The following is a 144,179-nucleotide window of genomic DNA, read 5'->3' as shown; positions in this document are numbered from 1 at the left end:
ACTTACACTTCTCAAACTCCTTTGTAATTTCATTTTCTACCTTCCCTTTCCTGTTTTTGGGATTACCTCAGCGAAGAGGTTTCTGGATCTCTTCTCTTCTCTCTTTATAATATGTTTCTTTGTGATCTTACCTCTCGAACTCTAATCAATCAGTTCATCTCTACTTACCTGATAGACATCTCCATTTCAGTGGCCTATAGCAATATTAAAACATTAATACATCTAAAACCAGAATTCGTTATACCAGTTATCCCAAGTCTTAGTACAGTTTTAAGTTCTGATAGCTTCTCACCACTGCCCTTGATATTACCTAGGAGTACACTCTCATGCTTATTGTTGCCTCTCTATTACCCTCTTCTTCAGAATGAATCAGTTGTCAAGTCTTATTGATTCTAACTGTACATCTGTTGCTTCTTTCCCTTTCTCTGCTTTTAACAGCCAACCCTCTTTTTCACATCATCCTCTCCTGTCCCTGAACCATAGCAATATCCTTCTCATTGGCCTTCCTGATCTAGAGTCAGGAAGACTTTAGTTCAAATACGTACTTCCTACTTAGGTGACACAAGGCAAGTTATTTCACCTCTGTTTGCCTCAGTTTCTTCATCTGTAAAATAGAGATAATAATAGCACTTACTTCCCAGGGTTGTTGTAAGGATCAAATGAGATAATTTGTTTAAGCACTTAGTCCAGTGCCTGATACATAATAAATGTTATATGAATATTAGCTATTAATGATTATGTCACTCTTCTGCTCAAAAATCTTGCCTCTAGATTAAAACATAAGGCACCTCATCCCTAGAGTATCTTCCGGGGAATCAATTCTTGTGGAGAAGCACCATGATAATTACTTCTACAAGTCTTAAGGCTCTTGCTTTCTAAGCAGCCCCAGCCATTGAAAACCCAAAAAAACCATTCTCACTATCTTAGTCCTTGGTGTATGTCAAATGGTTCAACATCAGAAATGGGCACTATTTCTCAGTGGGAATAACATTAGAAAAATACAGTTCCACAGGCTTTTCTGCACTCTCAGTACCATAGGGCTTTTCCATCTTATTTGTAGCTGAAACCTATGTGTATTTTCTTCCCCACTCATTAAAATGTGAGTTCCTGCAGAGCAAAGCTGTCTTACTTTTTATTTTGCATATAGAAAGCATCTAATAAGTGATTTTTAAAAAATTATTCACTCCATTTGTTCAAATTCCCACCCTGGCATTTTAAAGACCTTCATAATCTATTTCTAGACTACCTTTCTAAAATTATATATATATTTTTAACTCATTGTGTATTCCAGTAAAACTGACCTTCTTGTGCCCTGAGTTGTCATTTCCTCTCCCATCTCCAAGCCTTAGTATAATCACTCTTGGTTTGCTGCTTCTTCCTAAACTTCCATTTCTTAGGAACACTTAGCTTCCTTCAAGATTCACTTCAGATACTACTATCACGAGAAGTTTGTTCTTACCCTCAGCCCACCCTCCCTCCTGCTCTAAATAGGTAGAAAGCTACCTCCTCACATTATCTTGTATTCAGGTATATATTTACATACTTGTTTTCTTAATATGATGTAATCTCCTTGAAGTGAGGGACTATTTTTTTGATTCTATATTTGTAATTTGTACTTTTATTTGTAATTTTTATATTTGTAATTCTAGTACTTCACAGGGTCTTGCATAGGGTAGGTGCTTGACAAATTTTGAATTTATTTAATTGAATCATAATGGTGTTAGATCATTTCACTTGCTATAAAAAGGCTGACTTACCCAACCATCAAATCGAGGGTTTCTTTCGCATCATTAGAGAATTCTTTGAGCATATTTCCTTTCCAGAATTCATTCCATTTGGATTTTGAGAGCAAGTTATTCAAGGAGATACTCAGTCTTGCACCATTCAAGGAAATCTGCAGCCAGAACATTTGAATCAAATCCTGCTGAATATTCAATTATCCTTAAGGTCTGAGTCAAAGTTTCAGTGGATTCAACATGCTATCTTTTCAGTGAATTCTATTAATGCCACTAGTAATGATGCCAAAGGATTTGCTGCACAAATATTGATGATGCTTAAGTGATTCGTATCGATATGGAGTCTCTGAGGAGGAGGAAGATCAAGAAACTAATAGCTAATAGCATATCACTTCATTAAGAAACCAGATGACAGAAGCCTAACTGTGGTCTTGGCTCAGAAAATCATTGAATGAAATGAATAATAGTTTAATACTTGAGTTCAATGTCAGTAATTTAAGCTAGCTGTTTTTTGAAATCTTAGAATTCTGGGGAAGCTAAATAGAGAGACAAGTAGAGAGCTGCCAACTGCTAGTTTACCAGTCTAAGAAATGGCTACAAAGAATGTCTAGGTACTTATAAAGACAATATATCACAATAATCTGGTATATAGGAAGACAAGAGCACAAGAATTGAGTAATTGGACTCTATAAAAGTCTCACTTCTTTTTTTTTTTCTTGCTGAGACAATTGGGGTTAAGTGACTTGCCCAGGGTCACACAGCTAGGAAGTGTTAAGTGTCTGAGGCCATATTTGAACTCGTGTCCTCCTGAATTCAGGGCTGGTGCTCTATCCACTGCATCACCTAGCTGCTCCTAAATGAAATAATTTCTAGAGAGCACTTTGCTAACTTTAAAGTAAAATGTAATGTAAGTTATTAATCTGTTAATGAAATATTGAGCCAGTTTAAAAATAGAAGTCACCTAACAGAGTACATATAGTGCATATTAATGTAGTACCTTATGTGACCCATTGATGTTTTATAATATTCAGGTAGTATCTATGCATCCAATATAATTTTTGAGGGTGGCAAATTTTAATGGGGGGGGAAAGAGGAGAGAATGTATCCTTCATATATCATACAAATCCCTCATCCCTCATACATAGGGAAAATCCTAGTTATGAAACAAAATTCAGATATTTAGTGATCTGAAAAAAGAACCCAATGCCTGTGACAGTTCCCTTATAAAGCAGGCAGAACTGATCTGCTCACCCAGGAAGCTGTGTCAAGGGTCAGGAAGGCTCTAGGTCTATGTTTCCGATTCCATCACCCTAGCTCCCACCAGCAGCAACATTATCTGTAAGCAACAGTAGCTTCTGCTGAATCTGGACACTTAGAATTATCATAGACACCATGGTGAATGGCATAGTATCAACTTAGCTAAAAGCATCTGAGATATCTTAAGGGGGCACACACAAAAATTATTACTCTGTTCTTACTTATCTTCCCTCAAAGGTGAATTGATCAGTAGAGCACACAAGTACACATATACATGTTAAAACCAGAGTCTAACCTCATTGTTTCTCTCTTCTTTTACTCTATACTTTTGCATGTACAGGATTGCAATGGGCAAATTTCATATACACATCTATAATTGCATTGTCTCTCCTGTTTAAATATCCTGGCTGCAATATAGTGATTCAAGACAATTCTAATAGGCTTGGGATAGAAAATGCCATCCACATCCAGAGAGAGATCTATGGAGACTGAATGCAGATTGAAGAATACTATTTTTAACCTTTTTTTTTTGTTTGCTTTTGTTCAAATTTTTCTTTCACAACATGACTAAATGTTTTAAATATGTTTTAAACGACAGTACATGTACAACCTATATCATATTGCTTGCTGTCATGAAGGGAAAGGAGATGAGGGAGGGAGAAAAAAAAATTGGAACGCAAAATCTTACTAGAATGAATGTGGAAAACGATTTTTACATGTAATTGAAAAAATAAAATACTATTAAAATTTAAAAATAACAAGAAGTCATTATCTTTAACTAGTCAAATAAATAAATAAGTATCCTTACTGCACATAATTTTGTCAAGGGAAGAAATGCTAAGTATAACATGATGATCATTAATTTCCTATGTAGTATTAATATTTACAGAGTTCGATTGCCTTGCATCACCCTAAACCCAAGTAAAATAAATTTGCTTGTGTCCATGAAATGATAGATATAACTATTAAGAATATGTTAGAATATGTTTTATACTTTAAGAAAACCCAATGTTTAAAATGATTCCCAAAAAGAATTTATCTAAGCTTTATTCCCAACTTATAAAGTTTTTCCATAGAATGATTCACTCCTTAAGAAAATCTAGAAATTTAAAGCTGAAGTATTTGGGGTCCTGCCTCTATAGATCTTTCAGAAGCAAAAATAAAACGTCATTGGAGAATAGTAATGCAGAGCACAGGGAAAATGGGATTCGGTTTAAAAATGTATTATGTCAAAATTACTTTTCAGGAACACACATTCATGAAACAAGGTCTGCCTGCCCTGGTTAGCATTACATAGAAAGTGAATTGGAGAGCAATGCTTTCTTTCCCATGTCTGTTTTTTCCCCCTCTCATTAAGGACTGTTTTCCTTCTGGGAATGAGCAAGACAAGCTTGGCCTGTGGGTCAGGTAATACATATTGTAGGGTCCAATTCTAAGAATCAGTCTGTTTGTTGGCCAGAGATAATTTTTTTCTAATACTTCCTGAAAACAGAAAGTCAAGCGAGTCCTACAATATAAGGCACTGTCTTCTTTTGATGTTTAAATTGCCAGAGCCTCTCTTTCTTTTTCAATCATAAAAAGAGCTTTGCCATCCTAAACCCAAACCAGCCAAGCCATCTGTGAGGAGGGAGACGAATCCAGGAAATGTTATTTGTGTATCAACACAGCTGAACCTGTTTACAAAGCTGCTGTCAGGACTAACTCCCCCTATCTTATTATAATCTAACAATGAAAGATGATTCTGGAGCATTTTGTTTCAAGGGATGTGATTTGATCCATGTACTTTCTGAACCTGTATTATAGCGTAATTGTACTATACAAATGCTATATAGTATGGACTTAATGTAATTATATTAATGTTTCTGATAAATTTACTTTGAAAGCCATTCCTAAAATTAGGATGCCTACAGGAATAAACATGCAAATAATTAAATATTCCAAAGGGATACATTTCATTTGATTTTTGGTACTTTTTGGTACTCCATCCCACTTTACCTCAGGAAAGACCAATGGGGTGTAACCAAGAATTCTCCTCAATAGCATTAGTTGATGTCTCATGGAGGCAAGTTGTTCAAAGTGAGAGTATTCGCAAATAAAGTTTCATTTCACAATAGTCCAGAAGCAAAAGACAAATTGTAAGGGTAGGAGGGGTAACAGCAGAAGAGAGAGCACAAAGTATTGGTCACAGAGGCCTAGGACATGTCCAGAAAGGGAAAAATATTAGAGCACTGAGGTATCAATGAACAACCCATAAATCATAGGATCACAGGAAAATTTTGAGTTGGCAGGAATTTTAAAGATCATTTGGTTCATCCTTCTTATCTTATAGGTGACAGTAATCTAGGCTCTTATTATTACCAAAAAAAAGAAAACTGAAAATGTACAGAACTTCAGACCATTACATCTAATTTCTTCTCTCTACAAAATCTTCATGAAAATAATCTACTCACGTATTGAGGGCATCCTTAATGAAGGGATAAGGAAGGAGTAGGCAGACTTTGACAAATGATAATTCTACAGTAGACTGTACCTTTGCAGTCATACAATTGACTAAAAGGAGCAGAGAATACAAGATCCCACTTTGCTTATTGTTTGTTGACTACAAAAAAGCATTTTATTTGGTAGAGCAAAATGCTGTTTTAAAGTCTCTTCTTCAACAAGGTGTCTCCCATACAAATGTCAAAATCATACAAGATTCCTTGAAAGATATAACAATAGAGAACTTTGAAAGAGGACCTGAGGCATAAAAACACAGAGCTATATTATTTCCAAAGTATTTGCCTCAGTAATGGAAGTTGACTAAATAGAAGGGGATTTATTTTCAAGTGTTTTTAACCTGAGGTCTATAACCTTCAAGGGGCCACAGGAAGACACTTTCCTCAAATGAGAGGATTGAATTGAACAATCTTTTAGATTCTTGGAAGAGAGAGAAGGAGCTCTAAATCCTATGAGCCTAAGAAAAGAGAGTTCACAAATTTGAATGGGGGGAAAATCACATTAAAATTTTTTTATTAAAGCTTTTTAATTTTCAAAAGATATACATGGATAAATTTTCTTTTCTTTTTTTATTATAGCTCTCTCTCTTTTTTTTAAACAAGATATATGCATGGGTAATTTTTTAACATTGACAACTGCAAAACCTTTTGTCCCGATTTTTCCCCTCCTTCCCTTTACCCCTTCCCCCAGATGGCAGATAGACCAATACATATTAAATATGTTAAAATATATGTTAAATACAATACATGTATACATAACATGGATAAATTTTCAACACTAACTCTTGCAAAACCTTGTTTTCCAATCTTCCCTCTCTTTCCCCCACCTCCTTTCCTAGATAGCAAGTGATCCAATATATGTTAAATATGGTAAAAATATATGTTAAATCTAACTTATGCATACATAATTATACAATTATCTTGCAGCACAAGAAAAATCAAATCAAAAGGAAAAAATGAGAAAGGAAATAAAACACAAACAACAATACAAAGATTGTGAAAATGCTATGTTATAATCCACATTCAGTTCCCACAGTCCTCTCTCTGGGTGTAGATGGCTCTCTTCATCACTGCACAAGTGGAACTGGTTTGAATCATCTCATTGTTGAAGAGGGCCACATCCATCAGAATTGATCATCATATAATATTGTTATTGAAGTGTATAATGATCTCCTGGTTCTGCTCATTTTACTTAGCATCAGTTCATCTAAGTCTCTCCAGACCTCTATAAAATCATCCTGCTGATCATTTCTTACAGAACAATAATATTCTATAACATTCATATATCACAGTTTACTCAGCTATTCCCCAACTGAGGGGCATCCACTCAGTTTCCACTTGCCACTACAAAAAGGGTTGCCTTCTTTAATATCTCTTTGAGACATAATTCCAGTAGTAACACTGCTGGATCAAAGGGTATGCACAGTTGGATAATTTTTTGAGCATAGTTCCAAAATGCTCTCCAGAATGGTTGGGTCCTTTCACAGTTCCACCAACAATGTATCAGTGTCCCAGTTTTCCCACATCCCCTCCAACATTCATCATTATCTTTTCCTGTCATCTAGGCAATCTGAGAGGTGTGTAGTGGTACCTCAGAGTTATCTTAATTTGCATTTCTCTGATCAATAGAATCACATTTATTTTTAAAAATACATCTTATTTATTTGGTTAAACAAATACATGTAAAAATACATTTTTAAAAATGTTGAGTTCTTAGAAATTTAGTGAATGCCCATCAATTGGGGAATAGCTAAATAAGTTATGGTATATACGTGTAATGGAATATAATTGTTCTATAAGAAATGATAAGGAGGCTGATTTCAGAAAAGCCTGGAAAGATTTACATGAACTGATGATACATGAGACTGGAGTATCTGTGAGTAGAATGAAGAGTAGAGTATCAAGTGAGTAGAATCAAGAGAACATTTTACACAGTAAGAGCAAAATTATATGATGCTCAAATGTGATAGACTTAGCTCTTCTTGGCAATACAGCGATTGAAGACAATTGCAATAGACTTGGGATGGAAAATGCTATCCATCTCCAGAGAACTATGGAAACCGAATATGTATCAAAGCATAGTATTTTCACCATTTTTGTTTGTTTTTTTCTTTCCCATGTTTTTTCCCTTGTGGTCTTATTTTTCTAGTACAATATGACAAATATGGAAATATGTTTAAAATAATTTCATATATTTAACCTATATCATATGCTTACTATTTTGGGGAGAGGAAAGATAAGGGAAAAGGAAGAAAAATTTGGAATACTTCCCCTTCATTTTTTTTTCTTTCTTGTGGTTTTCCCCTTTTGTTCTGATTTTTTTCTCTTCCAACATGATTCATATGGAAATATGTAAAAAATGAATGTATATGTATAACCTAAAAATTAAAATTAAAATAGAACAAAAACAATGAATGTTAAAAATGATTTTTACATGTATTTGGGGAAAATACTATTGAACATTTAAAAAAATAAAAATGATAACATATACTTTAGCATATTTAACATGTATTGGTCTACCTGCCACCTAGGGGAGGGGGTGGGGGGAAGTAGAGGAAAAATTGGAACAAAAGGTTTTGCAATTGTTAATGCTGGGAAATTACCCATGCATATATCTCATAAATAAAAAGCTATAAAAAAGAAAATAAATGAACAACATAAAATAAAAAAAAATAAAAAAGTCATTGTTTTCAAGAATGTTGTATCAAACAAAATAAACATAGTTAACATTAAAAAAATAAAAATGAAAATATTGAGTTCTAAATTTTTTCTTCCCTCCCACTCCTTCCATACACCTTGAAAAAGTACACAATATGATTTCTATTATATATGTAAAGTCATACAAAACATTTCCACATTAGCCATTTTACAAAACAAAAAAAAATACACAGAAAATTAAAGAAAGCCTTTTTAAAAGTTTGCTTCAATGAGTATTGAATTCATCAGTTCTCGCTCTGAGAGTGGATAGCATTTTTCATGAGGCATATTCTCCTTGTCTTCATTAGAGTCTTTCACAATTTATAATTTTTATAATATTGTTGTTAATTGTGTATAATCTCTTGGTTCTGCTCACTTCATTTTGCATCAGTTCACATAAATCTTTCCAAGTTTTTCTGGAAGCATCTTGCTTGTCATTTCCTGTGGCATAATTGCCATCACAATCATATATCACAACTTGTTTAGCCATTTTCCAATTAATGGGCATTTCCTCAGTTTCTAATTCTTTGCCCCCACAAAAAGAATTGTTAGAAATATTTTTGAACAGATAAATCCTTTCCTTTCCTTTTTTTTTTTTTTTTTTTTTAAATCTCTTTGGGATATAGTCTTGGTAGTATTATTGCTGGGTCAAAGAGTGTACAGTTTTATACCCCATTGGCCATGGGGTGTAATGGCCATGGTTCCAAATTGTTCTCCAGAATCGTTGACTCAATTCACAACTTCATTCATGGTGTACTAGTATCCCAATTTTTCTACATCTTTGTCAGTATTTGTCATTTTCCTTTCTGTAATGCTAGCCAATATGATAAGTGTGAGATGCTATTTCAGAGTTGATTTAGTTTGCATTTGTTTAATCAATAGTGATTTAGAGCATTTTTATGTGACTATTGATAATTTTAATTTCTTCTAAAACTGTTTATTCATATCCTTTGACCATTTATCAATTGGGGAAGGGCTCATATTTGTACAAATTTGGCTCAGTTCCCTATATATTTAAGAGAAACTTGAAGTTAAATTCCCCCCTGGTTTCTTTCTTCTATTTTGTTTTAAATGTTGTTTGTGCAAACCCTTTTAAATTTCATTTAATCAGAATTATCCATTTTACTTCCCACAATTCTCTCTATCTCTTATTTGGTCATAAAATTTCCCCTTCCCCACAGATATTAAGGTATCTTTTCCTATGCTCCTCTAATTTGCTTATAATATCATCCTTTATGTCTACATCATTTATCCATTCAACCTTACCTTGGCATATAGTGCTAATTCCTTCCAGACTTTTTACAATTTTCCCAACAAGTTTTATCCACATTCCTTTTTAATAAAGTTTCCTTTACAACCCTATGTGCTTTATCTTAAGCATTAAAAAATTATTCTTAGAAGGCATCCATAGATCCTAATTAAATTTCTAAAAGGAAACATAAAGAATCATTAAACACCCTTGCTAACAGTAAGAAGAGTCCTCCAGATATTTCCATTTGTTGATTACATTGTGCTAATTGCACCAAATTCCAATGCATTTCAGATTCTCCTAAATTACATTTATTATTACTAAAAATATGTGGACTAATAATCTACATAGGAAAAAACAAGTGAATGAAAAATGTTTATTGTCCAGATTATAATTTTCAATTAAATAGACCCAGTCCTTCAGTTCATTATTCTGAAGAGATACTTCAGATGGAAAATGAACTGAACCAAGAATTAAATAAGAAGATTAGAATGATTTCGATTGAGAGATTGCGTGGTGCTTCTAATGACTTTAAATCCTGAAACAAAAGACCCCATTTTTAATATTAATAGTTACCTAATAATATTATATGCCTATGAGTCATGTAACAACAGTCTTTGAAGAATTAAAGGTGAAACTTACCCAAAAGATAATAGAAAGCTTTGTGATGGGTGCTACTTGCCTCCATCATATTGCTAATGAAGACTTATACTTAAGTATAGAAAGAACATTTGATTTCAAGTTAGAGGACCCAGGTTTCATTTTTGGCTTCACTTATTCCTACCTGTATGACAATAAGGAAGTTGTTTTTTTTTCTGAAGTAGCATGAGGGATATCATCAGAGAAATGTATGAATGAAAAAAGACTGAAAACTAGGAATAACTGATAGATAGTCCTTATATTCCATGGGAAAATGAGATCCAGAGAAGTTTCCTATACTTCGGGCTGACTCCTGTGGAGAATTGATAAGAGGAAATAGGTAAGAATCATACCAGATAAAAAGATATGTACTGTTGAAAAGAGTATCCAAATCCAAAATGGTATTACATATCATCAAAGTATCAGCATGTGCTCTTTATATTACATTAAGAGAATATAGCCCAAGGTTTAATTTTATTTCAAAGAAACTAAAAATCCAACAAGTTCTGAAAGGTAATGGGTATAGTAGAATCAGCACAAGATAAAGATAGAGTTAGTATGTGTGTGTATATATGTTTGTAAGTATGTGTATATATCTATATAGTTGAAAAAACTGGGTTTCAATCTTAGCTCTGTTATTATTTGTATGCCTTTTGTCACTTGTCACTTAGCTTTTTTGTGCCTCAGTTTCCTCAAAGGATAGGATTGAACTGATGCGTCTTTAAAGTCCCTTCCTGCTCTAAATCTTATGAATGGTATTATGAAGTTCTGAGCTTGAGCAAAGAAAGTTGATGCACAATTTTTCATGTTGTTGGGATGGTATGCCTTCATTCTTTTAAAGATTGCATTTTCCCCATCTCCCCCAACTCTGAATGAGCTTCAGATGCAGTTAATGCTACTCCCCAATAGGAAACAACTGTGTCCAGGCACAGCCAATTAGGGATAGTCCTACTTCAACATTGGCTTTCTCTAATGGTTGTGGAACAGGCAGTTACATTATCCTATAAGCACAACTCACATGTTAGAAGTCCCCTCATTGTATTTCATTCCATCAAATCCATTGTCCTGAACAACTGTCCACATCAAGGATGGAGTTACAATGCCTTGGTTTTCATTCTAAGACAGGAGAGGCATCTGAAGTTATTCTGATCACATACACCACCCTATTTCTCATTAGTATGCATCTAGGAGCTGACTTAGATTGTCAGGGGAAAAAGGAAAGGGGAAAAAAAAGAAATCTGCATTCCTGTATCTGTATGAGCTCATACAAAAATGGAAGACAAAACATCTTCTCTAGAAGACACAATAGGGTAGGATTCATAATCTTGAAAAGTCCTTCAGAAAGCATTACTCTGATTCCAGGTCACAGTTTGGAGTGATGAGTACAATGATATTGCATCTGGTCCTTCAACTTTGCCTGTCCCCATACCCTTACTTGTCATGGCTAGAGTTTTGTTTTGGCCCTAGTAGAAGATAGAAAGGCAGCAGGAAGCGCTTCAACAGTGAAATTAATTAGCTCATTTCCTTGAGAACACAGACATATGTCCTTTGAAGTGCCACCAGCACTTTTTTTTAATCCTGTAAAAGAAAAATTTGGCAATTTCCTGGTTAATTGGGAGAAATACCTGACTAAGATGAGTTATTCCAAAGTTGTGGTATTTAGTGGTTTGAATGATCTGATCTTTCTATACCGAACTCATTATTTGGACCAATGTCTGCTGGGTATTGTAGACATTGCTATTTATTGCCTTTGAAATTCAGTATTAAATCATTAAATAAAGCTCAAGACATTGGGTTGGCTCTCTTCTCTCTAAAGGATTAGGTGTATAAAGATCTTAAAATAATCAACTTTAAAGTATCAACCTTAATTTTTAAGACCCAAGCCAGCATCTAGTTCCTTCTACCTTCTAGGCTCCAGGATGTTCAGTGCAATGAAAAAAGTTATGGGTTTTGAGTCAGAAAACCTAGATTTCAACTGAACTAAAAATCAGCATTTTTTGCCTCTGGTGCAAACACCACAAAATACACTTTCAAATTAACTTTTAAGACAAGTTCATTTGAGGTAAAGAGGAGACAGAGGCCCTAGGGACTCAGCAACTTTGCTGGGGTGTATTAAGTTCATTCGTTTGTAGTTGTGGAGAGGAAGAAGTAGGCCATCTGGTAGCTTTCTATTTAAATTAATAATTCTTGTTAACAAAGCACTAAGATCAGCTGTTTCTGTGCTCATGGAGTACAAATTTTTTCAATCCCCTCCCCCTCAAAAAAAAACCAGACCCCTGGAACAAAGCTCTGGTTACTCTTCCTTAGTTACAATTCTGGGTTTAAATACTTTCTCTGCTATTTACAATCTGGGTAACCACCCTTGGCAATTCATTTAATCTTTTTGGGCTTTAGGTTTCTCATCTATGAAATGATGAGCTTATATGTAGGCTTGTAAATCAGTAGGGCAGTAGGTTAATACTAGCAGTATTATTTCATCTTTCTCTTGAAAATGTTGTTATTAAATTAACACTATATATGTCTACATCCTAACATATTTATCATTGAAACCATTATTTTTACATCCATAAAATAGTGTTAGAATATTCTTCTACATAGTAGATGAAATTACCTTGCTTAGAATTCCTGCAAATCTTCCAGTCAGTTGTTTTGTTTTTTTAAAATGCTCTTTCTTGGAAGAATAATAAAAGTTCTACCACCACAATCAGCTCCAATCATTAAACTAAATGATCATCTAAAGAAGCTTCTGACAGAAATATCTCATTATTTAAAGTGAGATTATTAGAACCTAGACATATGTAGATCAAAATTAGTCACTAGTAAAGCATTTTTATTATTTACAATCATGGTCACCAATCAGCTTAACTAGTCAAGAATACAGTAGAAAAGTCTCTTTCTTCCCTCTAGAAGAGTAGATTAGATGGTCTTTGAGGTCTCTCCCACCTCTTAGTTTACACATTTTTTGACTATGTGGTCCCTTCACTTTCTTCTGCCTTTTGCCAGAAGGCAGACATATTTGCAAATGAATTTGTCAAAACTTAATGGGGGATGAGATGATTGAGGAATTAATATTGTGGAAAAAAATTGTGAATATGAGGGGCAAAGATAAAAGACAGACTTTGCTGATCTGGATTATTGGCACATAAAATCAAACATTGCCTCTCATCTCTTCTATGGCCATTAACTTTTTGTCTGCTTTTTTCAACTAGACAAAAAACAACGAGTTTTCTTTACTGAGTCATCCTTATCCAGCTGTTGTCCATTTGATGTGAAGAGTCAAAGTGACACAAAGAAAGGTCAAAATCTCCCTCTGACTATAATCCATTGCCAATTCTGTTGTCTACTCATGAAAGGAGGATAAGTGGTGGTAATGGCCACAACTTTAGAGATTGAATGTTTCCTCCTCCTTATCAGTTTCCCTTCAACTTAAAATGATGAGATCATGAAGACCACAGCTCCCTGGGATCAAAAATCAAGCAAAACATCTGTCTTTCCTTTGCTGGATTTTTTTTTCTTCTTTTTCACTTCATCAAAAGTGGATGCCTTGAGATCCTAGAACATTATCCTAATTTCCTACTTGTTTAATTTCCTGATTGACGAGGAAAGGAATGAGTCCAATTAGTGATCAAACCAAAGTTGGATAACTTGCCAGGAAAATGTGGGGGGCATTTATGCTCAGACATAGGTTGACTTAGATACTGTTTGGGATTCCTTCAAATTCTTATCTTGCAATTTTGAGCAAAAGATTGCTCAATAGCAGGCTCTAGCCTTGCTATTTACTATTTTTATGGCATGAGACAAGTCATTTAAACTTTTAGTTCTTTAATTTCCTTATCTGTAAAATGAGTGAGTTAGACAACATAAGAAAGATAAATTTCTGTTCCTAGAAAGATCTTAGCCTGCTGACTGGGGAGTCCTTCCATAAGGTTATGCATTTACAAATATGATCCTGATTACAACTGTAAAACTTGTAGAATTATAGAATTTCCCACTTTTAAAAGAGGCTCTCAAAATCCATTTAACCCAACCTCCTCTCTTGTGCAGAAATCCTGTTTGCATCAACTTTTGCAGTAACAAGGAGATTAGAACCTTTTTTAAATAATACACTCCAATCCTAGAGTGTTTAAATTGCTTGTAATATATTCTTTCTTATACTTTCTTATACTGAGCTGAAATCTTCCACCCTGCTTTTTGGTACCAAACAAAACAAAACAAATCTAGACTCTTCCAATTATGTCTCTCCTATGATTCCATTTTACAGGCTAAACAATCTGTTTTGTTAACTTATCCATATGACAGGGATTTTAGTCCTCTCATCATCATCCTTGTAATCCCCCTTTTGATTTGCTCCTTGTTTCCAACTCCCTCCTGAAATGTGGCACATGATAAGTTGGTGAAATTTTTCTTTGACTCTTGTAGGTAGTTTCCTCATGCTAGGAGAGAAAAACACCAGATAAATGTGTATTTACCGAGGCATTGATGATTTAAAATAAGATATTTACCAGGGGAATTTGTTATTTCAAGAAGACCCCAGATAGATCCCCTCTTTGCATTGCCACATTTTAGAAAAGATTTTGATAACTTAGCTAGCTTTCAGACAAAAAGCAAACAAGATTGTAAAGAACTTTTAATCATTCCTATCTTGGAACTTGGAAGAAGGTGCATGTAATTGGTGGCACCTGAACTGGACCCTTGAAAGAAGAAAAAGGGATTTCAATAGGAAGGCATAGAGAAAGAAAGGGAGTCCATTACAGCCTTGTGAAAAAGCTTGAGTTTAGAACTGAATGGGAAGGCAGTATGGGAAAGCTGAAATGGGGGAAGACACTTGAATAGTTAGTTTTAAAAAAGATTAAGCAAAGGAATAATGTGAAATAAGATTGCAAACTACCCCCTTTAAGTATTTCCCCCCATATATATACATGTAGTGTAGCAGTGCATAGCCCTATTTCCAGGTTTTATGGAGGATAGAAGATACAATTCTTGTCCACAAGGGGTTTACAACCTAATTAGTAAACAACGGTGTCATAGCATTGGATTTGAAATCAGAGGACCTAGGTTCAAATTCTCTAGCCCTGCTATTTACTACTTTGATGACATGAGAGAAGTCCTTTAAACTTTTCGTTCTTCAATTTCCTTATCTGTAAAATGAGTGGGTTAGACGACATGAATATCTAAGGTCCTTTTAGTATGGCCAACTGGAAAAAGTTTTGGATTAGGAAACAGAGGATAAGTGTTCATATCCTGTCTCTGCCACTTACTATTTTTTGATGTAATTTTGTGTGAAAATTTCTTGTTTTCTGGTAAGAATGAAAAATTAACACCATCTCCCCCATGATCCAGGGGATCCAGATGTGAGAATTAAGTGCTGACTACCAACACCAGAGAGAGAAGGTAGAAATAAAGAATAGAGGGGTCCAGAGCTCAGATCTGAAATCCCCCTTCCTAAAAGAATAAGGGGATAATCTACTAGAATGGCAAACCAAATATCTAGATGCTGTGCTTACCGAGGCCCCACAGAAGAGTACAGGCTTCAGAAAAGGGAGAGAGTCAAAAGCTCAGAAAATCTTTCCCAACTCAAAAATACCAAAATAATTATCTCAGAGGCCCAAAGAAATTCTGATTTTTAAAGTAGTCTGTGAGAGCCTTTAGGAAGCTCAGGAATTGTTCACTCCTCCAGCTTCCCCTGCCTGTTGCCCTTGTTCCTAGGCTTGCCTCCCAATGTTCCTCTAGTTCATCCTTCACTTAGTCCTTCATTCTACTTCCTAGCCCTTAATCCTCATCACAAATACTTTCAGTAGTTTTTCAAAGTCATACCTTCAATACAGTATGGTCACAGAAAGAATCTGATTGTGCAAGGGACAGGTGGAGGGAGAAAGAGGGGAGGAAGGGAAGAGAAGGAACCCGGAGAAGTGAGGAAAGAAGAAAAAGTAAAAGCTATATTCCTCCCTACTTCCCTTTACAAACACAGATTAAATATGTTTGGGGGTAGGGTGGGAGGCCAGATACTAAGTATGTCTGTACTTATTTATCTTTCTAGATATCTATCTGCTTACCTATCTGTTGTATGTGCATTGGGTCTGTCTTCATGTATTTCTGCTTTTAAGTGTGCACGTTTGTCTCTGTGTGTCTTTGGTTCCTATATGTATTCAGAGTGCTTTCTCTCTCCCAGTCCCCTCCCTCTCTCTCTTTCTCCTTTCCTCCTCCTCCCCTCTCTTCCTTCTCACGAGCTTCCTCACATTTTCTCCTCCCTCCATATTTATTCTGGGTCTGGGTGTGTTTCCTCATGTCTGCACAGAAGGGCTGGCTCCCTATCGCTGTAGTTAATCCCGCAGCTGGGGTTGACTAGCTCATAGTGACCTCACCTGTCCGTACTCGGCAATGTTCTCCCGTTTTTCCCTATGCAGTTGCCTATCCTGAAGCAAGCCTCCGGGTGTGAGGAGCAGGCTAGAGGAATCAGGGAAGGAAGAGGGCCTGGCCCCTATTCGGTGTAAGGGCAAGCAGCCAGAGATCTGGGTCGCTATTGGAGCAGTTTAGTTCGGCCCGGAGCTGTATAGGAGGATGTGAGGATGGGAAGGGATTCAAGGTGTCTCCTTTCTCATAAGTCATATAGTCAAGATCAGCAATTACTTCCTCCTATCCCAATTAGGTTTTCATTTCTGATGGCGAGAGCTGGAAGGAAGCAATGATCCAGAGAATGATAGAATTGTAAAAAGCTTGGAAGAGATCATCTTTCCAATCACCCAGTCTTATACACTAGTAAACTGAGGCCCAAGAGAGAAAGTTACTTTTCCGCCCCCAGGTAGGATAACAAAGCTGGGGCAGAGAGAACAAGTTCTCTTCATCCCCGGGGTCTCTATGGGAGACTGGGGAGGCTTTCCTATAAGAGTTGGGGGTGAGAAAAGGGCAGGTGGGGAAGTGTAGACTTTGTGGAGTTGGAAGGCCCGGGACCCTTGGAGAAGGAAACACTGGGCACTAGGCGCAGAGGATGCGCTGTCCTGAGTCTGCTGAGAAGAATGGGAGCTGGCTGAGAAGAGTCTACCCAGCAGCCGGGCCTTCGATCCCAAGGCAGGGATTATCTCACATTGTTTCACTGATGGTAATGAATCTCCCTTCAAAAATGAAACACTGAAATTAAAAAAAGAAAAAGAAAAAGAAAACCCGGGGAGAGCGTAGACTAATTTTTCCTATTCAGGTCTCCTTTATTCGTTTACCACCTTCTACTCTGCCCGGCAGCAACTAGTGACTCCCTGATACCCTAAATAAATAAACTATAACCCACCAAAAATACAAGCAAGAAAGGAAAATGCGCCTTCTGTTCACCTTCCCAACTTGAGATGCAGCTGTTGGAGTCACAGCTGGGTCCCATCTGCTGAGTGTGCGTTAGTGCAATAGAAGACCCAGGAGAGGACAGAGGAGAAGTTGGACTCGCGGACCTCCTGCAGAGGCTGGCTGGAGATGCGTTTGTGGAGGGAGAGGGAAGTTAGAGGGGGAGATGGAAGCAGACAATGATGGACCCCCTCCCCCACACACAGTCGGGAGGGTGGGAGTGAGAGAAGGGCTGAGGCAGGAACACTTTCTGGCGCGGAGCCTCTGGTACTCTCGTGTCGCGGGGAGGAGGATGTACTCGTAGTCACCTCGGACCCCTGGGGCAAGGCCTAGGGCTTCTGTCTGGGCACTCAGACTGAGGGAGAACTTGAGGAGGGGGATCTCCCATCACGCTCCCACAGGCATTCTCCCACAAAGTGCTACTCGGGAATCCGTGCAGACAGAGCCCGCCTGAGTCTTCCTGGGGTCCCGAGTGAGGAAGGCGGCTGCTGCGCTAAGGCCAGCTAGAAGTGTGGGGAGCTGTCCAGGGTTCCCGTCTGTCTCTCTCCGTTCCTTCCTATTCTCTCTGGCTGGCTCTGCTTATTGGGTGGGGCGAGGAGAGAGAGCCAGGCGGGCGGCGTGCCTGAGCAGCGCGCCGCAGCCAATAGAAGAGGCTGCTGGGACGAGTTGGGGTGGGGGCTGGGGTGAGCTTGCGGGCTCGGAGCAGGTTGAGAGCGCACTCTTGCTCCGCGCTCCGCCCGAGCGCACTGGCTGTGGACGAGGGGAGCGCTCAGCCCGGTTCCCGGGCAGGTAGTGAGGGGCGCGCAGCCTGGCGCGGACATAGCAAGTAAGGAGGGTGTTCCGCCGGCGCACCAGCAGACAGGGAGCGCAGCTCAGGTTGGTGCCTCTGAACATTGTAAGGGGAGCTCCGAGCCGTGCACCTGCAGGCAGGGACGGGGAACCGCGCGATGCACCGGCGGGCAGGGAGAGGGGCGCTCAGCTCGGTGCACGGGCGGTAACGAGGACCCTCGGCCCCGTGCACCGCAGACGGTGAGGAGAGTGCTGAGCCTCGTGCAGCGGCAGACTGTAAGGGGCGGGGAAGCTCAGCTTTATACACTCGCAGACAATGAGGGGGGGCCCTCGGCACCGTGCACACGCAGACGGTAAGGAGAGTGCTCCTCTCGGTGCACATGCAGACGGTCCAGGGGGCCCTCAGCCTAGTGTAAGGACGCAGTGCGAAGGTGCTCAGCCTGGCACACAGCGGGCTGTGAAGGGTCCTTTCCCCAGTTGCACAGCCAAACCGTGAGGGGGGAGGGGCGGTTTTCCGGGCTTAGGGACCAGCAGTTAGTGGGGGAGGGGAAGAAGCATGCAGCTCCTGGTGTACCATCACTCTCGCCAGCCCTGCTCGGGCCACTTCGAGTGCCCGTCACTCTGAGGTACCCCTCCCCCCCTCCTATCTCGCCCTAGATTGCTGAGCCTTCCTGACCCTCTTTGGCCCACCTCTGCCAGAGGCTGCGGAGCCAGACGAGGCGGGGCTGCGGACACCAAGTGGCGGGAGGCGGAGCTGGAGTCTCAGCCCGAGGCAGCCGGAGAGGGTACAGCATCACAGACACCGCGCTCCGGAGACACCTGTTGCCACCACCCTCCACCCCATTTGGCCCGCGTGCTGCGGACGCGCTCGAGCCCTAGAGGTGTGTAGATCCTGCTCTTTCGAGGCCGGGCCCCCCCTCGACCCGGTGGTTCTGGGGGTGCATGAGGCGGCGCTCTTCCAGCCTGTCATGGAACGTGCCCTGCCTGACGGGGCCCTCAATGTGTCTTGGGGGCCGAGCACCGGAGAGGCGACAGCCCCCGGCTTCTCCGCCGCCTGGACCGTGGTCCTGGCTGTGCTGATGGCGCTGCTGATCGTGGCCACCGTGGTGGGCAACGCGCTGGTCATGCTGGCCTTCGTGGTGGACTCCAGCCTTCGCACACAGAACAACTTCTTCCTGCTCAATTTGGCCATCTCCGATTTCCTAGTAGGTAAAGTACAGCCACCCTGGGGGAGGGAGAGGGGCGAGTGACCCAGGGCTGGCGACCTCCCGGAGGGAAGGGGTCTTCAAGTTGAGGCTGCTGTAGGAAGGATGGGAGACGCCGGCGCGGTGGTTTGGACCCCGGTGCAAGAAGTTTGGGAGCGCATTGAAATGGGTGCCTCCCGGGAGAGATGCCAGCTGTAGGACCCTTGGGAGCCAGGGACAGAGGGCAACAGGGAAAGGGGCACAGCAGTAGTTAGAGTCTAAGGCAAGAGTCATCCTGGAGTCCCCTGCGCTGTCTTCTGCACCGCCTGGGCGAAATTCTCCAGCAAAAGGAGCAGCCCGGGGGGCTCTGGGAATCTGGGGCAGAAAGGCCTGCATGGAAGATATTGGCGGGGAATCTCCGTGCTGGTCCCACTTCTTTCCTGGTGGAAGAAAAGGCAAGAAAACTTAGAGAAATCTAGGAACCAGAAACGATATCCTTATGGGAGGGGGGCAACTTGGTGCCCCTCGGCTCTGGCAAGGAGAGGAACTGGAACAGTGCCATTGTGCTTCATCCCCTGCACATGGGTCCAACTCCCCAGGATCTCTTCCATTTCTTGGGATATAGAATATGTGAGTGTGCTTGTCCCTGGGAAAAACATCACCAGCCTTTGCTTCCGAATGGGGGTGGGGAAACGGGGAAGAGAAAACAGATAGATGCTTCTCTTCTTATCCTTCCGCTTCTCTGAGGCAACCAGGCATTTGGGGTGGGGGTGTCTAGGTGCCACACAAACATCCCTCTGCTCCTACAGATCGGGGAGGGGAGGCTTTCAGCAAGGAAGGGGTTGGGAGGGGATGCAAAGTTGTATAATGTTTGACATTTATATAGGCTTAGAAAGGGAATCATCATTTGATCCTCACAATTCTGGGAGCAGGTAGCACACATTTTTATCTTCATATTATCTGAAAATGGTAAAGATGAAGTGACTTGTCCAAAGTCACTCAGCTGGCAAGTGAATGAGCAGCAATTATAACTTAGGTCTCTGGACTCCAAATACAGTGGCGTCTCCACAGCCATTAGCCAAAGCTTTTATGTCTCTATCCCAGACAAGGAACCTAGTTTAAAAAAAAAATTATCCACCTATTCTAGAATAACAGAAGGAGGACACTATTCTTGCTGGTTGGTCTGATTGGGTAAGAAGGGGAAGTAGGGGTAGAGGCAAGTCTCAGAAGAGAAGAGGAAACTTTCCAAAGTAATGTAAGTGGAGAGGGGGAATGCTCTAGGAAGCATAGAGAAGGAGGTGGGGGTGGGGAGGAAGGCATGGAGGTGCCTCTCCTCGGAATGGTGAGAAAGAAATGTTGGTGACTGGCTGACAGAGAGACGGATCTCCTCCCCCTGCTGTTCATGGAGACAATGGGTTTGGGGAGAAACTCCAGCTGGTGTGGGAGTCTGAGAAGACTGAGTTTGTTGCTCCTACTGGCTGGAAGGGAGGAGTTTACATGGATGAATGACAGGTGGGAGGGACAGAGCTTTTCTGATGAGAACCCCCCCTTGCAGGAGAGGACCAGAAGCATCAAACCGGCCAACACCTGGTGTGGTCTCTAGGATGCCACAGCCATAAGTATCACCTATTGCCATGGGACAAAAGCTACAGGAAAGGGGCCAGGCTAAATGCCATCCGTGAGGGAGGGGCTTATAGATTCTCAGGATTCACCTAGAATGGAGAATTTTTCCTATGGATACAGCAAGAGGTGATCAATTTGTCCTCTAAGGCAGAAACTACTTCAGCTCTTCAAGGTCTGAAGCCTCAGCCCCTCCCCCAGCAGAGCGCAACAGCCATTTATCAGACAATCTGGGCCCCTAGTTTGTTCTATGATTTGGAATTTCCTTTCTGACTTGTTTAGTGATAAATGCCTGACTCAAGCTTTGTTCTCCTGAACATTCTGCGGTTAAGTCCTGAATTCAGAAGCCTTTCCAGAGACCTTAGTGAAAAAATGAAAAGGAGAATATTAGTTACCAAGCGGAAGAAATCCTGGAAACTTTGTGACTGCCTGACCCTCCAGAGTAGCATGGTTAAAATTCACATTTTTAGAGCATTTTAAGATTTGCAAAGCATTTCCTCCTGCAACTCGGTGAAATATGGAATAATTCCTCACTTTACAGCAGAAAACTCTAGTTAAGAAAGGTTAAATCACTGGCCCATGGTTCTATAAGCTATGTATTGTATCTAAGTTTCAAAACTAAGCATTCTGACTCCAGTGTTCATAGCTCTTTTGAGAAGAACACCTTCATGTCTTTGCAATCGCCTCTTGTCTGCTGTCTTCCTTTCCCCTCAATCCTCTCTGATCCTTAGACCTTTTTCAAACTTCTATATTGTTTCCTTCCAGGAGCCTTTTGCATCCCCTTGTATGTACCCTATGTGCTGACTGGAAAGTGGACTTTTGGGAGGAGCTTCTGCAAGTTGTGGCTGGTGGTTGACTATCTGCTCTGCACTTCTTCGGTCTTCAACATTGTATTAATCAGTTATGATCGGTTTCTCTCTGTTACCAGGGCGGTGAGTTTCTAGGCTCAAACTTTCATAAGGGAGAAGTGGGAAGCTGCCTTATCATACCACTTCTAAGATAGTGCTAAGAGAAAACTTAGGCAAACATCTGCCTTATCATGACCCAAGCAACCCCTATAGTTCAAGAGCCTACGGAAAGAATCTGTGCTAAAAAACAGAAAGAACATGGATTCTGGAGTGATTACCTATGCTAAAATCCCATCTTTGATGACCTTACTTGTATGACCTTAGTCATGTCATCTTCTTGGGGTAGAGCCTCTATTTCTTCATCTGTAAAGTGAGGGACTAAATAGCTAATTTCTGGTAGCCCTCACAATCCTAAACCCATGTTCCTATAATGCTTTGCAATTAGAGGAGAACCACGTTTTTTTGAACTTTGAACTTTGGGATGAGGGGGACAAATATTGATGCCCCTGAAGTTTAGGATCCAATTCAATTCAACATTTATTTATTGTTTTATTGTTTAATCACATTGTGACTGGTACTCCTCTCCTATCCAATTTCAAATATCACCTTCTCTGTGACCTTTCATATTTCACATAGCACTTTGCTTGTGTCTCTTTTGGTCTTTTTTGTATTGTGGTTCCCTGTGTTTAATGTGCTACTTTCTTCACTAGACTTAAAGTTCTGTGAAGGGAAGAACCTCATTTCCTAAACTTTGTATTTTCCCCAGAGCTGTGATCATAGCTTATTGAACTAAGTAGACGAAGCCTCTAGTTTCCTCTCCCCTAGGCTGGGACTGGATGATTTCAAAGTAAATTTGGTAAAGTGGTGGTATAAAAAAGACAGGAAAATATGAGTCAAAAGAACTAATTCTAGTCCAGACTCTGTCACTGTATGACCTTATGAAATCCTCTTCCTCTTTTGATCTCAGCTGCCCCAATTATTGAATGAGTTTTGACTAAAGTCCCTTTTAGTTCTGATATCCTATGGTTTTCATTCTTTTAAAACAAACAAACAAAAAAGGAACCAGCCTAGTTTTTTGTTTGTTTGTTTTTTGTTTTGTTTTTTTTTTGTTTTGTTTTTTTTTTGTTTTGTTTTGTTTTGTTTTGTTTTGAGGCTGGGGTTAAGTGACTTGCCCAGGGTCACACAGCTAGGAAGTGTTAAGTGTCTGAGACCAGATTTGAACTCGGGTCCTCCTGAATTCAGGGCTGATGCTCTATCCACTGCGCCACCTAGCTGCCCCTAGCCTTGTTTTTAAGTGATAATCCAGGGGGCAGCTAGGTGGCTCAGTGGATAGAGCACCAGCCCTAAAGTCAGGAGGACCTAAGTGCAAATCTAGCCTCAGACACTTAATTCTTCTTAGCTGTGTGACCTTGGGCAAGTCACTTAATCCCAATTGCCTCAGGAAAAAAATAAAACAAAAAAAAAACAAAAAAGTAAATGTAAGAGTGATAACCCAGGAGAGATGGATTTTTTTCTCCTCAGGTTGCTTATCGTGCTCAGCAAGGCAACACCAGGCGGGCAGTGCAGAAGATGGTGTTGGTGTGGGTACTGGCCTTCCTTCTCTATGGACCTGCCATCTTGAGCTGGGAGTATCTCTCTGGTGGAAGCATCATCCCAGAGGGTGAATGTTATGCTGAGTTTTTCTACAACTGGTACTTCCTCATCACAGCCTCCACACTGGAGTTCTTCACACCCTTCCTCAGCGTGACCTTCTTCAACTTGAGCATCTATTTGAACATCCAGAAACGAACCCGGGATCGGCTAGATGTGGGCCGGGAGGAGCCTGGGAGGCTCTTCAATCATGAGTCAGAGACAAATCCCAAGTTCTCCCTGAAGTGCTGGGAGTGGGAGCAGAAGATGCCCCGGGAGACCTTGAACCTTCACAAGTATGAGGCACACCCTTCAGACAAGCCAGATGGTGCCCGGGACTCACCCACATCCAGTTCCAACAGTTCCACCCATGCTTCTGAAAAGCCAAGGTCTTTGAAAAGGAGCTATAAGCCCTCGGCATCCACCTCATCCCTGGAGAAAAGGATGAAGATGATGTCCCAGAGCATCACCCAACGCTTTCGGCTCTCCAGGGACAAGAAAGTGGCCAAGTCTTTGGCAGTGATTGTGAGCATCTTTGGTTTATGCTGGGCCCCCTACACCCTCCTAATGATCATTCGGGCTGCCTGCCATGGCCGCTGCATTCCTGATTACTGGTATGAGACATCCTTCTGGCTGCTCTGGGTCAACTCTGCAGTAAACCCCATCCTTTATCCCCTGTGCCATTACAGTTTCCGCAGAGCCTTCATGAAACTTCTCTGCCCCAAGAAATTAAAAATCCAGCCCCATAATTCCCTGGAGCATGGCTGGAAGTGATTCCAAGCTGGGGGAAAGGTGGGGGAAAAATAGGGAGTGGTAATGCTGCCAGCACTGAAGTAATGGGTCCCTAATTGAGGGACCTATTTGTAGCTGGTTAGCCCTTGCAGAGGTCGGGAGAGATGAACTACTTTCTTATGGAGAATGGGCAGCCTGCCTTTATGGTTCCTTCAGCAGCTCTTCAGTGCTGCATCCCTCAAGTCTCTGTGGGATGGCGTGGCTTTTTTTTTGCATGCCCCATTTTGGTCCATCAAAGGTTGCCCTTTGAGTCTGGTGCCAGCCATAAAGGCTTCACACTGTCAGGAGCTGGCCCGTGGGTTCTTATAGTCTGAGCTTAAAACAGCTGCTCCCAGGAGCACAAATAAGAGATGGAGATGGCTGGGGTTATTCTAGTGCAGAAACTCTGGATCTCGTTGGTGTTATTAAGCTGTCTCTCTCTTTTTAAGGTTTATCAGGTTGGGTTTTTTTTAAGTACTGTGTGTGTGTGTGTGTGTATATATGTGTGTGTGTGTGTGTGTGTGTTTTTGTGATCAAACGTTCTGCCTTCCCTTAGACTTCTCTGACTTTTTTCCCTTCAGCCAGTCAGCCCCTGCTGAGCTGGTCTTACTCTTTCTATATGCTGCCACCATAGGCACTAGCTTTAGCCCAGCTTCATAAACCTCCTCCCTCTTGCTCTCTCCACTGGGAAATTCTTAAGAAAGCAGGTCATGACAAGTGACCTAAAAGAAACCTCAGTCTATTGCTTCTGCTGTATTTTTCATTCTGGATATTTTAGGAAAAAGAAAAAAAAAATATATGTGAAATTCAACCTTCTTTCACTAATGAAGGATAACAAAAAAAAAAAAAAAATCAAAGGAACTCAGTGCTCATGAAGCCTGCTGGATTGGCAGCCATGGACTCCCACGTCCTCTTTTCTCTGTGCTGTTGACATTGTCTGAGCTGTGGCAGCTTTGAGCTACTTCTATCCCGTTCCACCAATGAACCGCAGACCTATTCTAGAGAAAGTAGACACTCTAAGAGCAATAAGACATTCTAGAGGACTAGAGAGTCTCAGAGATGGACTGATTTGAGGAATGTTCTGTCTCCATAGGCTGCTCAACTATTGGTTCTTACTCTACAGCCCAATGGAAGCAATGGTGCTGTATTTATTGTGTTCTGGGCACTAGGGCTGATAGAAGTAATGGAACTAGTGACATCAGTCCATCTCACTGAGGCCACTGGATGGCCCTGACTTCTTTTCACAATTCAATCCATGTTAAGATGGGAGATAGGAGTGAATTTGAAATGTGGGTATTTATGATGATTTAACTATACTGGGCTTCAGTGAGACTGAGCACCATTCAATCCATCAACAAATGCTGACAATGGAGGAGGTGAAGATGTGTAGACAGCATCCCTGCGCTCAAAGAATTGCAGTCCGGAAAAACTTGCAGTCTAGGGAGAAAAGGCATGAAATATCAACACATCCTCTAGAGATAATGAAGGGCACAGGAGAAAATTGCCGTGATTTCTTGAAAATGAAACAAAAAAGTTCTAGGTGAGCATGATTAATTTAGCTTCTCCTATATGGAAGGACTTCCAGACTTTAAGCATGTAATAACTTGACAAGAGTTTACCAAGCCAGCTCTGAGTTCTTTAGTGTGAAGGATCTGACACAGCAGGAGTAAGAGATCACCTTCCTCAGTGGGAGCTTTGTGATTTAATTTGGGAGATAAGAATGTTAGAGAACCAAAGGATGTTTAGAGAACAAAACAGCAAAAAATGGTTAAACTTAAGTGACAAGCAATGGGATTTTTGTAGGAAGCAGGACACACCATCTAAAAAAAAAAAAGTAGCATGCCCTTTGAGTCACCCTCATATGTGCCTGAAACCAGCTGTTTTGCATGTTCTGCTTCTGGCAATGCTTCTGCTGCTGCTACTACTGCCAAACTGTGAAATGACAATAAAGTGTATTTTTTTTTCCATTCACTCAAGTTTTTCTTGATACTCAGTGGGAGGCAATGATCACTGGATCTCTGTACCTGGTATAAGGAGCCTTACCTTAGAGTTTAGTGGCCATCCCATGGTGGTAATGGATAGGATTTGGATTTGAAACCTGGATTTCCTTCTAATATGTTATATGGCTCTAGATAACTGATCATCTCTCTGGGAAACAGAGAATATGTTGAACCATAATCAAAAATAAAAGATTGAGCATTTTATGACTGTTCCCCCAGCTTTGGCTATTGTTGCAAAAATAGATCTAGGACACACATTTCTTTAGGTTGCTGTATTATATTCCAGTGAAAAAAGAGCCCAGCTACTTCTGAGTTAGGAAGACCTGATTTCAGGTCCTGCTTCTGACAAATACCGAACATGTGATGCTGGGCAAGTCATGTAATGTCTTAATGCCCCTCAGTAACTCCATAAGACCCCAAGTTACAGATCAATTGCTGACTTGCATTGGGAGTGGAGTCCTCACTGGACATTCCAAATACCAATGAAATCACGAGTGTGATTTTTAAAAATCTATGTCGTGCATTGTTATATGATGTATTGGCTTCTATGAGATCAAGATTAGACCCTGAGGAAGAGATCTATTAAGATATTTAACCCAACACTGAAGCTTAACACCTAGGGTTATCAACCTACACATGTTATCACCAACCTTCTTAACCTTGATATCCCCAACAAGGGGAATAATATTCATTCATATGGTTCAGTATTTACTTATACCAGGGATGTGCAAAGCATTGTGCTACATGCTAGAGTAGGGAATAGGAAAAGAAAATGGGTTTTCTTCACTCAAGGGAGCCAATATTTTTTGAAGTCTTTAACACATGAAATGTTAAAAACCAAAATAAATGAAAAATAGTGTTACATATTATCTTGGGGAGTATTTGTTTCTATTATATATTTCTATTACAGCATGCAGAACAAGAGAAGCAGTAGTCCTGCTAGGAATCCCACAATGAATCATTCTGTTCAATGCTGACCATTGCATTTTATAAAAGAAAGACAAGCTGGAATGCACTCAGAAGAGGATAATCAGCATGGTGAGGTGGTTGGGAAGTATGTCATATGAAGACTAACCGAAGGAACTAAAAATGTTTTTCTGGGAGGGGAGAAGACTTAGTCAGGGAGATGATAACTATCTGAAGGTCAGAAGAAAGATTGTGGAAAAAAGATTTGGTCTCTGAAAAGGCAGATTTTAGATCATCGGTGGTAGCTGCGAAGAGGCACATTTCATAACAATGTAAAGAAAAACTTACTCATGATTAAATATATCCCAAAGTAGAGTGAACTGCCTTGGTAGATAATGGGTTACCATCACTGGAGATCTACAAACAGAGGCTAGATCATCGTCACTTGTTAGGAACATTGTAGAGGGGCTTTTTACTCAAATACAAGTTAGGTAAGATGACTTCTGAGATCCTTCCAACTCCAAGGGTCTGTAATTCTAATCTGTGATTACTAAAGTAATTAAATACACAGTAAATATCATAGGAGATTAGAAAGAAGAAAGATCAAATGTGGGATAGACTTGCCAGGGCAGGCTATGAATGGGGAAGTAGGTGAACGTATTAGTAGGTACTGGAAATTAGGACTTAAATAGGTGTAACGAATATAAATTCCTGGTAGTCTGTATTCCAGTTTCCATTTAGAGAGGCTGCCCACATCAAAGCCCCTAAAGAGAGTACAGGGTACACCTGAGGTTTGTCTTTCTTAATAATTTTGGCTCAAATCATCATTCCTGTAGGTTCTCTTCAATATCAATCTATCTTCAGTTACAATCAGTATAGGCCATGTATCATTAGTTGAATTAGTGATCAGCATTCCAGTATTAATTTAATCATTTAATATTAATGGGCTTTTGAAAAAAATTAATTAGAAATAGCAAGAAAAGATATTTCTCCAAACTGGGAAAAGACAAAGCATTTCTCCAAATTGGGAGCATAATATTTTATATATTACCTCAGTCTCTAGGGAAAGTCTCTGGGGATGAATAGTTAAATCATTTGCTACAAAGCATTCTCTCTACCAAATTCACTTCTGAATGTGATAACTGATGATTACTGATGATACTGATGAATTGCTGATACATGAATACCAGGTATATGCTGGTAAAATTTTAACTGGATCTCCAGTGTACTATACTTTTACATTTGATTTGCATTATTAATATTTTCCCATCATTTTCTCATGTCTAGGCAATCAACAAAACAATGAATCAAACCCTAACTTGTAGTATTCTTTCAAGAGTATACGTTAAACATTTAATAATTACCTCTAACTGGCTCCAGCACACCTGAGAAACTGCTGTAAGACACTCTTCACTAGGCTTGGCTGCCAGCAAACTGATAAAGTGTCCAGTTGCTGGGCCTCTGGTAACATGCATTTTAGACTTTTCAAAGCTTACAAAGTCCTAGCTCATTCTATCTTTATTATTTCCTTGCCTAAAAGCAGGAGAGTAGAGATTCAAAGAGGCATCATATTCATGGCTATGTGTCTTCTCTGAGGTAGACATTTGCAGCAGGTGGCCACTGCAACTATTTTTCTCCCCACCTTGAGGCTTAATGCAATTACTACTTCAATCACTACTAGGAAATAGAGCCATTAAGTTGAGTTTCTAGTTCAGCAGCCAATCAAAAAATCCTTTTTCTTTACCTTGAGGTAGGTGGAAAAGAATCAATTATAGAATACTTGTACATGCTCCAAAGTCCCTGTGAAGCAATACTCCCCAGCCAGAGTACACTTCACATGCTCATAAAGACAGAGTTTTCATTTGACCATTTCCTTTTACATAGACACAAGAGTAAATGGGAATAGAAAGATGGCAATGCAGACAGAGAGAAGATAAAAGTTTGGAGAGGGAAATGAACCTAAAGAGAGAGAGAGAGAGGACATACTGACTAGATTAAAGCATTGACAAATCAATTATTTTGCATCATTTCTCAGTCTTTACTCTGCTGTGCCCTTGTATATTGCATCTTGGGCTGGTAGACAAAGATGTATTTTCAAAGCTTACATATGCTCTCTCACAGTGAACAATATTTTTCATCACAGAGAACAAGAAATCATTTGCTTGGTCCCAAAGTGGGGATAACTCAGAATAATTAGTGAAAATCATTGAGGCAGATTTTAACTTAATATAATGAAACATTTTTTCCTTCCTTTTAAAAATTAATTTAATAATTATAACTTTTTTTTGACAGTACATATGCATGAGTAATTTTTTACATTATCCCTTGCACTCACTTCTGTTCCGAATTTTCCCTTCCTTCCCTCCACCCCTTCCCCTAGATGGCAGGCAGTCCCATACATGTTAGATATGTTATAGAATATTCTAAATACAATATATGTGTGCAAAACTGCATTTCTTATTGCACAGGAAGAATTGGATTCAGAAGGTAAAAATAACCTGGGAAGAAAAACAAAAATGCAAACAATTTATATTCATTTCCCAGTGTTCCTTCTCTGAGTGTAGCTGCTTCTCTCCATTATTGATCAGTTGGAACTGAATTAGATCTTCTCTTTGTTGAAGATATCCACTTCCATCAGAATACATCCTCATACAGTATCGTTATTGAAGTGTATAATGATCTCCTGGTTCTGCTCATTTCACTCAGCAACAGTTGATTTAAGTCTCTCCAAGCTTCTCTGTATTCCTCCTGCTGATGATTTCTTACAGAATAATAATATTTCATAACATTCATATACACAATTTACCCAACCATTCTCCAATTGATGGACATCCATTTGTTTTCCAGTTTCTGGCCACTACAAAGAGGGCTGCCACAAACATTTTGGCACATACAGGTCCCTTTCCCTTCTTTGAGATTTCTTTGGGATATAAGCCCAGTAGTAACACTGCTGGATCAAAGGGTATGCACAGTTTGATAACTTTTTGTATATAATAAGGAAACATTTCTTAATACATTAAACTGTCAAAAATGGAATGGTTGGACTCAGGTTGTAGTAGGTTCCCCTTCAATGGAAGCCTTCAAGATGCCCCTGGAAAACCATTTTTGAGGGAAATTGCAAAAAGTTTTCTTGTTTAGATTGGGTCACATTGATCCATATATACTAGGTTTACTCTTGAGATACTTTAAGCAAAGTCCACAAACTCTCACCCTCTATTTGTTTGAATTAATCAGGGGACAAGAAAAGAGAGAGTGAGAGTTTGTACAAAGAAAGAAAGCAAGGATGAAAAAGAAAGAAGAGAATTAGTTATGAAGAGATGATTTTAGGCAGTCTTCAGGGATTATATATAGGCAAAATAATCCTAGTTAATAGGCATATATATGTATGTATACATGTATGTGTGTCTACATATCCACATATATAAACACATATTCATAAGCCTATTCTCTTGAACTATAGGGCAATCAAATAGACCTCTAAATTTTCTAATTATTTTTTGTTGATCCATACTCATTTCATCCTAACTTCAAGATATAGCAAAAACCAAAGTAACAATTTCTCTTAAATGGTAGTATACTTCCCATTCAACTTCTCTAATTTGGTACTAAGTCTGACTTCAAAGTTGAGGAAATGTTAGAATTAGGGTTAAGTTTAAGTTGAGACCTTTTTTTACAGAAAGTTTTCTCCTAGAGGAAATTTGGGGGGAGGAGTGGGGAGGGATCCTTTGGAAGCTCTTGGATTGGTCAGGTTTGTTTCCTCTTGGTTTATCCTAAAGTCTTGATCCTCATAGTCCTCAGGCTGTCAGCTTGTTTGATGAAGGGAGGGAAGTAGGAGAATATGCTTCTTCTAAAAATCCTTAATCAATCTTAAGTCTCCACTCCTTCCAATAGACCACCAAATATGTGTAAATTCAAGGATAATAGTGAACACTTTAAAGCAATTTAGCTTTCAACTTGAAAACTACTGTTCTCAGTTCCTAAGTGGAAGAAGGAGGAGAGAGAAATTTTAAAAAAATCTTTAGATTCTCTAGCAAATACTGCAGAGGGACCACTTTCTTGCTTTCCCCTAGAGAGAGAAACACTCACTTCTAGCTAATGCTTCTGTAGGAAAGCAGACAAAAGAAAATGTTTCTGGAAAAGTCTGGAATCAGGGGCTTAGAGTGTGGAGGCAGTCTTTTGTTTGGAGGAGACCCAGGGCCTGGTCATCATACAGTTATGCATCATTTTCCCAACCCCAGGTTCACAACAACATTACACTTGTTTAAAAACAAACAGCATGTGGGAGCCTGATTTCCTTGATCCATTTCCTTTCAAAGAATCAGAGAAAAAGTCCATAAGGACTGATGGGGTTTGGTACCAACTGTACACAGGACTTCTATATAGTAGGACAATAAGGAATGTTTATTAGATTGACTAGTCTAAGAAAGATAATTCCAAAGGGAATAGGTACCTTACATAAAGATGATGCTACTAACCTAGCATCAGCAGAACGTGGGCTCTTAACTATGTTTCTAGAAATGGAATTGGACCATATGAATCCACACTCACTCACTGAGTCTTTTATTCAATTTTAATTAAAATTTTTTTTCATATAGTAAATTTATTTATTTTTAATACGCATTACTTTATGAATTATGTTGGGAGAGAAAAATCAGAGCAAAAGGGAAAAACCATTGGAGAGAAAAAAAAATCAGAAAAAAGAAATGAACATAGTATGTGTTGATTTACATTCAGTCTTCTTATTTCTTTTTCTGGATGAAGATGGCATTTTCTGTCTGAAATCTATTGGGATTGATTTGGATCACTGAACCACACTGAGAAGAACCATCTTTCATAGTTGATCACACATTCTTACTGTTATTTTGTACAATGTATTCCTGGTTTTTGTTTGCTTCACTCAGCATCAATTCATGTATATCTTTCCAGGTCTTTCTAAAATCATCTTGTTCATCATTTTTTATAAAACAATAATATTCCATTATCTTCATATACCACTTGTTCAGCCATTCCCCAATTGATGGGCATCTACTCATTTTTCAATTCTTTGCCACCACAAAAAGAACTGCTACAAAAATGTTTGCACATGTGGGTCCTTTTCCCTCCTTTAAGATTTCCTTGGTATACAAACCCAGTAATGGCTCTGCTAGGTCAAAGGATATACAGTTTTATAGCCCTTTGGACATAGTTCAAATTGCTCTTCAGAAGAGTTGGATCATTTTACAATTCCACCAAAATAATGCATTAGTGTCCCAGTTTTCCCACATCCCTTCCAACATTTATCATTATCTTTTCCCATCATCTTAGTCAATCTAAGAGGTATGAAGTGGTACCTCAGAATTGTTTTAATTTGTATTTCTCTAATTAATTCACTCACTGAGTCTCACTATCATCAACAATCTGCATTTGTGAGATTATTACAGTTTGAGATCAGGGTGTGCTAGAGCTAGGGTCAGTCTGTGGCCAGGGTGATAGGCTAAGTCTGTGGTCGGGTGTATAGACAGAGTATTTATTATAGGGACAGAAAATGGGCTTGTAATTGTGTTGATATAGAGAATTCTCAGATGAGAAACTCCCTCCAATACAGGTCAGAGCATTCTCTATAATTTATATATTCTTAGAGAGTTATCTTGAGCAGGTTAAGAGACTTTGGGAGGTTAACAGGATTGCCTAGGGTCATGAAACCAGAATATATCAGAGGTAGTTTTTTTTGTTTTTTTTTTTTTGGTCCTAGTCTGGCTTCCTAATTACCACACTGTACTGCTTCTCCAAATGCATTATACATATGCATGACATGATATTTGCATATGTTTTTCATATGTAGAATTTGTCATATTTCTGTATGTGTTAAATTGCGTGACTTGGACTATAAGAATATAAAAACTGGAAAAAACATTAACAAATGAAAACCTGGCATAGTCAGGGAAAGATTTTTGGTGGGTCTGGGTCTTAAACTGGGAACTTTAAGATGTGACTGACTGAAAGAAATAGTATTCCAGATGAAGAATGCAGTACAAGTAGAACCTACGTGTACAGATATTAAGGAGATGGTCCTAATAAGTTCTATATATTCAAAACTATAACCCTAGACTTTCTCCAACCTAGGTGTTTGTCTGTTAGGGCCTAGGGTCTATTAGTACAAAAGCCTGCTAAGTTTCCCTAACATCATCTCATTTTATAGTGCCATGCCCCAAACATCCTAGTTTCCTATTCTTATTTTTTAAATTAATTTATTTTTAATACACAATACATGTTGGAAGCGAAAAATCAGAACAAAAGGGAAAAACCATGGGAGAGATAAAAAAAAAAAAAAAAACTCCAAAAAGCAAAAAAGAAGTGAACTAGCATGTGTTGATTTACATTCAATCTCCATACCTCTTTTTTTCTGGATGCAGATGGCATTTTCCACTGAACCACTGAGAAGAATCAATTCTTTCATAGTTGATCACAGTATATTCTTGTTATTATTGTATACAATGTATTCCCGGTTTGTTTCACTCAGCATCAGTTCATGGCTTTCTATTCTTATTAATGACCTATTTAGTACCACCCATCTTCATATGAACCCGAAGCCTGTTTGCATTTTCAGATGTGAGTTTTCTGTACTAGCTGGAATCCCAGAGCTTCATCATGGCACGTTTGGAAAGAACCATGAGAGAGAGCAGGATATCTGCCATGGCATGTCATTAAAAGTCAAAACTCAGGAGCTGTGGCTCTTTATATAGCTCTTTAAGGTTTAAGGGAGGTGCTATCATTACCTTTGCTTTACAGATGAGAAAACTGAGGGTAAGAGAGATGAGAAACTTGCCCAAATTCCCACAGATAATAAATGTCTGAGTTAGGATTTGAACTCAGTTCTTTTTGACTAGGAGAGGTACTCTATCCACTGTGCTACTTAAATGCCCCCACAGATGTTTTGTACCCCAGTCTCTACTTAGTCTTGGTACTTAAGTCTGAATTTCTCTCCTGCCTCAGTGCTGTCCTCCCTACCCCATGGGATTTTCTTTTGTTCAAAGCAGATTGTTGAATCCATGGAGGTTAATTACAATCATTTTTCTTGGGAGCATCCCAAACTCCAAGGGAACAGACCCTGAGGGATTTTGAGAATGAGGTCTTGTCCCTGGTTCTGTCTCTGTTCCAGAGGATGAATTTCTCCTTGAAGCAATGGAGAGATGCTGTAGTTCCCTTCTTCCATGGGGGAGGGGGAGAGGTGGGGACATCAAGGGGACAGTTCTGGAACACTGCCTTCCTAATTGCTGGCAATCAGAGCTCTCGTTTAGAAGGGAGTTTGCTCCTCTTCAGATTCCTTTTTCTATAGTCTTGGTGCTGTATCTGTTTGGGCATCATCTGCTATTACCTAAATTGGCCCATTGTTCCCAGGGAATCATGTAGAATGGAGAAGAAGGGGCAGGGGCAGGGGAGCTGAGCCAGAGAGGAGAGAAAGCTTTTGTTCAATTCCACCTGCTCTCCTTCTGGAGGCTCTGAGTTTTCTCACCCAAGCACCACTGAAATCTCAAACTTATCATTAGATTGATCAGTTGAAGAGCCCCAATCTTGACTCATTTCCTTCCAGGGAAAGTGTCTCTTAAAACGTAAACCAAGGAATGTCAGTGGTGCCTCAATGGGCAGCTTATAGTCAGAGTTTCTTCCAGAACTGGGAGTAGGGATGGAAGGCACAAGGAGAGACAGAGGGGGTATCATTGAGCGCCTGGATGGTCAGCCAGGTGGGAGTACTGTCTTGGATGCTTACTGTCTCTGTGATTCTTGGCAAGTCTATTAACTTCTCCTATACTCTTCTATACTAATAGAAAATGTTAAAAGTGTAACACACGTTGCTGTACACTTCAAATGAGATTATATATATATATAAAATCCCTTGTAAATCTTACTATATAAATTGTAGTTTTTGATATTCCTTTTGTTCTTTGTTATTATTCAGTCATTTCAGTCATGGCTGACTCTTTGTGACTTGATTGGGTTTTCTTGTCAAAGATACTGTGGGATGATTTGCCATTTCCTTCTCCAGCTCATTTTACAGATGAGGAAACTGAGGCAAACAGGGCTAAGTGACTTGCCCAGTGTCACACAGCTAGTAAGTGTCTGAAGCCAGATTTGAGTTCAGGAAGATGAAACCCAGCACTCTATCCACTGCACCACGTAGTTGCTTTATTAATATTCCTGTAGCCTTCAAAGCATTTAGGAATTGTTTTAATTTTTCCCTTTTTACTTGCCTCCTTTTCCAATGAAAAAATTGGAGGAGGAAGGGTAGGGAGAAGTGGAGGTGACATTCAAATACATGATTTCATCAGTATAGAGAATCCCCAATGTGGAAACTCTCCATGGATGCAAATCAATAATGTTTTTACAACTATAATCTGAGAAAACTAAGGAGTTAAATGACTACATTTAATGTGTCAAAGGCAAGACCAAATTCAACTTCTATGCTTGAGATAATGGAGATAAAATATTTTATGCAGATCAGTTATAACACTAACATTAGTACTCTTGCCTTTTCCATCAGTGTATGTGATAGGGGATAAGAATGAGGGTGTGGTTGCAAAAGGTGATTCTGAGACAGTTATTTCCCAAGTGATCAGGGTTCCTTTGTTCCGAGTATCAGTTCAAGAGGATCTTATTATTAGGATCCAGAAGTTATTTGTCAGAAGTTATTATTTGTTAGACATTATTATTGTTGACCCAGAAGTTGTTTGTTTATTCTAGGGCAGAAGAAGGTCAGAGTATGGTTTTGTATATGAGAGCCTTCACTGGCAACTCCAGACTCCTGGCTCCTCAGGGATCTGAGATCATGTAAGACAGGATCCCCTGCAGGGATATCAGAGATTTTTGAAATAAAAGACTTGAATAACATCTAGTCCAACTTCCTTATTTTTCATAAAGAGCAAATTAAGATTGAAGATGAGGAAGTGACATGTCAACCAGGCAGTAAATAGCAGAGTGAAGATTTAAACCCAGATCCTTAAAATCCATGTCCAGTGTTCTCTTCACTGCACCAAGTTGCCTGTCATAGTGATTGGGACTCATTCTTTCTGTGTGAAACTGCTATGGAAATGCAGCTTGTTCTCAGTGGAGGCAAACTGTCTTGGCAGAAAAGAATGGTTATTAAGTGTTTGTTGAATTTAATGAATATAAAGACATCTCAACATGAGCCTTTTAGCCCTGGTTCCATATCCAAAACATTGTATTTACTAAAAATATTTTCCATTCCAAATTATTTTCCCAAATCCCAGGTCAGGAAACTTTTCCATCTTTATGTGACATTTCAGAGATGTGGGAGAATGTGATACAGGAATTTTTTTGAAACTTAAAGAAAACAGAGATAGATAGACAGGCAGATAGTCAGGTAGATAAATAGGTAGAAAGATAAGCAGGTAGGCAGGTAGATAGGTAGATGGATAGATGTAGAGATAAATGATAGATTTTTAGGTGAGATAATAGAGATGAAAAAAAAAAGGAAAAGGAGGAAGGGAGAGAGAGAGGAAGAGAAAGTTACTTGTAAATTCAAGAAAGTTAGTTTTAAATTTATGTTGGAGGGCAGAGAACATACCCTGAATTATGCTGGTTTTTTTTTTTCTTAAAAATGCATTTATTTGAGCCCAACAGCTCTTTAATTTCAAAATTGCAATATGACAAACTTGACAGTATTGTATAATCCCTTCTGGGGCTTGAAAAAACCCGTCAAATCCTGATCTGAAGTTGAGGTTTAAAAATAAATGACTGTTAACAGGACTGTCTGGGTTTTTTTTTTCTCCTGGATTTTGACATTCCTGTTCAAGGTCTGATTTTCCCTGGGGCCCTAGATGTTCCTTGGCATCTGCAGTGGCCACTGTGGAGCAGGAAACACCTTCCAGTTTCCAGGATTCTTGAAACCTAAAGGAACTGAGGGGTATGGCTTATGGAATACTAAATAAACTGAGTCCAACGCAGGAAGAGGTTGGGTTCCTAATGCACTGTTTTTATATATTCCTCCTCCCTTTGTACTTTGTGTTCTCGCTATAGGAGTCCCTTTCAAGTTCTTGAGGAAAGAATTCAGAAGAAAAGAGCCAGGTTTGCAGACAGGAGATCTGGATTCAAAACCTCTGCTTTGCTGCTAACTTGTATAACTTTAGCCAATTCAATTATATAATGAAAATAATAATACAAGTGCTCCCTACCTCTCAGAATTAGTGTAAGGAAAGTCTTATATAAGTTGTTATAATTAATAATAATTATAATCTGTATCCCTCACAGTCATAAATACAATTCCCAACACATAAATGGTGCTCAAGAGAATGTTTATTGAAGGTATAAGTGAATAAAAGACTTTTATTCTTTCTCAGCACTTGGCTCAGTGTTCTTCATATGGCAAGAGGTTCATAAATATCAAAGGAAGGAAGAAAGGAAGGAGATAAAGAAGGAAGGAAGGAAGGAAGAGAGGGATGGAGGGAGGTTTGTTGAATAGTGGGAGTAAAAGAATAATGAGGGAGGGAGGGAAGAAATACAGAAATAAAAGGGAGAACTATCCCCAGAAGCTCACAGTCTGGTAGGGAAGACAAACTTGTATATACCCCCAAAAGACAGCTAACACTATCAGACAGCCTATGATATTATTGAATAAGTTCTGAAAAGAAAACCATCATTATGCCTGGGAAGGGCTTCTTGGAAGAAGTTGGCTTAGATGAATACTTCCGAATGTGATTTTTACTCCTCTTTCCTTTTTTTTTCCCTCAATTTTTATTTTAAATAGAATTCAGTCTTCTTGGATCTGTGCCAAGAAAAATAGAATGAATATTAAACTCTCAGTGCCTACTGTGCTCTCACCTGTGTAGGCATGTACCCAGTGGCAAATAACCTACATGAATGCGAATTGAAGGATCCAATCCATGGACCATCCATCCCCATTGCACAGGGTCCTTAGGCTGCTGGGTAGATAACTGGCCAGTGAGAAACCAAAAATGCAAGAGCTAACAGCCATAGCCTTGACAGCACAATCTGGGCTCTCCCTCCCTTGGAATCCTTCTGCAGATGATACATTAACTTTCTAAACCCTAAGTTCCCTGGCTGCTCTGTGCACAGGTATGGTGTTTGAGCGTTGATTCCATCAGTCATCCCTATACAGAAGAAATAGGTAGATGTAGTGACCTAAAGGGTATTAAAGTGCCCTCCACTGGCCAAACTGATACTTGCAATTCCACCAGTACTGTTCCTTTGGAGGTAAATCATTATGTCTCCCTAAGAACCCAGTGAACTTATACATATGTTGCTTGAGAGGGTGACACAGTAAGTCATTACCTTTTGTGTGAATAGTTTAGTGGAAATATTCTGCTCTCCACATTTAAAGAACAAGAATTTGGAGAGTGGCAGAAGGGGTGATGGTGATTAAGTGATGGGGAAGCTGCTCCCTGGGGGAGGTTGGGCTGGGGGGAGCTTGGCAGAATCCCCGCGATAGTGATGGATGACCCTGAAAAGGGCACTGGGTGGAGGCTCAGGGTAGAGGGTGGGAAGATAAGGATCTTATCCCATGGAATCCAGAAGGATCGTCCCTATTTTCACTTTTCCAAAGAGGACAGGGAATAAGAAAACAGGATCTTCACTCCTTCAGGGTACAATATCAATCAGTCTTAATACTTGATTTACTTTCATAGCTAGGAACCACATGGGAGAACACCTTTCTTTCCTTCCTTTATCTCCTTCAGCATGAATATGACATTGCATTTTCCAAAACAGTTCTTTTTCTCCAAGCAACTTCACCCCTTCACCCCCCTTAGAGAAAGGTCCAGAAGGCTGCAAAGGCCTTTGAGGGAAGGTGATTAGATGAGCTAAATCAGCCTTGCCTCCTTCCAGATTGGCAAGAGCCTATAATGAATGCCCTTGGTCCCTCTACTAAGAGTGTTAATGACCATGAATGGGGGCCATCAGGGATGGGCTCTCTCCCTAGACTCCTCTAACAGTACCTGGCCCCGTGTGAAGGCACCCAGGGAAATGAGTTTGCTATTAGGCACAATCATATGTCACAGCCTAGCTTTCTAAACATGATGAAGAGCTGCCTTTCCTGGACAAGGCCGACCAGCCAGCCAGATGTGTTTTCTGATTGATAATCCGGGGGAAACAGCAGGAAATAGTCAGTGGCATAACAGTGTGATTTTCATGAATAAGATAATCAAAACAAGAGTATTTCAGCAGTAATATCCCAGATGTCTCCCTGACAAGTAATGCTTCAGCAATTACATTACCTCATGCAAATAGGGTTTGCTGCTCACCGGCATTTTCCATGCTGGGTCGTAAGCTGGGTTTTTATCTAGACTCAGGCCAATAAATCGGTCCACTCTTATTAGCCACTGATCTGATGCATCTGGGAACGCCAGACGCAAATCTTTCTTATCTACACAGTGATATCTGGATCTTCATTTTCCCTACCCCACCTGGGGAAGAAGAGTGGGGAAAGCAATGAGAAGCACTCCAGAATTAGTTATGGGGTGCTACTCCTAACTCAGCCATCAGAACTTATTAGGGCTTTGGGCAAGTTCTTTGTCCCAGCTTAAAAAGTGAAGGAGGTAGAGAAGACAATCTCAAAGTTTTTAGATTTTTTTTTTCTTGTTCTGAATCTTTGATCCTTTGAAGGTGAAATAGAAGGGTGGGGTCAAATTGTGGAAGGCTAGAATGCTGGGCAAGGAGTCTGCTCTTTATTCTATAGGTCCTGGGAAAATCATAGCAAGTTCTGAACAGGAGATTTATAGGAAGAAATCATTCCAAAACTTCTTTCCAGAATGATTGGGCCAATTCACAGCTCCACCAACAGCATATTAGTGGACCTGTCTTTCCATAATCGCCTTGGAATGAAATATTCTCTATCTTTTGTTGTTTGCCAATTTGCTATAGCATTCCTCCTTTTATAGAAAAGGAAGGGTTTTGGTTGTATCATTGCCAGCCAAGCTTAGAAAAATAACAGAATAATGTTTTAAAGGTTGTCCTCAGAGGCCTCCACTATGGTTTTCCAAGGAATCACCAGGGGGTGAAATGGTCCTAAAAGCCAGAGCTAGATGTGGATTGTTGGAGCCTAATTGCACACCTTCAGCCTGAGGCTGGCTGTGCTCAGGAGTCTGAATCTGGTACCCAGGCACTTAGCAGCAGGAGCTCTATGGCAGTGTATCATTATAGCAACGATCAGAGACTTGCCTTGGAATTGCAAGGAATACAAACTCTGGAGAACTACCAGGTAGATCAAACATCATGCCTCATGCAAACATTCTTCCAAGCTCCTTCTAAAAATTGGCTGTCACTTGCCTCGTGATTCAGAGGAGACTTTATATGATTGTGAGCTTCCAAGCAATTCCTATTCTGGGTTTTTTGGTTTGCTCTCATCATCAGCTCTACTCTGCCCTGAGCTTCCCCTCTAGCCAGATAAACCTTGTGCCCTTGTATCCATCTCTGAGTCCTCACATGGCCCCACTCCACATGCTCAAGAACTCATCCTCATGCCAGTCATGCAGCTTTGCTAAAGCACAGTTCTTCTCTCCAAAATAAACCTAAACAAAACTAAACAACAACAACAAAAAACCTACCTTATGGCCCAAATCTGACCAATTAATTCTTAAGAGATACAATTTCAAAGTGAAAAAAAATTTCTCTTGAAAATATTGAAATGTCTCAAAGATGAAAGGGACTTTAGTAATCATCTAGCTTTATCCCTACCTTAAATTTTTTAATTGTTATCTTAATATAACCAATGATAATCTTAATTTTCTAATATATTCCTTCCTTTCCTATCTAGAAAGCCAATCCCTAGAACACAGAATCAAAAAAAAAAAAAAAAAAAAAAAGAGGAAAGGAAGCAATTCTGCAAAAGCTAACAAAAAACAATGATCAAATCTTATAGTGTTTCACATTCTTGACCTCCCCCCCCATCTCTATAAAGAAGGGAGAGAGGGGCATTTTCTTATCTCTTCCCTGTAGCTAGATTTGGTCATTACAATTATACAGTATTCATGGTTTTCTTTGTTCTTTCCATTTACATTGTTGAAATCATTATGAATACTTTTCTTGGTTCTGCTTCATTTTGCTTTAATTAATACCTTCTTATGCTTCTCTGAATTCTTCATAATCATCTATAGCACAACAATATTCTGTTATATTTAGGAATCACAATCTAGCTATTTCCAATTGATAGGCATCTGTCTTGTTTCCAGTTCTTTGCTATTACAAAAAGTCCTAATAGGGGATGAAGGAGTCCTACCAAACTCCTTTTATGACACAGACATGGTACTGATACCTAAACCAGGTAGATCGAAAACTGAGAAAGAAAATTATAGACCAATCTCCTTAATGAATAGTGATGCTAAAATCTTAAATAAGATATTAGCAAAAAGACTTCAGAAAATCATCTCCAGGATAATACACTATGATCAAGTAGGATTTATTCCAGGAATGCAGGGCTGGTTTAATATTAGGAAAACTATTAATATAATTGACCATATTAATAATCAAATTAATAAGAACCATATGATCATCTCAATAGATGCAGAAAAAGCATTTGACAAAATCCAACATCCATTCCTACTAAAAACTCTTGAGAGTATAGGAATAAATGGACTATTCCTTAGAATAATCAGGAGCATATATTTAAGACCGTCAGTAAGCATAATATGCAATAGAAATAAACTACAACCTTTCCCAGTAAGATCAGGAGTGAAACAAGGTTGCCCACTATCACCATTACTATTCAATATAGTACTAGAAACGCTAGCCTCGGCAATAAGAGCCGAGAAAGAGATTCAAGGAATTAGAGTAGGAAATGAGGAAATCAAACTATCACTCTTTGCAGATGACATGATGGTATACTTAGAGAATCCCAAAGACTCTGCTAAAAAGCTATTAGAAATAATTCAAAATTTCAGCAAAGTGGCAGGATACAAAATAAATCCACATAAATCCTCAGCATTCTTATATATCACTAACAAAATGCAACAGCAAGAGATACAAAGAGAAATTCCATTCCAAACAAATGTTGAGAGTATAAAGTATTTGGGAATCCATCTACCAAAGAAAAGTCAGGAATTATATGAGAAAAATTACAAAACACTTGCCACAAAAATAAAGTCAGATTTAAATAATTGGAAAGACATTCAGTGCTCTTGGATAGGCCGAGCAAATATAATAAAGATGACAATACTCCCCAAACTAATCTATTTATTTAGTGCTATACCAATCAGACTTCCAAGAAACTATTTTAATGACCTAGAAAAAATAACAACAAAATTCATATGGAAGAATAAAAGGTCGAGAATTGCAAGGGAACTAATGAAAAAAAACTCAGAGGAAGGTGGTCTAAGTGTACCTGATCTAAAGCTATGTTATATAGCAGCAGTCACCAAAACCATTTGGTATTGGCTAAGAAATAGACTGGTAGATCAGTGGAACAGATTAGATACAAAGGACAAAAAAGGGTACATCTATAGCAATCTAATCTTTGACAAACCCAAAGATACCAACATTGGGGATAAAAATTCATTATTTGGAAAAAACTGTTGGGAAAACTGGAAATTAATATGGCAGAAATTAGATATGGATCCACACTTAACACCATATACCAAGGTAAGATCAAAATGGGTCCATGATTTAGGCATAAAGAGGGAGATAATAAATAGATTAGAGGAACAGAGATAGTTTACCTCTCAGTCCTGTGGAGGAGGAAGGAATTTATGACCAGAGGAGAACTAGAGATCATTATTGATCACAAAATAGAAGATTTTGATTACATCAAACTAAAAAGTTTCTGTACAAACAATACTAATGCAAACAAGATTAGAAGGGAAGTAACAAATTGGGAAAATATTTTTAAAGTTAAAGGTTCTGACAAAGGTCTCATTTCCAAAATATATAGAGAACTGACCCTAATTTATAAGAAACCGAACCATTCTCCAATGGATAAATGGTCAAGGGATATGAACAGACAATTCTCAGATGAAGAAATTGAAACTATATCCACTCATATGAAAGAGTGTTCCAAATCACTACTGATCAGAGAAATGCAAATTAAGACAACTCTGAGATATCACTACACACCTGTCAGATTGGCTAAGATGACAGGAACAAATAATGATGAATGTTGGAGGGGATGTGGGGAAACTGGGACACTGATACATTGCTGGTGGAGTTGTGAAAGAATCCAGCCATTCTGGAGAGCAATCTGGAATTATGCCCAAAAAGCTATCAAACTGTGCATAACCTTTGACCCAGCAGTGCTACTACTGGGCTTATATCCCAAAGAAATACTAAAGAGCGGAAAGGGACATATATGTGCCAAAATGTTTGTGGCAGCTCTTTTTATAGTAGCTAGAAACTGGAAGATGAATGGATGTCCATCAGTTGGAGAATGGTTGGGTAAATTATGGTATATGAAGGTTATGGAATATTATTGCTCTGTAAGAAATGACCAGCAGGAGGAATACAGAGAGGCTTGGAGAGACTTACATCAACTGATGCTGAGTGAAATGAGCAGAACCAGAAGATCACTGTACACTTCAACAACAATGCTGTATGAGGATGTATTCTGATGGAAGTGGAAATCTTCAACATAAAGAAGATCCAACTCACTTCCAGTTGATCAATGATGGACAGAGGTAACTACACCCAGAGAAGAAACACTGGGAAGTGAATGTAAATTGTTAGCACTAATATCTGTCTGCCCAGGTTACATGTACCTTCGGAATCTAATGTTTATTGTGCAACAAGAAAATGGTATTCACACACATGTATTGTATCTAGACTATATTGTAACACATGTAAAATGTATGGGATTGCCTGTCATCGGGGCGAGGGAATAGAGGGAGGGGGGGATAATTTGGAAAAATGAATACAAGGGATAATATTATTAAAAAAATATATATATATAATAAAAATTATTAATAAAAAAGTCCTAATATTAATCTTTTGGTGTATATGAAAATATTCTTCTTGTCTTTGACTTTCTTGCAGTCTATGCATATCAATGGAATCCCTGGATTAGAGGGTAAGGGCATTTTAGTCATTGATATATTTAGTCATATATCAAATTATTGATATAACTCTAAAATTCCTTTCCAGAATGATTGGATCAATTCACAGTTCCACTAAGTATTAATGGTCCTCTCTTTCCATAGCCACCCCAAAATGAACTATTTCCTATCTTTTGTCATGTTTGCTAATTTGCTACAGCACCTCTCCTTTTTGTAGATAAGGAAACAAGATCAGAGCCGATCACATAGGCAGTAAGCGAGGTCTTCTGGCTTCAGATCCTATGGTATAATGAAAAGAGCACTAATTTAAGAGTCAGAAATCCTAGGTTCTAGTCTTGGCTATGGCACTAACTAGTTTTGTGACTTGAACAAGTTTTAAACAATCTGAGTTATAGTTTGTAAGTAGTTTTCATCTTTTCCTGCTCTTGCTCCAAGAATGCAGAATAATTTGGATACTCTTAAACATTTGACTTATTTTTATTTGTCACTGTTCAGTTACAGAGTGAACAGTTCAAATCCATCTTGGTTTTATTAATGCTTGCAGGAATCTATGTTACATTCACTATTACTTGTGGATATACAAAGAGCCCCCTCATCCTTCATCACAGTTAGCACTTCCCTTAGTTAGGTTTAGGTTTATTTCTATCAGCCTCAAGTCCCATTCCCAGAGGCTTCCCTAGAGTGCTCCCAGTTCAATGATTCAATTCATTTGACAAATACTTAATAACAACATTGGCTGGGCACTGGAGACACAAAGATGGAAGACTGAGATAGTTCCTGCTCCCCAAGAGAACATTGTACACAACAACAAAAAGATTGTATGATAAGCAACTGTGTTGGACTTGGCTCTTTTCAACAATGTGGTGATTCAAGACAATTCCTCTATATTTGTAATGGAAAGTGCCATCAGCATCTAGAGAGAACACTATGGAGACTGAATATGGATTGAATTGTAGTATTTTCACCTTTTTGTTGTTGTTTGTTTGTTTTTTCTTTCTTGTGGGTTTTTCCCTCTTGACCTGATTTTTCTTGCACAACATACCACATATGGAAATATGTTTAAAAGAATTGTAAATATTTGACCTATTTCAGATTACTTGCTGTTTTGGGGAGGAGAGGAAGGAAGAAAAATTCAGAATATGGTTTTACAAAAATGAATGTTGAAAATAATCTTTATGTGTATTTGGAAAAATAAAATACTATTTTTAAAAAGAGATAATTACTGCTCTATATGAATTGACACACTACTAAAGGGATACCAGAATGCAAACAAGTAAATATAAAGTGTGTAATGCAAAATAATTGTTAAAAAGAAAAGAAATCTCATGGTTGGATCAGGAAAGCCTTTGTGGTGAAAGTGTCATCTGAACTGTGCCTTTAAGGAAGCTAAGGATTCTTCATGGAGGAAGTAGTACATTCCAGAAATGAGACAGAATCCATGCAAAAGACATAGAAGCTAGAGATGGAAAACTCTATGCAGGAAGAGGTTGCTCTCAGACTCCTGGCATTCAATGATGAGGATCATCTTTCTCAACCTGAAACTTACATGCTCTCAGTTCCACTGAATGTTTCTAATCACAGCAAAATAAAATATACCATCATATTAAGGCAAATAAATTTTACTAAATGCAATGAAAGATAAATAACAAGCAATTAAATCAAACAGCAAATACTTCACTTCTAGTCAATCAATGCATTCTACTTAGTCCTTGGGTGACCTTGAAACCACACTCTCATTCTCTCTCTTTTTCTTTCTCTCTCTCTCTGTCTCTGTCTCTCTCTGTCTCTCTCTGTCTCTGTCTCTCTCTCTGTCTCTCTGTCTCTCTCTGTCTCTCTCTCTGTGTCTCTCTCTCTCTCTGTCTCTCTCTCTCTCTCTGTCTCTCTCTCTCTTTCTCTCTGTCTCTCTCTCTGTGTGTCTCTTTCTCTCTCTCTGTCTCTCTCTGTGTGTCTCTCTCTTTCTCTCTCTCTCTCTCTCTGTCTCTGTCTCTCTCTCTCTGTCTCTCTCTCTCTGTGTCTCTCTCTCTCTGTCTCTCTCTCTCTGTCTCTCTCTCTCTGTCTCTCTCTCTCTGTGTCTCTCTCTCTCTGTGTCTCTCTCTCTGTCTCTGTCTCTCTCTCTGTCTCTCTCTGTCTCTGTCTCTCTCTCTGTCTCTCTGTCTCTCTCTGTCTCTCTCTCTGTGTCTCTCTCTTTCTCTCTCTCTCTCTGTCTCTCTCTCTCTCTGTCTCTCTCTCTCTTTCTCTCTGTCTCTCTCTCTGTGTGTCTCTTTCTCTCTCTCTGTCTCTCTCTGTGTGTCTCTCTCTTTCTCTCTCTCTCTGTCTCTCTCTCTCTGTCTCTCTCTCTCTGTGTCTCTCTCTCTCTGTCTCTCTCTCTCTGTCTCTCTCTCTCTGTCTCTCTCTCTCTCTGTCTCTCTCTCTCTTTCTCTGTCTCTCTCTCTCTGTCTCTCTCTCTCTCTGTCTCTCTCTCTGTCTCTCTCTCTCTCTGTCTCTCTCTCTCTCTCTCTCTCTCTCTCTCTCTCTCTCTCTCTCTCTCTCTCTCACACACACACACACACACACACACACACACACACACACACACACACACCTTCAATTATTTCTCCCTATCTTTTTTTTGCTATCTACACAGTCTCCTCATTTAAAAAAAACCCCTACTAGATTCCACCATCCATATTAGTTATCCTATATCTCTCCTTCCTTCAGCCACACTAAAAAAACTTGAAAAAATTGTTTACTCTGAGTATCTCCACTTGTTCTCCCAAATCTCTTCTAAATCCTTTGCAATCTAAATAATGATCTCATCACTCAACTGAAACTCTTCTGTTCAAAGTTACTAATGATCTCATAATTGCCAGTTCTAATGGCGTCTTCTCAATTCTCATCCCCTTTATCCCCTTTACCTCTGTGCAAGATTCAATAATTTTGTCTGCCTTCTTCTCTTGGGGATACACATTCTTTAGGTTGTTGGGCTTCATTTTTTTTTAACACTGCTTTCTCCTGATTTTCCTCCTGACTATTCCTTCTAGGTCTCCTTTGCTGATTCTTCATCTATATCATGCCCATTAACTGTAAGTATATCCCTAAAACTCCATTCTATTCCTTCTTCTCATTTTCCCCCCCACACGTTCACTTGGTTATCTCAACAGTAATCTTGAGTTTATTTACCATGTCTATGACAAATTACCTCTATCTTCAACATGACAAACATTTCAAACTGAAGATTCTATAGCATCTGAAATTCAACATATATGAAACAGAACTTCTTCCCTGCCAAAAAAACAAAAACAAAACAAAACAAACAAAAAAAAAAACCTTCCCTTTTTTAAAGCTCACCTATTATTGTCAAGGCTACCAATTTCCAAGACATCTAGATTCACAACTCTGCTGTCATTCTCAGCTCCTCATTTTAACTTAGCCAAATATTCAATAAATTGACAGATCATTATTTTGTTTTGTCTCTATAACATCTCTCTTATATGTCCTCCCTTTTCTAATCATAGAGTCTCTAACTGTTCCAGACCTCATCACTTTTCACCAGCATTATTGCAAAATCTCCTATTTGGTTTCCCAACTCAAACATTTCCCTACCCCATTCCATCCTTCAAATAAATGTCAAAGCATATATCTTATCATAATATTTCATTCCTCTTCCCCCACACCCCACCTGACCAATAAACTCATGTGACTCCTTATAATCTCCAGGAAATATAAACTCATCTGTTTTATATTAAAAGTCTATCAATCACAACCTACTTTGTACCTTTCTCATCTTATATGTTACTCCTCTACATACACTATGCAATCCAGCTACACTGCCCTATGTGCTACCAATACTCCATCTAAAATCCCTATTACTGGCTGAACCCCCAAACATTATCTCCTCACTTCCACTTCCCTCGTTTCCTTCAAGATTTAGTTAAATTATCACTTTCTACTGTAAAACCTTCTTTGATGCCCCATGTGCACAGTTGTTAGTGAACTTCCTCCCTAATGATCTTGTTTTTCAAATATTATTTAAAAACCTATATATACATATAGTGTGTCTTCCATTAAAATGTAAGCTTCTTAATGCCAAGGACAGTTTGCTTTTGACTTCGTATCCCCAGCATATACCTGTCATAAAGCAGGTATTTAATTAATGTTGTCATTTGGTTAATTGATTGATCATGTTTGATTTAAATGTTTCACCCTTCATGTTTGTAACAGAGGAGTGATGTGATTTCTCCATCTCTCACATATAAAGAACACCAGAAGTGTTTTTGTGGACAAAAGCTGCTCTATGCTATAGTTTGGCCATGACAAGATCAGAGCAGACCAGATTAGACAAAGCAAGGAAGGACAGGACAAGACAAAACAAAATAAGACAAAACTTAGTGGTGATATAATAGCTGCCTTCTAGAGTTAAGAAAACCATTTGTCATTTCTGTTATAGTGAGAATTCCTTCCACGTATGATTGAACTAAATGGTTGCTAGAATCCCTTCTCTCAAATTCTATGTTTCTATAAAGAATTTGAAGAGTATAATGTAAAAGGGGGGGCCGGATGCAATCTGTCCCTAGAAGGAAAACCAAGAGCAATGGATGGAAGCTGCAAAGAGACAGTGTTATCACAAAGATGTGAGAGCTGGGCTCATGTGCCAAAGGAGTGATTACTCCCAATAAAGAGCCTTAGCACTACCTTAATTTAAACCAGTTCCAGTCTTAAGTGAGTCTGACCTCTTAAATGGGAGCATCAGGGGAAAATGCCCTAAACATCATATCATATCATCATATCATCTGCAAAGAGAAAATGTCCTAAACAAATCTTAAGTTTGGCTCATGTATAAAGAGATATGGTCTTCCCTAGAAAAGTGCTCTGATGTCCAATAGATCATGTTTGGGGCAGCTATTGATTTCCTTTACCACAAAATAAATAATCAAAATATAAAAGACATAAATGTGCACTTAAAATATTTAAAGAGTGAAATAATAACCCATAACTTCCCTTATATTCTAGGCATGCTACATTATAATAGGGATCCTATTTGGATGCAGATTGGACTGAGATGGTTGCTGATGTTTCTTCCGACTCTAAGTGGGAGACTTGAGTGTGTTTGCCATTTATACAATTAATGTTCTCTACTAGCATCCTCCCTTTGGGATTAGCATCATTAGCAGCCATGGTATTAGTATCAATGAAGTAGTGTGTGTGTGTGTGTGTGTGTGTGTGTGTGTGTGTGTGTGTGTCCATGATAGCCACTTTGGGAATTAGTATGTTTATTCCTAAAGGGAAGAATTAAGAAATGGATGGGGGGGGGAGAAAATCAGAATCACCAGATGCTGCATTTCTCTGAAAATTTTTTATGAGTCATTCTTCACCCTCAGAATATATGTTCAGTGGTTGAAGGATGGTCAGAATTGTAGCTTTTTATATAACAATATGTCATAGTGGCTATCTTCTGCCCTATAAATTCCATGGAAGTTAATGAAAGCAAAGATATCATACACGTCATCCTTTAACTGAAAGGAATGTGAATGAGCTTGCTGCCCCATAGATTTTAAGTAGCCTAATGAAAAGCTTAAGGACTTTTCCAATCTAGAAGGATTTTGGTGAGTTGGGAGAATGAGTCTGGTCCACACAAAAACTGATCTTAACATTTGCATTTCCCAATTCAGCCTTTTGAGAGTATCAAATTAAAACCATGATCTTGTCTACTCAACTGTTTCTTAATACCAGATTCTAGTAGTTGACATAAAAACTTGCCTTTTGTCAATCTATCTTTTGAATCTCTAATTTGGATCTGTTTCCATGATTGAAATTGTTTCTCCCCTTCAGCTCTTTTATCTACCCAATCAGTCTCAGTTATTAACATTTCTAAATGCTTCCAATCTGTATCTACACTGGAACTTCTTATTTAATCTATATGATGGACTTCCTTCCAGCCATGATCCTCACCAGACTTTGAGTGAGCTTGGGCTCAAGGGGCCACCAAAATGGTCAAAAGAAAACATGGTGTTTCTCTCTAGGAATGAATTTGGACTGTAGGAAGTAAGTAGCATATCCAAAACTACCTTCAAACTTCTAGTTCTCCATCCCTTCTCAAACCATGAGTTCTCAATCAAATGATTGAGAAAGGATAATCTCAATCAGTAAACTTAGGCATGGATAATAATCCATAATTTTCTCTTGAAATGGGACTTTTCCTTAGGTTTGATATCTCCAGGCTGAAAGCAGTCAATAGGAAAATTTCCCTAAGAGATGTAGAATCTAGTGCTGGTATAACTTGTCTCTTCTGAAATACTGGTAAAACCATGAAATATCTTTGATGAACAGCTTATTGCAAGTTACTTGTGTTATTAAAAAAGATTTATACTACCTTTATTCAAACTATTTTTGAGGCTCTTCATGATCTTTACAACATCTTTCCAGTAGCAAAAAGGGAAGAGCATGGCAATGGTCTTTCTATGTTTTTGAGGAAAGTAACTGTTATAGCTTTCTTTTATTTCTCTAGGAAAAGATGTTAACAAGAAAAGGTGGGTGAGGAAGGTGATAATAGTAATAATAAAGGAGCTGAGGGATTTAATGCCTTTATGAGGTGCTCAATAAATGTTGAATGAAATGTTTGTGGAACAAGATGGGGGCTGGTGGGTGGGGAAGAGAACAGACGAGGCAGAGAGGAGAGCAACAGTGACAACACAGGAGAGGAGGTTGTATTTAATGGTTTGTATTGCTGCCACCCCCAAACAGCTATATGGCATACTGACACTCAGGTCTCGAGAGGCAGTAAGGCATAATAAATCAAAGATTTGGAGTGAAAAAGACCTGGATTCAAACCTCCATCTCATATGCTTAATAATTATGTGGTCATAGACAAGGTCCTTGATCTCCCTTAGCCTCAGTTTCCTTATCTGCAAAATGAGTATAATACTAGTCCCTATCTTAACTAGAACCCTATCTTAAAGGGTTCATTTTGAGGATCAAATGAAATAATATATGTAAAGCATTTTGCATATCTTAAAACAACATTGTAAATGTGAACTACTGTTATAAAAATTCTGGAGGTGGTGATCTCTCACTTTGAGAAACACTGCATTCCTGTTCAGGAAATCAGAAGAGCTTATTCGAATTCCAAAGTGAACCCAAAGTACCATTGCCACATTTGCTTATGGAAAGTAGTCCTTTTTTCCATAGTGCTTCACTGACAACTGCGGATTTCTGCCTCAGCAGATTGCAGTTCAGGATTTGAAGTGGAGGAAAAATTCAAAACTTTGAGGAAGATGGCTTCTTTGTTCTACTGCATGAAAATTCCAAGGGATCCATTTTCTTCAGGCTATGTGAATTCTGAAATCTCCCAGAAATGTTCCTTTCATAGGTGGTCTAACACCTGACAGACTTGGTTTTGAAACTATTCAGAAAGGAAAAGGAAGGGGGAATGAAATGAACATTTATATACCACTTAACTATACATTAGTTGCTTTACAAGTATCATCTCATTTGATGCTCACAATAACCCTGGGAGGAAGATGTTGTTATTATCCTCACTTTACCCCTGAGGAAACTGAGGCGAACCAAGGTTAAATGACTTTGCCCAGAATCATACAGCTAGAAACTACCTGAGATTGGATTTGAACTCAGGTCTTCCTGACTGACTAGTCTTACCACCTAGCCGCCTGGGAGAAACCAGCCTTATCTCTTTCAATGTCCATTAGTATAGAAAAGGAATGAACTCTTCTATTGTATTCTTTAAGGGTGGGATAATGTTTTAGGTTATGTTTAGGTTATTATGTGATAAACAAAACAAGTCCCTTTCAACCCTAGCAAAGAAGCATCACAAACACAGTCTAACCCAGACAATGGATTTGGTAGTAGGCAAGTTCTCTGTAGAACTAGAGCAGTCTGCTACTGTCTTCTTGTTCCCAGACAAGTGCTGGAGAATGATTGGTAACTAAAGATCAGTGGAATAAGTTCTCATTTAACTGCCATATGTAGATAGTTGGAACTGACTCCATTTATATTACAGCAACAAACGAAAATAAAAAATCTACCGAGACCACACCTTTTCTTGCCAAGTAAGGCATAATATTTCTTGATTCTGTGCTAGCAATATGAGACCAGTCAGGAGAAAATTGACTCTGATTGGTTGTTCAGATCTGAACATCCTTCCCCCAACTGATCACACTCAGAAGAGAAAAAAATCTTATTATTTCTTTTGATGTAAAAACAACAAAAATCAAACAAATCCTTTCGTCCTTAGAGATATTTAGAAACATGAATCTCATTTAGATGCTTAACTGATTCCTGAAAAAGAAACCAAACCAAATTCTCAGAGAATATTAGAATATAAGGGACCTTAATACACAGAGAATTAGTGCTAAAAAGGACCTTCAAGATTAATGAATCCAACTTCTGCCCTCCCATTTGTAAATGAAAGGAGCAAGATCCAGAGAGATGTAGTGGTTTTCCCAAATCTTCCCATACACTTCACATACAGTTTCAATCTTGCTCAGAACCCTTTGGGGCAGAGTTTCAAAGCTTGACTGGAACTTGGTGAGGTCATCTATTTTAACCTGTGAACCCTTGTTCCCATTAGAGAAGGAAATATTTATTGATGCATTTCATAACTTGACACATATTGACAAGTTTTTTTAACTTCACCTCACTGAAAAGTAATTCCCCAGCTGCTATTTTCATAAAGTCATAGAGCCACAGAACACTGAAGCTGAAAGGGAATTCAACTAATGTTTTCCCCTTACAATGTAGCTGCTGATGACCCAACTTTCTTCTGGAATTGGATTCATGATGTGGTTATGAAAATGAGTCAATTGTTTTCTCTGTTTAAGTAACTATACAAAAAAAAAATCTGATTTAGGTAAGTATTTTTATTTATGGAATTTTACAGTTTATGTGTTAGAGAGGTAATATATGGTTCCTCTCCTAATCCTCACTCCCCAGCTCAGTTGATTCGGTCACAGGATAGAATTATAGATGATGAGGTATTAATGTGTTGACAAGGTGTTAACCGTTCAATTTAGGAAACATTAACATCTGCCTCTGAGTCATAAGGGAAGAACATCATTGGATGAACAATAGTTGGCCATGCCCCAGACCACTCTTTAAAGAGACAGTCCAGGCATTTCAAGAGACAATCTAGGTATGAATCACTCAGTAATTCAGGTAGGTCCCAGCTCTCCAGCTTTTGGGAGGGAAGAAGATTTTCTTCTCATCTCTCTCTCAGCCTAATATCAGAGTATCTAGTGTCATGTCTAGTGTCTAGTGTCTAGTATCTAATGTCAGAGCTATTTGCCCAGAAGAATTGCCAATCAGTCCAGAGCTCTGAAAGTTCATAGATTCGAGGATTTGAAAGTTCAGACAGGAGGCATTAAGCATGCACAGACATACACTCTCCACACAGTCACAGATAGAGAGAGGAGACCCAGTTATAAATTTAAGAGAAAGCTAATTTGGATATTAGGAGTTGAGTTTCAGAGAGGATTCCATGAGGAAAGAAATAACATTGCGATCTCATGAGTTATATATGTCTCCTTTGTGTGCCTTCATTACCATTGTACTCTCCCTTTGTGTCTATTCTTCTCACAGATGCTGTATTTGTGAGGTATTCTGGCTCAGGATTTTGGTGGGCATGTTTTGTAGCTACTGTTCTTATTCTACCATTTTTTACTAAGAGTTAATTGTATCTACTGTTTGACTACTAACTTGAACCAATGGGGGTTATCTTGGTATTCCTGGTCTCATCTCAGTGAGATACCAATGCATATGCCTATACTTCATTGAGAAGCTTTTCTCAGATGCTTCCAAATAATGGCTAAACTCCATAATCTCCTCCCCCTTATTGGGAAGCTCATCCAATTAACCAAGAATTCCTCCGATTAACACACTTTTACATATAATTCAACATTTCAGCACAAAACTGAAACTGGAATTTTATGCACTTGCAGCAAATTCAGTTAAATTAGAGTTTGTGGAATAAGAATTAGGGGGCGGTGGGAGAGCAACTAGGGTGTGTGGAATCTGCATGGAGGAGGGAGAGCAAATATTCCTGTTAAATAGTTGGAGGAGATTAGAGACAGAGTTCTAGGAGTTAAAAAACTTAAGGAACTTTGAGACCAAAAAGGGCAAGACCTAGGGAATAGGAGTCAGAGTCACGGAGATAAAGGGAAGTAAATTTAAGATGCATAGATGATAGCAATAAGCATCTTCAAGGAGAATTCTGAAGGAGGAAAGTTAGTCACTGAATGACGGTGGTCTGGTTATGGAAGTGAGAAACAAAGAATATGCCAGTTCCTCCTTCTCTTGTGTATCAGGGGACATAAAGAGGAGGAAACTATTGGAGAGGGTGCCAAGAGATGTGATAACTCCAGGAGAAATCTGGGTGTCAGTAAGAACCATAAGATGGAGGGAAATGTATCTATTATTGATTTAGAATTGAGTACCTAGTTTACTTTTCTCACTTAAAGAGAAGAAAACAGACCCAGAGAAGTGAAAAAACTTGCCTGATACCACAGTTAATAAATGGTGGAGACAAGATTCAACATCAGGTCTTCTGGCTCTAAATATGTTTCACCCAAGGAGAAGACAGTTGGAGAGAAAGGTCTAATGGCTACCAGATACTGAAGGAGATGGCAACTCAAGCCAGGAGAGTTGATGTTGAGAGGAGTCAAGGGGGAGGCAGAAAACATTGTGGGCAAAGAATCACATTCCTGAGATGTTGGCAGCTATGGCACAGACCCAATCTCTGAGCTGGCTGGCTATTTGTGATTTCATTAATGTATTTCTTTCCATTGGAAGGATCTCGACCCCATCACAATTTCAGAAACTTTGAGATTCTTATGGCTTTGCATATATTCTCTTTTGTTGTACTACCCAAAGTGCAAGAAACCATCTTGCTTTAAGACCAATCTCCTTTTCTGATCTTAATTCTTAGATGATACCTTTTACTTACTTGTACATGTTCTCAATGATACCAGGTTAAATCACTACCATACGTCTCTCTCATTTACAAGTTTTGATTCTTTGAACACTGTGATATTCTAATACTTAGTGCCACATTTGTATTTAAAACAAAGATTTCTGTGTTAGGAAGTACAATAGATGGAGATTGTTGAAAGGGTGCACAATTAGTCAAATATCATCCAATTTACTGTCTTTCCCCTGCTCAATTCTAATCCCAGCTAATCCATTCTAATCCATCAGTAGGATCTACTCAAGATGTATGTACTGATAAATTAAAAGGCTACCAATCCAGGAGAATATCACAGTCTGGATAATAGGCATTTCTTATTCATTTGATTTTTTTTTTTTACTTTGTGGATTATGAAGTTGGTCTCCACCATATGACTGAGTTTCTTTGAAGCCTCCCAGGACTTGAATTAATCAACATATACTGCTTTTTTTTTTTTTTTTTTTTTTTTTTAACAAGATGTCCTCCATGATTTTGTATGTTATGATCATTCAAGAATCCTTGATAAGTGTAGAGAAAGAAAACTATTTAATAATCCTCTTTCTTGTCCCTTTGCTACCTTTTATTTAACCTATACTAAAATGGTTTGGTTCATTTCAGTCAGGTTATAAAATTAAGTCTGGTAACATGCCAAAAGAATAGGGTTAGAAACAGCAGTGGGGCAGACACAATGACATCATATGCCTTTAGGATAAATGATAGCTCAAAAAAAAAATCAGATCAAAGAGAGAAAATGGGAAGCCATAAAATGAGAATTGTGCTGAGCTTAATTGTACTGTTCCTGCGAGGAGACTGACATATAGATATCAGTTTTGAATTGGGGTGAGGGGAAGTACATAGGTACCAGAATGAACAAAATATTTAACTCATTCTCTAATTTAAAAGACCTTATAGGGCCAAAGTCATGATAATGACCTGGGGCTGCTTATAGATAGGCATGAGATCAAATTGGGAAAGAGCTTTATCACTTCATTTTACTTGGAAGACTTTTTTATCCATGTTATTATTATGGTACATTTGAGAAAGTTAAGGCTAATATCTGCTTTCTTCTCTAAATTATTTGGAAATTTAGGATAACAGAGTGGAATAATGATTTTCAGAGATAATCTTAAATGTCTTCAGTCTATTGAGAAATTCAAATACTCTTGGCTGGCTTTTCAAAGTGCTTTATTATGATTTAGCACCATCCTACCTTTATATGTTTATTTCATATTGTTCCTCTCCACATATTCTACCCTTCTAGCCAAATTGGACTACTTGCTATCCATCATACACCTTCTGTGCTTTCCTATCTATGCCTGTACCTTATTCCTCCCTCATTCTTTGCTTTGTGAATCTGTCACTCCTTTAAAGCCTAACTCAAAAATCATCTTCTCCATGGCCTTTCTTGATTCCCTTAATAACTAATCTTCTCCTTTGGCCCCTCCACATATTTCCTGCATGTCAAATTACCCTACCCCTAAATTGCAAAATCTTGGAGATCTTATCATATCTCAACTTTGTAACTTTCTTAATTTCTGGCACAAGAGTCTGCATATCGGATGCAGTTAGAAAATATTTAATTTTATTAAAGGATTTGTTAAATATTAATGAAAGTGTAGAGTGGTCCATGCCTATTTTTCTTTTGTTTCTCCTCCCTAGCACTAAAATCTAAAAGAGGATAACATGGGTTACAGATAGTAGAAGTTAAAGGCATCATGGCTGAAAGGAAATGGTATTGCCAAGATTTGCCTTTACTGATTATCACAACTGATTTCTGTAGTAACTGGGAACTTCTCAGGAATATATACAATAAAAATAAATGTCAACATATGTAGAGAACTGCAATGTCTTAATATTTGTGGAAGGAAAAAAAATTTACTTTAACAATAGGACAAAATCAAGGAATTGAGGAATGAGGAAATGAGGAAATTGATTTTAGTTTTAGGTTTCCAAACAAGGGTGGCACACGGAGAAAAGCAATTTTTTTAAATTATGAAAAATGATTCAGTGATACAGAAAAATTTTCATAAAGATAACAAGATTGCCCCAAATTTTCCATTCTACAGTAAAGCACTAATTTCTGACTTTTCTGAACTAATAAGCTTTATTGAAGCACAATGTAATTGCTCCTACTGTGCACTTGGTCACAGTATGTAAAGTGGCTTCTGTAAATTGCTGCTTTATTCAGCTACTGCCATTGCTTACTGATACTCTTAGAAACGTCCAACCATTGCTTTGATGTGTGACTATTAAATGCAAAATCATTTAGTAGCATCATAGAAAGGTATGTCCCTCTCTTCTAAGTATGGCATGTTTGTGTTCCATGGCTAGAAGAAGGAAGAAAAAAATTATTTTTCATCACTAAATTCGAGTGTTAGAGAGTATGAGTTAACAGGAAAACCTGTCTATAGTTAGAATGAACTTAAGTGAATTTCATCAGAGGAAAATTATATAACAAAATCCAAGCATATCAAAGGAATCTGGAATAAACCAATACATTTCGGGGGTGGGGAGAGGGAAATAAACCAGGTATTTTAAACATTGGGAGGTAAAGTCACATTCATTCAGGAGAGAGGGAAGAGAGACAGAACTATCCTGGCTGGCTCCATTTTTTTCCCCAAATTGCAAATGCAGGCCTGGGCCCTACTCTGTAAAGATGAAAGGCTAATGTTAATTAACATAAGCTCATATTTTATTTTACTCTTAGAAAATCCTTTGTGGTACGTAGGAAGAGAAACTAAATGGATATAAAAACCTCTAGCTTCTAAAACAGAGAAACCTTTGAAATTATAAGACATTAAAATAAAACTCCAAGACTCTCTCCTAGTCTAGATGGATGGAACTACATCAAAAACAAAATTATTTCCAAAGACTCTTGAAGGTAGCTTATCATTCAACACAAGTTTAACAATAAGTATGTTGAAAATAAAATTAATCCAACATCTAGACGGTTATTATTTCCTTCACCATCAGGGATCCCATTTCACTAAACTGCAATCCCTTTATACTTTAAAAAAAATTTTTTTTCTTTACTCTTATCCATGGCATCCTTTATTTCCCCAAAATAATCATATCCTATTTCTTTTCCTTACAAATTCCCATTTGCTCCTGCTTTTTGTTTGTTGGCTTCCATCTCATGGCTTTTCAAATTTCTCTGGAGGCCTCTGCATACTTTAGAATTATTAGCTTCCATTTAAGGAAGAAGTGTCCAATTACATTTTACTAGATAACCAGGTTGTAGATGAGATTAAAAAGATGACTTATTGGTACAATTAGCAACTTGTTGCCACTAAAAATTATGAGTAGGCTTGATTCATAGTAAAATGTTTGAGAAATAATCTCTCTATAGTAATTAAAACCACACAAACACTTAAGAGTTGTTTTTTAGATAACATTTGCTTTTATGTAATATTATATAAGTGAAAGATTCTCTCAGCTGTTATTATAATTGGCTTTGGGTCATTACCTACCAGTAAATTATAGTTTTCTGCTCTAGTTAGGATTAGGCAGACTTTGGCAAGCTCATGATCCCTGGAAGGTGTAACTTAAGATTTTTTTCAAAATTTCCAGCAAAATGTTTATGAATATGAATGCATTCTTCATATGCAAGGAAAATTATATCAGCTTTTTACTTTATCATATTCATATTATGAAAATGAAGTCAGAAATTATATTATCCAGTGTCACATTAACTAATTAATACTCTGCTTGAAGTATTTAAGTTCTAAGACAGAAGGTAACAGTTTCTTAGGATGCTAGATGCATTCATTCATAAAGCACATTTCATGATTATTTTTCAGTGTTTAGCTCAACAGGACACATGAGTCTGCTTTGCAAAATATAGGAATGAACCTAGTAAATTTTCCAGTAGTTTTAAATATGGGGCGAAAAAAATCATCCTGTATTTATGTCCTTTACATTAAATTAAATCATAACAAAGATAGTGTATGAAAAAACACTTCTGATCCCTAACCCCAGTAGCACATGCAGAACATCATATCGATAATTTTTAGGATCTCTAAAACCTGATGCTTCTTAATTTGACACTGAAAGCTAACTGACTGGGCAAAGATTATTTCCAATGGCCTTAAAAAGCTACTGTTGTGATCAACTACTGAAATAGAAAATAAAATTAAAACAGGAGTAGTGAATCTCTACTAGTGAATATCTGCATTTTCAAGCAGCATTTTATAACATCAATCAGCAATGTGTCTCCTCTTGCTAATTACAGCTGTTAATTAACACAAATGAGTCCAATCTCAGAAAATTAACCACAAGGCTGACTGATGCATTAAGCATTGGTAAGCAGGCTGGGTGTCAGGTGGTGGGGCAATATGCTGTCACACAAGGAAATCTAGTACAGATTCAGCACTTCCTGGGCCAGAAGGTATAAGGATCATTAAAGGATCATGTGCCACTTGAGGATAAGCCCCTGACTAACCAGTGAAGGGTAACAACCTACTAAATTAAATGATTTATAAATTACTTTCTCCTACACAAAGATCACATACACATCACAAATTAAGTACATTTTATTGATGCAGCAATCCTCACTTTCACTGTCCTTGATGCTGTCATTCTTGTTACCATTTTCAAATTTCCAAGAGTTTTAAGATTTTTTTTCCTTCAATAACCAATTCTGCTTTAACTTTAATCATCACCAATTTAGTGGCTCTTGTCCCTGTTTGCGCTCAGTCTCTACATAATCATCATATAATTCTTTCAAATGCAACAGCAATTCCTCTAAGTTCTCTCCAGTCAATGCTGACAAGGGGATGACCTTTTGTTCTAATCGAGCCTGAAGTTGAGGAAAATTGACTTTAGATTGAGGAAGGTCAATCTTATTTCCAATGATTGCATGTGGTCGCTCTGACAAGCCTTCTTCATATTTTTCTAGCTCATATTTTAAATCCTCAAGCTGAGTCCATGGTTCTGCTACCGAGAGATCCACCACAAATAACAGAAAGCGGCATCGCTCAATGTGTCTCAGAAAAGCAAAACCTAAGCCTCTGTTTTGATGAGCTCCTCTTATTATACCAGGAATGTCAGCTACTACAAAAAACAAAAAAAAACCAAAAAAGCAAAAGTATGATTAGCAAACACCATATGTGACTTTAACTGTGCATCTGTGCAAACTTTTTAGCTGAATGATAACATGACCATATATATATATATCAATTCTGGTGGTCAAAAAACTGGGTTTTATTATGACTTTCTCATCCAACTCACTGCTTGAACTTAAATACATTCCTTTAGTACTTGAATATTTCAGTTGGGCAGTGTTTATGAAAGTATATCTAATTTTTCTTTCTGAAAAATGCTTTGAAACATTTTGGTGAAAAAAAATTATGAAAATATAATTCTACCTGCTTTTTTGCTATAGTGGGGAACAAGGAATGTGGAACACCATATATGATGCTAATCTTTTCCAATATGTTGGTTAGTTTTACTGAATTCTTTTTTTCCCTCTTTTTCCCTCTTTATTAAGAGGGATGGCTCGTTGAGAGGAGAGGAATAAACTGTGAGATATGGGTAATCTAAATACAAAAGATAAAAATTAATTTAAAAAAACTTGGAGGGAGCAACATATATTGGGCCAAAATACTAAATGCTATTTGACATATTCTAGTCTGCAAAATTCTTTAAAAGAAAAATAGCTTTCTGCATGCTATAAATAACTTAGAAATTATTGCAAAGCACTTTGGAAATACAAAGAGCTACACAAATAACATTACCAGCAGGCTTACTTGTAATTTTAACAAGTACATCATCTCCTAAAATAAAATTTTTCCCTCTTAAATGGCACAGGAAAAGTTTAAAAAAGTGATTTTTTTAAATCACATGTGGTCCACATGACTGATACTGCTGTGAAAAGCACAGCACAAAGAATAAAAGTAGTAGAAATAATTTTCCTCATCACTGAAATTTAAATGAAAATTTGCTTAACAGGTGACAGGTTAATAATGAAAAATCACTCCCCTAAAATTTATAATAATAGCAATCTAAGAATATTTTGAATGAAAAACATTTTTATCACTTTAAATAGAAAGCTAAATTCAATTAAATCTAACCAGATAGCACACCCACATTTTCCTCAATTAACCATTATTTTTAAAATCAACCTAATCTCAAGTGTATATGAGAAAATTTACCTGCCACTTGTTGGTAGCCTTCATAGTGAACAATACCTACATGAGGATTTAAGGTAGTAAATGGATAAGAAGCCACAGCAGGTTTTGCATTGGAAATTGCTCTAAGAAGTGATGATTTTCCAGCATTGGGGAATCCCACCTAGAAAAAAAATGTTTAAATAATTACATGATCTTATGAAAATTTCTTTACACTTATAAATTATTGAAACTAATCAGGATTAAAAGAATTTCTAGAATAGAAATGAATTTTTATGGATAACATGAACTAATATTAAACTAAACAACACAATGGCTGAAAAATAAATGAATTTCAATTTTCTTATTGTTTTTTGAAAATTAATAAATTCGTATAAATGTATTCTTATAATATGCTGGGTTTTTAAATTTTTTACCCCAATAAAGGAAACAATGAACTGGAGATAAATGAATCTGAAGGTACTGGTACATACCATTCCTGCATGAGCCATAGTCTTCATTTCTAAATAGAGTACTCTTTCTTGACCCGGTTGCCCAGGGGTACAAGTTACTGGTGCTCGATTGTCATTAGCCAAAAAAAATCGATTGCCTTTTCCTCCAGCTCCTCCTAAGGCTGCAATGTATTCATCACCTGGCTGAGAAAGATCAGCTACAATTTCGTTTTCCTCTTTAACCAGAGTACCTGGGGGAACCTTGAAAATAAGGAAAGGATTCATAGATCTATATCCTACATACAACCATTGCAAGTCTGTTCTGAATATATTCCCTAGGTAAAGAATCAAATAACCACAAAGCCAAAAAAGAACAAAAGGTTTATGTTTAGCAATGCTTTTGTTCAAGTTCTACTGTGCTCAGCAGTGCAATTATAAAGTAATCATGAAAACATGATCCCTGTCCTCAAAGTATTGAACTTAGAAGAGGTTATCTAAGACTAATTTTAATTACAAAAAAAACCTTTTTAAGACTTTTAAAAACTTTATGATACAGGATATGAGTAGAAGTAGTAAGAAAGAGAACACAAAGAAAAAACATTAAGAGAAAAGAGAAGTGCACTGTCACCAAAACCCCCCCAACATAATACTCAAATTAAATTGTTTCCTAAAATGTCCAGGGATTGTTAGTGATGTTTCAATATGAATGTGAAAGAGAAACAAATTGTGGAAAGGGAAGGAAATTTTTTTAGAAAAACTTTTTCAGGACTGAACTTTTCTTTTCTGGCCTGAATAAAAGATATATCTTTGCCCATTTTTGTCTCAAGACTTCATGTGTAAAATTCGAGTTAAGTGAGAAAACTACAGGAATCTAAAGACATTATGTTGAGTTACATCATGTCTGATAAGGAAACAAACAAAAATACAACTTACTCTAATGTAAAGGCAATCTCCATTACGCCCATAACAGTTTTTGCTTCCACCAGGCTCTCCATCAAACCCCCGATACACTGAAAGGACTGAAGATAATGATCTGACATGCTTGTCAACTAAAAATTAAACCAAGGTTTATTACATTATTTCAGACTTAATTTAAAAAAATAAACAGATTCAATGAATTTTCTATGGTCTAGCCAAAACCAAAACAGAACAAAAATTACATCTAGATAAATGGAATGATGTGCAAAATACATAAATCTTCTCTAAGGATATGTCCAGAAGTTATTTAGTTAACAATATAACTTCACAAGAAAAAAATTCTCTTTATTTTGTAATGCTGGAGAAACTGAGGCAAGATAAGAGATTAGAGAGTTTTTAATATTTTATTTGAGAGGGAGAGATTGTGTTGGGGGCATGTTGCCCCCGGGACTGATGTCTCAAAACATCCAGCAGGGAATATGAGTTTTCAATGACTCTAAGCCCAGGTAGACAGACAAAGGCAGGGGGTGTGGAGTCCAAACTCTGGTGAGCGGGAATCTCCAGGCAGGGACTGTCAATCCAGTTTTGAGAGGTTGGGGGTAGGACCATAAATTCTAATGAATTGGGAGGACTTAGGAAGTATCCAACTATCGTCATTAAGTCTGAAACTTAGATATAGTGACAATGCCAATTAGGTATCTGAGACAGAACATCTGGAGTCTTATTTTTTGGAATGCCAGATCTCTATAGCCCTAATTATCTCCGTTCTAATGAGCAGAAAACAGGGGGTTGAAAACAGGGGAATTGTGGCAGAACAATTGGGGAAAGGCAATTGTGGCAGGACAATTCATGGAAACTGAGGCAGAACAATTTATGGAAACTGAGGCAGAACAATTTAGGGAAACTGAGACAGGACAATTAGGGAAACTGAGGCAGGACAATTAGGGAACTGTGGCACAACAATTTTCCTTCAAATAATTTATGAAAATTGTTTTTCTTTGTAATTTTAAAGTATAAAGGTATATTTAGTAAAATTCAAATTTGTCTTTGGAGAAAGTAATAGCTTTTAAATCTTTATCCTTCCCAACAAGAAAGACCAATTTACCTTTCAGAATAACATGGCCACCATCTCCTCCATCTCCCCCATCAGGTCCACCATATTCTTTTCTGGGCTCGCTATGAAAACAACTCATTCCATTGCCTCCACTACCTCCAGTCACAAATACTCTTCGATGATCCACAAAATACCGTTTCTACAAAGCAAAGGCCATTTTTCCATTACTAATACATTTTTAATCTTTCAGCAAATCATATATATATGACAATTACCCTTTCTATTTATAAACACCTTAATTCTTGTACTTATCTTTCAATAGATCCTCCAGTTTTGTGTTGTGGATGCCAGTAAAGCACTTATTCATCTTGTAGCCTTCATTCTGTCCATGACAAAGCTAAACTTTTTTCATATTTTTAAAGTTAATCCTATTAATATATTGCTGACTGCTCCTAATAATTCCAATTTTAAGGAAAAATAGGATTAAAAGCTACAAGGGATATCACTGGCCAGCTAGTCAAAACTCCTTCACTGAAAGATAAAGAAACAGAGAGGCCAAGAGAACCTGTGACTTGCCTAAAGTCAAAAAAGTAGTGAGTAGCAGGGTCAGAATTCAGATGCAGATCCTTTTATTCCAAATCCAGCAACATTTCTACTTTCTACTGTCATGACACATTCATTTCAAAAAGGCAAATTTAAATAAATAATTCACATTACAAGTAAAATATGTGAACGAGCACTCCATTCGTTAATAAAGTCCTCCTCTGTGGTATGGAAGTGGTATGGAAAGACTAGGTCAACTTTTGTCAAGTTTTAAGCTCTGAGACTAGATGTTCAAACTGACTGTGTCTTTCCTCCAAGCATAAGCTAACTAAATACAGAGAAGCTTAGAGTAGGATGCTGATTACCAAATAAGGATCTCAGTTGGTATGTTTGGGTTTTGGGGAGTCTGGAGTGAATAGGGTGAGAGGAGAGAGATTAGGCCATACCAACTTATGAAAATCATCTAAATGGGGAGTTCATAAAGTATGGAAGTAAGTATGCAACCATTAATACACGAATCTAATAACAAACTCAAGATATCTAACCTAAAAACAGAAGGGAAAAAAAAAACTACTCCCTAAACTTTTAGAAATAAAACAATTTGTTAAGTTATTCATTTGAGCAGCAAATGAGAAAAGGTATCCGTTTTTAGATTCAGAAGACCTAGTTTTGAACCTAAATCAATACTTACTAGCTATGTGATTATGGGACAAATCATATAACCTCTTTAATCCTCAATTTCCTCATGCGTAAAAAGGAAATAACATTTGCACTATCTCAAAGGATTTTGTAAATAAATTGCCTTACAAACTATTAAGCAATATATAAATGAGTCATTGTTATTTATTTAGGAACACAATCTTGGAAGAACAGGTCTCTACCATAACAACAAAATTATAATTCGAAAATGAAAAAGAACAAAGAGTAAGATAAATATCTCCAAATATAAATTACTCCTATAAACAGAAGGAACATTTTAAGAACAGTATACTTGCTGGCTGGAAAATCAGATTTTAAAAAAAGTAGTAGTATATTTAAGTGTCTTTTTTAATAGTGACTTTTTCTAGAAAAGAAGATCAAGTGAGGAGCAGCTATCTAACCATTTAGAACAAATGAAGGCAATATTCTTTGTTTTTAGGATTTAAGGACCATATCACAATAAAATCATCAGTTTTCCTTTTAAGGACAACAAACTCTGCCAAACTCCTATGATGTTTAAAATATTTTAAAAATAGATCAACTCCTTTGAGCTAAAAAAAAAAAAATCTGGCCCTATACAGTGTGTACATAATAATAATGTGCTGAAGATCTTGACCATCATAAAAATTCTTCCCATAATACACTAAAAGCCTCTTCATCATGTTCACTTTTTTTCACAAATGGAATTAAATTTTTTTTAAAGACTTTTAAATTTCTTTGGCACCACCACATGGAAAAACTGTGAATTACTGCTTCAAAAATCAATATATTTTCAGTATAGTCAACACTAATTCCTTCAAAAAAAATAATTTAATTGGCTAACAGCATGTACAGATTATACAATGTTCTCTAATAATTCAAATTTAAAATTCAGATATGACAAGCAATGCAGAACAATGGAAAGAATGGGAACAATACAGAAATTCAACTAGATTTTAGTTTAAATGAATATTAAATATTTTATTAAATCCTAGATGCCCTAATAACATTAATCTACAATCTTTCCACTTAGCAGAAAACAAAAATATAAGGAAACTTCTTGTTAATTTCAATCAATAATTACTTCACATCTCAAAAGATTTAAATAAGAACTGGAGAACCATGAAAAATAAATATGATACTTTTTAAAAGAGAGGAGTATATATGACTATGTTTGGCAAGTACAGATAGTTCCTTTTATTATTTTCCAAAGATTCTCTATACAATTTTTTTATTTTGTTTCAAAAATATATTCCCTGAATAACTGTGACCATATTACATTAATTACAATCAACAAGAATAAGACAAAGAAGAAAAACTTCCCCAGAACAGCAGCTCATCTTCTACAATGGAAGCTAATGGCAGCATTTAAATACCAAGCCTAAAAACAGTATTCAATACAATACACTCTGAAAAAGGTTATGAATTTCATGTTTAGTTCTTACCAACTTTTTCTCAGAAAGGTTTCTTTTCCTTTTAGGTTCTTGATGATTTGAACATTGTGCACAGCTAAGGAACAGAGGCCTTGGAGAAGCTTGTTGTTTAAATAGGTAGCCAGGATCAAGAAGAGAGTCTGCAGCTGGAATCCATGGCCTCTTGCTTTCCAATATAGCTCTTGTTAGTGTGAAGACAAACCTTGGAGGTAACATGCTCACCTAAATGAGTTAATTTTATATCAAATCTTTATTCTGTCATGGGATTCAGACACCCAAATAGTGAACCCAAAATGATAAGGCTTTGCACCTAAAATCAATCCCTCCCAACTTTGAAATTCTTTGATGTACAAAACTTGTATGAAACCTGTTTAAATAAAATCAGAGATATTTATAAAACTAAACTAGGATATCAAATTATCCATTAGTGGCTTCCTCATTTAATATCCAGAATTCAAAACACATAGAATTTTAGAACTGGAGGGTCCTTGGAAATCATTTGGTCTCCTTTTTTCTTATTACCATGGAAAATTTAGAGATGAGGAAAATAGAGCCCAGAAGTGAAGTGGTTTATCTAAGGTTACACTGTCAGTTAATGATGGGACTAGAATTAAATATCTCCTGATTTCCAACCACTCTATTTCCTAACCAAAGGGCATTCCTGACCTTTTTAGTTATTGAGTCATTTCAGTCATGTCCAACTCTTTATGATCCCATTTGGGGTTTTTTGGGGGGTTGAAAATACTCAACTGGTTTGTCATTTCTTTCTCCAGCTCATTTTACAGATGAGGAACTGAGGTAAACAGAGTCACAAGGTAGTGTCTGTGGCTGGATTTGAATTCAGATCCTTCTAGCTCCCAAGCTGGTACTCTACCCACTGCATCACCTAGTTTTCCTCCATTCCTGACCTTACTTTTCTTACAGTAATTCTAAACAATAACAACATACCTGATATACAGAATTTAATAATCTGAAAGCACTTCAGAGGTCATCTAATTCAAAACATACTTAAACAGAAATCTTGTCTAATTCACCACATTCCAATACAATTTTGATTAGATAACTCTAATAATAGAATTTTTTCCATTACACTGAATTTGAATCTGCATCTCTGCAACTTACTACTGCTAATTCTGCTCTTTGGAACCATACAAAATCAAAACAAACAAACCAAAAAACCAGTTTCTCACCACACAACAATCCTTCAAATACCCAAAGACAATTATTAAATCCCTCCCAAGTCTCCTCTGCTCCATGCTAAATACCTCTAATTTCTCAACCTATCCTATTATGGTATTGTTTTTTAAAGTCATTTTGCCATTATATCAAGAACTAGCAAAAACCTAAGAGGTCAATCCTTATTTTAAAGAAGAGAAAAGTGAGGCCTGGGGAGATTAAGTGACACTCCCAAGGTCACATAGGTAGTATCACAGGCAAGATTTAAACTTAAATTCTCACATTCTAGAGCATTTTTCACTGTATCATGTAGCCATCCTGACTGACTTCTTTTTGATATACTCTAGCTTTATCAATTTACTCCTGGTATCTAGAAATAAACACAACATTCAACAAGACCATCACATTCCTCATTCTGGACACAATGGTTTCTATGAATGTAGTCTAAGATCACACTGGCTTTTTTCAGCTGTTATATCACCGTTGACTCACACTGAACCAAAAGTCCACTAAAAAACCTATAAATTGCTACTTGCCTGAGCTCCACTCTCCATTAATTTGCATAGAATTTTTTTTTTTTTTTGAGAAAATAAGAGGGACAGTTAGGTGGCGCAGTGGATAGAGCACCAGCCCTGAAGTCAGGAGGACTGAGTTCAAATATGACTTCAGACACATACTTCCTAGCTATGTGACCCTGGGCAAGTCACTTTACCCCAATTGCCTCAGCAAAAACAAAACAAAACAAAACAAAACAAACAAACAAAATAGAGTGGAATTTAAGTACCTCTATTTAGAGTATCCTTATTAAATTGGATCTTATAAAATTCAACCTATGGCACCCAACCTATCAAGATCTTTCTGGATAGCTCATCCTGCTATCTTCATGAATTAGACAACTTTGCATCTTCAGCCACATCGCTGATATTTCAAAACTAAAGGCAGACTTATCTCCTCACACATGTGGATACTGAACATATAAAAGTGGTCCAATCTAAGAAATATTTTAGCAAATTTTTAGGTATACACATCCCTTCTCAGTCTTTTCATGCAACTGTCTTTATTTGCAGAACGCAGCTATATAGTGTTTCAAAGAACGGTATACACAAGTTGTTGGATCTCTGCATCTCTGTATACTTTATAAATTAACAGACTAAGAAGAAATAATCTGCAAATAACCAAATTTCTAAGTAAAAGCATAAAAGCAAGAAATATGGAAGGTGAAGGTGGGAGCACGTAAGAAAGGGCGGTAGAATAAAGCACACTGGAGTGGGCACTAAAAGACTTGCGTTATCTGACACCCTTTTTGGTCCGGAGAAAGGATTAGATTCTAAGACTATCTGAATCAAACCGCCCTTTTCCAAAAAGTCTTCCCTGATTTCTCTTTGCCTCTCTCCTTTCTTTCCCCTCGCCCCTCACCCTGGGCCTTCCGCGGGTTCCCTCTTGGACAGAATATATCTAGTATGTACATAGACGTCTGCATGTTGTGTCTCCCATTATAACGGGGCTCTTTGAGAGCAAAGATCCTTGTTTTCTTCCTTTCTATATCTTTCCAGAGATTACCACAGGAAATGGTACTTAGTAAATGCTTGGCTGCCCAATGCAAAATCAAAGGACTTGCAGACAACACCAGTTGAATTCATTGGTTTGCTCTTTATGAAGTGTTCTACGGGACTAGCTTAACTGTGGTCCATGACTCCATACGGGGTCTCTCCTAACTTGAATGTGATCGAGAAATTACGATTAACAGGAGGGTCATGTAATGGGGAAAGGGCTTGTGAGTGGGAAGTTTAAGAAGTCCTGGCCTGTGGAAACCTTCTAAGTACTTCTTTCTTCCATCCCTAGCTGAGGACACACAGGCAGATCCCGGCCCGGTACTCCAATCCAAACCACGTGCTTTTATGAAAAAGGGCGCTGGAATATGACCCGGAACGTCATTTACTTTCTCCGGCCTCAGTTTCCCTATCTGCAGAACAGCTCTGAAACCCCGACCGCAGGAATGGCGATCCTTTCCCTGCCCCGCTCCCAGGGCGGGTGCCTCTCCACATGTCTCCCCAAGGGCAGTTTCTTTTCCTAATCGCGTCCCGCGAGTGACGCTTACGTAAGTCGGGAGCTAACCTCCCCTATCATATGCCTGGCGGCCCCGACTATGTCTTACTCCCTTACTCCCTTGAAAGTCCGACGTAAGGTCCTGCCTGTGACTGGGGTCCCGGGAAGAAATGACTCCCTTACGCAGACCCTTCCCACCGGCCGAGACCCCAGGCTACCCGGCTCCACCGCCGAAGGTCAAGGGCCGGGGTCGTTCTCCAAAGACCCCAACTTAGCCCCACCTTCTTCATTTGGAGGGAAAGAGGGGAGCGGAGTCTCTGCACACCGACCCAGCATCACCTTCCCTCCCCAAGGGTTCACTTAGTTCCAAGTAAAAAAAAAAAAAAATACTTACTTCTGTTCGGAGGGAACTTCCGGTGCTACTTCCGGCTTCCGTGAGCGCGGGCCCCGCCCCTCCCTCTAGTCTTCCGCACCTTCCCAAGCTCGGCTCAGCCCCAGGGGTTCCTCGCCTAAACCCCATTCTCACTGCGCATGCTTGAAGTGCTGGGGCAGTCGGCCGCTTCCCCTTTTTCCTGTTTTTCGCGGTTCCCCGCCTCCCTCGGCCAGTGCGCACAGTCTCGTGTGTTTCTGTGTGTGCTGTCCGAGTCTTTATGGGTGTGTGTCTCTGTATCTGTGTGTATGTCTGAGTGTGTGTGTGTTAGTTCTCTCACTTCCTCTTTTTAATCCTGAAAGAGGAATTTAGGTGACGTCTCAAGCTCGGTTAAAATGAAAGCTCCTTGAAAGGGCCGGGTTTGTCGTCTCTGATGAGCCCGCTCCTGAGAGCTGGTGACGGTGACTGCTGACAAGCAAGGCGAGAGTTGTTAGGACCCCTGGGTTAGGGAAGGAGCCTTGCGTTCTCCGCACCCAAAATATCCTTGTGGCTTTACTTCTAGGACCCGAGACGAGAGCCCTTTATCAGGACGAAGTCTCTGTGCTCAGAAGGAAGCTCAAGGTTGCTGCGATGAGAAAGCATCTCATACATGCCTGGATAACTGAAGGCTAAACCGGAGGACGGTATCATTACGGTCCCTCCCTGTGGCGACCCGAGACCGGCCAAGTCTTACACTACCGCCCTGGATGCTCTAGGCCACGAGGACTATGTGAAGAACAGCATTACAGAAACCTCTCAGGCTGCCTGGGCCGGCCCGATTATTGCTGCGGGCTGGTGAATTTGAAATCTCACTCGAGCATGCACGTGTGGTTGCATAACTGATGGTGTAATCTAATTGGATTCCACCCAGGCTTCCATCCTCCTCTCCCAACCCCCAACAGTTATGAGGAAATTGTCAGGGAAGTCAGTACTACATTAAGGAAATTGGCTCCGACCCTGATACAGTAGCTTTTGTGCCAGTCTCAGGTTGGAACTGTGACACCGTGCAAGAGCCAAGTTCCAATATGCCCTGGTTCAAGAGGGAAAGTTACTCACAAGGCCGACAGTGCTGATGGAAGGACACTGCACGAAGCTTTGGGTTGCATCCTGTCACCAACTTGTCCCCCTGACGCGACCCTCTGTCTGTCCTTCCAAGATGTCTACAAAATTGTCAGTTTGGGCTCTGTCCCTGTTAGCCAAATGGAATCTGGTGTTTTAAAACTAAGAGTGACCGCTTCTGCCCCAATGTTACACCTGAAGTAAAGTCTGTTGAAGGTACGGGAAGCTTTGTGTGAGATTCTGACTGAGGAACACATTGGTTTGGAGGTCAGGAATGAGTTTGTCAAAGATGTTTGCTGTAGCAATAATGCATGTATCTGTAATAACAAGAGTGACCACCTATGGAAGCAGCTGCCTTCACGGCACTGATAATTATTTTGAACCATCCAGGCCAATCAGTGCTGGCTGCGCACTAGTTCTGGACTGTCACACTGTTCATGTTGCTTGCGAGTCTGCTAAATTGAAGATTGATTATCATTCCAGTAAGAAGCTGGAAGAGGTCCTAAATTTCTGAAATCTGATGCTGCTGCCCTTGTTGATATGGTTCCAGGTCAGCCTATGTGTGTGGAGAGCTTTTCTGATTATCCTCCAATGGGTAGTTTTGCTTTTCATGATACTGAGACAGACAACTGCTGCAGTTGGTGTCATCAAGGCAGTTGACAAGATAGCTGCTGGCGCTGGCAAGGTCACAAAATCTGCCCAGAAGGCCCAGAAGGCGAAATGAATATTCTGTACAACACCTGCCACCCGTCTCAATCTATGGTAGAAGAATGGTCTCAGAATTGTTTGTTTCAATTGGCCATTTACGTTTAATAGTAAAAGATTGGTTAATTATTACATTGTATCATAAAAGCTTCAGGAGGAAAGGAATGTTTTTGTGAACTCTTCCTTTTGTGGAAGTTTTAAGTTATTAGTTTTTAAAATCAGTCATTTATAAATGGAAACAACTTGACCAAAAATCTGTCACAGAATTTTGAGAATTTTTAAAACAATTTAATATGGAGGGGGGAAAAGAATATAAAAGCTGACTGCTTCCATTTCTTTTCCCTCTATTTGCCAGGAAGTGATGGGACCAGTTGCCAACATCTTGGTTTTTTTGATGTTAAGCTTTAAACCAGTTTTTATACTCTCCTCTTTCATCTTCATCAAGAACTTCTTAACTCCTCTTCACTTTCTGCCATCTGAGTGGTATCATCTGCACATCTGAGATTGCTGATATTTTCCCCAGCAATCTTAATTCCAGCTTTTGATTCATCCAGACTGGCATTTCACTAATAATATGCTCTGCATATAAATAAATAAATAAATAAATGTTGCTAACATTGCTATTTAAAATTTATTATTTTGTTATTTATTATTATTTTAAAATTAATACATAAATAACACAGAGCCTCATTTGGTTCTCACAATTGCTTCTTGGTCCTCATACAAATTCCTCAGGAGAATCATCTAGTACTTTCATCTCTTTGAGAACTAACCACATTTTGTTATGATCCACACATTCTGAGGCTTTAGTTTAACCAATAAAGCAGAAGTGGGATTTTCTTTCTTTCTGGAACTCATTTGATTTTTCCATAATCTGGTAAATATTAGCAATTTGATCTCTAGTTCCTTTGTCTCTTTGAAAAGATGAACATGGACTCTATAACAAATATACTAATCTATTAGATATGTCAAAGCTTCCCTTCTTCATAGTTGAACTGGACAATGAAGTAACACAACCTTCGCACAAGCTGTCTTCCATGCATGGAGTATTTTACATTATCTACAATTTACTAATACCAACACCTTTGAAAATCTCCATTTCCATTCAAAGTTCAGCTCAAAAAGTACCTTCAACACAAGCTTTTTCTGATTTTTCAACTAGTACTCTTCCCCCTAAAACATTTTGTATTTATCTATGTATACTTTATTTCCCCCAATAAAATATAGGCTCCTTGAGGGCAAGGACTGTTTCATGTTTATTTTTTATCCCCACCATCTCAAATAGTACATAATCAGTACTCACTAAATTGAATTGAATTTCTTTTCATGCCCAGGTTATATTTGTAATACTCCCTCAATGTTACTTCTTCAACTTGTATTTGGGGGGTTGAGTCTCCAGAAGGTAACTGATGCCTTAGGTTCGAAGGCTATTCTATGGGTAGAATATATTCTATATATAATTCACAATATATATTTACTATATTCTCTAATTCACTATAATTGACAAGCTCCTATCAATATACTTTCCATAAATACTCAACTAGTAGGCTAAATTAGCTTTTAGAAAAGGCATTTACTAAAGTGATATAGTAAAAACATCTGTGTTGAAGTCTTTTATATCCTTTATTGAATGCTAGTCATTAGTAGAAAATGCTGCACATTCACTTTATGCTTTCTATTGCTCTTTGGGTCACCTAAGCTTTTGCTTCTTTTAGAATTATGGTATTCCGTGATTTAAAATTACATAATATCAGGGTTTTTTTCGTCTCTCAGATAATATTATTACTGCCACCACCCTCCCAAAGTAATGTAGAAATCATCAATCACTATTGATTTATATGCCTACTTTAAAATTTGTACAATGCTTAACATAAAGTAGGTGCTATTATTATTTCAACTTTAAGCATGATAAAAACTGAACTTGAGAGAAAGGTTAGATCACTTATTCAGATCTCATAGCTAGTTTCTTAGCAAAATATAAACTCAGTCTTTCTGACTTCAAGTCTAGCATTCTAGCTATTGTACCACTTAGTTGGATCTTGATTATCTTTGAAAACTCAACTCAGATGTCACCTCCTACATGAAGACATTTTTTAGGGTTGCTATAAATTTGTAAGGCCTCTTCCTTAGTGGACTTTATATAGCACTTTGTTCACCACCTAACACACTTATTTGGTAATCCTGCATATTATTTCCAACAATATTTGTGTTTTGTTTTCCTCATTGGGCTTTGTTTCATGAGGGCAACAAATACCAAAAAAATCAATTCCCCTATTGGCATTCATGTTTATAGAAGTACATATTTGGCAAATTTCTATGAAAGTGCATATAGATTATAGAAAAAATTAAGGTAGTTTCTGTGGTTCCTGTGAATAAATTAGGATGTAGTAGAGACAGGATGACAAAGTAGCAGGAAGAGATACAGTCAAGTTCTCCAAACAAAAACCGAGAGTTATTATAGCCATTATCAGACACAGGACTCAAATCCAAATCGTTCTGATTTTGCTGTTAATTCTTTAGTCATTTTGCTATGTTTTTAAATATCTTATGAATATAAATATAAAACTTGGGATGTAATCTGCTATAAGTTCCTCTGACTACATGACCAGCTGGTTTTTTTTGGGTTTTTTTTTGGGGGGGGTGTTATGTGTGTCCATGATAAGTCTTTTACATCCTTTATAGCATAGTAATCATTGACGGCAAATGCTTTCCATTCATCCTGTGCTTTTAAATAACCTCCAACAAAGATTTAGAAAATGTTTCAGACCAAGTCCTGGCCAAGAAATCTAAGAAAAAAATTATAGTCATATTTCTAGCACAAATCAATAAAGAGAGAAGGCATGTGAATTTGGAAGACAAGATGTGACAAGTGCCATGAGGAACATTCGAGTAGACAGGAAATAAAAGAAGACTGAAGTTGTGCACCAGGGAAAGAAGAGATCCAAGATCCATACAGGGGAACCCTATTTTTGTGTAGGCTGTAGGATGGGGTACAGCTGGCAGCTCTGTAAATTTCCAGGTCACAATTGCAAGGCAGATTGAGATGGGGACATATGCATAGGGGTGGTCCAGGGTGAGGAAGGCTACAGGTGCTAAACTGTGTAGGGAGTAAAGAACAAGTTCAGAAAAAAATAGTATTTTCTGCGACTCTGACCCCAGGACCTGAGTAGTGTCTCAGTTTCAATCTCCTGTCTGTTGTGAAACCTGTAACAATAATCAGGGCAGTTTATTTCAGATCAAAGAAGAGGTTGCAATAGTCACAGTAAACCTGGTTACTAATGTTTGAGTCCAACAGCAGTCTTCAGTTAACTTCCAAAGAAGGGCAAGCCAATAGGATGTTATGCAGACTCAAACCCACATAAGGAACTTGCCAAGTTTAAACTTTGCCCTGGATCAGAACACTTTGTAAGCATCACAAATGTATAGGTCCCCAGCCTGAGAGCCTAGAGTAAATACTACACTTAATATCCCCAAGAAAGCAGCAAAAGTATACAAGGGGACAAAATTTTGACCCAGATCCAGCAGTGTTCAGACTCTGGTCTTAATATAAAATGCAAAATCAGGAAGAAGATTGGACGAATGAGCAAAAAAAAAAAAAAATCCACCATAAAGAACTTTTCTGGTGATAGGAACAATCAATAATCAGCTCCAGAAGAAGAAAGTGATACCAAAACATCTATAAAGAAAACCTTAAAGAAAAACATAACTTGGCACAAATTCAATCTGAATTTCTAGAAGAGATGAAGCAAGAATTTTTTTCCATTTAAAAATATTTTTATAAATGAAAAAGTTTAGAGGAGAAAAATGGAAAAGAAATTAGGGGTTTTGTAGAAAGAATTAGGCAATTAACAGTCTGGCAGAAGAGGTACAAAACCTTGCCCAAGCTACAAACTCTCTGAAAATTATTAGAGAACAAATAAAAGATAATAACTTCATGTGACAACAAGAAATGTTAAGAAAAACTCAAAACACTGGAAAAAATATGAGAAAGCAAAAAGTAACTCAGCAAAAACAACTGATTTGAAAAATAAAATGAGGGAAAATAATTTAAGAGTCACTGAACTACCTGAAAGCCATGACCAAAAAAGAATCTAGATACCAGATTCCATGAAAACTTCCCAGATCTCATAACCAGAGGCAAAGTAGAAATAGAAATAATCAACTGGTCAGCTCCTGATAGAAACCTCAAAACCAAATTTCCCAGGAAGATTATAGCTCAAACCCACAGCTCCAAGTCAAAGAAAAAAAAATACTGCAAGTAATAATAGAGAAAGAATTTAAGTACCAAAGAATCACAGTCAGGATCATGCATGATATAGTAGCCATCCCTATAAATGAATGGAGAGATTTTAGAATGCAATATTACAGAAGACAAAAGATATGCAGGCTTGCAACCAAAATATCTTACCCAGTAAAAGTGTCTGTAATCCTATGGAGGGGAATGAATCTTTAAAGAAATAGAAGACTTCTAAGTATTCCTAAAGAAAAGACAGAAACTTTGAAATAGAAACACATGAAGAGAAACAAAAAGCTAGACGTGAGCAAAGAATCTCAGAGAATTAAACAAGGATAAATTTTATATTCTAATATATAGAGATAATATGCATATTCCTTTATAATTATATCATCATCAGGGACCACAGAGGGAGTATAATTAGAGGTCTTGAGAATGGTTCTATTATATTGGATGGTTTAAAAAAAATAGAAACTGAAGAAAAGAAAAACACATTATGGCCAAGGGTGAGGGAGAGGAAGGATGAAGAAAATTATCTCACATGAATGAAAATTATCTACACAAAAATGGAGAAATGGGTGGGGGAGAAGACTACAGTAGGATTTAACTCTTATCTGAACTGGTTAAAGGAAGGAAGAATATACACAAAATTGTGTATACAAATACATTTTACTCAACAGGGGAAACAGGGAGAAGGTAAAGAGATGAACAAGAGGAAGTATAGAATAAGTAAGGAAGGATTTAGTCTTAAAAAAAAAAACTAAAGGAGAACAGATGTTGAAAAGAGGATTAAAATAGAAGAAAGAAAGGATAAGAATTTATTGGGTTCTGGGTGATGGAAATTGAAGAGGAGCAAATGGCCACAGATTACACTAAATCCAGACTACTCCCTCCTCTTTCATCATGTTCCTCATCTATATAAAGAACAGTTAGGAAACAAAGAGAAGAAAAAGTATAAAAGAAAAGGATAGAGAAATGTGTGTAAATAACAATTATAATCGTAAATGAAATGAATTCACTCATAAAATGGAATTAGCAGAATGGATTAGAAAATAGTATCTAACATTATGTTGTTTACCAAAAACATCAAAACAAAAAGATGCACAAAGAATTAAAATAAGGGACTGGAGCAAAATCTGTTATCTTTCAAGTAAAGTATTAAAGTAGGGGTAGTAAGACCTAAGAGTAACATCAACCCCGCCCCCACCCCAGTAATTAAAAGAAATAAACATGAATGTTACAGTTAACTGAAAACTATCATAGATAAAAAATATCAGTACTAAACAAATTTGCACCAAAGTTGACATATCTAAATATTTAATGGGAAAATTAACTTAATTATAGGAAGACATAGAGAAAAATTATAATAGTGGGGAATATAAATTTATCCTTTTAGAGCTAAATAAATTTAAACAAAAAACAAAAACAAAAAAAAGTAAAGAACTTGAATAGAATTTTAGAAAATTTAGATATAGTATACCTCTGGAAATAATTGAATAGGAATAGAAAGTACACAATACTCATGTGTTTATAGCACCTTCAAAAAACACCATTAGGGCATAAAAATGTCAAAAAGAAATGCAGAACTTAAATATTAAACACATCCTTTACTTACCATAATGCAATAAAAATATATTCAACATAAGACCACTAAAGAAAAGAGTCAAAATTAATTGCAAACTAACATTTCCTAAAGAATGGTCACATCAAAGAACAAATCACAGAACAATTTAAAATTTCATTTAAGATGAAAACAATGAGACAAAATATAAAAAGTTTTGGGATTTAGCCAAAGTAGTCTTTAAGGGAAAGTTTGTATTTATATATGCTTTCATCAATAAGAGAGAAAGAGCAAATTAAATTGGGCACACCACTACCTTCCCAATTTCTATCACCTCCTCTCCCCTGTGACTGGAGGGCTGGAGGGTAGAGCACTAAATTCCTTCCAAAGCAGTCAGTTATCTGGACTTTCCAGCTTAATCTCTCCTTAGTATTTGTAGCTCTGCTTATATTGAACTCCATGGAATATGATGTCCTCACACTCCTTCTCCCTCCCCTTTTCACCTTTCTTTTGTGTATTGTCTTCCCCCATTAGATTGTAAGCTCTTTAAGGACAGATACTATCTTTCTTTTTCTTATTTGTACTGCCAGTGCTTAGTACAGAGTTAAACATATAATAGATGCTTAATATTTATCAAACTGAATAACTGGAAAAATAACCAACCTATTAAATACTCCCAGTTAAAAATCAAATAGCCTGTAGATTTTATAAAAAAACTATCCTGTTAAGATTGTAGTTTCAGTATCTTTTATCTAAATATTTAAAAACATTTGTGTAACAAACCTTGGAAATTCTAAACAATAAATGCAATGTAAGGTATTTGTTCTAACATCTAGACATGTACAGATTATTACTTCTAGTGTTCCTGGTGTTTTCCACATTTAAGTTGTTAAAAGTGTTTTCTAATTTTCTAATAATTTGGATATTATGATGAACAGTTTTACAATGTGAAACTTTAGTATTATTAACTATATTAAAATATTATTGTTTGCTTACAAACAAATAAAAGTGGGTGGAGATGGCTAATGAATGTCAACATTTGATGAACATGTTATGAGTTAAATTGAATCTATTTGTTCATAATGCAATAGTAATATGATTTTTAGAAGAACCAGTTTATTAATAGGTTACATCAAAAGCATAAACTCCATTTGTACACCAAACTCAAATCTGACAGGGAAAAAAAAGACAACTAACAATCAAGATGATTACTGAAAAATGTACTGTATTCACAATTGACAGAGACTAAACTGATTTGTTCAATAAACAGGAATGTAGTAATGGCAACAAATTTTCAAATGAAAATGAGAACACTTTTCCTCTTTTTACAATAATGAATGGATGCTATAGACTCATCTCTATAAAATATCTGACAAAATCACAGGTTCACTTAGTCTCCATCTATATAAACATACTAAGGCTTCCTTCACATTTCTAGAAAGCCTTTTCTCACCATGATACCTTTAACAATTGCTTTTGAAATGAATTCCTCATATTATTTGTAATATTCTAAAGTTATATCATCAAAAGACACTGATTAACACAAAACTACGATGCATGATGATCTTTGCATACCAGTCTCATTTTTTCAACAATTCTGAAAACTGTCACCACCATTTTTTCAAATGCATTATTGTGATCTGTCAGAATATAAGGGGTGAGTATGGGCATCCATTTCCCAAAGTCCCCAACTCCTTCTTTACTAGTCTTTAGTTACTGGTTTACCTAAAAAAAAAAGTACCATCAACACACTCCACGAGCAAGTCATTTTAGCCTAAGCCTTTTTTAAACATTCAATATTACAGAAGTTGTGATACAATTGATGAAAAAGTCAGAATTGCTGGCATTACTTTTCCTTCCCACAAAAATACATAAAAATGGACAACACATTAAATAAACATTTGTTATTAATAGTTAGAAATATTAACACCAAAAATCATGTATAAATTAGGAAATAAATGTATAAACTATTTTCCAAAGTGCTCTTTTAAATATATACACAACATTCAAGAAATTCTTAATGTAAGACATTTCAAACTGGTACAGTAGTGGCAATGTATTTTTAAAATGTCCTTTTCTCTCAAAAGCATTTTTCAGTACTTAAAAATGTACATAAGAGGCATATTTCCATGTTGGCAAGAAGCAAAATAAATTGCATCTTCTTTGCTATCTAAATCTTTAAATCTTTTCAATGGGAATTTTCAAATTAGTTGTTTAACAATTGTGATGAAGGGAAAGAAATGGCAAAACCACAAGGGATAGATCCCTTAAATTCAATTTCTTGTAACATTTTTAGCAAAAAACTATTAATTCAGCAATGCAGAATTCAAGTAACATTTAGTACAGATAATATTAGGTCAAACAAAAAGCAACCTAAAAAGGAAGAGCTTTCTAGAGTTGACTAAAGATAGAAATGGATGGAAATCTGAGGTGATGTATTCCCAGTACCAAGAAATGTTCAGATAGGTATTAGATTAACAATCTGACAAGGAAGTTGAAAATTAGATCCCAACTTTGGATGGAGATTATTCTTGGGGATCTTTTACCTTTCTGAGATTTAATGAGCATGAAAGAAATGGATAAGGTGATGGAAAGCCCTTAAAAGTAAAATGGAAGCAATAGGAATGGCAGCAAAGATGGACAATAAGTATGGCTGAAAAAATCCAAATTGGTCACACGCCAAAAGGATCTCTAAGTACTGTGAAGCAGCTATGGGCTGTAATGACTGGAAGCATAGTATAGGAGGAAGAACACCAGATTTGGAGTATCTTCCAGCTCTAAGTTATATGATACTAAATGACTAAGCGCTTATGTGTAACCTGATCTGCTAATATGATAACCCCAGAGCAAAAATGAAATAAACTCAGTAAACCACTGCCATAAGATTTATAGAGTACTTTAGTTCTCAAAGCTGGTATCTACTTGATATAAATTGTCTATACTCACAAATTACCTCAACTTATACTAAAGTTGAGTTATATATTTTGTGTATAACCTACACTGCAGAGATAACACAATGAAGAACTAGAAGTACTACTAGTGGAAAATCTAGTGTGTGTAATGAAAAGGAGTCAAGGAAGTGTGAGCTTTAAGAACTCTACTATTTTTTGCCTCCAGATCTACCAAGGATGAATGAAAGTCAGGTTGGAAAAAAGCAATCCTTTCCTTATTTCTTCATATAATTCCAAGCGATCAAATACTATTTGTTGATCAATTTTATCAACTGACGTATTTGTTGATTAGTTGGCTGAAAGGCAGTGAAGTACAATTGGAAAAACACTGGTCTGGAAGTCAAAAGACTTAACTTCTACTTCCTATTCTGCCACTAACTACATGTGTGATCTAATGCAAATCATTTCTCTTACTGGGCCCTCAGCTTCTCCATCTGTAAAATAAGAGCTAGATTAGGTAATATCAAAGGTTCCTTCTAGCTCTAAAATTCTGTGATCCCAATCCACTGTTATCTGAAGGGAAGAAAGCAAATGTATATATCTTGATATATCTATTTTTCTACTCTTGAGTTTTCAAAATATAAACTTGTAACAATAATAAAAAAGACTATCTCCACCAGAATTAATAAATATAAAAAAGATGATATTTCCTTCAGGTTATATTTTGTTCTAATCTAAAGATTGTATTTAGTTGAAGTATTTTCCCTAGTTCTTTTTATTTTCCTATTAAATAAAAATTTTATTATCCAAGTAAAGTTTGATCATACTCAAACATATATGATATTAGAAATTTATTCAAGTTTTTTCTTTAATAAAATTGTTCAAAATGAGTATTGTATTGTATTGTATATGCAGATTTCAGGATCTCTTCACTTAGAAACTAAGCTAGCTACAATTCACCATATAAATTTTCAGATTTCTACTTTTCAATATGTTCACGGTAAAATATGAATTGCCAAAAGAGGAACATTTCTTCTTTTTTTTTTTTTTTTTTTTTTTTTTTTGCCTGATTTATATTTCAATTAAGTCAAGGTTCCTGTAGGAAAAGAGGGGCAAAATAAATTTAGCCCAGAAATATAGCTTTAATTAAGAATACAAAATTTGTTTGGAGATCTGAACTACCTTGGAAGAAATAATATACAAAGAATCAACTAACTACTTGACAGGAAAATTTGGCATTAATATTTAAAAGCATCTATAAATGTAGATCTAGCACATTAAAAATTCAAATGCCAGAAATGTTTAATTAGATCAACATAGAATAAAGCAATATTAACTTCTAATGGACCAATTCCCAAAAAGTATCTCTTTTTTTCCCTTCATAACATACTCCTCAATCTATATTGTCCACTAAGACCTCTGTGGAGTCAGATTATTTTTAATAAATGATCCCTCTTTACCTTTTAATGCGAAAATGTAGACCTTGTTGGACAGACTAAACCAGAATGCGACATGGGTAATTAGTAAGCACTGGAAACTACTGTTCATAATATTTCCAGTAAATGAAACATTTCTCTTTTTCATTGTGTAGCATGAAAATTGACATACCACAAAGAATGCCTCTGCCTCTAAAGTAGTATAGTTAAGAGGCATATATTTCAGAGGCAATCATAAGCCACGGACAAGCTGCATTGCATTCAGCTAAACAGAAGTTCCTAACCTACATTAGGATGGATAGAGAAATTAGACCTAAGGTCCATTTCTATAAATACATGGATTGCAGGATATCCTAGATGTTTCCCATAACTGGGCACAAAAACTCTGATGATAAAATGACCCCTAAAGCTATTTAGAAACATCAAGAATGGGAAGAAGAAGAAAGAAAAAGAAAAAAAAAAGTTGCATTGTAGCAACATACAATACTATACACAGCACCAAATATATCAGACCATTAAAGCATTGTCTCTTTACCAGTATAGTGCACTGCTTCATCACCGGCATGAAATGAACACTGTTCACATACAGACACTGCTTTGTGCTAAGGAATAACCAACATATTACAATTAGTCAAAACCTTCTGTACACCGAGTTCCAAAGATGGACATAGTATTGAAATGAATCCAACAAAGAAGCTTGTCCCTTATTGCTGATAATTCCCGTACTGGCCCTGAAAGAGAATGTTAAATAAGATTATATTTTTGTGGTTAATAATGTTTTATTTTTGTTAATAAGGTTATATATTTTGGTTATAAGAGGGTTATATGTCTTTAATTAAGCTGGACTCCCAGATCCTGGGCATGAAGAACACCCAAGTCAGGCAAGAAATATTCTATTTGACTGAAGATAACCAAAATGAACATAATTTACATAGATCAACTATTAAAATAATCTTCCCAGAAATAATCCATTCTATAGATAGTTTAGAGGCGTGTTACCAATGAGGTTGAAATATCACCTGAAGAATGGCAGCCTAAAATATAATCACTGCAAACCTTGGAAATTATAGCCTCTTATGAAAAGATATTGAAATAAGAAAAGGCAAGAGCATACAGAGAACTCCGGTGGTGATGGAGAATAAGAATTTACCAATGTGTTCTCTGCAGGCTATAAGGGAGATGGTATCCTGGTGAGATGATTCAATTAACTGTTTAGTAGAGAAGAATAATTATCAAGCCATCACAGCTTGATGAAAATATCCCTTATGATCATTCAATTCCTATCTAGACTGTATATTCACCAAACACATTCTAATTATTAATCAGGTTTCCCAGGAATTTTATAGCTGGAGGAGGAATGTTCTGATGGGGAGGCCTGAATAGATAGCCTGTAATTTGCTTTTCTTAATCATTGGGCTGACATTCTGGTTTGGAAATCATTGTGTTATGAATTTATTTGATGTGATTCTTTTAGAGATTGATTTCCCTGGTAAAACGTGAGGAGACATTCCTCAAGCCTGGAATTCTCATGACTTTTCTGTCTTCCTTCAAATCCCACCTAAAATCCAACATCATCTAAGAAGTAGTTCCTAATCTGCCTCCATCCTAGTCTTTCCCTCCGTTGATTATCTTCAGTTGATCCTGTATTTGTCTTTTTTGCATATAATTGCTTTCATGTTGTCTTCTCCTTTAGACTATGAGCTCCCAGAAAATATGGACTGTCTTTTGCATTTTGGGGGATTTTTAACACAATATCTGGCACACAGTAGGTGCTTAATAAATGTTTACTGACTAACTGAAATAGATTTGAACTTAATAGAACACAAAGTTAAGACTGAGCCTTGAACCCTAAAACAGCTTTCTTATACTTTTTCTTATGCATCTTTTTGTTCGTTAAAATCATAATTCTTAAACACAGATTAAATTAATACTTATAGGATGTTAGACATAGATTGATTACCTTAAAATTTATTTCTTTTTATTCCTCCTCTTACTAAATTAGTTTGTGCAACTCTGATATAATTTTAGTAATAATTCTATAAAAAATTTAGAAATATAAACTCAATGTGGGTATTTTTTAATTGAATACGTATATTTATAACAAAGGTTTTGTTTTTATTTTTTTCATTTGAGAAGAAAATAAATGCTTGTTAATTTTAAAAAATGTAATTTTAAAAAGAACATAAGTTCCTTAAAGGCTGGAATTTTTATTTGGGGAGCTTCATATCCCTGGTTTCAAGCACAGATTCCCATACTAAATAGCTGGCGAATAAATATTAATTGAAGTGAATCATGTGTATTCATTTTATCCATTTTGTAACATGCAAATTATTTGCACTTTAGAATAGTTTTTCTACTATAACTAGTCTACATATTGCCAGTCAAGGGCAAATTTCTTCTTATTGCAAGAGGTTCTCAGTTTTAAATATTAAGTCACAATTCAGAGTTACAATTCATTGTTCCTTTTGGATTCCAAAACAATGATTCCATCAGAGCTACTATTGGGGTATTTGAAGAACCAAACCTACAGTTTTCAATGTCAAGGATATACGATTAGTGGCAAAAGGACACATTAGTCTATTTATCAGTTGTAGTCACTCCATTTTAAGATTTTAAAAAAGCTATCTAAAACATTGATAGGATAAATGACTTATTGTGATTCATCCCTCTAATGTTTGGACCGAGGTTTTCCTGACTTTATTTCTGGTACCTTAATGGTATGGTTATCTGGGGGTGAGAATTTCCAAAAGAGATAATTATCTTTGAAAATTTCAGAAAAACTTGCCTGTTCATAACCATAAGGCCTCTGTTGTTGGGCAGATGGTCCTGTTTGAGAAGCTCTATAGCTTCCATACTGTTGTCCCTGTCCTTGTTGGTAGCTGGAATACTGTGATGAAGCTCCTTGTGCAGGACCTGAGAAAAAGAACATGAAAGGTGAATTATTACAAAAACTTTACACCGCCACTTTATGTATAAAATATAAGTTAACTTTATCCTTGATAGAGAATATATTTAATTTTTTTAAATCCACAAATGCTGAAATCAATATTACAATTTTGGAAATTGTCTTCATCCCCATAATACCAGAAATTATTTCAAACTCTCCTGTTATTTAAGGGAATGCATATCATTAAGATCCAGATAGATAATGTACCAATATTGAAAAAAATATTTAAAGTATAAATATAAAAAAAACATTTGAGCCTATTTTTAGGTACTTAGTTTGCATTATCTAAAACATAGGTGACCTCAGTGATCATTCTGGGAAATGATTCTATTATTTTATAGGAAAAGCAACTATCAGACCTCAAGCAGAATAATGAAAAGTGAAGAAGGAGGTTTGGATGATTTTGAAATTTTCAAGAAGACCAAACAATGGTTACTTATACCTTTGGAATCTAATACTTAATGTGCAACAAGAAAATGGTATTTACACACATATATTGTATCTAGGTTATATTGTAACACATGTAAAATGTATGGGATTGCCTGTCATCTAGGGGAGGAAGTAGAGGGAGGGAGGGGATAATTTGGAAAAATAAATACAAGGGATAATGTTATAAAAAAAATTACTCATGCATATATACTATCAAAAAAATTTATAAATAAAATTAAAAAAAAAAAAAAAAAGAAGACCAAACAATGAGCTTGGGGTGAAGACATTTAGAGCAAGAAGATGACAATTCAATCTGGTGGAGAATTCACTGGAAAAAGCAAGATAAGACAAGTGAGTAGGACAATAGAACACTGACAAGGATTCATCTACTTGAATAGCTTGGTTGGTCCAAAAATAGCCATTAATGATTCAACATTTTCTTGCAAAAAAGTGTCTGGAAGAGGCCGTCATTCCTAAAAGAATATATGACACTGAAGAAAAAGGGAAGGAGAATGGGGCAGTTATGTGTCATAGTAGATGTGGAGGTAGGAAGGGAAGGAAACAAGGATTTATATAGCATTGATGATATGTTAGGCACTATGCTAAGGGGACAACTAGGTGGTGCAGTGGGCTTGGAGTCAGGAAGACTCATCTTTAGAAATTCAAATCTGGCCTCAGACACTTACTAGCTGGGTGACCCAGAGCAAGTCACTTAATTCAATTTGCCTCACAGTTCCTTATCTGTAAAAGGAATTGCAGAAGGAAATGGAAAAAATTTCATTATCTTTTTCAAGGAAAAAAACCCTAAAATGGGGTCACAGGAAGTCAGATACAATTGAATAACAAAAACCATAAGTGCTTTACAAAAATATCTCAATTGATTAAGTGCTGTTATTATCCCATTTTAGACCTGAGAAAACACACAGAGGTTAAATGATTTGCCTAGGGTCACACAACTAGGAATTGTCAGAGGCCAGATTTGATGTCAGCTCTTCCGGATTCCAGATTCTACAACTAGCATTCTCTCAGGTGAATCATCCAGCTGTCTCAGTAAGGTCCCAGACTCAGAATTGGGAAGACTTGGCTCCAAATCCTGCCTTAGATATATCAAATGAGTGACCTTGAGTAAGTTACTTACTTAATTTCCTTGGGCATCATTCCTTTTCTCTACAAAATGAGAAGCTGAACTTGATTTCCTCTAAGGATCCTTTCAGTTCTAAAGCTGTAATGTTATGAAGGATCAAAGAACACTAGAAATTAAGAGATGAGACTGTCTAAAGTATAGGGAACTGAACCCTCTGATAGGCAGGCAGCTGCTTATCTTTCAAGAAATGGTGATGTCTCTTTACAGGACTATTGGCTGTCAAATCATCTATTACAGGTCAGAGAAGGAAGAGAAGAAGCTTGGATAATGAAGCAAAACTCCCAGATGAGACAGCTATTTCTTGGTCTGATGGCAGCAAAGAGGTCTACTGTCTTTCTAAGGTATAAGACATGACAGACCTAGTCACAAATCTCACAGGACTAGTTAAAGCAGCTCACTAACTATCCATTTATGGTACTAGTATAATTACAAAAATATTCTATCAGAAGGAAAGCATTACTGAAGATTAGAAAGAAAAAAAAAAGTGAAAACCTTAGAAGCACAGACCGCTTTGTGTCTCCATCACTGCTGCTGAGGGATGGCAAAGCCTTCAAAAGAGTAAAGCAATGGAAAGATTTCCATGAACTGATGCTAACTGAAGTGAGCAGAAGCAAGAGAACATTGTACCCAGCAACAAAATTATGGGATGATCAGTGGTGATGGACTTGACTCTTTTTCAACAATGTGATGATTCAAGGCAATTTCAATAGATCTGGATTGGAAAGTGTCATCCATATCCAGAGAGAGAACTATGGAGATTGAATGTGGATCATAGCATAATATTTTCATGTTTTTGTTGTTGTTATTTGATTGCTTGTTCTTTTTTTCTTTCTCATGTTTTTTTTTTTTTTCACTTTTTATCTGATTTTTCTTGCACCACATAACAAATATGGAAATATATTTAGAAGAATTGCATATTTAATCTTTATTGATTTGCCTGCTGTTTTGGAGAGGGGAGAGGAGAGAATAAAAATTTGAAACACAAGGTTTTGCAAAGATGAATGTTGAAAATTATCTCTCTGCATGTATTTAGAAAAATAAAATACTATTTAAAAAAAAGTAAGGCAAATTTGGGAAGCTGGTGAAGGGGATGGAATTTGAGAATAGGATTTAAATTTTATTTATTTTTTTATTAGGTTCTTACTAGGTGCTAAGTCTGTACTTAACAATTCTCTAGCTCAGGGTTCACACCTTTAGTTTACACATTTAAAAATAGTTTACACCTTTAGACTTCTGAAAAGGAGTTTACCCCTTTAAAGGAGTTTACACCTTTAAAAGGAGAAAGTTCAGTGGCTGTAGGAGTTCCCACAAGCTCCTGGAAGTACCCACAAGCCCATTCTCTAGGAGGATAAAAGGAGGCAACATTGAGTCTGGAAGGAAGCAGTCTGGATTGGGTTAAGGACAAGACTTCCCAGGAGAACTTCAGGGAAACTGGAGGAGATTCAGAGCCAGGATTCAGGAAAAAGAGGATTTGAGATTCTACCCCCCTCTGGCTGGACGCTCCAAAAGCCTCCCAAGAAACCTGCTCACAGAGAAAAGGATTTACAAAAAAGAAACCTCCTCCCAGAGAAGGATTACAATTGAGAGACAACAGGACACTACAATTTGATGCCCAACGTGGGGCAAGGACTTATTCTGAGCCCTTCAGAGGAGCTAGCCCGGACTTAACAATTTTTATTATTATTATAGCTTTTTATTTACAAAACATAAGCATGGGTAATTTTTCAACACTGACCCTTGCAAAATCTACTATTCCAAATTTTCCCCTCCTTCCCCCCACCCTCTCCTCTAGATGGCAGGTAGTCTAATACATGTTAAATATGTTAAAGTATATGTTAAATAGGATTTAAAATTTAAAACCACAGCACAAAATATAGGAATGACAAGTTCCTGGTCAGAGAATTAAATCTAATGAAGGGCTCTGAAAAATATATTTGCCTAGAATCTTACAAATCTAATCAAAATTACTTTAAACTCTCTTGAGAGTATAGGAATAAATGGACTATTCCTTAGAATAATCAGGAGCATATATTTAAGACCGTCAGTAAGCATAATATGCAATAGAAATAAACTGCAACCTTTCCCAGTAAGATCAGGAGTGAAACAAGGTTGCCCACTATCACCATTACTATTCAATATAGTACTAGAAACGCTAGCCTTGGCAATAAGAGCCAAGAAAGAGATTCAAGGATTTAGAGTAGGAAATGAGGAAATCAAACTATCACTCTTTGCAGATGACATGATGGTATACTTAGAGAATCCCAAAGACTCTGCTAAAAAGCTATTAGAAATAATTCAAAATTTCAGCAAAGTGGCAGGATACAAAATAAATCCACATAAATCCTCAGCATTTTTATATATCACTAACAAAATGCAACAGCAAGAGATACAAAGAGAAATTCCATTCCAAACAAATGTTGAGAGTATAAAGTATTTGGGAATCCATCTGCCAAAGAAAAGTCAGAATTATATGAGAAAAATTACAAAACACTTGCCACAAAAATAAAGTCAGATTTAAATAATTGGAAAGACATTCAGTGCTCTTGGATAGGCCGAGCGAATATAATAAAGATGACAATACTCCCCAAACTAATCTATTTATTTAGTGCTATACCAATCAGACTCCCAAGAAACTATTTCAATGACCTAGAAAAAATAACAACAAAATTCATATGGAAGAATAAAAGGTCGAGAATTGCAAGGGAACTAATGAAAAAAAACTCAGATGAAGGTGGTCTAGGTGTACCTGATCTAAAGCTATGTTATATAGCAGCAGTCACCAAAACCATTTGGTATTGGCTAAGAAATAGACCGGTAGATCAGTGGAACAGATTAGATACAAAGGACAAAAAAGGGTACATCTATAGCAATCTAATCTTTGACAAACCCAAAGATGCCAACATTAGGGATAAAAATTCATTATTTGGAAAAAACTGTTGGGAAAACTGGAAATTAATATGGCAGAAATTAGATATGGATCCACACTTAACACCATATACCAAGGTAAGATCAAAATGGGTCCATGATTTAGGCATAAAGAGTGAGATAATAAATAGATTAGAGGAACAGAGGATAATCTACCTCTCAGACCTGTGGAGGAGGAAGGAATTTATGACCAGAGGAGAACTAGAGATCATTATTGATCACAAAATAGAAGATTTTGATTACATCAAACTAAAAAGTTTCTGTACAAACAATACCAATGCAAACAAGATTAGAAGGGAAGTAACAAATTGGGAAAATATTTTTAAAAGCAAAGGTTCTGACAAAGGTCTCATTTCCAAAATATATAGAGAACTGACCCTAATTTATAAGAAACCGAACCATTCTCCAATTGATAAATGGTCAAAGGATATGAACAGACAATTCTCAGATGAAGAAATTGAAACTATATCCACTCATATGAAAGAGTGTTCCAAATCACTACTGATCAGAGAAATGCAAATTAAGACAACTCTGAGATACCACTACACACCTGTCAGATTGGCTAAGATGACAGGAACAAATAATGATGAATGTTGGAGGGGATGTGGGAAAACTGGGACACTAATACATTGCTGGTGGAGTTGTGAAAGAATCCAGCCATTCTGGAGAGCAATTTGGAACTATGCCCAAAAAGTTATCAAACTGTGCATACCCTTTGACCCAGCAGTACTACTACTGGGCTTATATCCCAAAGAAATACTAAAGAGCGGAAAGAGACCTGTATGTGCCAAAATGTTTGTTGTAGCTAGAAACTGGAAGATGAATGGATGTCCATCAGTTGGAGAATGGTTGGGTAAATTATGGTATATGAAGGTTATGGAATATTATTGCTCTGTAAGAAATGACCAGCAGGAGGAATACAGAGAGGCTTGGAGAGACTTACATCAACTGATGCTGAGTGAAATGAGCAGAACCAGAAGATCACTATACACTTCAACAACAATACTGTATGAGGATGTATTCTGATGGAAGTGGAAATCTTCAACATAAAGAAGAGCCAACTCACTGTCCAGTTGATCAACTGATGGACAGATGGGTAGCTACACCCAGAGAAAGAACACACTGGGAAGTGAATGTAAATTTGTTAGTCACTAATATCTGTCTGCCCTATGTGGTTGGGAAGCTGGACCACCTCTATCTAATCTGAAAAAAAACAGAAAATGCTTTACAAATATCTCATTTGATCTTCACAATCTTTTGGGTTAAGTGCTCTTTTTAATCCCATTTTAGAGTTGAGGAAACTGAAGCTCAGAGAGGTTAAATGACTTGGATTGGAAACCCATTCAGATTGGAAGATTGATGCAAGGACTTTTCTTACAACTTTGGGTTTTGCTTTTCTCAAGCAACCCATATATCTTATCTGAAACTTGGTCCCATACTGGTAAATCAGTTCTTGTTTCCATGATTCTTTGATTGAATGCAGATACTTAGGAAGAGTGGGACGCCTCTTTTTCTAATTTAGTTCATTTTCACCCACCCCCCAACTTGGAAAGTCCATCATTTTTCTCCCAACTAGAAATCAGATTACCTAATTTTGTATCCCAATTGTTTTCTTTAAATAAATTTATCTTATTTAATTGTTTTTAATGTATAAAAATCTGTCATCCTCTATATTCAGGATCCAGTGCTAAAACTGAGGGTCCTGGTCTCAATCTGTGAGGCAACTGGCATGCATTGCTTAATAAAATGATATGCTTAGAAGTTCAAACTATTCTTTAGTCATTCATTTTTCATTTGCCACACTCAGAATAATGTTTTAAAATGCATTAAATAAAATAGTTAGGTTTACAAAAGAAACTAGTAATACTGAAATATAATTTTATATATATATATAAAAGTTCAAAAAATCCTGACATAGGGTTGCCATAGCAACGGCACAAGACAAAAGGAATAGTGACATCCAAAAATTCATGGGAGACAAAATCCAATAAAGAAGCTTGCAGTAAAACACAAAGTCTTCAGATATCTTTGAGCAAATACTCAAAGTATATTCATACTTTGTATATACTGTTATACAACAAAGTATATACATATTTTGTAATATACTGTTATACAACAGGTCAATTAGTGGTCCCAATTCAAGAAGATAAAATTGACCTCACGATATTATTGAGACTAGGTAGGATGAGATACACAACTGGAATGTGGCTCTGGGGCAGACTTTATCCAAAAGGAGTAAGATTGGTAAAAAGTTGAAAGATGGCAGAATTCTACTATTTATTAAGATTATACTCATGTAAGAAAATATAAGTTTTATAGGAAGAAGTGGGCAAAATAAATCTCTCTCTCTCTCTCTCTCTCTCTCTCTCTCTCTCTCTCTCTCTCTCTCTCTCTCTCTCTCCTCCCCTTTTCCTTTCTTTGCTCTTTTCTATCCCCCCCCCTCTATAAACTGGACAGCTAATACTTTCTTAACTTGCCTTAATAATAGTCAACTCTTTCAAAAGTTGAACAAAATAGCAAAAGAAAACTTTTTTTTTCTGGATCTGACTCACATTAACAAAGATGAACTAACTGGTTGCTAGGTTGGAAATGTTATTAGAATTTCTGATAAAAGAGAAGAAGACATGAACTGTAGAATTTTAGAATAGGTGATTGAAGGACAGGATGAGTAGGATCTCATGGCTTAAGATTTCTATAGGAAAAGTTAGTCCAAGAGAAATGAAAAGCTCTCAGGAATGAAACCTGAACAATTTGGAGTAATTTGGAAAAATTATTAAACTGTCTCTACCCTTTGACCCAGAGATCTCACTGAAGAAAATATACTGAAAGGAGGCTAAAGACAAAAATTAATGATACACACACATATATATATATATATATACATATATATATGTATATATATATATATGTGTGTGTGTGTGTCTGTGTATGTATATATATATATATATATGTGTGTGTGTGTGTATATATATATATATATCTCAGTACTTTTAGAGGTAGCAAAGAACTGGAAACAATTGATTCCTTACCAGCTGTAGAATAGCTGATGCACACACATTTGGTTTATAAATGCAATAGAATATTGTCATGTTAACAAGAAACAAGAAAGGTATTCATAGAAAAATAGAAGGCCTTGAATGAATAGATGTAGAGTAAAAAAAGCAAAACCAAGAAAACAATGTAAATGAAAGCAACAAGCAAAGTTGAAGGAATGCATATAAGCATAATATTAAGTCCTGTAGAAGAGGTAAGAAAATATACTTCCTTTTGTTGGAGAGGAGAGGAGCTGTGGATGTAGAATTTAGCATACACTCTCAAATATGATTACTGTATATATTGATTTTGCTTAACTGTTTTTTTTTGTTATTTTTTTACTATCATAAGGGAAGGTTCACTGTGAGTATGTATTAGGAAAGCATACATCCAGAAATGACATCACTGAAAGAAAAAAGAAAAGCAAAGAAAAAATTCTGAAAATGCAAAGGGAAAAAATTTCAATTCAGAGAAAAAAATGAAGTGGTCTAAAAGAACAAAAGTAGATGTTTTAGAAACTCACCAATCAACTTAAATTTTAAAAAACATGCAGAAGATGAAAACAAGAGAAGGCAATAGAGGATAAATATAAACATATGAGATGGTCCTGCAACCATTCAGATTAGTCATCTTGAAATTAGAATGAGCTGAACCTGTGACAAATCAGAAGCATGAAAAAAATCGATGTGGTTTAAAAAAAAAAAAAAAAAAAAACAATACTGTGGGAAAGAGTACCACCAAAGCAGGGAAAGGACTACTATTTGAGTAGATAAGTTCAGTGATAATAGATGATGGAAAGAAGACAGACTTTTTCTGAGACAATACCATGTGGTAGATAGGGTATTGTACCCAGAGTCAGGAAGATGGGTTCTAATCTTATCTCAGGCACTTATTAGCTGGGAGATGCAGATTAAGACATTTAACTTCTCTGTGCTTTATTAACTTTTCTATGCTTAATCTGTCAAATTAGGGTACTAGACTAAGTGGCTTCTCAGGTCTCTTCCAGCTTTGACTCAATAATCTTAAAACAAGTAGAGAAGATAGTAAGCAGGCACCATGATGGTAAAAGAGCTAACCTTGATAAATTCAAGTTAATAGATACAGATGAACTACATCCTGGGATGCTGAAAAAAGTGGCAGAGGTAAACATGGAACAGCCATTAGTGATCTTTGAGACTATGGATGGGGAAAAAAAGTCACAGGAATAAATGAAGAGAAACATTATCTCTTAAGAACTTTAGAATTGGGGCAGCTAGGTGGCACAGTGGATAGAGCACCAGCCCTGAAGTCTGGAAGACCTGAGTTCAAATCTGGCCTCAGACACTTAATACTTCCTGAATGTGTGACCCTATGCAAGTTGCTTAACTCCACTTACCTCAGCCAAAAAAAAAAAAAAAAAAAAAAAAAAAAAAAAAAAAAGAACCTTAGAACCAATTGTATGACAGGGGAGACACTGGTATAGGACCACCCAGCATGGCAAGCCCTTATCAGAAAAGGTGATCTGCTTTATGAGCAAAGCAAACTCTAGATGTGCAAAATTAGAGAAGTCCCCAAATGTTTGCATGTATTATTTATATCTGACATGTGGCAGAGTATCCCAAGCTCATATTGATCTGCTCAGCCACAGTTGAACACATTGTAACTTGCCTCTAACATAATGATGTCATTTTGGTCCTCTTTGAGAACAAAGGACAACAACCAATCAACATAAGTTGTGCTTCTTTTGTTGAGGATAAAGGAACCTATCAGCTCAACTTTTAAAAAGCAAGTCAATATAAACACTGTGTATAATATCAGCCTACCATATAAACATATCATATAATTCTTTATCAATAGACAAAGTAGGATAGCCTCAACATTGCAACAGCCTCCTTCCAAAAGTATGCCTCTAAATATACTTAGCAATAAAACTGAACTGAAATGAGTGTTCCCTTGGATATTAAAAGGAAAAAGGGAGTCAACCCATAGAAGACATGGCAATGTTGTTTTTCTCACCGTATCCTTGTTGCTGTCCTGGGTAGCTCTGTTGGTTTGGGTATTGCTGCTGTGAATACGTCTGTTGTTGGGCAGCTCCCTGCTGATATCCAGCCTGCTGCTGGCTATACTGAGAATTTCCTAAAATAGGAAAGCAGAGCTCATTTGAAATGATTTCATTATCTAACTTTAGTTGTTAATCAATAACTGAAATTTCTTGAGATCTTTAGAGTCTGTTACTTAAACAGATTTGATTTAGATATTTTCGTGGTTCAAATACTTGAAAATTTGTTTCAGAGAAAAAGAGCCCATAAATTTCCTTCAAAGAGAACTCATTTCCAATCCAAACACTTCTACTGAAGACTGCACTTAGTTTTTCAAAGGAGTGGCTACTGAAAACTCAGTTTGGAAGTAATTGAATATAGAGAGAAAGAAAAGAAGGTGGAACTAGTTTTTTTTTTTTTTTCACATTTGTAAAGTTAGGTTTTAAAAACTGAGGACCTTCAGGGTCCTAGAGAATTTAGAACAAAACATATCTTCTCTCTCTTGGCTAAGAGATGGACGATTACCAAGATAATATATTGTAACTACTGTCAGACAATGCTTATGTATCAGATTTTTTGCTTAATATTCTTCTTTGTCAAAATGGAAAGGAGGTAGAGGATTTCTGTGATATAAAGACAAAAGGCATCAATAAACTGCACCTTAAAAAAGAAATTAAAGGCCTTTAGTAATAAGAACACAGAACAATGATCTAGGAGTTTAGAGGAATTGATCTAATGATCTCATTTAGGAAAATCTTTTCACTGGCAAGAAAGCCAGACCTCTCAGCAATTTCTGTATCTAAATTACAGCTGAGTAGAAGGGCCCAGCATTGAGAAGATAGAATCTAGGAAAAGGAGTCCAAAAACTAACATATTCATTTTTAATTATAGCAGTGGCCATAGTCTCTGTGAAATGGTCAATGGGAAGGTGATACAGCATTCTAACTCTTAAGATCAATGATTTGCTTAACATATCTCTTCAGTCTGTCACTGAAACACTCCCTTTTTCTGGGAATCTTTCTTAGAGAGTCAGTAGGGTGCAGAAGAAAGAAGACTAACTATGAAGACAAAGGACTTGTGTTCAAATCTTACTTCAATCTATGTATGTATCTATGTAATCATGGGCAAGTTCACTTCCTTGGGTCTATTTTATGGATGCGTTGAACTCTGAGATCCCTTATAGTTCAATATCAATAATCCTATGAATCATATTTTCTATGAAACTAATCTTTATCATATTTTATATAGTGTTTCAGAATTCAAAAGGACCCCATAAATTATGCAATTCCTTAATTTCATGTACAAGTAAGTAGGCTACATTTGCAAAGTGGAAAATACTAGTAGGGTTTTTAAAGAGGGAATTTTATGACATTTTGGATATAGAGACAAAAGGAACTGAAATTTTGACCTGAATTTACTAATTACACGTACTAATAAAAATCCATGTTTTTGGGGGCAGCTAGGTGGTGCAGTGGATAGAACACCAGCCTTGAATTCAGGAGGACTCGAGTTCAAATCTGGTCTCAAACACTTCTTAGCTGTGTGACCCTGGGCAAGTCACTTAACCCCAGCCTCAAAAAAAAAAAAAATCCATGTTTTTCTTTTGCTTCTTCTTTTCTTTATCCTGTTATTAAAGCTTTAATTCTTACTTTAAAAAACTACTTAGTCCCACTTAGCATTCATTGTGAAACATCATTAAAAAAAAAAAAATCTGTCAGAGACTGGTTTTTGTACTAAACAGGAAAAAAGAATTTTTATTATGAAATGACTGCATTACCAAGCAATTATATAAAAGCTAAAGAGTGATATTAGCCATTACTGTATTTTAAAGTACTTCAACTAAGTCTTCCTAATATGACTCTAAAGAGTTGCCATTTCAGATTCAGCTGTTTAATTGCATTCAACAATTTTCAAAACATCTTTATAAATAGACTCTATTTGTCTTTTTAAATAATTTTCTTTTGAGCAGGGCTTTGTTTAAAAAAAAACATGTAAAGTACACATTGCTTTTAATTTGCAATTTGTTGAATCCTAAATCTGCATTAATTCCAGTTCTTATGAAGCACACAGTGGGGGCAGATGGGATCTAAGAAATTGTTTACTCATTTCCAGCACAGAAAATACAAATAAACAGCATGGTCTGAAATGGATAGTTTTTCTAATCAAAAACTGTCCCAGAGGTAAGAAAATGGAGTCATGGTCACAAAAGTGCCAGGACACAGCATCTGGTGTCCAAAAATCCTCCTCTCACCCTCACATCCCCCATATTTGTTCAGTTTATTTTTAGCATTATTTTATTCATTACTCTTAGAAGGAAAAAATAAAGTGAAATTATTTGTTTCAGTAAGATTTAGTAATCTTTTTTATTGGAATTACTTAAAAACTATGGGGGAAATTCAATTTGCAATTACATAGAACAACAAAACAAATGGAAGCTCTTGAATAAAAGTTGTATTTTTCATTTGATACTTGAATAACCTAATTTAAGTCTTTCCAATTATTAAGCATCCTTAGAATATTTCAGCAGTCATTAACTTCTGTTAATCTTTTCTGAAAAGTATAACTCTGGTTCCAACAATAGAGTGGCAAATGAAGCAATACTGTTAAATGAAGGAGACAATTCTCAAAATTGCTTCATTTTCGACCTTCTTTTCATGCCTCTAAGGCAAAATGAGTTTTCCTAAACATATTAAGGTAGCTATTTCTGGGTTTGTATAGTACCATGTTTATTCTTCATATACTGATGACAAGTTATATATACTGCTTGAGCAAAAAGAGACCATATTTAGCTGGGGAAAATAGCTAGCCCTTCAATAGGAACAAAATAAAGGGAGAAGTATCAAAGCATAGGCATCAAAAGTATAGTCATCCTGACTGCCTCTTCAACAGTGATCAAGAATATTCCATAAAACCAGTAGAACTAAAGCACAACAAAATGCACATTTGTATCTTTCCACAGCTGTGCCATCAGTAACAGAACCTCTTCACACCAGCAAAATCTGTGCTTCTAATGGAAAATTAATAATGACTATTGTTGTAGGAATATGGCAACATAGTGTGGTGACCCAAGAAAACATAACATTTGTTGTTATTTGTGAAAATACTGATGCCTGATAAAACATGGTGTTCTCTAGAAAATTTTCTGCTCTACAGTACTAATATAAAAACAACCAGAATAATTTTATTTTATTTTACTTCCCCCCCCCCCAGGCTGGGGTTAAGTGACTTGCCCAGGGTCACACAGCTAGGAAGTGTTAAGTGTCTGAGACCATATTTGAACTCAAGTCCTCCTGAATTCAAGGCTGGTGCTCTATCCACTGCACCACCTAGCTACCCCAACCAGAATAATTTTAAAGGCAGAATATGGTTAGAGAATGAATTAGAAATAGCAAAAAACCTTTATCCAAATCAAAATTTGCCAAAGTAAGAAAATTTGAAAGGTAAATGAATAGCTACTATTTCAAAGGGAATAGAAGCAGTTTGGGAGTATGGAAATTAGCATTGGATTTTTAGTTACAAAGGGCCTGGTTCTATAACCACAGTTCTTAGATGTGAGATCCTGGGCTAATCCCTTAACCATTCTGAGTTTCAACTTCTCCACATATAAAATAAAGAAAATGTTTGCAGTACCTACTTCCTAAGGTCACTGTGAGGACAGGTGCTTTGTAAATCTTTAAATGCTTTGTTAACATGAATTATTATGAACCATAAGATTTTAAAATCTCCCATGGCAACCATGGACATTGTTCTGAATATTCTAAAGAAAAAAAATGGTCAGCCAGTTATTTTCTGGTAACATGTCAAGATATGCACAGGAAATCAACCAAATTGCAAAAATCTTAACCTTTTAGAATTTCCAGTTGTATTTCAATAATATAAAAATTGCAAAAATAATATTCTATGACATCATTGCCAAGGGCTGTTTAGCTCCATGGGGAGAGGCTTTATTTAAATTTCAATTTCTCCCATTGCTTAAGAGAGCTCAAGTTAAAGAACATATCTAAGTAAGTATCTGTTGAATAAACAAATGAAAGAATGAATAATGTTAAATCTCCTGGAAACCTTTGATAATTTACTCCATTCAGATCAATTCTTGACTCTAGATTTGAGTGTTTGCACTGTCATATTTAAACACACACTTGTAGAAGAGTACATTTGTTATTTTGACTAGACTGTTGGCTCTCCCTCCACAATATTTTTCATTTTCATTTGGTTTTGGTTTTGTCAGTCTGGTCCTATGATTTCTTTGGTATGGAAAACTCCCTCTGTGAACACAGATCAGCAAATCCATTACAACTTAAATGGTTTACAGAGTTGATTGGAGCACTGAGAATAACTATTTTCAGGGCACATATCCAACATATGTCACAGGTGGAATTTTAACTTGGGTCTATCTGATTTGGAGGCCAGTTTTCCATATATCTTATTACACTACCTAAAATCTGACACTTGCTAATTGTATGATTTGTGATATGTCACATAACTTCCCCTAAGCTCAGTTTGTCACCTGTAACATGGAAAGCACAAAGATATAACAACAATAATAATTTTATATTTGTGTATTACATTTGTGAAATGTGCACTTCTTTAGAATTACAAATTCTAAAACTGGCTTTTTGCATAACTTAAATGATACTATTTTTCATTCCACATTTATAATTTGTCTCCAACTCACAAGTCAATGCAATGGGCCAAACTTCTGCTTTTCTTATTTATTCTAAGATTCTTTAGTCACTTTAAGGTTAATGTTTAAGTATCTGATTTTATTTTCCTTAGACATAAAGTAAATGTGATAGCCAATGAATAATCTATATATCAGATTTCAGAAAGTGTCTAAATCAATAAAAAACTATGTTTAATGGAAAGATATTTCCCTAACTGCAATATTATAATTTGCCAAATTATATAAAGTATTCCTCACTTTTTATTAACTTCTACAGATTTAGAGCAGTGATTCTCAAAAGATGTGTAGATAACTAGCATGCTATAAATTTCACTAAGTATACATGAAATTTTGGACTTTGTTACTGCAGATAAAAGAAAATATATAGATAACTTTATTTAATATAAACTTTATTACCCAGCACAAACAGTTCAAATGCTAATTCTCCTTGTGCTTAGCATAGTTCCTGGCAATAAGTGAACACTCACTATATGCATATTTATTGATTACTGAATATGGCTATTACACATTTAAGTATTTGTCAGCCAAAAAAAGTCAATTAGTGTTCTCACCTCCTTCATAGTAATGCTGAGTAGAATCCTCAAATGACCTATCATAGCTCTGTTCAGTGTAAGATGACTGTTGATATGCATAATCACCATGTCCTGAAATCAAAGGAACACAGAGACAAAATCAAAGCTGAGAAACACCTTTATGATATGTATGGTTGTAGGGAATGTGGAATGAGACATGCCCCACATCATGTCGACAAATACCATATAGAAAGGCCAGCAACCCACATGATCTGTCACAGGACTCATAATTACTAAGGCCCTCAGAGAACTTCTAATACAACTCCATCATTCTATAAATGGGGAAACTAAGGCTGAGAAAGGTGAGCAAAACTTGTCCAAGTCATAAAGTTAGCAAGCAGCAAAACTAGGATTGTAGATATATTACAAATAAACTTCACTATTATATAGTTCTCATGGAACTAACTCTTCCCCAGAACACCATTTTGCCTAAAAGTTTCCTTCCTCTTTGCCTTTCTTCCATCCTTTTCTTTATTTCTTCCTTCCTTCCCTACCTTTTCTCTTTCCTTTTTTCTTAATATTAGGCAAGATATAGTTATATGTTCACATTTGAGGGTATATGATCTAACCTATGATTTATCTCAATCTGTTCACTGGTTTATTTTTCATACCCTACATGTAACTTGTACTTTCCTGATCCTAAGTCTTTATTCATACCATTCTACTCTCCTGAAATATTCTTTCAATGTCTTCAGTCCTCCATTCTTGGAAAGGAAACTGAACCCACCTTTCAAGACCCAGATCAATTTTCCCCCTCTTTAAGCAGCGTCTACCAATTCCTGCTAGCCTCTACCTAGTCTTGATCTACAGAACTTTGTTTTGTGCCCCAATCTAATAATGCTTTGGGGCTTACTTATAATTAAATGTGTCTTCTTGGCTAAGCTACATAAACTCCTGGAATGCAGGAATTTATATAGGCTAAATTTCACATATTATTATTATTCCATATCTTTGTTTCTCTCTCTCTTATACATAATATATGTTTAATAAATACTTACTGAATTAATGCAAAGATGGGCCTTGTTATAAGGGGATTCTGAAATGTTATCTCTCCTCGATTCTATCTCACAGAATCCCTCAAGCATAATCTTTTACAAGAAGCCTTTCCTGGTTCCATCAAATGCTAACATCATCTTTCCTTAAACTAATTTGCATTTATTTTATATTTACTCTTTATATACTGATATATATTCATGTTGTCACCCTCCCCTTCAACAAATACAAATTCCTTGAGTGCAACAACTATTACATTTTTGTCTTTGCATCTCTAAGCTTACTGCATTGTCTAGCACTTTATGTTAATTGATTGGGTCTACCATTTATAAAAAAGGTTTTATGTAATAATAATTCTCCACATCGCTCTTCTGTATGGGACTTCACAATTTAAAAGAGATGAGATGAGGAGAACATGCAGATTAAGAGAAGCAGAAAAGAATGGTTAAGAGTAGAAAGAAGCCCCCAAGAATAAAAGATATTGGATTATTTACCCTAAAGAAGAAAAGACCAAAAGGTGATTTAATAGGAAGGAAAAGAACTCGAAAAAAAATTAGCGGACTCTTGTTAAATGCTGGCATAAGTTACCGAGTAAGGTTTTGGAATCTTCTGCCTTGGAATTCTTTAACAATGAGATTTATACACATCTTTCAAGAATATGTATCCATGCTTGGAGATGGGATAGGTCAGACAACTGACACCTTCCACCTTCCAACCCTACATTTCAAAGATTCTATACAGTGCCTTGGATGAAAAAAAAAAATTAAAAGCCCTCGGATGAAATCAAGGGTGAGGGTGCAGCACTAATGGGTTCAATTTAAATTCTGTCACTTTGGTAGCTCCTATTTCAAATTACAACAGAAATGGCCTAAAGCTAATGGATTCATTCTAATCTACACTATCAGATGCATAACCAAATATCTAGCTCTTGATCAAAGAAGACCCAAGTCTGGTTTGCTGGATGGGTAGTCCTGTGGGTTACAAATGAGATTTCATAGCAGAATCCTACGTGAGAAAAAAACAAAGAACAACAACCTGGAGGCCTTAAAGAAACTAAAATGGCCTGAATGCTATAAATCTCTCAGAGCTTATAGGTGTGTTGTAAGTCATTCATAAATTTAAAAAAATTGCAGCAAGTTTTCAGTTCTCCCACCCTCACTCCACAGGAAAGTTACCATCTGGATAATATTGCTGGTTCATTGGTTCAGATGCGCCTTGACCATGGCTGTATTGCTCACTATAATACTCTTCTTGCCCCATATACTGCTGAGAAGAACCTACAAAAGTCAGAGAAAACAAAATGTGGCCAATTGCCTCTAAACCTAAGAATATGTCATCTAGTCTTATATTTCTAAATACCCATGTGTATATACATATATACTATTTAATCTATAATAACTGGATTTCAGGGATATATTGCTCTATATAAAAGAAAACACTGCTTTGATTTAAAAAATATATATATACTAACAATAAGGTTGGTTTTTATAGACCCCATAATGTGACAAAATCTAAAATAATAGTATTTACTGGTATTCTCCAACTTGCCCCCATAAAGGACCATGTATCTTACATTTGTCTCAACAGAATACTTTATCTAGGAACTCCCAAGAACTCACCCAAATATTTAGTCATGCAGTTCTCAAAAACTCTCATTACTTCAACAATGTACTTGAATAACCAGCATTTCTCCTCTTGGCATTTTGTACTCTCAATTTATTTCCAGGCTTTTCAATTATTGCACTAGACCAAAGTACAGATGGACTCTGCTCTAACTGAATTGTGAAATGGATCATGAGTGTCATTATCTTGCTAAAATTGACATGGAGTAATACAGAAAGGAAGCATTGATACATCATTAGAAAACTCAGCCCTCCTCACTTTTTCTATGTTCTTTCTTAACACAATCTGTATTCCTTTTGCAGAACTGGGGAATGAATTATAGTCAGTGTGAAAAACCAAATTTGTTTTTCTGGAAACATCTTTGGATTTTACCTTGCTGTGAAGGACGGTATGGACCCATTGGTCGCTGACCCATCATGCTGCTTCCTTGGTTGCTTTGACTCATCATTGCAATAGAGGACTGTCCTTGGTAATGCTGGCTTCCACCTTGTGCAGAATTGTAATGGGATGTTGCCGCTTGCTGGTGCATCATGGAGACTACATAACACATACAGAATACTTTCCTAAATGAGCCATCACAGTTATCTCCCTCCCATACCACACACATTTCTTAAAACCAAGATTATAACTATTATAATGAATTCTTTCACTCTCTTCCTATTATTCCACACAAATGACTATGAAATTTATTAATTTCCCCCCTCAATATCCAGATTAAATTTCCTGCATACTAACCTGAACCAATATCCTACTACATGGTCAGATCACCCATCTTTTTCAGTCAGCTATTTTAAAACGTACCTACATTCAGAAAATAACAGAAAGCATGGTTGTAGCAGGGTTACCAAAGGGGATCTTACACTGCATATAGAAATGTCACTATTCTAGTTCCTATTCTCCTGGCATTGAAGCCTTTAAGATTTATCTTTCAAATAAACACACTCTTTTTTTCCCTTACCCTACTTTATATGGAGGCCTAGGTCTCATAAAAATTAAAACTGAGATGTTCTATTGCTCACTGTAATTTTTCTGAAGCATTCTTAAGTGAGTGGTATGTTATTTTATAAACATTTATCAGGACAAAATTTCGCTTCTGTGCAAAAAAAAAAAAAAAAAAAAGTTCATTATCTCATGCTACATCCCTTTTAGAACACCAAGGAACTGCCTGCAGTCCAAAGTACAGCAAGGGGAACAGGATGAATTACCTGGGTTGGATTGCATGTTGATATTGGTTCTAGATACATAATTCCCTATGGATCCTTGGCCCTGCATTGGCACATTTTGAGAAGCAGGCACAGTGTGGCTATACCCTGGTCCCGTCCCATGGCTGCTGACTGTCATGCTCATAGAAGTTGTTGGCATTGTGTTCTGTCCTGATTGCTGCATGGACACATGGTTAGGACCTATTTCAAAGAGGCAATAGCAAGAATAAAAATAATATAAACAATAACAATTCATACTTATACCATGATTTATAGTTTGTAAAATGCTTTTTATAAATATTATCCAACTATAGCTTTGGGTATTAGGACATGTATGCTTAAAGTTAAAAAAAAAACTAACCTAATCACAACATAAAACATATATGACATCTTATGGTTATGAAGTAATACACTTTTTTATTTAAGCTTCATAAAAACTTTTTGAAATCAGTCATATATTGTTTCCCACATTTTAGAGCTTGAGAAACTGAGGATCAGTTGAAATAAATACTCTTATCCAAGGTCACAGAGAAAGTAGCAGAGCCAAGGCTGCTTCTGCTAATGCTCTTCTACTACATATTCAGTAGAACCCTAAAAAAGCAATAAACCAAATGTCTCACAGAGGCCTGATGTGCATTCTATTTACAATGCTAAATTAATATAACTTGCTTTGAGATTTACTCATACATCAACCTTTCAGACCCAAGGCAAGAATTATTTCCCAAAATTACTCTTGGATTTCTAGATTTCTAGTCACTCTTGAAAAATCACTTTTAAAGTACCTCTTCATTCATACAGATCATTGTCTGTTTTCCAGAATATTTTTGCATTATTCTTCATCTCAGTTCCTTTTCTACCCTCCTGACTATAACTTCTTCGCCCTATCTACTTCTCACCCTCCACATTCTTTCACTTACTTCAGTCACATGTTTTCTGAGTAAGGTTTCATTCACATTTTTCTAATTACAGACTTGCAATGACAATTTTTTAAACAGACTATTTTCCTATCCTATACTTTACTAATGTGGTATGTACATATCATTTGGTAAAGAAGAGAATTTCCATGATTCTATTATCATCATCCCTCTCTCCTAAACACAAAAGCCAAATTAAGATAAATTCCATCATACCAAACATGTATATGATCAAGCGGGAAAGAGCTAAAATAAATAGGGATATTTCTAAAAATGCAAAAATAAATAAATAAATAAAATAAAATAAGGCAGTGAGACCAATCGAAATTTAACAACTCTCTTTCTCTCCCTTCATTTTATTAATGGGATTGTATCCTAACCACGTACTGAAATACCTGCAATGAAAGGAGGTTACTTTGTTTTATGATATGGGAAACACTGCCAGGAGGTGTTGAGCCTTAGGCATTAGGACAATGTAAAAACTCCAGGTTTTTTTTTTTTCTTCAGTCTGATATGGATAAGTGTTTGAAATTCTTAGAGAATAAAGGTTCCTATTTCATGCTTTCCTTCTTTCTTTATAAAGTTAGCAGCTTAATGTAGTTTTAGGAAAATAATTAAATGCTTGAACAATGTGAAATTAAATTTTAAAATCCAAATCCAGAGAATAATTATAGGAAGGAAAAGAAGGAAAAGGAAAAAAAGGTAAGGAAGAGAAAGAGGAGGAGGAAAAAGAGGACAACAACAAATGATGTGGAATCCAATGAATTAGGTACCAATTTTGATTTTCCTAATTGTGACCTTAGTCAAGTCCATTTGTAAAAGAGGAGGTATTCAATTAGATAATTTATAAAGTCCCTTCCAGTTTTAAAGTCCACTATGACTCTATGTTGCCTTCAGCTATCTATTCTGAATAAATGAGAAAATGATATTCTGCTTGCAAGGAAATAAATTGTACTTTCAACTGTTATTAAATACTTCTCTATATCATAGATAAGATTAATTTGTTTGCTTTTTACAAAAAGCATAAATACAAAAAGAATATATATCCTCTATTTTGAAAAGGATACAGTTGGAGAATTCAAGATAAATTAAATTATTTAATCTGAAATAACAGCTTTCCACCCACTCTTTGCATATTAAATTCTAGATAAATGTGTGCCTAGGAACAATTAACTATTGTTTACATGCCTCCACATAAATATCTCTAATCTCTAAATTATATTTAGTCTTTTTGAAGGCAGTTTCTAAACTAACTGTAGCCATTTTATGACTACTTCAGCATGTGATTGATTAAATTCCCATAAGCCTGAAAGATGAGTTACCTTGTCTAAAAAAACCCTCTATCCTCCAAGTATACTTTGCATTAATGATTATGTTGCCAAGCAACTATTTTTTAAAAAGCATAAAAGGTTTTCTGAATGCTTACCATTGCTAATCTGACTCTGCATAAGAGAGGATGGTGGGAGGCCTGTTCCAATGGCGTCACTGAGATTGCTCTGAGAATGGATAGATTGATTGGATCCACTCTGAGGCATTCCTCCTGGCCCAAGATTCATGTTTTGCGTTGGTGGCTACAAACATTCAAAAGGAGTTTAAATTTATTATTACAAGGATGTTATTAAAAAAAAAAAAAAAAAAAGAACTGTGTTGGAATAAAACTTATAGCTACGTTCATTTTGATTTTTTTTTAACCTCATAAACTTCTGTGTAGAAGAAGTAACTGTTGAATGTATGTGCTCCAAACAAAGATAAAAATGTGTATATGTATGAAATCTGTTTAATCTGAAGTTCCAATCTGTAAGAGATTACATAAAATAATACATTTAATATTAAATGTGGAGAAACTGTATCATACACAGAAAATTCTAAACCATGTATCAAGTTGTTTAAAACATTTTGATACTTTAACATCTGCAAAAAGATGTTACATTCTAGCCACAGTTTTTTGTATATTTCAGTGTGTCAAAAGATCCAGGACAATCGATACTGTTACTCCTTTCACCAACAAAGATTTTAGGCCATCAGAAGATAATTTGAGCTGATGTGCCCTCCTCTTCCCTCCATCCATAATCTGATGGCCAACCTTGTAGTTTTGACGCAAACAGATTTAAAAGAACAAATTAGTATTATGAAAAGCAACATCATCAAGAGCAGCAGCAGCAGGATGGTGACTTGTCCCATGACTGTTTCTCTCTGGATTCTTATAAAAAATTTGAGAAGAAATTTTATTATTATTATCATCATCATTAATTTATATAATTATGTATTATATATATAATATATAATTACACATTGTTGTAACAACTATCAGGATAGCCAGATAATAGAACACTGGGCTTAGAATTAGAAAGACTTATCTTTATAAGTTCAAATTATGACTCTGGGTAAGTCACTTAAATTTTTGCTTCAGTTTCCTGGTCTATAAAATGAGCTAGAAGTAGAAAATCATTATAGAATTTTGCCAAGAAAATCCTACGCAAGGTCATGAAGGGGATAAAACTAAAATGACTCAACAACTATGCTATAGAAAATATAATAAATATTGTCCTGGTATTAAACTATTTTATACTGTTATACTATTGACTATTACATATGTATTAGGTGTTGTTATGGGCCAGAACTCTGAACTTGAACCAAAGGATTCTTACAAGTGGAATTGATAGAGACAATAGTTATGTAATTTAGCATGGTTCAGTATGATTGATTGAATCCTACTAGGAGATGTTATGGGCCAGAACTTGAAACAAGGTACTGAGTGGAATTGAGGAGACAATGGTTAAATCTAGTTTAGCATTGATTTAATCCTACAACAAATAATGGTTTCCTTGTGATATAATGATTAGTGTATACTCAGCTGCGGCATATAAAGAGAAGCTCTCAGGGCCAGAAGGACAAGTGCACTAGAAGCTCTCAGAGCCTTAGCCAGGAGTCAGTTGGGGAGATACAGAAGCCAGAGAAGGCAGGCGGGAGCTCAAGCCCAAGGAACCAAGGAGAGAAATAGGCCTCCAGAAAAACTAGCTGAGCCCCAAGGGAAAGAGACAAGACTTTGAAGGAGACAATAAAGGATTTGGACTTTAATTCCTGGCTGCACTTGTGGTGATTACTGAACTGAAAGGAAGGCTGCTCCCAGAGAAACCCAAGAAAACCCCAACGAGAGAATATTACATTTTAGAGAAGAATATTAGAAGGTGTTGTGCTATGATGTGTAATTATAGCATACAATTATATTCATCATAAGCTCCCACTAAAGTTCTAGTTTCGTGCCTCATTGTAGAATACAGAGAATCTCAGGTTTTAATTATACCAGGAGAGCACTGTGAGTTTTGGGCATATATTCCTCAGTGAAAAAGTCTTTGAGCATAATATGCTCACTGATAAGTAGCCATATAATGGTCCAAGGGCCAGCCTTGGGCAGTTACACATTTGTTAGTCACTGCAACTCTCAAAAAACATCTGCTAAGTTATAGAGGATCTGTGGATGACATTAAGGAATATTAATAAAATTACAAATCCTTTAATTACATGTATAATCATAATGATATTTCATCATATCATCATTAATAAATTCCTTATAGGCAAATGACAAATCTTATTTACCTTTCTTCCTTAGTACTTAGTTAGCATTGTGTTTATACATGTTGTTGTTTCAGTCATTTTCAAGTAGTATCAGATTCTTTGTGACCCCATTTGAGGTTTTCTTAGTAAAGGTACTGGACTGGTTTGCCATTTTCTTCTCCAGCTTATTTTACTGATGAGGAAATTGAGGCAAACAGGGTTAAGTGACTTGTCCAGGGTCACACAGCTAGCAACTGCTTGAGATCAGATTTGAACTCATGAAGATGAGTCTTTCTGACTTTTCAGGCCTGGCACTCTAGGCCCTGGCCCACCTGGCCACCCATGTTTATACATAACAAAGCTTTAATAAATGTTCTAGAATTAATGAATAAGCCAGTTTAGAAAGAGTTCGACATCTTTTTGTACATATTATTTTAAATACCAAAGAAGAATAACTGGATTTGAATTTCTGCAGCTGAGAATGATATGAAAACTGGCACTTTTTAAAACATGGGGAATGATCCTCTATATTAGTCACTTGCATCAATCAACTAGACAATAAAGACTTTATAAATCTAAGTTATCTTAAGCAGTGGTGGAAATATTCTTACATTGGAGACTTGAATAAGACAAGTGTTAAATCCTTTGCACTCGTCAGTTTATAGCATTTCTCTTATTCCTTAACATGTCTACCACTAATCATATAGAGAGGCTTAAATAAAAAATGAAATTTTAAAAATGTTACTGTAAGCAAGGACTCAAAGGACTTCAGATAAACACCACCAAGGTGGGTTTAAAAATCAAAGTAAATTTAGCATTTGATTTGTAAGATATATTCAGGAATCACAGAACTAACTTCCTGACTTTCTAGATGAAGGAACTTTTTTTTTTCTGGGGCAATTGCAGTCAAGTGACTTGCCTAGGGTCACACAGCTAGGAAGTGTTAAGTGTCTGAGGCCAGATTTGAACTCAGATCTTCCTGGTTCTAGGGCTGGTGCTTTATCCATTACACCATCTAACTGCCCCTAGATGAAGGAATTCTTAAGAGCATGAGTTATCAGGTCTGTTTTCCCAATGGAGGAGCAAGAATGATGTCACATTTCAAAACCCTTTTTTAAAAGTCATATCATAAACTTTGATTTATGATATATTTTCTTTACAGCAACCCAATGAAGTAAGTAATACAGGATTATCCCTATTTTATAAATGAGGAAACTGAGGCTCAGAGAAGTTATCTGATTTGGCCATGATAATTTAATTCCTATCACAATTTTAATACAAATTTTCTAACTTCAAAGTCCATCAGGTTTTCATTTTGACTATATGCCTCTCCATTCTCTCAAACAAAGCCAATATAACGGAATCATAACTATTCAACACAGAGTGGAAAACCTAATAAGGACAAGTCTACTGGGAGCTAATTTCAAATTCTCAAGGGATAAATCCCCTATAAACTGCTGTCCCAGAATAAAGAAATCTGTCAAGGCAAAGTCTAAGTCATATTTTATATCTTCATCCTTTGAACTACTTTGATCACTTCCATACCAAGGTGAGTCAGTGTAAGACCTTTGAAGATGAGAATACAGAAACAAGAAATGCAAAGGATGTGAAGATATTAATGAGTTGTGATCTGCAATGGAGGGAGTGTCCACATTCATAAGACCAGGGATCCAATGAAGTATTGGTAAGAATTAATGACCTTCTTCCAGTGGGCATTTTATATTCTTCTGGTTAGAAGTACTTACAGCAGGAAGCAATGACTGCATGTTCTGGTTAGAGTCTGCTATTGTTGCCAAATAAACCAAATTTCTGTGTAGTATTTGTTGGTATCTATGGGATAAAGGAATAAAATTATTCAGTCTGGAACCAATATTGAACATTCTCATATAAATCAGCATGAAATTATCTTTTTGATATAACTGTTATCTTAATGATATTACATAAATATCAGTCAACCAACAAATATTTATTAAGTGCCTCTGAGGCACCAGAAAATAACATAAAAATTAAAAACAAACAAATAAATAAGCTGGCTGTTTCATTAAAGTCTCTTAGTTCTATCAACCACTAAAGCAGAATCAAAATGCTATCCCATTCAGGAAAGCATCAAACCCATAATATTCAGTCTGCACATTTTAGCTATAATCTGAAATGGCAATATTCAACAGAAAATACACTTTATAATGAAGGGACAAACCCTCTCATCCCAAAAGCAGAAAACAATAAATATGATGTCATAAAGACTCAGAGAGAAATCTTAGCTGTGCCATAGTAGAAAATGCCAACATTTCTTTAGAAAGTACTTGGGGGGAGCAGCTAGGTGGCACAGTAGAGTACCAGCCCTGAAGTCAAGAGGACCTGAATTCAAATATGACCTCAGAGACTTAAGAATGCCTAGCTGAGTGACCCTAAGCAAGTCACTTAATCCCAATTGCCTCAGGAAAAAAAAAAAAAAAAAAAAAAAAGGGAGAGGATTCTCTTTTAATGAGGAAAATGCTGTTTTGAGAGACCACAAATGTAATGGCAGCAATGTAGCTAAAGTGTAAATTTTCAGAGTATGCTCAATCTGATCTATCAAATTCTATTAACTTTTCTTGGTGAACTTTTTTTTTGAACTTCAGAATTGTCCAAAACAAAATCTGGGAAGACAGTTGGGCTTATGTTCAAAAAGTTAGCAAGTACAACTAGCAGCCAAAATGGGAATTTCCTAGGACCTAAGAATAATACAACTTTTGGCACAAAATAAAAGATTCTACAAAAACTAAGTGACAAGTTTGATATGCCAACCAAATGCCCCAAAATATAAGTTGAAAAGAAAATCCATTATTTATTTTTATTTTTTATTTTAAAATTAATTTTATAATTATAATTTTTTTGATAATACATATACATGAGTAATTTTTTTTTGAATATCCAAGAAGCAGACGGTAATAAATGCCTAAAACCTATTCAATAGCAGTCCCAGATGACTTAGTTTGCGAATGACCTAATCTCTGAAACTCCTTATAGAGCTTTCATTTTAAATAAAAATTACTAAAGCCAAGTGAACCTTTGGTACATACATTGTCCCGTTCAGAGCTAATAAGTTACTAGTTTTATGACCTTGGGCATGTCAATTAAATCTTTTGGAGACTCAGTTTCCTAATGTGTAAAATAAAATTATACCTACATTCCAGGATTGTTGGGAGGATTAAAGAGGTAGTGTATATAATATGCTATATAAATATCTATTATCATTATTATCATCACCATTCTCTATGCTTAAAAGAAATTCTATTCAAACATAAGAGGACTATAGCACTTAATTTAATTATTATTATTATTTAATATCTCACTTTATAGTTCACAAAGTACCTTCATCACTGTAATCCTATGAAGTAAGTTGTATAAATATAGAAATTGAGGCTCAAAGAAGTTAATTTGCCCAAATTAATAGAGCTAAAACTTGAATCCTCTTATTCCAAATCCAGTACTCCTTTTATAATTCCTACACCTAACCATCTATACTGAAAACAACTAGCAGCCAAAATGGGAATTTCCTAGGACCTAAGAATAATACAACTTTTGGCACAAAATAAAAGATTCTATAAAAACTAAGTGACAATTTTGATATGCCAACCAAATGCCCCAAAATAAGTTGAAAAGAAAATCCATTATTTATTTTCTGCCATTTATTTATTTTTTATTTTTTTATTAATTTTATAATTATGTAATTATGAGTAATTTTTTTTTTTTTACAACATTATCCCTTGTATTCATTTTTCCAAATTTTCCTCTACCTCCCTCTACTCCCTCCCCTAGATGACAGGCAATCCCATACATATTAAATATGTTACAGTATAACCTAGATACAATATATGTGTGTAAATCCAATTTTCTTGTTTTCTGCCATTTTTTTAGACATTCGAAGTGCTGTATATATACAGAACATATTTTATATTATATTATCATTATTAGTTTTTTATATTTTATATCATTTTATATTAATTTAAATTTAGCAAAAATATTTTTTGTAGAAACTATTTATAATATTATAGACTTAAGAACTGGGAAGATTTTTAGAGATCATTTAGTCTAATCTCTTCATTTTAGAAATTAGTCCCTTAAGGGTTAAGTGATTAGACTAAGAGCTCACAAAAAGTAGTCTAAAGCTAGACCCAGAGTCTCTTATTCCAAGTCTGATGCTCAGAATCTTAGGCCATGTGGCCCGAAATTTAGTAACTTTTTTTTACACTAATAGTAAAAGAATCTATTCCATAGACTATTTTTAATTTGTATTGAATTTCCAAAAGAAATGCTTCTGTCCTGGTTAAAGCCTGTTAATCAAATTATATAGAGCCTTGTTAATTACCAAGTATATTTTGTCATAGTATGTTTTCTTTACCACTAAAAACAAAAGCAGCATTTGAAAGCAAGAATAACAGGCCTATGGCACTATTACTTACTGAGTACATTCTGCAGTCTTGCCCTTACTCTGGTAGTCCATAATACACTGAATTAAGTGATGGTTTTCATCTAGCATCTGAATTTAAGAAAAGAAAATAAACAGAGTTAAAATACTAAAATATATTTTATGGTTTCCAATTCTTGAATATCCAGATTTTTGTTTTAGAATTTCTTAATATTTATGCAAGTTGATTCATTCATTTCACAAGTATTTGGTGAGTGCCTGCTATATTCATGGCATATTATGTATATGATGCTATATAAGGCACAAAAGGGAAGGCAACAAAAATAAAAGAAAGGCATAGTCTAAGTGCAATTTACTTGGAAGGAAAAGACAGAGCATCCAGAGAATAAATACAAATATAATTAAAATTTTAAATTAAATTAATTTAATACTAAACATTAAACATCTTTAACATTACCAAATATCACTGGCACATCATCATGGTATCATGAATAAGGACAGTTGCTACAAGATAGTTTTGAATAAGACTTTGAAGGAAGTACAGAATTTGGACTAGTCAAAGAGAAGGAATAATGAAATATATTTCTGTAACCATCAAAAGTAGATCTAATGTTTCAATATGATATACAATGCCAGAGAGATCAGAATGAATATTCAAGGAGACATTTTCCTCAAATAGAATGTATTACAATATGAAGAAAGAACACAAGTTATATTTATTTGCAGCACCAGAAATCTCAATAGAAAATGGAAGATTAAGACATGTTCTAACAATCTATAAGACTTTAATGTGGAAAGAGAAACAAGTATTATGGGAAGGTCAATAGGTGTCATGATGCTGAAATCCTTATGGGATTTATAATTAAAATTATTTGATAAAATCTTGATAGGAATCACAAAGACCATATTTATAATTTATATGTTAATTACTATTGGTATTAGTGTTTCTATTTTGGTAGGTGCTCAATAACTGTTTGTTGAATTGAAAACAAATTGAAAACATTTTTATTCACAGAATTTTATACATCAAATCTTAAAGGACCCTAAAACAAAATATATTCAGTCTGACAACTGAAATATCACTGTGAAGAAATTCGGTTTAGCAGACAATAGGTACATAAATACATTACATATCTTCAAAAGGAGTGAAAATGAAGAAACATAATACAACTTATAACAATGAAAAAATTTCTCCTTCCCATCAACTTAAAAAAAAAGAAAAATATTTTAATAATTCAGCAATAACTGCATATTTATTTTCTCTATAAGTTTTCATTCCTGTGGGGGGAAAAAGGCTATTTATTTGATAGCTAAATTTCAGACAATTTGAAAATTATAAGATATTTTTTAATAGTTTTTATTTACCAGATATTTGCATGGGTAATTTTACAACATTGACAATTGCCAAACTATTTGTTCCAATTTTTCCCCTCCCTCCTTCCCTCCCACCCCCCAGATGGCAGGTCGACCAATGCATGTTAAATATGTTAGAGTATAAATTAAATACAATATATGTATACATGACCAGACAGTTGTTGAAAGTTATAAGATATTACAATTTCACTTAAAATTTTGGATATTTTTTTGAACTTTTCATTCTTCTCAATCACTTGCAATCCGGCTTCTGACCTTATCATTCAAATAAAACTGCTCTCTCTAAGGTTACCAATAATCTTTCAATTGCAAAATTCAATTACCTTTTCTCCATTATCTTTCTTCTTGACTTTTTTTTTTTTAAACAACATTTGAAACAGTAAATTATTCCCTTCTACAAAACATTTTCATGTTTTGGGCATTCATGACACTGTTTCTCTCCTAGTTCTTCTCCCACTCTTCTGCTCATTCTTAGTTTTCTTTGCTAGATGATTCTTTGTATCCTACCCTTATCCTGACTATGGCTCAGCACTATGAATATCAAGACAAAATGAAACCATCTTTGCTCTTCTCTTTCTATCTTTTATGCCATCATGATTATCATTCATTTCTCATTATTTCAACTATCATCTCTATGCAAATGATCATATGTTATAGTTGGAAGGGACCTAAGAAGTAATCTACTCTAACTTTCTCATTTTAAAAATGAGGAAACTGAAGCTCTAAAAGTGACTTATGCAAGATCATGGATATATTAAGTATTCAAGATGAACCCAGGTCCTCTGACTCCAGAGTCAGTCCTCTGTCCATTGTACCATGGAGACTTCCAGACCTTGGCTTTCTCTTAAATTGCAATCCTGTATCACTAATTGCCATTAGACTTTTCTATCTGTATGTCCTACAAGACATGTCAAACTCAACATGTCCAAATGCCCTCCTTCTTTACTTGCCTATTTCTGTTTTAAGGTATTACCATATTTCTAATCATCCAAGTTCACCATTTCACAGCCCCTTCTTCTCCTTCATTTCTCATATCCAATCAGTTGCAGAGTCTTTCCCTCTTCACCTCAACAACACGTATTTCATTCATCTCTCCACTCACACAGCCACCACCTTAACTCAGGACAACATCACTGATTGCCTAAATTATTGCAATAATATTCTAACTGATCTCTCTATCTCAAAGATCCCCTTCTTCAACACATTCTCCATTTAATTTTCTAAATCCCAGCTTCTTAAAACTGTGGTTTGTGTTCTTATATAGGGTCTCATAACTGAATGTAGGAGTCATGAAATTAATTGTTATTTTCAGTAAATGTTTGATTTGTATACTTATTTTATATTCCTCTATATCCAGCATCACCTAAAAATTTCTCATGTGAAAAGGGTTAGCGAGTGGAAAAAGTTTAAGGGGCCCTGGAACTGATAGTCATAAAATATACATCCATTCATGTCATTCCCTACTCAAAAGAGCTCCTGTAGCTCCATTGCCTTTAGGATCAAATTTAAACTCTTGTTTGGCTTTGAAGGCCCTTCACAAGCTGGTCTTAGACTACTTTGCAGAAACCTATGAAATATTTTCCTTCCCACACTATGTTGTAAGCTAAATTGGTTTCCTTGCTGTTTCCTGTATATTCTACTTCCATTGCCTTTGCCCCAGCTTTGCCCCTTTCTTAGGATAAATTTCTTCTTCCTCTCATAACATCCTTTCTGCAGGAAGACTGTCTTGATATCTAGTTACTGTTTTATGTCTACTTATTTTGCTTATTTCACTATTCACAGAAAATAACCTAAAGGAAGACACTAACTTGTGAAAGTACATTATGGGCTCTGGAACATTGAATAAATCAACTGGACTGGGTCACTGAATGCATAAAGGAAAATGAAATTTTTGTTTTCTGAACTGCATTTTTTTAAAACATATAAGCAATACCTGATATGAAACTTGCTCTATCAGATAGATAAACAATTTGTTTATAACTTAAAATAGTCTTAGAGACTTATCTGGTGGTACTGAGAAGTTAAAATGCCTTTTCCACAGTCGCAGAGTTAGTAACATCAGAGGAAAGACTTGAACTTTGTTTTTGCTCTAAGAACTGAACCTCTCCCCACTATGCCATGCTGCCTGTCAATATGAGATATGGACTTTCTTGCCTTGTTAATCATAATATAAGACAAAGGAAGAGTACCTCAAGTTTATGAAGGAGCTTAAAAGCCAGAAGAAGGAAAACGGAAAAATTTTGAGTGTGATACTGATATGACTACCCAGATTTCTGAATAAATTAGATTATCCTAGCAGCAACATAAAAAATAGATTGGAATAGGGAGTGTTTAAATCATATTTTAAGTTAGTATTTAAATTTCTAAATTGGCATCAAAATAGAGCCAAACAAATAATTTGTAAATCTGAAAGTTTCCATGTGAACATTTCCTTTCTTACTTTTTTATTACTGCAAACATCCTGAAATAAAATTGTTCCAAGGGGTGGCCCTGCTTCAAGGTGGGGTGAGCCACTAGAGGGAGTTACAGCACCTACTCTTCAGTGGCCTGTTGGATGTTTAACTAGGATATATATTTTCCCCCTATAGGAAGAACAACACTGTCACAGAAAAGCACATTTTCAGCGACTTTCTCAATATCAAGTGAAAGTAAGGAAAAAGAAAAAGTAGCTTGGAAACCATTTCTTTTCCACTTTACTCTGGCATTCCAATAAAATGTGAAAGTCCAATATGCAAATACCAATAAAAGCTCTATTTTTGGGGTGGTGGTGGTGGTATACAGATCTATGATTTTATCATTATCAGGAACTCTCTAATGTAGAAACTATGCAGTGATGCAAATCAGCAACTACCTCACCTGGAATTTATAATCTTTAGCAACTACCTAAGGAATTTATAGATTAAATGACTTGCCTTTGGGCACAACACTAATGCCTCAGAATATGAATCCAAATATTCCTGGCTCTAAAAGGACCCCATTATGCTACAGATCATGAAGAAATAATATGTGGCTCTGTAAATATATTTACATTGTCTCAGATTTTAGATGTTTTAATTATAATGTAATTAAATATAATTTAATTGTAATTTAATTTTAGCTTTTGGAAGCACAAATATGAAAATTTCCCTTCATTCTAAAATACAGATTCACTTTCTTTTTAAAACATGTATATTATGCTAGGTTTGAGACAATCAATCAACATATACTTATTGAACAAGTTATGCCAGAGATTGTACTCATTCATTTCGTATACAATGATAACTTCAAAGGGCTTTCCAGTGGGTGAGGATAAGAGGCTGATACATATACACAGAAGTGTATATAAAATAAATATACAGTAATTGGGTAGAGATGCAATAGAAGCTGAGGTGGAGGTTTGTCAGGAAAGGATTCATGGAGAAGATGATATTTAAACTGAGGGATTGTATGAAGCAAAAGAGTGGAAAGAGTACAAATGAAAGGGACTTGAAATATGGTGATGACTATGTGAGCAGAAAAAAAAACTGAAATTGATTAAATATGTGTAATGAGGGATTGAGGATGAATATGAGGCTCTGAAGATGGAGAAATAGAAGGAAGATATACCCTTGACAGAAATAGGAAAGTTGGAAAGAGTAGGGGTGTATGTGTGTGTTAGGATTACAAGGTGATACCTCAGGTTGTCTAAACAATTCTCTAGCTCAGAATTCACACCTGTGCTTCAGGTCTTTGAAAGGAGTTTGCACCTTTGGACTTCTGGGGGGGAGTTTATATGTTTAAAGGAGTTTGTACCTTTAAGAGGAACAAGTTCATTGGTTGAAGTATTTTCTACAAGCCCCTGAGTTCTCACATGCCCATTCTCTGGGAGGTTAAAAGAAGACAACATTGGGCCTGGACAAGCAATCTGGATTAGGGAAGGATAATAGCTGGAGGAGATTCAGAGCCAGGAATCAGGAAGAAGAAGAGGCTGGCTGGAAAAGATACAGAAAAGAAACTTCCTCCCAGAGAAGGATTACAACTGAGAGACGATCAGGACATGACGTGTGGGGGGGGGGGGAGGGGGGTGTGGGGGAGATGTGGGGGGGGGTGAGACAGAGACAGAGACAGAGAATGATGAATTCCACTTTTTCAATGTGAGGACTAATTTCATCTTTGACTAATTTTCTACAAATCTACAAGGAATTCCCTCACTTTAAAAAACAATGTAAAATGTGCATTATTGACTGAGTAGCATCAGGAGAGTAACATCATATAACATCATACTTCTTTTTTGGAGACTGCTGTCTTTAAGACAGCAAGTCATTCAGTCAATAAGTAGTCAATTAGAAGCCTACTATGAAGTGCTAGTGACACAAAGAAAGCCAAAAGACTGTTCTTGCTCTCAGAGTTCACAGTCTAATGAGAGAGATAATATGTAAACAACTATATATAAATAAAATATATGTAGAATAAATTGGAGGTAACCAATGATGAGAAGGCACAAATATTAAGGGGGCTCAGGAGAGGCTTTTTGTAGATTAGATTTTAGTTGGGACTAAAAGGAAGTCAGGGGAGTAAAGAAGAGTATTCCAGGTATGAGGAAGAACCATAGAAAATGCCCAGAGACTGGAGATGGATTCTAATGTTGCAGAGAGGGCAGTGTCTTCAGGCTCTACAGCATAGTGGGCCCTTTTAGAGCAAAGAACACTTGGTTCATGTTCTGAGGCTTCTGATATATATTAGCTTTGTGACCAAAGGCAAGTCATTTAAGCCTATAAATTCCCTAGGCAGCTGCTAAGTGTAAAAATTCCAGGTGAGTTAATTGCTGATTTGCATCACTGGACAATAATGATAAAATCACAGATCTGAATATCACCACCATCATCACCACCACCTCCACAACCAAATACAATCTCTATTGGTTCTGAATGATGGAGGAGTGGGGGGTGAAGTAGATATTTATGATATGAGAAGACTGGAAAGGTGAGGAACAGTAGGTTGTGAAGGGCTTTGAATATCATAGGATTTTATAATGATCTTGGAGATGATAGAGAGATGATAAAGGATTTTATTATTATTAAGCTATGCTATTCTTTCTTGTCCAACTCTAATGTCTCTTTTTACCTTCCTCTTTTTTTTACCTACCTTTTTACCTTCACCTCTCCAACTGTCCATTAGACATCTCAACCCTAGGTGTCCATAAACATCTTAAACTCACTCAACATGTCCAAAATTGAACTGTCAAGGGCATCACTATCCTCCCAGTTATCCAGAATTGAAACCTAGTTGTCATCCTTCACTCTACAATCTCACCACACATTCCCTTTAATCTATTGCTAAGTCTTATCAATTTTACCTTAATAACATTCCTCATTTATGCCCCCCATTTGTCCTCTGATGTTGCTATCATCAGTCCAGGTGTGAGGTAATGAGTGTCTGACCCAATGTGATAGCAACATCCTTTGAAGATAAGTTAGGATTCAGGTGATGATTTAAGCCAATGGCCATTACCACTTTATTAATCTGCAACAGAATTGGTTACACAAAATATTTTTCTAGAGAAAGATAGAAAAATACAGTAAACTGATTGTTCAGGAGAGTTGGAAAAAATGGAGTGCTATTGCTACTTAAATTTTATGATTTCTAGGAATTACCATACATACAAAGGTAGACAACTCTTTCTTTTAAAATGGCAAAGTAGCAATTCAGAGTTTTATATGAAATTTTAGGATTGAGTATAAGAAATGATAAGGTACATGGATGATATAATTAAAAGTTAACATTCTGTCTCTAAAAGGCTCAAAAGTTTACAATATAGGGATACAAATGGGCAATTTAAGCAATTTGCACTACAGTCAATATAATAAAATGAATTAAAAAGTCAAAGAAAAAAGTTACCAGTAAAACTGGTAAACCTCTGGCACCTATTCTTGCTCTGGCTGATCACCCTTATATGTAACACTTTTGGACAAATTTCATAGATAAGAATACAATACAATATTATTGACTCTAGAACAATACTAAATATAATTTGACCTATCTTTGATAATTATCCCACTTATGTGCCTTTCATTCCCAAAACATTCTCTTTCATCTACACCTTTTAGAATCCTTAGCTCCCTTCAAAGCTCAGGACGCTCAGTTCCTACATGAGGCTCTTTCTCATCTCCCCAAAATTACTTTGTATACATTTTGCATATGTGTCCATATCCTTTCAGTACAATGTACTGTGTGCCTTGAGAACAGTGACTATTGCTATTTCTTTCTTTTCTTCCTTCCTTTTTTTCTTTCATTCTTTTCTTCATTTTTGTATCTTTAGTTCCTAGTGCTTTGTACAAATGTCTGGAGGGTTGGATCTCAGAATGCTGAAGGGACAATATTATGAATCTTAAATAGCAATGTTTGATGGTGAGGGGAAATTCTGGTTCTTTAAGCTTGTGTTGTGGATAATAGAAGTTTAGCATTTTAGAAATACATAGACAAACCTCACCTATGTCTCAATATTAATTTCTCTTTTAAAATACACCTTTCTTTTGATCTTGAAATACCCATCTTTCATAATTCTACAGGCAATTAATTACTAGAAAATAAAAGTGAATTTTTTTACTTGAGTACTTCAAACAGTGTGGGTCCTCCAACTACTTGTACAGATGGTACCCTCTTTTATACCTTAAGAGATGGTCTTTATTAGTCACTATGGTCAAAAGACTCCTCCACTGGTGACCAGTATTTTGAAGAGAACCTTTGGAGCTTAGCTCAATAATAGACACATAGACAAATGCTTAGTTATACTCAAAACATAATAGAAACACAGACTGCTGAATAGGATCTTGGTCCAATCTCCATATTTTACAGATATTGTCTTAGCCAAAGTGATACAGACAATAGATGTGGTGGAAATTAAATCCATTTCTCCCTGCCTCTGAGTCAATTCCCTATGCAGTAAGCATGCTAGGACCTGCTGCTAGAAGCACCAAAGATAGATACTCAGCAGATATAGATTCATGATGAGAGGATTTTCTTGAATGAAGAGAAATGGAGAGAGAGAGAGAGAGAGAGAGAGAGAGAGAGAGAGAGAGAGAGAGAGAGAGAGAGAGAGAGAGAGAGAGAAGGAGAGAATGAGTGTCTTTTCAGGCATGACAGAGAAGAGGAATTTGTCATGAATGAAAAGGTTTGCTGTCTAAGGCACAAAAAGAGCCAGAAGGGGCCTCAATCTGTGACCAAATAACAGAAGGAGCATGAAATCTCTCTGGCCAACAGGGTTTAATTCAATTCAATTAAAAAATATTTATCAAGGGCTTATGTGCCAGGAATTCTACTAGATGCTAGGAATATAAAGATAAAATGAATCAGCCTCTGCCCTTGAATGCCTTATACTTTACTGGATGGAAACAACATGAACAGATAAGAAAATACAAAGAAATACAAAGTAATTTCAGGAGCAAGGAAAAGGACCTAACAATGGGGATGAGGGAGGAAGATAATCAGGAAAGGGTTTTTTTTGTAGGGGTTGACTCCTGAGCTAAGCTTAAAAAGGGAATTGTTAGTGAGACAAAGGTGAGGAGAAAAAGTCTCAAATATTTAATACCTGTGTGACTTTGGGCAAATCTCTGAGTCTGCTTCCTTCTTTTTAAAATGAAGAAATGGGACTAGATGGCCCCTAAGGTTCTTTCTAGTTCTAAATCTATGAGCCTATATGAAATGCCATGTACAGTGAGCATAGTGTGTTTGAGTAGAGGGGAGTAAATCGGGAGACTAGTATCAGTTTGTATGGAAATTTTAAAGGCTAAATAGAAGAATCTGACTTTTATACTAGAGCCAACAAGGAGCCAATTAAATTTCTTGGGAAGGGGAAGCCTAACATGGTCAGACCTATGCTTCAAGAACAGCAATCTGCCAACTGTAAGGATGATGGACAGACATCTAGGTGGTGCAGTGGATAAAGTACAAGGCTTGGAATCAGAAAGATTCATCTTCATTAATTCATTTCTGACCCCGGATACTTACTAGATGGGCAAGTCACTTAACACTGTTTGCCTCATGAACTGGAGAAGTGGCAAACCACTACAATCTCTCTGCCAAGAAAACCCCAAATGAGGTTATGACAAGTTTGGCATGACTGAACCGGGGATCACAGAATCAATCAGAGGTCTGGATCTAAAAGAGAGTTCAGAGATCACCTAATTATAGGATCATACAGTTGGAATTAGAAGGAATTTGAGAGGCCATAAAGTCCAAGCTGGCTCACTTTACAAAAAAAATTGGGGCCCAGAAGATGTGAGTTAATTTAATTCCCTTAGAGAGTATCAGAGGTCAGATTTGAATGCAGGTTCTTTGATTTGAGTGAATACTCTTTTATATGATATTACACAATCCATTTTATAGATGAAGAAACTAAGACGCTGGGAAGTTTTCCTTTATTTAAAAAAAAGCTAAATGACTCTGTCATACAGATAGAGCGATGATTTGAATCCAGGTCCTCTGACTCCAAATCTTTTCACTGTATTGCAATAATGTGAGAAGCCAGCTGTTTTCAGCAGCACAAAACCCTCAGAAAAAGTAATTATGTGCCAGATGTGTAATTAAAACCAAATCTATAATACAAATGGCAGAAATAGTATAAGATTAAAATCTCATGAAATAATATCAACTAACTAAAATACTTAAAGCTCTCATGAAGAGTAATTATCCTCTATCCCTCACTCCCACTCCCCAAGTTAAGTGAGCACAAACAAACTCATAGATTTGTGATTGGGGTCAAGCTGTAGAAATCTTTACCCATCCCTCTACCCCCATGGAAACAATTCTGCCTGAACCCTCCCCTGGCTCCAAAAGAAAGTCCAGTAAAATAAAAAAATCACAAAGTGACTAGAGGAGGCCAATGCAGTTTGGACATGAGGGTGGGGGAGTGAAAAGAAGAATATCAGCCCCAAGGGAAAAGGATAGTAAAACCAATTTTGTCTTTCGCCCTCTTCATGGGTTTCCATTGACTCCTCCTCCTCCTCCTGCTATATAAGTCAAGGAAGGAAAGAAGAGGAAAGGGAAGAGGGAATATGGAAGGGAGGAAAAGAGGAAGCCAAGGACAAGAATTAAAGGAAAATGACTGGGAATTTAAGAAAAACTTGAAAGACCAAAATTTTGAGAAAGTCCAAATAAAAACTTAAGCAAAAGAAAAGATCATAAAGATGAAAACAAGGATGTGTAAAGCTCAAAAAGAGGCTAGAGCACATTGTATAAATATAATATAAAGGGAAAAAAAAGCCAAATTTTGCAGATAAAAAAAGGATCCTATGGCCTTCTGAGAGATCACAGGATAACAAGAAATTCGAAAATGAGAGGTCACTTAGATAGTGAGAAAGAGGGGAGAGGAAGAGGGAAGGGGAGAAGGATAGAATTGTTAAAAGAAAAAATTAAGCATGAAGAAAGAAAAAATTAAGTCAGAAATATGAACTAATAAGATGAAAAACACAAATAATAGTGTAGAAGAAAATGGGAAGCCAGAAGAAGAAACTAGTAGGAGACAAGTAAAATACCATAACATTAAAGAACACATGAAATCTGTACAAGTCAAAGTAATTGATCTTGAAGAGAAGATATGCAGAGATAAGAAGGAGATGGATATTACCTGTGAATGATATTACCTGTAAGAAGGAGATGGATATTACCTGTGAATGAGGAGGTTAGATTGGATGGCTTCAAAAGTCACTTTCATCTGTAAACCTATGACTCTAAAATCCTAGCATGTAAGAGATGTTGTAGAGGTCGTACTGACAAGACCTGATAACTGACTATATATGGTAAAGAGAAAGACTGAAGTGTTGGTGATGGCTCGAAGATTCTAGAATCATCAGAGCTAGAAAGGGACTACCTAGCTCAATAATCTCATTTTATTGAAGAAAACTGAGAAAATAAATAACTTGTAAAATGTCCCCCCCCTTTTTAAAAATTATACTATATTGCCTTTTAGGTAGCACATTAACAATCTAACATTTTGAAGCTTTAGGTATAGGAAAGTATAGAAAAATGGGGCTACAGTATATATCTTGTACTCAGTTAATCAAGAACAGTTAACCTCTGCTTCTTTAAACATTAGTTATCTCACAAAGGGAGATTTTTTGTTGTTGTTGTTGTTCACTGCTGTCATATATTAAAGAACAATTCCTTCTCTAATAGTCCAGAATCTTTGAAGGTCTGGAGATAAAAAGCAGTGATTGAGTTCTAATTAGTGGCCCACTATCTTTTAAGTGCTCTTTAAAGTAGCAATAAGAAGTACCACTACTGAAGTCCAAGGCAAATGGGTTATAGAATGCTTATAATACTCATCTAGTGAACCAACAGAGCACTTTATCCTTTCCCCTCGATTTGTTTTCCAAGCCCCAAATCTTCTTTTCTTTAAAATATTTTCTCCCTCCTATTTCAGATGCCCAGTATTCTCCTTTTTTTTCCTTTCCATCATTCCCCCTTCTAAACACTGTTCTATGGGAATGAGTACTTAAAGGTTATTATAAATTTAATTCAATGTGTTAAGTCTTCTAGGAATATTTATAGTTTGACTCATGTAAAACAATTTAAGCCTTGTGAAAGGTAAGAAAAGTATCTTTTTAGGAATGGTCTTCCTTAAATCAAATTGACTATAAAATCTGATTTCCTAAAGATATTTAGGATCTGCCCAAGACAACTAAATAGCTGTTATTATATAGGACTGAAAGAAATTCTTTAAGCCAGACAACTTCAAATTCCAGTCCCATTTAGCTTCAGGCCCTTACTTAATGTGTATTAACTCTCCTGGGAAAAAGTATAGGAAAATCCACATTATTTTTCTACAGTAGCCATTCTGCTACTTAGGAGAAAACAAATTTGTTTTTTTTTTTTTTAATTATGGGGCAGGGCGGAGCGGGGGTAGAGGGGGAACTCATTGAATATTAGATTATCTCTAAGATTTCTTCAAGTCCCAAAATCCTATGACTTTCAGACAAACAATAATTGATCCCCAACCATGTAATGGCTGCAGCAAGAATTGCCTCTGTTGCTAAATATCTCTGGGACCTTGAGCAAATGCTTAACTTTCTTCATAGGTGAAGTGGTAATAATTTCTGTCCTGCCAATTCAGAAACTGTTATGAAAAAAAGTCAAAAGAAAAGTACTTTAAAAAGCAAAATTTCCTATTGCACTAAATCCAATTATATATTCCCTGGGAGTAGAAATGGTCTCTTAAATCTCATGAAACTCCTGCACACCTACTCTGTGACAAGTAGTATAAGGCCAGCATGGCACTTTGAACATTGTTGGTATTAATCTGCTAAATATCTGCTAAAGTGCTATAAGACTCAAAAATATGACTATTATTAGGTTGGCCATGTACCCAGAATGGAAATCAGCAATGGACAGCATGAATGAATGCTTTATTATCCTTTAGATAACAAAAGAACCAAAGGAAGCTTCATTGAATTGGGTGGTTCCTCTATAGAGAACTTATAAGAAAACATGGCCAATCTTAGGAGGGGAAAAAAAAAAAAAAAAAAAACCAAAAACCTGGAAAAGTCCTCCATGAATCAAGCAAAGTAAAATACGTTGTATACAAATTAATAGCGATGTTCTGGGATGACCAGCTGTGAATGACTTTGCTATTCTTAGCAATACAATCATCCACCACTATTCTGAAGTACTTATGAAAAATCCTATCCATACCCAGAGAAGGAACTTATTGTATCTGAATACAAGTTGAAGCATTCTCTCTTTCTCTTCCTTTTTTTAAACTTATTTTTTCTTGAGGGTTTTTATTTTCATTAGGGTTGGAGGAGCTGTGGGGATTTTTTTCCCCCACAACTTGATGTTTATGGAAATGTTTTGCATAACTTCACAAGTGGTATCTTAATTGTGGGTGGAGAGATAAGGGAGATAACCTAAAACTTAAAAATTTTAGAAACAAATATAAAAAAATTTGTTTTGAATATAACTGGGGAAAAGTAGAATAAATAAAACAAGAAAAAAATAAAATTATTATATCATTTATTGCTCCCTCTTAAACCCCTAAAAAGAAAGAAAACATGGCCAAGAGTCTTATAACACTTTAGCAGATATTTAATGTCTACCAACAATGTTCAAAATGCCATGCTGGCCTAGATGCTTTATTATCTTTGTTAGTGGAAATTGCCCACATTAGTGAAACTCCACAAAAATCTCTGAAGTGATCAGTGTTAGGAAGATCTAGAAAAAAAAAAATCAGAGTCCTGTTCTTAGGGACATTCCTTTATATTGAATGGAAGCTACTTATACCCAGAGAATTAAATATAAAATAAATACAAAATAAACACAAAGCATGTGGGGGGAAATGCTGACTGGATGAAATCTAGAAAGATTTCCGGTAAGAGGTAGTGCTGGATTAGAACCTTGAAGAAAACAAGAGGCAGAGATTAGGAAAGAAAGGATTTCAGCCTTGAGGAATAATCGGTATGAAGGCATGAATGAAGGAGATAAGGCTCCATGGAAGGAACATCAAGAAAGCCAGTGTGGTTTGGACATTAATTATGTGATTGAGATCAATATGAAATCTATCTAGAAGCATAAATTGGAGTCAGGTTGTGAAGGAATTTAAACACCAAATAGAGGAGAGATTGTTGGGGTGGGGAAGAGGGCAGCACTGGGGTAAATAATGTTTTATTTTGAACAAACTGAATTTGAGGGGTCTGTGGGTCATCCAGTGAAGATATACCGCAAAGAGCTGATAATACAAGACTAGAGCTTAGGGCAGAGAGAGTTGGCTATGTAGAGTTAGGATTCCTCTATAAGACATAGTACTTAATCACTAAGAGAGATGAGAGACAAAAGAGGGCCCATGATAGAGCCCTGGAATATACCTATACAAAAGGGTGTGAGAAATAAATTTGATAATTCAGCAAAGGAAAGGACAGACATGGAAGAGGAGAACCAGAAGAGAACAGTGTCATGAAAATCCAGGAGAGAGAATTCAGAAGTCTTAAAATGGTACAATGTGGTCAAGAAGAACCAAGACTAAGAAAAAGTCATTGAGTTAAACAATTAAGAGATTGCTTGTAACATTGGAGAGAGTAGTTTCAGTTAAATAGTAGAGTCTCAAATGAGACTACAAGTAGGTGAGAAGTAATTAAGCTATGAGTAGATGGTGGTAAAGATTATAACAGCTTTTTCTAAGAGTCAGAGAGTGAGAAGATGGTTTTAGGAAACCACATCTCACTAGTGACACCCTAGAAAATTATCAATTCCCTCAAAGAGTATTGTGAAATTCTAAAAAACAAATGTCAAAAATAATTTAAATTGATATGGATTTACTGTTAAATTATTACATTACCCGTAATTTAACAAACCCAAAAATTTGCTATGTTGCTTCTATGCAAATACTGAAAAACAACTCATTGTCACACGAGATAAGCCCAGTTTAGGAATGCATAGCAATTGATCTAGACTTAAATAATTAAAAAACTAACAATGGGGTGGACAATCAAGAGTTGGTTATATAGAATATTCCTTCCTTATTTCAGAACACAAGACACAGCATTGTAATATGTACTCAGCATCTGAGAAAAAATAACTAACGAGACAGGGATAGGTTCCCATCTGTTAACTTCTACAAGTCTTTCAGAATTCCCTTATCACATGACTTTACCTCACTATGCAGCCTTACTACACAGCTCTTTTCAAAATCATAAACCTTCTTAATATACCCCAATGTGCTATTTCTTTTGTCACTAAAAACTCATAAGGACAAGTTGCAAATATAGATGACTAGAAGGATGGTGGTGACAAAGTATGAAGGAAATCTAGAACAGAAGTGGATTTGGGATGAAAGATTATGCATTTGGACATATTGGAATCTTTGCTTTACTCACATGTAGATATATATTTTTCTGTCAATTCAATTAACAATGAGCCAACAAACATTTAATACCATGTACTAAATCCTGGAAATAAGGCAAAAATGAAAATACCTGGGTGCAAAATGCATCAATTCAAATGGGTTTGGGTTTATAATTTTCAAAGTTACTTCAAACAATAGAGACTCCCAACCACTGATGTTTTCCCTGTTTTGTGGGAACTTTTAGTCACATTTTTCTGTAATTTTGACAGTGAGGATCCACAAAATATGATGGGGCCTTTCCTCACTGTCTCCTGATGCCATGAAAGTAGCAGTAGAGTACTCTGGCCAACCACCTGTTATCCCTGACCCTTATTATGAGACCAGTCCATCTTCTCTTCCTGTAGTATAATTTCTTGATGACATTTTTTAATACTTCTTCTTGGGAGTTCCTCATATGGTACAGCATGCTCATACCTACCATGCAATTCTCCATTAGCTTCTTTATGACAGTCTTTCAGTGACTATTGTATTCCAGGCCATATATGTGGTAAACAATATACCAAATATATGTAAAGTAAAGCATATATTCACTGAACAGCTATTGGATATTTATTTGAAGGAAAGACTACTACAACAAAAACTATTAGACTTATAAGGCAGAGATAAGTTGCAAATCTACATTGATGAAAGGAATTCCCCCATCAATGAAATCAAAAGATTTTGCTTTGTCTCTTATTTTACCCATCCAAATTCCATCTATTTTTTAAGGATAAACTCAAATCCCTTCATTCCTTGAAAATTTCCTTATTTCCACCTATACTAATTTCTTTCTACAATCTATATCAATCATTTGGGTCTTCTCATATATTGATGTGTTAATTACCTTTTCTCCTATCGAGGTCTTTTTCCCTCTTTTCACCCGAGGACAAGAACCATATACTATCAATTATTTCTCAACAACTTTTATACCATCTGCTGATCTCCACATAGTAAACACTTGATAATATCCCTTTACATTTGAATAGCATTTTACACTTTTAAGATACTTTAACACCCCATAATCTCTGATCCTTAAAGCCTGTATGACATTAGACAAGAAACTTAAGGGAAGAAGAAAATAATAAGTAGCCACTAAGCACCTACTGGATGCCAGAGAATTTCTTTTATAGTTTAAAAAACTTCGGCAGGCAGTGGCTATGTGAATTATCCAGGTTACACAATTATTGTATAAGGGCAAATAGGAATTCAGGCCTTCCTGACTCCAGGTCTAGCACTCTACCTTTCCACCTAGTTGTGAGGTACTATTTAATCCCTAGAGACTTTACTTTCCCCCTCAGTAGAATAATGATCTCTCAGATCTTTTTCTGCTCTTAATACTAGTGGCTCTTGTGATCCAAAGAACCCCAATGAAGTTAATAGAGTGAATATTAATATTCCTATTTTACAGATAGGAAAATGAAGTTTAGGGAAGAATTTTGCTTTAGGCCACTTTGCCAGGACTTGAATTTTGATGACATTTACGGGGGATATAAAAGATGAACTGGCTACTTTCTTCACAGTAGGCCACAAAGAAGAGTGAAGATCTCCTCTAATTTCATCATTATTTCTTGGTTCTTGGGCCTGTTACTTTTTAGAGAAGTCTATATGCCCTTATCCCTTTTCTTTTCAGAGAGCAAGATGCTCCCCTCCCCAGTATACACATGCAAACATTCATTCATTCATTGTTATGCTATCAAGCTTCTGTTATATGAAGCTAGGGGATTTTTGTCTATATCAAGTTATGCCAATATAGGCTATTCAACAGCTTCACCTCACTTCAGATTTTCTTTTCTGTAGTAACATGTACCATTTAAAGAGAGACATACACATACTTCAGTTTGGCTCTGATTCCTTCAATCTGTTTAGGTGTCTAGATCTCTTTTAGGCTAGAATCAGTTGGTGGATTTTAACATGGTCTCTGAACAAGATGTGAGTTGGAAGTTTGGGCTAGTATATTGAAATGCAATATGGATGGATTCAGTAATAAATAACTGTGCTTCTTATACTAAGGAAGTTAAAATAGCAATAACCTCTACTACTAGGAATTAAGAATTCAATAATTTCTCATCACAACTGACATGTCAGATATGGGTATCTTTCATATTTTCTATATGTTCCTCTGTCTACAGTTTAACTCTCCTACAAAATCAAATTCTTCAAAGTTCAAATAAAAGTCCTGTTGAAAAACTTCTTTCTCAACATTTTAAGCAATGTGCTATTCTAAATCCACCACTTATAGGATCTCCTCAATCAAACTCAATAAATTCTGCAGTTTCTTGGATTCTAAGTTATCTGAGGCTCTAGAGTATAAAAATAAATTGTTAAGTATATAAATAACATATATTGGTTATGTTAATAATATATCATTTCACAGTAGCCCATATGATGGACTGCTAAATGTTTCTACAAATTTAAGAAATATTGTCCACATTCAGTTTTTAAAAATCAATTCTATTATGACTACTTCCATGCTTACAGCACTTCTGAGTTGACTATCTACCAACAAGGTTTTCTCCAAAATAACTCTGAGAAGTAGGTAGAACAAGAATTCTTCTTCCCACTTAACAGTTGAGGAACCTGAAACTGCACAGTTAAGTAAATTCCATGACGACCAAGACTCAGTCTTAGCCAAACTATGTCTTTCTAATCCTGTAGCACAATGTTCTAGAAGTATAGACTTCAAGTATGCTAGAAAAAGGACTAGACTTGGAATCAGGTGAGATTTGGGTTTCAATGCCATTTTTGCCCCATAATTACTGGTTAATGCAACAAGAAACCTGTATTAAGTGCCTAATAGGTGCCAGACACTATGTTAATCACTGAGGATACAAATAAAGGAGGAAAAAAAATTAGTTTCTGGTCTCAAGATAATAGGGAGAAGACATACAGATAACTATATATATAAAGAAGATATATATATATAATATACATATACTCACAAATATATAACTTTAGATTTTATATATATATACATACATATATATACATATATATGTATATATGTATATATATACATACACACACACACACACACACACACACACATATATATATATATCTTAGGGGCAAAGTACAAAGTTAAAAAAGAACTGGGAAAAAAAAGCTTTTTTCAGAAGCTTTACCTAGGATTTAAAGGAAGTGGTAGACAAAAAAACTCTAATGATTCTCAGTTTTCTCAAAACTATTAAGAGGAGATGATATTGTAGCTATCACATCTGGGTTGATGTGAGGAACAAATAAAATATGGGAAATGCTTCATAAAATTGATGTTCTATTATAATCATTTATTATTATTGTTTATCACTAAATTAAGTGACTTCCCCAAGATCACACAATAGCAAAGCTTAGACTTGGATTCATATCTTCTTACTCAAACTCTAGACTTTTTAAACACTCTCCTTTCTCTCTATGGGTTAGCAGATAATATGAATCAAGTATTATGTTTCAAAACCAACACATCACTATTGTTAGGATGCTAGAAATACAAAAAGGAATGACACTGACACTGCAATATTTTCTTTGCATTTTTTGGCCCAACATCAGGTTTTCAACATACATTCAATAGTCAAAAATAGAATAATTAATAACATTAACTTTTTTTCTGAACTACAAATCCTGTCAAATAACCATAAAATTAAAAGTTGCAATTTTGAGAAATAAGTTTTATTTTAAAGACTTTTAAAAGGATGACAAAATCCATTTTAATACCACTCCAAGAAATAATGCCTAACTTGGAACTACAATTTGGAAAGTTTTTATTAAATAAGGAGGTAGGAAATTGAGTCTAACCAAACAATTTGAAATAGGAATATGCATTAGTGGTGCGTTTTACAATCATATATATATATATGACGGTATTCTACATTTGTCACTTTTTTTTTTTTTTTTTTTTTTTTAACAGGAAGTTCCAGGATTTATTACAACTCAGCCTCAAGTTTTTGTGGCTGAGTGTTTCAGCACCTTCTGGGATAGGTGAGGTTTGGGGAGGTAAAGTTCAATTCTACCTCTCCACATATCTGTACTGATACCTTTGCACTTCGAGGAGAAGTTACAAGAAAAAATTATGAGGCATTGTCCCCATCCATCCTTCTATCCATCCATTTCAGGGCAGTAACTGAGCTTCGAAAGTCAGCCTACCAGCCTGTTTAGTTCCCGGTCCCAATCGCTCGACGCGAGGGAGGATCCGTAGCTCAGGGCCATCTGTAGGCTGCAGCGCTGGTTGGCTGGTCTTGACTAGAAGACTGAGGAGCACCTCGACGGCTGCCCTTTTAACACAGACACCTTTTTCGTTTTCGCCATTATAACTGACAAATAGCTTAGGGTCTCGGTTTGGAAGCCAGGTTTTTATTTCCCTGTCAGAGTCCCCATCTCTATCTTGCAAGAGCTGAGAGACTGCTGCAGGATGTAGAACCCCAGACACCCTGGGGAGATGAGAAGGTGAACCCACTAGCCTTATCTAATTTAAGGAAAACAGCTCGGCGGAGCAGAAGTGCTCTGCACCTTGCATCATTTACTAGGCTCACGAAAGAAAACCGTAAACTGCGACCGTCTTTGCCTCCGGCTAAGTTCCCAACTGCACTGCACTGCTCACTCGGGTCTTCACAGGGGAACCCTGGCCCAAAATTAAAAACAAAAACAAAACCCGGCGACCTGCTCAACATTTAAAAAAAAAATTAACACTTCCAGCCCTCCGCCCTCCCCCCCCATTCCCAGAAAAGCATAGCCCCCGCCCGGAATTTCCACCCCACGAGTGCATTTGTCCCAGACAGTATTAATCACACCTGCTAGTACTGACAGCGCCTTACAAAGCTGAGTTTCCAATCTATTCCTCCAGTTTAAAGAAAGGGAGAGGAAACACGAAAACAAACTTGCAGGGGTACTGAGACGGCTCTGCTTCTTTTCCACAAAGAAATGACAAGAATAGCAACAACGTTGTCCCCGTGCAGATTCTGCCACAGAGGCGTGTGCGTGCGCGCGTGTATGTCTGTTCACATTACCCATTGCAATGCGTGACGCCTACTTGCATATAACTGCAATAGTTGCCCAGTTGCAATAATCGGTTGCAATAGTTGCCCGGCTGCAAGAATGGGGATGCAGGACCCGACAGTAAGCCCCTACTAGGATACAATGACTGGTTGCAAGAGTTCCCAGGGTGGCTAGCCGGTTTGCACGGATCTGCACACCTTGCTTTGTTCCACCGCCTCCCTCTAGTTGTCCATCTTTTCAATCCTCGAAATCCACTAGTTCTCCCTCTCTCCTGCTATTATACATTCACTAACACCTCAAAATTAAGTCCCCCGCCCCCACCGGGATACGGGGGTTTGGGGGGTGCTCCCCCTACCCTTTCATGCGTTTACCTTTTGGATAGTTTGCTGAGTGACCTCCCCTTTGCCTCTAGGACGGGCAGATGCAAAGGCCACCGACATGTTTCTCTCCGCGGGTCTCAATCTTTAATCATTGGGGTTTATTATCTGGCTCCTCTCCCTGTCCAAAGGTTTCTCATTCTCCGCAGTCAATGGGGAGGGGGGGGGTTGGAGGTGGGGGAGGGCATATTAAGGGGAGATAAGGAAATGGACTCGCCCATCCTCCGGCTCAGACTAACCCAACAACAACAACAAATGTTGCGCATCCCACCCGTGAAGTTCCTTCAACTGAGGAAAGGCTCCCTTATCGTGAGCAAGAAGTAGAAAAATTGCTCCAGAAGGCCCCCGAACCAGAGAGTGCTCCCCTCCCTGTAGGCTGTCAGTAGTACGTTCCAGATCCCGTCGCTGGCGCACGGCCCCTTACGCTCTCGGGCTGCCTTACGCCAAGTACGTACGGAAAGGCTAGTTGGGGCCAGCGGGGCTCGGCGGGGGCGCTGGGCGCAGACGCTGCTGTGAATCGTGAGAGCCGCAGCGCTGCGCCTGGCGATGAGTGTGCGCTTTTGAGTCTGTCTTCGGGTGTTGTCGGGTAGGGAGCTCAGAGCCGTGAGGGTGCTTGGTGGCGGTTGGCTGTTAGCTCTGTTAGTCTTCTCACCGCCACCCTCCACCCAAGCCAGGCCTCAGCGGCCCCTTCCTCCCCCTCCCTTCCTCCTTCCCTCTTTTCCCTTCTTCCCTTCATCCTTCGGAGCCGGCGGCGCCCACCACCTCGAGGGAGATGAGCTACGATCGCGCCATCACGGTCTTCTCCCCGGACGGGCACCTCTTCCAAGTGGAATACGCGCAGGAAGCGGTGAAAAAGGGCTCGACCGCGGTAAGGAGCGGACGCAGGCCCGGGCCGGGAGACCCCGGGGGCCGGGAGAGGAGGGAACGGAAAGGAAGGGCGGGCGGCCTGCCCTCTTTGAGGGAAGGGAGAAGGCGGCCGTAGAAGGGAGCCGAGCCCGGGCCCGGGCTGACCGCCCAGAATCTCTGCTTAGTGAGCACTCGTGGACGATCCGGCGGCTTGCCGGGGAATCTGGTGTCTGGGAAGGGCGCTGCACATGGCCGCTCGCGGGGCTGGCCCCGGGCCTCAGGCCTCAGGCCCCAGGCCCGAGGCTGGACGAGCCTTTCGGAATCAACCCGAAGGAGGCCGTTTTTTTTGGGGCCTCTGACACCGGAGGTTTTAAAGGCATTTTTCTTTAAGGAGAAAGGCACGTGTCCTGGGGACTTGGGGGGAGCGTGGGCCTGGGTTGTGTTTGGCCGCGGCAGGTGAGGTAGGCCTTGGTTAGTGGACGGGGCACGGTGTCGGAGTAGGCAGGCTGGGAATCCGGGGGATTTGGCTGACAGTCGTGAGATTGGCCGGAACTGGGAAAACCCACTTAAATTTGGTGGTAGCTCTTGATAAAGTGGGTCCTTATAATAGAAGTATTCTCAGATTATTGCCACAAAGAATGCCACAAACACAGAATTGCTCTCAAAAATACTTTTAAAAAGTCAGATAATTTATGTAGTTATATTTTGAGGTGCCTAACTGGTCTCCTAGATGTGCTTTGAAACTATGACACTTCCACCCCACTCACTTAATGTTTAAATCTTTTTAATTGTATTTAAGGTTTTGAGTTCACGTGATTTATAGAAACTGAAAGGAAAAAATAGATATGTGGCTTGCAAAAGAGATAGCATTTGGATTTAGTAGAAATGTGGAATTCTGTCAATTAATTCAGTTAGGATATCTGATTTGTTCTCACTTTGGGATTTTAGTGTTATATATTCCATGACTTAATGGTTGAGAATTGACATTGTATTCCATTTTTGCCAGTAACTAGGAAATTTTATTTTCATTGGAAAACAAAACAAAACAACACTGATTAAGTTGCCAGGTGGCACGGAAGATACAATGAAAAGTCACAGCTGCTACTATAAAGCAGTTTGCCATTTTAAAAGGGGAATATAAGTATCTTGTTATTGAAAGTGTTTCTGTCTTAATTTGAATGGACATAGCTCCTTTTGGAAGATACTGAGAGTTCCCTCCTTTGTGTTAAAGTGAGTGTTTCTTTGTTGTAGATTGGATTTTCATAAGCTCTGTTACAAAACAGAACAATGTAATTCCTTTAAGATGTGGGGAAATTTTCTTGATGTTGGTCTATTGAAGAAAAGAAGTGAGTCATTTATGTGGCCTGCTGACTTATTAGGAAAATCCATATTTCTAAAAGTCTGAAAACTGAAATTGATTTCGTTTTAGTTGAAGGTATAAAACAAAGCATTCTGATCAAAAATGGAATAATTGGGAGGAATTGGGAAGACTAGACCAAGTAAATTTGCTTTTATTTTTATGGTCTTTCCTAATTACTTGGCTTAGATAACTAGATTACCATAGTTATATTTAAGGGATTTGTGAACTTTGTTTAAAAATCTATCAATTGTCTTCCATGGTATATTTGAAAGATTAAAAGAGTTAAAGAAATATGATTATTGAGGTTATCATCTTTTCTTGTCTGCTCTCAGTATTCTCAAAGGTGTGTTAAACAGCTTTTTCAAGATTAACTAAATTTGCCATTTTGGTTTCACTTTTGTACTTCAGACTAGGGGAAGCTGAGTTGCAAAGGATCTCTGAAGTTGCTGAGACTTGATAATCAAGTACAAAGAGAAAAGCTAGCTTTGAGCAAGCTAGGAATCGAATAGGCAGTTCAAGACCAACATTCCGACTTAGTTGTGCTTTTTTTTTTTTTTTTTTTAAGCAAGTGAGTTAGATGGATAGAAGGCAGGCAGCCCTTGACATTCACTGTTTTCCAGAGTTTACAAGGGGAAAGCAGTTATATTTAAAGACACAAATGAGTATAAAGCAGAGTAGAATTTAATTTTTTAAAAAATGTATATATTTAGGTTGTACATGTGCATTTTTTTTTTACATATTAACATATCACTCATGTTAGGAAAGAAAAATCAGGGAAAAGGGGAAAACCATGAGAAAGGGGGGAAAAAAGTAAAAGTAATATTCTTCAATCCACATTCAGCCTTGGTAGTTCTCTCTGGATGTGGACAGCATTTTCCAAAATTTATTGGAATTACCTAGGATCACTGAATTGTTGAGAAGAGCCAAGTCTATCATAGTTGGTCATCACTTAATCTTGCTGTTGCTGTGTACAATGTCTTCCTGGTTCTGCTTGCTTCACTCAGCATCAGTTCACATAAGAGTGACATTTAGACATTACTACTAATACAGCTCCCAGAACAGGCATTGGGACTAATAATAAATTCATTCTTGGGTCTATGACAATAGATTGGAATAATCAGTGTTGGAAGAGTTAGAGATGGGCATATTCATTTACAATTGGTGTGATTGTTAATTGGTTCAATCAGCTGTAATGAAGTTTAGAATTATGCAACAAAGTGATTCATACCTTTTGATTCCAGTGCTAGGCACATACCCCAAGGTGATTAAAGAGAGAGAGGTCTAATATTCTCCAAAATATAGTAATTTTTTTTTGGAATGCACATTTGAATGGAAATGGCTAAATAAATGCTAATATGCATGTATAGATATGGATTGCTATATGGAATAAAGGATATTATACTATAATGAATATAGTAAGGTATAGGAAAACACATAAGCCCATGCTAAGTAAAGTAAGTGGAGCTAGGAAAATAATATATACAATGACTACAACATGTAAATAGAAAAAACAGTAATAAAGCAAAAGTAGACCATATAAAACAAATTTTGCTAATCTTGGTGACAGATCTTCAGTTTGCCCAAGATATGGGGAAAGAAGTTAAATAGCCAGGAAGATATAATAAGGTATTAAGGACCTTGTGGATGTATTCACTTGCCCAAGAAAAGCAACTCTCTGAGGACATATCCTGCATTGTTATCTGGGTCTTAGAATTGCATTAGACATGACAAGAACCCTGATAATCATTTTTATCAGACTTGTTGAATTTATTGAAGGTTGGTGTACGGGGAAAAGATATTGTTGTTCTTGGTGTAGAGAAGAAATCAGTGGCTAAACTACAAGATGAAAGGACTGTGCGGAAGATTTGTGCTTTGGATGACAATGTCTGCATGGCATTTGCAGGTATGGGTCTTATGAAACAATAATTTTATTTTTCTGTGATGTTCCTATGTTTTTTTTTTTTTTTAAGGTTTTATGGTTAATTTGGAGATTTCTAGCAAATTTGTATAAAATAATATATCCAAAGAAACCTAATTGTGGGAAAGAGGGGGAAAAAAAGTTCTTGGCAGTGTTTTAATTGAAGAATAGCTCTCATTCTTAGTAAATATTTTTCATGTACTCATTGTATAACAGGTTGGGGAATACAAAGAAAGAAACTCACAGTCTAAAAAGTAACTACTGCTGTCATCTTCCTTCCTCATATATAAGCAGCTGTTTCTTTTGTACTAAATGAAATCATCTCTGAATATAAAGATGCTGAACCTTGCCTTTTATTTTTAACCTTTCATAATCTCTTTTCTCTGGCAACTGTCATCAAACTATTTAGCAAATATGTTTGTCTTTCCAAAACATGCTTATTGGAAGAATTTAGATTTCATGATAGTGCAAGAGGTTGTTTTACATTACTTTAAAATATATAATGGCTAAGAATCCAAATATACACAAAATAGAAACTATATTGGGATTATATGCTTTACAACAGTATTATTTTAGAAAACTAATACAGTACATTAAATAAAATATGCCATGATGTACCAAAAAATGACTTAGGTAGGTGTATAGTGGTTAGAATGTATAGAGCTTAAGAGTTGGGAATACCTGAGTTGGAAATTTGTTTCAAAATACTTACTGGCTATAAAAGTAGTTACGTTGCACAATGGATAGAACACTGGACTGGAATCAGGAAGACCCAAGTTCAGATTTGAGTGGCAAAGTGCCTGGCAAATCATAGGCATTATTGATTGATGGAATCCTGACATGGAAACTTATTAGTTGAACGATTCCAACAAAGCCATTTAAACTCTTTTTTCTTCAGTTTTCTCTATTGTAACATAAGAATAATAATGCCACCTACTTCCCAGAGTTGTGAAGGGATCAAATGAGATAATATTCATTTGGTGCTTAGTACAGTGCCTGGGACATAGATGATTAATAAATGCTTATTTCCTTCCTTTCTGTTAATTACCATACAAAAGATTGTGAAGACAGCTACAGGTCTATATGCAGTGCTGCTCTGTATTAAGTTCCAAGTGAAGGATGACATTGAGCTTATAACCAGTCTTTCTGAGTGTTTTCTTAGTATGCATACATACCCTCTAGAGGAAAGGGGTTGAGATTAGTAGTAGTTTGAATAATTGTGGTTTGATGCTAACTTTGAGCAGCACTAGTTTCGGACCAGGATAACAGAGAATCTTGATTAAATTTTGCAAAAGATTAAAGGTTGAAATTAATATATTTTTGTTATTGAGTCAAATGAAAAATTGGGGTCAAACTAAAATGTCTTTCTGCTGTTGTAGGGCTCACTGCTGATGCTAGAATAGTTATAAATAGGGCTCGAGTGGAGTGCCAGAGTCATCGGCTCACTGTGGAGGATCCTGTCACGGTGGAATATATCACCCGTTACATTGCTAGTCTGAAGCAGGTGTGTTTCCAAGTTCTGTACTGAAAATGTTTTAATGATCTCTTATTTGGGGATGTTGAACATAGATTGTACTTCTTTGTAAAAGAAAAAATAAGGTTTGTTTTTCTGTTTTTTGTTTTTTGCTGAGACAATTGGGGTTAAGGACTTGCCCAGGGTCACACAGCTAGGAAGCGTTAAGTGTCTGAGACCAGATTTGAACTCAGGGCTGGTGCTCTATCCACTGTGCCACTTAGCTGCCCCATGTTCCTGTATTTCTTTTCTAATTAGGTATATCTAGTTGGTTTATGTGTAGAGGGTCTTGAAGGATCCTATGACTTTTCTTCTTAGAAAGGTAAACTTTTAAACTTTTATTCTAATCATTAATAAGTAGATAAAATATCTTTTTTTTATTCAGGCTTAATCAGTTTTTCTGAAAGCAAAATTGTTTTATGATCTTAATGAAGGTGCTTTATCATTCAGAGGTAACTAAAAGCTTAGATACCATAATTTTAACCACTACTGAAACATGTTTACCTCTGTAGCATAATGATTGGCCTTTAAAGCTTATTTCTTCTACACAAGTTTTTTTTTTTTTTTTTAGAACATTAATTTTGAAATTCCATCATCTTGTATTTCTGGGTGATTGAGATAACTGATGTGTCTTTTTAATAGGAATCCAGGTACTACAGTGAAGTTGAAAAATGAATAAACAGGGAAGAATAAGAATTGAAGCAAATCAGTTTACTTTGTCATCCTACTACAGAGTTCTAAAAAAAATTGGCCTTCACAATTCACAAAATCATCATTTCACTAGACTTCTTGTAGTAAAGTGAGCCTGTATCTGAAATGTCAAACTCTGCTGTTTTATTTTTTTCTTCTGTTCCTTGTTGGGTTCTTTTATGTTAATATTTTGGGATGAAGGGAAGGCAAAGAAAATTTAAAAAAAAATTTTTTTTTCCCCTTCTAACCAGCGTTATACTCAGAGTAATGGGCGTAGACCTTTTGGCATCTCTGCCCTCATTGTGGGATTTGACTTTGATGGAACTCCCAGACTTTACCAGACAGATCCCTCTGGCACATACCATGCATGGAAGGTGAGTGATCAGCTGAAAGGAAAGATACAGAATGTTGAGACCCTGGATATCTTAGAATCAGGAGGAGTCAGGATAAGCAAAAGTCTTTATTCCTGGTCTTTTGGGGTCAACATCCGGGGATTAGATCTAATGATCTCCACACCTCCTTCCCCTCTCTCTCTCTCCACCACCAAGAGAATGAATATCCTCCTCCTACTCCACCCACTGATTTCACTTCCCCTTCTTTGTCCACACCCACTGATCCAGCCAGCATGGAATAGTTAAGTAGGGTCATCCTCCAAACATGTTAATAGAGAATTGTCCAATTGGTGATTAGTCTCGTGTTAGATTACCTTGAATCTAGGTTAAATACATCTGCTCAGTTCTAGCCCTTTACAACAGAAATCTTCTATGTCTTTTTTCCTTACTGTCATATAAAATTGTTGCAACTTCTTTTTTGAGCCAGTAAATTATTAAAGACTAAAATGATTTACTTTTTCATAAATATAATTTTTTTTGTCTATTTCGTGAAAACTACATATTTAGATGGTGTGCCCAAAGAATCTCTAATGATATGACAATGAAAATTGTGAAAAAATGTAGTTCGCTGTGATATGGTTAACATTGTATTAATGTTCATATGATCCTATGGCAGATTTAGAGCTGGAAGGGAGCTTAGGCGATAGTCTATCCAACTCTCTCATCTTCTAGCTGAGGAAACTGGAAAAGAGAGGGTGAGTGTCTTGCCCTGAGTTACTCAGAGCATAATTAGTAGAAAGTAATAAAAATAGAAAGATAAGTAAATATTTTACAATTTCATTTCTTGTTTTTCAATAACAGACCTGTGTTTATTGCATTCTGGACAAGAGAAAGATCTATCTTTCTGTTTAAATGTTTAAACATTCTTTGCAAGAAAAATCAGGATTTCAGTTTTTAAAGAGATTCCTTCTATTGGAGGTTTTTCTGAAAGTACTAGCATGTGGTTGCCTTTAACAAATCCTTACTTGGTCACTATTGATAGATTTTGGTACAAGTAACAATTCCTTCATACAAGATGGAAAAAATAATTCTCCAAGACTCTTTATTTTTCCACCAATAAAGGTGATGCCATTCACCTCTTTTATCTGTCTGGTACATTTGACAAGTGAAATGGAGTCCATCTTTAACGTCCGTGACTTTTCAACTTTAAAAAGTTAAAATTTTATTCTAGTCATTTGTAAAGTAAAATGTTTTATATTTTCTTGGTAGACTTAAGTCAGTTTTTTTATAAACATAAATATAATTTTTCTTTTATAGAAATGCTATATTTTAAAGTGTAATTATAAAATTACAGCCCCTTTTGAATAGTCCAATTTAATTTCCTACAATATACAATCCTTGAAAAGAGCAAAATGAAACTATTAAAAAGTGATGTTGACTGATGTGTGCAAGTAATTTTCAATAGGTTTGCTTTATCTAAGTAAGTACAAATTTAACCAGTGTTTTTGATCTGGGTGTTTTTTGGCGTGTGTGTAGTGGGGTTTTGTTTTGTTATTGAGGTAATGTGATTTATTGACTATTAGCAAAGTTTGGGCACAAGGTGCTTAATGTTTATTGGCTATTATCAGAAAAAGCCCTGGACTAAATCAGAAAATCCAAGTTTGTTGCTAATTTCTCTGTGACTTTGGTCAAGTCTTTTGTGGGCTTTAGTTTGTAATTTAAAAAAAGACCTAGAATCATTGCAGACCAAAACAGATTAAAAATGTTATTGAGTAGTATTTAACAAAAAAACACAATAGAAGAGGGTGTTAATATGTGTTTTCTAAGTTAGTATGTAGTCTGCAGTAGAGTACAATTTAGTCCTGTTTTTGAGTTTGACACCATCATGGATTAGATAATTTAAATGCACAATAAAATATTATCAAGATGATAAACCCACCACCACCATCAGATGCTTTTTGAGTTGATTCCAGCAAATGTGATTGCATTGGCATTTTTGCCTGGCTTTTCTTGTAACAGACAAGAATATATTTGCATTTCAGTTTAAATTAGGTTAGGAAATATACTGCTAGATGGAAACTTTTGACATCTAACCTAATTTCTTTACTGACTTTACTGGAGAAACCAGGCTAGTGACAAAATGATTTCACAGATAGGATATAGTAACAATACAGATTTATTCACTCCTAATCCATTGTGGATTGTACCTAAAATACAAATATGTGTCCCTGAACCCAAGATCTTAATCTTAAGTCACTAGTATATACTTTGGGTGTGTTTACTGGTTATCTTATTCTTTGTTTTTGCACTTGTCTTCAGTTGTGAATAAATGTGTCTCTTTCAGGCTAATGCTATTGGTAGAGGAGCTAAGTCAGTCCGTGAATTTTTGGAGAAGAACTATACTGATGAAGCTATTGAAACTGATGATTTGACCATCAAACTTGTTATCAAGGCTCTTCTGGAAGTGAGTTTGACTGGGAAATGTTTCTCTTTGTTCTAACTTGCTTCAGAAAAAATTAGGCTGCCATATTTCATTATTTATTTTAAGGCCATAAAAAAAATCATTTAACAGTCACTACCAATCATATGAGTACTTGTGAGAGTGTGAAGCCATCATTCCATTCATTATTGCTTGTACATACTTTTTCACTATCTTACATGTAGCATAGACAAATTTCCCTTGGGGATGGAATTAATCTTTTTGAAACTTCACAGTTCCTTTTCAACTTCTGCTATTGCTTCTAGAGAGATTATTGCCTTGTTAATTAGCATCTCTAACAAAAAGAGTAGGGAAAAAACATTCCATATTAGCCAGTTTTTGTTTAGTACAGGAATTCAAAACCATTTTAAGGGATTTTTTGGAAAATAGGTTAATTTTGGTTATTGGTGTAACTCCTGCTTTGGGTCCTAGTAATACATTTTCATTGAAAAAAACAAAAACACCAGTGACTCATGTCATTGTGGAAGACTTGAGTTTGTGAAGATGGGAGGCAACAAAACTGTCCTTATACTCCTATCTTTTTCCCCTGTTCTTTCCATTCCTCTTACAGGTGGTTCAGTCAGGGGGCAAAAACATTGAACTAGCTGTCATGAGGAGAGATCAGCCTCTTAAGGTAAATGCCAAAGTTTCCCATTTCTTCCTTGGTTCATCTAAAATCTTTTGTTTACTAACCTCAAGACCTAGACATTTTTAAAAGTAGCTAGCTTTAAAGTGAGATTTGTTTTCTTGTCTGTTTGGCTTTGTTAGCTCTTCCTCTGGGCACTGTGTTGATTTAATTGGCTAAACAGATGGGCTGTTCTCATGCCAGTTGCTTTCACAAAACAGCTGGAGGAGAAAAACTGAAAGCTGAAAAAAAGAAATTTGACCTATTCTGTAATGCTTTAGAGAAGCAAAGATATCTACAGATTTAGATAAAAAATAGTCCCTTAGCTATCTGATCAATTGAAAATAGGTATTTGAGTGTTCAGGAAATGTAGATAATTTCATAATATATAGTCATCATAAATTCCTTAGTTACTGTTAAGTACACAAGAATATTTGCTAGTTGGGTTAGGGCACTGTGGTGCTATGGAGAGAATTATTTGTAGTCAGCATACCAAGGTTCGATTCTGGACTTTGTTACTTACCTAGGTGACTTTGGTCAAGTCACCTGTTTAGGTTTTAATGTTCATATATGATCATCTCAGTTTATGATGTAAAAAGTTCATTTCTAAAGGGAGTCAAATTTCTTGCAAAACCTAAAAACAGCAAGAGCAACACAGGGTTCCATTTCTAGATTAAAGGAGGGTATAAATGTTATTTGGCATGAGTTTTCACCTTGGAGAATCAGGGGAAGGGATTTCTGGCCAAGGCTTTGGGCCTGAGTACTACTACTCAATAGGCTGATAATTATGAATGGAATCTTTCTTTTGTTAGATTTTAAATCCTGAAGAAATTGAAAAATATGTGGCTGAAATTGAAAAAGAAAAAGAAGAAAATGAAAAGAAGAAACAAAAGAAAACATCATGATGAATGAAATATCCAGTTGCTTTAGCTATTTGTTTTTAATCCATTCAAATCATGGTAATTCTACAGTGACAAGTAGGCAGCTCCAGTCCATTTATTCATACTGTACCTCTGAGTGACCTACAATAAACCTATGTATTTTTTAAGCCTTTCCCTCCCCCTTAAAAGTGTTTATTTAGACTTACAAAAGATGTTTACAAAAACGCAATTTTATACCACCTCTGCAATTGTTATCTCTATGTTCATTCTTTAGAACCTTTCCCTTACTAATACTAATTTATACCTTTATTTGCCAAACGATACATTAGATTTGTTCTTTTATGACAAAAGCATGTCATAACTAGCAATTCAATCTTTGAACATCTAATCTCGTAGTCAAATTTGAAATGAAATTATCCTACCTGATCTTCATGTATCTCCATTTGGGTGGAACAACAAGGAGGGGCTATCATGAACTAAAATTAAAAATCTTTCTTGCTTTGAATGCCAGAAGCACCAAGGGCACTCTTACCCTGTTGAACATTTAAAAGAATGCATTTTCAGCGATGAATCTTACTTTAAGTTTACCTCCTTACTAGGAGACAGTAGACCACTTTATTGGAAGATGTTCAGTTAATTTTAGGTTATTATTTGACTAATGTTTGTCATTTCTTTTCTCCCAACTTATTAAAAGTAACTAGGAATTTCCAGTTAGTCAGAATAGAAGATAATGAATCAAGTGCTCATG

The 144,179-nt window shown here is 36.5% G+C and overlaps 4 protein-coding genes and 1 pseudogene across 11 annotated transcripts; 3 read left to right on the top strand and 2 right to left on the bottom strand.

Annotated features, from left to right (window-relative positions):
- Positions 1-18,112: 18,112 nt before the first annotated feature.
- On the top strand, positions 18,113-25,035 carry HRH3 (histamine receptor H3). The gene is made up of 4 exons (XM_074288764.1): positions 18,113-18,275; positions 18,846-19,397; positions 21,758-21,924; positions 23,362-25,035. Exons 2-4 carry the CDS (start codon positions 19,157-19,159, stop codon positions 24,241-24,243), a joined length of 1,290 nt encoding a protein of 429 aa, XP_074144865.1. The 5' UTR covers positions 18,113-18,275; positions 18,846-19,156; the 3' UTR covers positions 24,244-25,035.
- A 34,546-nt stretch (positions 25,036-59,581) lies between these two features.
- Positions 59,582-71,771, bottom strand: MTG2 (mitochondrial ribosome associated GTPase 2). Of its 8 annotated transcripts, none has more exons than XM_074288755.1 (7): positions 69,869-71,771; positions 66,265-66,474; positions 63,650-63,797; positions 62,560-62,675; positions 61,669-61,887; positions 61,220-61,358; positions 59,582-60,119 (listed from the first exon to the last, which is right to left on the bottom strand). In XM_074288755.1, the coding sequence occupies exons 1-7, from the start codon at positions 69,992-69,994 to the stop codon at positions 59,725-59,727; spliced, it is 1,353 nt and encodes a 450-aa protein (XP_074144856.1). In that variant the 5' UTR covers positions 69,995-71,771; the 3' UTR covers positions 59,582-59,724. The 8 variants fall into 8 exon arrangements, with proteins under 8 accessions (XP_074144856.1, XP_074144857.1, XP_074144860.1 ...); XM_074288756.1 differs by having other exon boundaries at positions 59,582-60,116; XM_074288759.1 differs by having other exon boundaries at positions 69,756-69,871.
- Positions 70,506-71,777, top strand: LOC141555688 (elongation factor 1-alpha 1 pseudogene; annotated as a pseudogene).
- A 9,584-nt stretch (positions 71,778-81,361) lies between these two features.
- SS18L1 (SS18L1 subunit of BAF chromatin remodeling complex) lies at positions 81,362-132,940 on the bottom strand. The gene is made up of 11 exons (XM_074288753.1): positions 132,782-132,940; positions 112,254-112,330; positions 109,554-109,638; positions 105,680-105,824; positions 103,343-103,540; positions 102,510-102,674; positions 101,690-101,791; positions 99,501-99,593; positions 94,243-94,362; positions 84,555-84,682; positions 81,362-82,500 (listed from the first exon to the last, which is right to left on the bottom strand). The coding sequence occupies exons 1-11, from the start codon at positions 132,848-132,850 to the stop codon at positions 82,474-82,476; spliced, it is 1,209 nt and encodes a 402-aa protein (XP_074144854.1). The 5' UTR covers positions 132,851-132,940; the 3' UTR covers positions 81,362-82,473.
- A 296-nt stretch (positions 132,941-133,236) lies between these two features.
- Positions 133,237-143,603, top strand: PSMA7 (proteasome 20S subunit alpha 7). The gene is made up of 7 exons (XM_074288754.1): positions 133,237-133,655; positions 136,770-136,896; positions 138,291-138,415; positions 139,366-139,488; positions 141,791-141,910; positions 142,497-142,559; positions 143,363-143,603. Exons 1-7 carry the CDS (start codon positions 133,560-133,562, stop codon positions 143,453-143,455), a joined length of 747 nt encoding a protein of 248 aa, XP_074144855.1. The 5' UTR covers positions 133,237-133,559; the 3' UTR covers positions 143,456-143,603.
- The last annotated feature ends 576 nt before the right edge of the window (positions 143,604-144,179 follow it).

The sequence above is a fragment of the Sminthopsis crassicaudata genome, chromosome 2, assembly GCF_048593235.1.
Source record: "Sminthopsis crassicaudata isolate SCR6 chromosome 2, ASM4859323v1, whole genome shotgun sequence".
In the NCBI taxonomy this organism is placed as follows: Eukaryota; Metazoa; Chordata; class Mammalia; order Dasyuromorphia; family Dasyuridae; genus Sminthopsis; species Sminthopsis crassicaudata.
Note: the sequence above shows the minus strand (reverse complement) of the source record. Positions and strands in the feature narration are given on the sequence as shown.

Coding starts and splice junctions, on each gene's coding strand:
- HRH3 (XM_074288764.1), top strand. CDS start 19,157: ATGGAACGTGCCCTGCCTGACGGGGCCCTCAATGTGTCTTGGGGGCCG. Junction 19,398..21,757: donor CATCTCCGATTTCCTAGTAG/GTAAAGTACAGC, acceptor GTTTCCTTCCAG/GAGCCTTTTGCATCCCCTTG. Junction 21,925..23,361: donor TTCTCTCTGTTACCAGGGCG/GTGAGTTTCTAG, acceptor TTTTCTCCTCAG/GTTGCTTATCGTGCTCAGCA.
- MTG2 (XM_074288755.1), bottom strand. CDS start 69,994: ATGGGGTTTAGGCGAGGAACCCCTGGGGCTGAGCCGAGCTTGGGAAGG. Junction 61,888..62,559: donor GAGATTGCCTTTACATTAGA/GTAAGTTGTATT, acceptor CTTATTTTCAAG/GTTCCCCCAGGTACTCTGGT. Junction 61,359..61,668: donor CTATGGCTCATGCAGGAATG/GTATGTACCAGT, acceptor TTTTTTTTCTAG/GTGGGATTCCCCAATGCTGG.
- SS18L1 (XM_074288753.1), bottom strand. CDS start 132,850: ATGTCGGTGGCCTTTGCATCTGCCCGTCCTAGAGGCAAAGGGGAGGTC. Junction 103,541..105,679: donor GCAGAGTCAGATTAGCAATG/GTAAGCATTCAG, acceptor TCTTTGAAATAG/GTCCTAACCATGTGTCCATG. Junction 101,792..102,509: donor ATACCGTCCTTCACAGCAAG/GTAAAATCCAAA, acceptor TGACTTTTGTAG/GTTCTTCTCAGCAGTATATG.
- PSMA7 (XM_074288754.1), top strand. CDS start 133,560: ATGAGCTACGATCGCGCCATCACGGTCTTCTCCCCGGACGGGCACCTC. Junction 138,416..139,365: donor ACATTGCTAGTCTGAAGCAG/GTGTGTTTCCAA, acceptor CCTTCTAACCAG/CGTTATACTCAGAGTAATGG. Junction 139,489..141,790: donor GCACATACCATGCATGGAAG/GTGAGTGATCAG, acceptor TGTCTCTTTCAG/GCTAATGCTATTGGTAGAGG.